At 36.7% G+C, this 121,896-nt stretch overlaps 13 protein-coding genes, 3 long non-coding RNA genes, 1 other non-coding gene and 1 pseudogene across 35 annotated transcripts; 10 read left to right on the plus strand and 8 right to left on the minus strand.

Annotated features, from left to right (window-relative positions):
• Positions 1-6,532: 6,532 nt before the first annotated feature.
• Positions 6,533-7,444, plus strand: LOC103337123 (uncharacterized). The gene is made up of 2 exons (XR_016122087.1): positions 6,533-6,748; positions 6,851-7,444. It is a non-coding gene; the product is annotated as an uncharacterized LOC103337123 (long non-coding RNA).
• A 3,226-nt stretch (positions 7,445-10,670) lies between these two features.
• Positions 10,671-14,855, plus strand: LOC103337124 (glutamate dehydrogenase 2-like). 4 transcript variants are annotated; one of them, XM_008240277.3, is made up of 10 exons: positions 10,671-10,835; positions 10,957-11,070; positions 11,157-11,270; positions 12,906-13,127; positions 13,240-13,314; positions 13,417-13,533; positions 13,657-13,907; positions 14,061-14,136; positions 14,224-14,310; positions 14,494-14,855. In XM_008240277.3, exons 2-10 carry the CDS (start codon positions 10,963-10,965, stop codon positions 14,677-14,679), a joined length of 1,236 nt encoding a protein of 411 aa, XP_008238499.1. In that variant the 5' UTR covers positions 10,671-10,835; positions 10,957-10,962; the 3' UTR covers positions 14,680-14,855. The 4 variants fall into 4 exon arrangements, with proteins under 4 accessions (XP_008238499.1, XP_008238497.1, XP_088911742.1 ...); XM_008240275.2 differs by lacking the exon at positions 10,671-10,835 and having other exon boundaries at positions 10,854-11,070; XM_089055616.1 differs by lacking the exons at positions 10,671-10,835; positions 10,957-11,070 and adding an exon at positions 12,046-12,206.
• A 447-nt stretch (positions 14,856-15,302) lies between these two features.
• Positions 15,303-18,043, minus strand: LOC103337125 (uncharacterized). Its single transcript, XM_008240278.3, has 2 exons — positions 17,703-18,043; positions 15,303-17,260 (listed from the first exon to the last, which is right to left on the minus strand). The coding sequence occupies exon 2, from the start codon at positions 17,215-17,217 to the stop codon at positions 15,688-15,690; it is 1,530 nt and encodes a 509-aa protein (XP_008238500.2). The 5' UTR covers positions 17,218-17,260; positions 17,703-18,043; the 3' UTR covers positions 15,303-15,687.
• Positions 18,044-18,778: 735 nt separating this feature from the next.
• On the minus strand, positions 18,779-21,102 carry LIL3:1 (Chlorophyll A-B binding family protein). The gene is made up of 3 exons (XM_008240279.2): positions 20,565-21,102; positions 19,338-19,475; positions 18,779-19,240 (listed from the first exon to the last, which is right to left on the minus strand). The coding sequence occupies exons 1-3, from the start codon at positions 20,965-20,967 to the stop codon at positions 18,987-18,989; spliced, it is 795 nt and encodes a 264-aa protein (XP_008238501.2). The 5' UTR covers positions 20,968-21,102; the 3' UTR covers positions 18,779-18,986.
• A 13,402-nt stretch (positions 21,103-34,504) lies between these two features.
• Positions 34,505-34,858, plus strand: LOC148915617 (TMV resistance protein N-like). The gene has a single exon (XM_089041964.1). It carries the CDS (start codon positions 34,505-34,507, stop codon positions 34,856-34,858), a length of 354 nt encoding a protein of 117 aa, XP_088898090.1.
• A 953-nt stretch (positions 34,859-35,811) lies between these two features.
• On the minus strand, positions 35,812-53,222 carry LOC103337130 (uncharacterized). 8 transcript variants are annotated; one of them, XR_016128434.1, is made up of 11 exons: positions 53,047-53,222; positions 52,918-52,972; positions 48,800-52,287; positions 48,092-48,231; positions 42,718-42,796; positions 42,533-42,623; positions 42,140-42,261; positions 41,985-42,043; positions 41,807-41,887; positions 41,673-41,699; positions 35,812-41,534 (listed from the first exon to the last, which is right to left on the minus strand). XR_016128434.1 is itself a non-coding variant. In XM_089055617.1 (4 exons), exon 3 carries the CDS (start codon positions 52,247-52,249, stop codon positions 48,839-48,841), a length of 3,411 nt encoding a protein of 1,136 aa, XP_088911743.1. In that variant the 5' UTR covers positions 52,250-52,287; positions 52,918-52,972; positions 53,047-53,222; the 3' UTR covers positions 46,947-48,231; positions 48,800-48,838. The 8 variants fall into 8 exon arrangements, 1 of the variants encoding a protein (XP_088911743.1); XR_016128436.1 differs by lacking the exon at positions 42,140-42,261 and having other exon boundaries at positions 48,818-52,287; XR_016128429.1 differs by lacking the exon at positions 42,140-42,261.
• On the plus strand, positions 45,429-46,541 carry LOC103337129 (uncharacterized). The gene is made up of 2 exons (XR_514475.2): positions 45,429-45,723; positions 46,350-46,541. It is a non-coding gene; the product is annotated as an uncharacterized LOC103337129 (long non-coding RNA).
• Positions 53,223-53,325: 103 nt separating the features above from the next.
• Positions 53,326-56,462, plus strand: LOC103337131 (heptahelical transmembrane protein ADIPOR3-like). 5 transcript variants are annotated; one of them, XM_008240284.3, is made up of 4 exons: positions 53,326-53,616; positions 54,145-54,383; positions 54,580-54,901; positions 55,182-56,462. In XM_008240284.3, the coding sequence occupies exons 2-4, from the start codon at positions 54,181-54,183 to the stop codon at positions 55,833-55,835; spliced, it is 1,179 nt and encodes a 392-aa protein (XP_008238506.2). In that variant the 5' UTR covers positions 53,326-53,616; positions 54,145-54,180; the 3' UTR covers positions 55,836-56,462. The 5 variants fall into 5 exon arrangements, with proteins under 5 accessions (XP_008238506.2, XP_088911745.1, XP_088911746.1 ...); XM_089055618.1 differs by lacking the exon at positions 53,326-53,616 and having other exon boundaries at positions 54,181-54,383; positions 55,182-55,875; positions 56,087-56,462; XM_089055619.1 differs by lacking the exon at positions 54,145-54,383 and having other exon boundaries at positions 54,627-54,901.
• A 1,039-nt stretch (positions 56,463-57,501) lies between these two features.
• LOC103337132 (uncharacterized) lies at positions 57,502-58,290 on the minus strand. The gene is made up of 2 exons (XR_514476.3): positions 58,057-58,290; positions 57,502-57,891 (listed from the first exon to the last, which is right to left on the minus strand). It is a non-coding gene; the product is annotated as an uncharacterized LOC103337132 (long non-coding RNA).
• Positions 58,291-60,601: 2,311 nt separating this feature from the next.
• Positions 60,602-67,296, minus strand: LOC103337133 (uncharacterized). Of its 2 annotated transcripts, none has more exons than XM_008240286.3 (5): positions 66,786-67,296; positions 63,189-63,783; positions 62,746-62,930; positions 61,871-62,447; positions 60,602-61,357 (listed from the first exon to the last, which is right to left on the minus strand). In XM_008240286.3, exons 2-5 carry the CDS (start codon positions 63,780-63,782, stop codon positions 60,620-60,622), a joined length of 2,094 nt encoding a protein of 697 aa, XP_008238508.2. In that variant the 5' UTR covers position 63,783; positions 66,786-67,296; the 3' UTR covers positions 60,602-60,619. The 2 variants fall into 2 exon arrangements, with proteins under 2 accessions (XP_008238508.2, XP_016651423.2); XM_016795937.2 differs by having other exon boundaries at positions 63,189-63,843.
• Positions 67,297-81,487: 14,191 nt separating this feature from the next.
• CLPR4 (CLP protease R subunit 4) lies at positions 81,488-86,696 on the plus strand. 2 transcript variants are annotated; one of them, XM_008240149.3, is made up of 8 exons: positions 81,488-81,828; positions 82,010-82,213; positions 83,251-83,306; positions 83,429-83,555; positions 83,681-83,758; positions 84,501-84,614; positions 84,699-84,806; positions 86,378-86,696. In XM_008240149.3, the coding sequence occupies exons 1-7, from the start codon at positions 81,565-81,567 to the stop codon at positions 84,771-84,773; spliced, it is 918 nt and encodes a 305-aa protein (XP_008238371.1). In that variant the 5' UTR covers positions 81,488-81,564; the 3' UTR covers positions 84,774-84,806; positions 86,378-86,696. The 2 variants fall into 2 exon arrangements, with proteins under 2 accessions (XP_008238371.1, XP_008238370.1); XM_008240148.3 differs by lacking the exon at positions 86,378-86,696 and adding an exon at positions 84,961-85,493.
• Positions 86,697-88,142: 1,446 nt separating this feature from the next.
• On the plus strand, positions 88,143-90,146 carry EXLB1 (expansin-like B1). Its single transcript, XM_008240150.2, has 4 exons — positions 88,143-88,398; positions 88,846-88,952; positions 89,095-89,412; positions 89,694-90,146. Exons 1-4 carry the CDS (start codon positions 88,263-88,265, stop codon positions 89,889-89,891), a joined length of 759 nt encoding a protein of 252 aa, XP_008238372.2. The 5' UTR covers positions 88,143-88,262; the 3' UTR covers positions 89,892-90,146.
• Positions 90,147-91,747: 1,601 nt separating this feature from the next.
• Positions 91,748-92,678, plus strand: LOC107881619 (beta-carotene hydroxylase 2, chloroplastic-like; annotated as a pseudogene). Its single transcript, XR_016128600.1, has 4 exons — positions 91,748-91,937; positions 92,034-92,095; positions 92,216-92,287; positions 92,485-92,678. The product of XR_016128600.1 is annotated as a beta-carotene hydroxylase 2, chloroplastic-like (transcript).
• A 461-nt stretch (positions 92,679-93,139) lies between these two features.
• Positions 93,140-100,331, minus strand: LOC103337014 (CCR4-NOT transcription complex subunit). Its single transcript, XM_089055935.1, has 12 exons — positions 100,049-100,331; positions 99,618-99,728; positions 99,100-99,195; positions 98,547-98,600; positions 98,234-98,379; positions 98,007-98,157; positions 97,790-97,927; positions 95,375-95,446; positions 95,210-95,283; positions 94,940-95,081; positions 93,677-93,755; positions 93,140-93,393 (listed from the first exon to the last, which is right to left on the minus strand). The coding sequence occupies exons 1-12, from the start codon at positions 100,208-100,210 to the stop codon at positions 93,296-93,298; spliced, it is 1,323 nt and encodes a 440-aa protein (XP_088912061.1). The 5' UTR covers positions 100,211-100,331; the 3' UTR covers positions 93,140-93,295.
• A 2,971-nt stretch (positions 100,332-103,302) lies between these two features.
• Positions 103,303-109,616, plus strand: TCP-1 (T-complex protein 1 alpha subunit). 2 transcript variants are annotated; one of them, XM_089041350.1, is made up of 17 exons: positions 103,303-103,521; positions 103,575-103,691; positions 104,186-104,275; positions 104,387-104,473; positions 104,582-104,641; positions 104,789-104,839; positions 105,184-105,279; positions 105,415-105,480; positions 105,616-105,833; positions 106,231-106,327; positions 106,928-107,014; positions 107,265-107,399; positions 107,612-107,716; positions 108,360-108,488; positions 108,573-108,700; positions 109,008-109,098; positions 109,201-109,616. In XM_089041350.1, the coding sequence occupies exons 2-17, from the start codon at positions 103,629-103,631 to the stop codon at positions 109,282-109,284; spliced, it is 1,587 nt and encodes a 528-aa protein (XP_088897476.1). In that variant the 5' UTR covers positions 103,303-103,521; positions 103,575-103,628; the 3' UTR covers positions 109,285-109,616. The 2 variants fall into 2 exon arrangements, with proteins under 2 accessions (XP_088897476.1, XP_008238374.2); XM_008240152.2 differs by having other exon boundaries at positions 103,627-103,691.
• An 859-nt stretch (positions 109,617-110,475) lies between these two features.
• On the minus strand, positions 110,476-110,548 carry TRNAK-CUU (transfer RNA lysine (anticodon CUU)). Its single transcript has one exon. It is a non-coding gene; the product is annotated as a tRNA-Lys (tRNA).
• Positions 110,549-110,746: 198 nt separating this feature from the next.
• LOC103337017 (uncharacterized) lies at positions 110,747-111,975 on the plus strand. Its single transcript, XM_008240153.2, has one exon. The coding sequence runs from the start codon at positions 110,793-110,795 to the stop codon at positions 111,765-111,767; it is 975 nt and encodes a 324-aa protein (XP_008238375.2). The 5' UTR covers positions 110,747-110,792; the 3' UTR covers positions 111,768-111,975.
• A 577-nt stretch (positions 111,976-112,552) lies between these two features.
• On the minus strand, positions 112,553-118,956 carry GATA26 (GATA transcription factor 26). The gene is made up of 8 exons (XM_008240154.2): positions 118,403-118,956; positions 116,446-116,817; positions 115,398-115,827; positions 114,902-114,974; positions 114,327-114,430; positions 113,741-113,927; positions 113,545-113,656; positions 112,553-113,157 (listed from the first exon to the last, which is right to left on the minus strand). The coding sequence occupies exons 1-8, from the start codon at positions 118,440-118,442 to the stop codon at positions 112,847-112,849; spliced, it is 1,629 nt and encodes a 542-aa protein (XP_008238376.2). The 5' UTR covers positions 118,443-118,956; the 3' UTR covers positions 112,553-112,846.
• Positions 118,957-121,896: the final 2,940 nt, after the last annotated feature.

Here is a 121,896-nt window from a genome sequence, read left to right on the forward strand (position 1 = left end):
GGTAGATCGATCAATTTCTACCCCAGGCATAGTTTCCTCCAATTGATCCTCCAAACCACCATATCCTTTTCGAGACAATCTATGATTGTACTCAAGTTTCTCCCTAATCTGTGAATGTTGAGAATGCACAAACTCAAATTCTTTGGATAACCTTGAAGCTACAAAGGCATCCCATTCTGCTTTCTCTATGAATTTATATATTTCAGGGGGTTGGCTTAATTTCTCCCTCTCCTTGATGTACGGAAGGATATAATGCCTCGTTAATATAGACTTGAAATCCTTCCATTTCTTGGCAGCAGAAGATAACACCGAGGTCTTGCCCCCTTGACCTACCACAAAAGCCATGTCAACGGCTTTCCAAATCTTGTCCACAAGTGGGACTCTGGAGCGTGCCAACACACCAATGTAGGACTGCATCTCAGTATGTGCAGGGCCACATCCTTTCCCCCTTTTGTTGTACTCAACAACTGGCTTGATTTTCTACCATTTTCTCTTCACAACACGAGGCATTGTGCTCATACCTCGACCTGACTTTGAATCCTCAAAAAATGTTGTCGTGCTAGTTGGTTCTGTCTCAGCAGATGAAACAAACTTCATCTTCTTCAAGGGCTTGTCTTGAGGAGTTACCATTCCAAGCTCCTTACCTCCAGTTTTTTTGGAGCCAGAGTCCTTACTTTGGTCTTGAGAAACCATGGTTACAGAAAAAACAAACCTGCAAGTGAAAATATTTCAGGAAAAAATTAAGAACACAAACGACGGTTATTTATAAAACACGACGTATGATAAGATTGTACACGACGCAATAACATAACATCAGACGTAATAAATGTTTAAAACGAGAGTACTTAAACAATGACGAAACAATATTAAAGAAGACGTAATAAGAACTTATTACGGCGATATTTACACGACGTCGTGATATTTAAATTCACACGACGTGAATATTAATATAACGTCGTGGTATGGATATTCACACGACGTAAATAATAAGATACCTTCGTCTGTATAAGAATCCAAAAACCTTTTTCTTTCTCTGTGAATGTTTGATTGCAGGTTTAATTTCTCTGAAACATGGTTTTTGGTTTTCCTAATTTGATAAAATACAAAGAAAAAGAAAGAAAGGTTTGGCATCTTATATAGACGACGGTATCTTAGTATAACGTCGTTGTATTAACATTCACACGGCGTCAATAATAAGATACCGTCGTCTATATAAGATACCAAACCCTACTTTCTTTGTCTTTGTATTTTATCAAATTAGGAAAAACGAAAACCATGGTTCAGAGAAATCAAACATGCAATTAAACAAGCAAATAAAAAATCGACCGTCATTTTAAAAACAACTTAGATCAATTTTAAGACGACGCTAGGACGACTGACGAACCGTCGTGGTCTACATATTTAACCACGTAAATAAGAAGCTACCGTCGTCTTATTTAGTTGAAGTAGTTGTGTTCAAAGTTGGAAACTTTCCCTCTTTGTCTGTGTATTTTATCAAACTTGGAAAGAATAAAAATGATTTTGGCCAGAAAAAAGGTAAAAAGATTTTCAAAACAAAAACCGTATGAGCATGCAAAATAGCAACAAAAATAGTGAGAAATGAAAGCTTACCTTTTGCGTGCAATGAAAGCTTTCTCTCGGAGTTTGGTGTTTAAGTTCGAGACGACGACGAAGAAGAGAGGAAGACGATGAGATACTCTGACAGTGCTCGACAAAGAAAAAGACAAAATGTTTTCTCTGGGAGAATGAAATTTTTCTCGGGTTTGGAAACAGTGCATGTGTAAGTCAGGTAGACGAAAAGTTATATATATATACAAACCGTTTCATAATAATAAGACGGCAGTTTACATAGAACGGAGATGTATAAATAAATAAACTATGACGATAATTTGAACTTAGGACGTGGTAAATAAATACGATAGTAGTGTTGCAGGTATCGTCGTAGTAAACTCCTAAATAAAAGTCAGTAAATCAATATCTCGCGTTATGGTAGAATTATTTAACACGACTTTTTTTGTAATTTACCGACGTTGATTTTTATAATATACGTCGTTTTTTTTAATATACCGACGTGGAATTTATAAATAAACGGCGGTTTGTGTGTAAGGACCGCCGTGGGTTTTAAAAATTTATTGTATAAATTTGTCGCTTTCTTTCAGTTTCAGTTTTCATTTAGGTTTCCAAGTTCTTCCTCTCTCACAGACACTCTCTCTCACATCTCAAAGATTAATTTGGATGTCTTTCTCAAAGAGAAATGAAGCTTACTCTCCAACAAATCTATGTCCACAAGAGGAAGCTTGTCAAGCCTGATAGGAGACTTAGTGCTTCTGAATACTCCTTGCTTTCCATCAAAAGAGATGCAAGCCTGGCCTCCACTCATTTATCGAAGGAAAGTTTGCTTCTCGAAACTCAAGATCGGATGTGCTCCTCTGCTCGATTTTCTTGGCTAAGAAGATCTCAGATTTGTGATAGCCTGTTCCTTTATCCGTAGAGCTTCTGAAGAAGAAGATGGGTTTTCAAGAATGCGATACAGAATAGAAATGGCTTTAGATGGCGTCTAAAGCCTGGCAATCGAATCAGATGGCTTCAGCTATCAATGCTTTGAACTATCCAAGTCCTGCAGAAAGAGAACGGTTAAAGAAATTGAAACAACGACGGTTTTCTGTTCTACCGTCGTCTTTTTTTAAACTAAGACGACGCAATATTTTTTTCGCGACGTGGATTCATTTTTAAAACGTCGTTATGTGTAATATAACCGACGTGGATTTTATTTTTATAATTATGAATAGAATTTTTTTTTCCCTTGTTCTTTCAGTTTATTTTTAAAAAACAGTGCCTTATAAATAGAGTTTTTTTTTCCCGAGGAAATTAATGTTCTAGAATTTGTAAAATTTCTTTTTTGGGTGACTGATTTAAATCAAATACGAATATAAAAACAACGACTGTTTTTTGTTATACTGCCGTCTTTTTTTAAACTAAGACGACGCAATATTTTTTTCGCGACGTGGATTCGTTTTTAAAACGTCGTTATGTGTAATATAATCGACGTGGATTTTATTTTTATAATTATGAATAGAATTTTTTTCCCTTGTTCTTTCAGTTTATTTTTCAAAAACAGTGCGTTATAAATAGAGTTTTTTTTCCCGAGGAAATTAATGTTCTAGAATTTGTAATGTTTCCTTTTTGGGTGATTGATTTAAATCAAATACGAATATAAAAACAATGATTGTTTTTTGTTAGACCGTCGTCTTTTTTTGTCGTCTTAAGTAAGACTAAGACGACGTAATGTATTTGTTCCCCAACGTGGATCATTTTTGTTAAATGTTGTTAGGTGTAATATAACCGACGTGGATTTGGTTTTTTAATTATAAACGGGTTCTTTCAGTTTTAGTATTCGATTAGGGTTTCAACTTCTTCTTGCCCCTTTCTCTGTCTCACCTCATCTCTTAGGAGGCAATTGTTTGAATGTTGGTGTGTGTGTATGTTTGTGTATCTGATTCACAAACATACACACATCACCAATTTTCAAAAAATTGTCTCTCTGATTGCAAATCTGTGGCTATCGTCGTGAAGTTTTAGGAGGCAATTGTTTGGATATTGATGTGTGTGTGAATTCGTGTAGATACACAAACGCAAACACATCATCAGCTTCTAAAAAATTGTCTCTCTGATTGCAAATCTGATCTTGCCGTCGTCAAATTTCGAAGCAATTTTTTGGATGTTACTGTGTATGTGCATTTGTGTATCTTAAAGACACAAATACACACACATCATTAACCTCTAAAATATTGTCTTTCTGATAAGATTATGATGAGGAACAGAGTTCCATCTTGTAAGATTTCCTAACCCTTGTGATCTCAGAAAAATCTGATTATGTCGGCGGTTTTCTATATAAACCGTCATGGTTATTTCAATTCTGTCATTAAGTAGATCTACTGACGTAGGATAACAAAATCCAAGAAATAAATTGTTAAAAAAAATTCTTATTCAGACGACGGTTTAAATATAATGTATGATGTATAAAGCGAATAAATACGACGTTAAATTGTATAATACGTCGTTAAATGAAAACCCCAACGTGGTGAGATTTAAAGATATCGTCGTAGAAATACGAGAAAGAGTCGTTATATTTATCTTTGCCGTAGTTGTACATTAATTTAATACGGCGGTATTTTGTATTTTACCGCCGTGGATTTATTTGTAATTATACGCGCCTTATACGGAAACTTGGTCGTGTTAATTTCTGAGTAAAAACGGCGGCTTTTTTTGAAATCATCGTCTTTACTTTCTACGTCGGTCGGTTCATAACTTCCGCCGTTATTTGTTGGCTATGATTTTACTACTTGGAAATCCTATTTCAATAAGACATCGGTTTTTTAATTAGGTACGTCGTGTTTTAGGAACAGCCATTTGAATCTCCATTTTTTAGTTGTTTAAGGTGTTATTACACGGCGGTTTTATAAAACCATCATCTTTTAAAAAACAACGACGGTTTTCACTTAGACCGTCATTTTTTTCTGGTCATCTTTGTCACTTTTTGTAGTAGTGCTTATTTTTGGGTCAATCGTTCCTTATTCTCTTTGATAGTACAATCGAGTTTACATGTTAGGATCCTATTGGGGATATTAAACGCTGAAAAGGAAATACTCAATTCCCAATAAGCCCTTAAGATCGCCTAACCAAGATACAAGCCTCATATATATCTTAACAAATCTTCTAGTTCTTAAAGATTATAGCATCCATCTCTCTCTCTCTCTCTCTCTCTCTCTCTCTCTCTCTCTCTCTCTCTCTCTCTCTCTATATATATATATATATATCCTCTCATATCAGTCCAAATTGTCATGATATTTACCCATCGCATTATGATATTTGTCTTAAAAGAATTAATTAACATACATATCACAGCGTAGAAAATTGATTCATGTCTTCAATATGTCTATAGAGCATTATTAAACTTTTTATTCTTAGTGCAATTAGGGAAATATCTTTAAAGAATAGAATATTTCAACAGTATAGCAAAGCGGCTATACCCAACAAATAGAAATTTTCAATAGTTTAGCCGAGCGGCTATACTCTATAAATAGAATTTTTTTTTTAAAGTACACCCGCACGGCTATAATCTGTAAATAAAAATTTCAACATTATAGCCGCCCGGCTATCCTAGATAAATAGAATTTTTCCAACAGTATAACCACGCAGATATACAAGATTGCTTTTCAGAACATGTTTTGATTCTAAGATGCTGACAAGTATGTATGCTTTTGGGAAAATATATATTAGGAAGATGATATTATTGTACCACATTATGAATCATTTCTCTGATAGATATGATATGAGACCTATTTGTATTAGTGGGTCATAACTTTATTAGAGAGGTGGTACATAATGGGATATAATAATGTAGTTTCTCTAACATTACTTTTATCTTTAATCAACATGTAGAACGATTTCGAACTTGGAATTGCTTTCAACATTGGGCTATGTGGGCAGGAATTCTAGGCTTGGCTTACAATTCTCTCATTATCCAACCTCTTGGATTTGCTTGCTTGGATTACCTCATTGCTGGCTCATTTGGCTTCAGTTGAGCCACATTTAGTGCCAAATCACATCGCATCTTTGTCATGCCTTTGGCCTTCGGATCCACTATGACCTATTTTGCTCTTCTTTCAACAGTAGTCATGTTTGATCCAACCTTGGCTAAGGTTTGATTCGGCTTAGCTAAATTTGCATTCACCATGTTGGTATGGGAAAGGGTCCTTGTTGATTGGACTCTTGTCACGCCCCAATTCAAAAATAAAGAATATTCCTGAATCAAGGTACGTGAATTGAACAAAATAAAATAAAAAGACTAAAAAATTGGTTAAAATACATTTCTCTTGTATAAAAATAATAATAGACTTACAAGCGTACAAGATATAAATCTTTTTTATTTATTATCTAACATTGTTGCATGCCATTGACAGTGAGCCTATAGATGAGGAAGATAAAGTTGTGCTTGACTGATGATTGACGGAAACCTTCGCAAGTAAATCCTCTCTAGCATTGCTCGTGCTAGAAGTGCAATTGAGGAGCTGTATGGGTTTGGTGTTGTGTGATAGAGTGTATTAAGGTGTATCAATGGTATTTTTGATAGTTAAATAGGATGTACTTAGTTAATTTTACATTTCAATTTAAATATTATGATGTACTTAGATCATAGGGTTTAGAATTCGTTTAACAACACTCTATTATTATTAACAGTTTTCTATCAAAGCAAACCCTTAAGGTCCTTAACTATTGGCTTGCAGCCATATATAATTACTGTGGTGACCTTCTCGAATCATCAATTTTTATTCATTTAAGTTGTTGATCAACTGTTGCAGGCAAGTTATTCTCCTGAACTCGAGTCCCATCAAGAGCGGGTCAAGGAGGTGAGTAATTGTCTCAATTCCACATGTAAACAAACAAAGGCTCACAAAACTCTCCAAAATATACGCTTTTTTTTGCTTCTTTTCCCTTTATAAGAAGAAGAAAGCCATGTCTAATTCATCATCAGCAATACATAGAATAGAACCAACACAAGCAAACTCGAAATCAACAATGTCGACAAAGTCTAGCACTACCATCCTTGCCTTTGCCTTTTGTTTCTTGTCCCTCCTCAGTTTCGCTTACTCCAACAACACCGACGACAAAATCTACCTCTCCGGCCTGGTCTACTGTGACAACTGCCAATTGAAGTCTATGACCCAGATCAGTAAGATGATTCCAGGTACGTAACGTTAATAAGTAGGTAACAAACTACCTAATTGTCGATTATAAGATTTGAATATGAGATTTATGCATGCATGCATGTGCATTGCCCATTAATCAGGTGCAAAGGTGCGATTGGACTGTAGGGAGGGGGAACATAAAATTCAGCCGAGAGGGCGAAACCAACCCGCTTGGACTGTACTGGTTTGAGTTGGAAAAATCTAAGGAGCCTTTGGATGATTGTCAAGTGACATTGCTACATAGCCCTGACCCTGAATGCAAGATTTCCCACGAAGTCGACCCTAACAACAAATCGAAAACTGCGCCGGTGGCCACCCGGAAGATCAACCTATTGGAAGGAGACAGCGTCGTTTCCATCGGACCAAGCCAACGCGTTTCCTACCCTCTTGGTTTGGTCGTTGAGAAAGCTCGTCCTGAGTGCGAGCAGTTCGCCAAAGCACGCAAGCATTTTCAGAACTAATTTAAAGAATTGAAGACGAAATGAAGACGAAAACCGTCTGATATTGAATCAATTTCCAATTTCAGTAAATTTTTCTTTTTGATTGCAAAGATAGATAAATTGTGGTTTAAGAAATCAACAGTTACGATTATGATATATGCACGGTTATGATTCGTGAATTCACAACTAGTATAAACAAGGAAGTGTAATTAGAAGTGCACTCAAGTATTATATCCGTGAAGATATTGCCATTAATCTAGTCTTTTTTTTTTTTTACTTTATTAATTCTGAATTAAGATTCAATTTAGGACCTATTTAAAGAGAAGAAAAATACGATTTAAAATCTATCTTATAACCTAATAATCTCCTAATCAAAATACTAAACTTTTAACATGTCACCTATCAATTTAGCCCTAAATTATACCAAGCTTAAATTCCATGGTCCATACTAGTTTGATTTTTATTTTTTATTTTAATGTGAAAATTTGGTCTTTTCTTTAAAATAATGTGCCCCAAAAATTGAATCATTCTGTGCCTGGTTAATACGTTAAGTAGTTTATGAAGTGATTAAGATCGAAGAGGATCCATGACTTGTAATGGATCACTTGTTCATTTTCTTTAAAAAAAAAATTAAATAAATAAACTCGCAATATCGACTCCATTCGTAATTCCATCAATTACTTGTCTATCAAAAAAATGAGTTAGTTCAGTTAATCTTCTTATACTATTAGTAAAGGATAATGTGAAATTAGCAAATAAATAATGATTAACGGCCCAAAACATTGAATTATTGTGTGCCTAAGTCAGAAAATCTTCGAAGGCACGTAGAATGACAGGTCCCCCATCTAGTATACTATGAGGAAAAGGACGGCTCACAACAAGTTTATGTCTATAAAATCCTAGATGCTCATTGAATGTCTTGTGCCCATCCAAGATTAAATATATTTCCATAGAATACGTACCAACTGTGCTTATTTACTTTTTACCATGGCTCTCACAAATCAAGGGCAATACCTCTGCTTAGCTTTTCTTTTTATTTTGGCCATGTGCTCCTCTCAAGCATCGTCTCGCCAAATTTATAATGGTTACACGAAACGATCCTCCAAATTGATCATGTCCAATTCCACGAAAGCTACATGTTTTAGATATTGAAATGTCACTGATGTGCCACCTTCAGTGGATTGGAGAGAAAAGGGTGCAGTGACGCCTATCAAGGACCAAAGCAAATGTGGTAAGTATTAAACAAGTTGTTCAATGATGACGCATTCACTATTTCACAACATAACATGTCATTGAATGATGAGGCATGTTATTTCAATTTTATAGGGTGTTGTTGGGTGTTCTCAGCAGTGGCAGCGACAGAAGGGGTTAACCAGCTCAAAACCAGAAACTTAATTATTTAGGACTAGCTAGGCTCATAATTAACACACACACACACACACACATATATATATATTTTTAAAGAGGGAGAAGTACGATATTATGATGAAGAGATGAGTCTTTTTGCCAATTAAAATGCACCATTTATATATCCTGCATCCAGATTACTTTTTGCATGATCTTGCAATGAACATCCAAAAATGCATCAATCTAGTTAAAATTCAAAACAAATTTAAAGATTTTCACATCTTAGTTAAAGGAAATTCATTGTTCCTATAACTTGTGCTTCCTATACACACAAATTCCATGAATCAATTGACAATGTGATATTAATATTACCATATAACATTTTCAACATTCTCATCTCATCCTAGCATTCAAGTAAAGAAAAGAATACATGTATACAGAAATTGTTGATGTCTAAATTTGACTCAACAGATTAAGATCATAAAAAAGACACATTCACATCATGACACACACTCAAGTCAGGCTACGTCCATAATATACAATTAGTGAACTGAATTACATGAATCTACAGTACGGGATATAAAAGCTACAAGCCCTACATGCTACAGTATCTGTCCTATTTTTGGGTCAATCGTTCCTTATTCTCTTTGATAGTACAATCGAGTTTACATGTTAGGATCCTATCGGGGATATTAAACGCTGAAAAGGAAATAGTCAATTCCCAAGAAGCCCTTAAGATCGCCTAACCAAGATACAAGCCTCATATATATCTTAACAAATCTTCTAGTTCTTAAAGATTATAGCATCCATCTCTCTCTCTCTCTCTCTCTCTCTCTCTCTCTCTCTCTCTCTCTCTCTATATATATATATATATATATATATATATACTCTCATATAAGTCCAAATTGTCATGATATTTACCCATCGCATTATGATATTTGTCTTTAAAGAATTAATTAACATGCATATCACAGCGTAGAAAATTGATTCATGTCTTCAATATGTCTATAGAGCATTATTAAACTTTTTATTCTTAGTGCAATGTGGGAAATATCTTTAAAGAATAGAATATTTCAACAGTATAGCAAAGCGGCTATACTCAACAAATAGAAATTTTCAATAGTCTAGCCGAGCGGCTATACTCTATAAATAGATTTTTTTTAAAAGTACATCCGCACGGCTATACTCTGTAAATAAAAATTTCAACATTATAGCCGCCCGGCTATACTAGATAAATAGAATTTTTCCAACAGTATAACCACGCAGATATACAAGATTGTTTTTCTCATTCAACAGAGTAGTTTTTTTTTCTTTTTCTATAATGTTCCCCGACCCCAATGCAGGCTGGTATGGGGAATCCTCAATTTGAATATTGCGAGTATGAAGGCTAGAATCGGGGAAAAATGCTTAATGAGGATGGGAATAGGAATGGCATACGCAACCCTGATTCTACCCGTTACCTTCCCTAGTTCATCGGTTCAAATGCTCACCCCCCTACTACTATAAGATTAGCTTCATAGTTTGCCAATTAAGGACGGTATTCATATACCATTTGCTTCATAGTTTGCTTCATACTCCTATAAGATATGCTTCATAGTTTGCCAATTAAGGGTGCTCAAGAGTAATCTCAATTTGAGTGTCTCTTCATGAGTTATCTCATGCATTAGGCCATAATGCAGCTAATATTCTCCATGGCGGATTGAAGACCGACATATTCTGAATATGGGCACCAATATACTGGTCGACTAGTTCTCCTAGCCAGTGGCAGTGGTTGCGGTTGGTTTCCCCCATGATCACCTACTGGACAATCTTTGCCTTTTCCTTTTTTTGGTGTTTCACCATTTTGGCCAACCATAGTCTCGAGTACCTCGGCCATACTTAATTCCGGTCACCTTAAATGTAACCGAAAATACTTGGTCGAACTCATTGATTTTGGCCCGGCCTAGTTGACTCCCATTTATTTGTCTGCTATTCTAGATCTAGTCATTATCAATCACCATAATAAAGCTCCACTTCTTGTTAGTTTCATAGCACATAAGACAAATAGCAGAAGCGGCCCTCATGAGAAGAAGGATATGGTCATTGGTCATATCATATCCCAGTAAACCGACCTTGCTGTCACTTTCTACTTCGAACATGCACTTGAAAAGCTGTAGTGTCAGAGTCCTATAAGTCAAAAACAACTACACCATTTTCCAACAATGGAAATACATTTATTTATTTTATTTATTCTTCAAGGAATATAAGTTTATAAAGATCCCAGCTTTTAACCATACTTTTCAGCTACATATCCCATCAAGTAAATTCTTTTTTTTTTTTTTTTTTGCATATATAAATACCATTTGCTTGACCCCATCTCATCTTGGTGTTCTTCTGGCTTGCTTTCAGCTTCTGGGTTTTCACCATTTCATTTATTTCAGGCACCCATGAATGCTCTTGCAGCCACCAACCGCAACTTTCGTCATGCAGCTCGCATTCTTGGGCTGGATTCTAAGCTTGAGAAAAGCCTCTTGATTCCCTTTAGAGAAATCAAAGTAATTGTCTTTTGCCTGCTCATTCCATAAATTCTTCCTTCATCTTTGGTTTTCTTCTTTGGGTTTTTATGATGTTGATTTTGCAGGTTGAGTGTACAATTCCAAAAGATGATGGCACTCTGGTTTCTTATGTTGGGTTTAGAATCCAACATGACAATGCTCGTGGGCCGATGAAAGGAGGAATCCGTTACCACCCTGAGGTTTATATTTCCTTCTTCTTTCTCTCTCTTCATCTTGTTGGTATTATACGTCAATGTTGATATCTCCCGTGAATGTCCAAGTTGATTTGGGTTTCTGGTCTCTGACCCAATTGAATTCATAGTCTGTAAAAGTTGAGCACTTTGATGGTTGAAGGTCATAAGAATGTTTGTTTTATTAAGTAGATTCATACTGGTTGCAGTAAGTGAGCTCATAGTGTTTGTGTTTATGCCAGGAAGACTTATCTATGTTTATATTAGGATTCACATTTGTGGTTTTGATTGTAGATTCATCCAATTTTGGACCTTTGGTAATATTTACGATTATATCAACGGTTAAACCTTTGATTCCCACATGCCCTCAATAATTGGGAGAATTTCAATTGGAACCTTGGTTCCATTCTCATTGTCGGCCTCATATTCACAGTTTGTTATGTCGTTAATGGTTTGATGAGCATATGCATATCCATGTGCCTCAAGATATTTGATGTAAACAAAGAAGGTTTCTTAGCAATGAGGTTGGATTCTTCCTAGAAAACGTATGATGGGAAGATAAACAACAATTGTACAATGTAAAATTGTTTTTATATAGGTGACCAATGATTGATTGGCTATAAACGCCTTATGTAACAACATTACCTGTATTTATATTGTAAAGCCCAAACATCTTTGATATTTTGCACATGCTGTTGAGATCAATGTAGTACATCTTTAGTTGTCGTCCAATGTGGTTTTATTATGCTTAATAAGTTTCTCCTTTCTGTACTTTCCTTTTCAGTTAGTTATCGTTGTATCAACATGAAAACATAGACTACCCTGTTTCCCTTTTAAGTTGGCCGACACCATAAATCTATTAAACCTTTTAGGAGTATGCAACATTGGGAAGGGGAAATCTGAATGACAGCAACTGCCGGATATATTACCTAGACCGTGCTGATGGTGAGTTCCACTTATAATAGCAACACATGTTGTTTGTAGTAGTAGTAGTAACAGCTACATTCAATTTTATTAGGAAATTGGCAAATAAGTTTAGACGTAAAAAGATGTCCTTAACAAGTGTTACTGCCATCAGTGTTAATACAATTCTGCTTGTGTACCAAACAAAGAAGGTGTTGCTTCAAGCAGTAACTGCCATAAGAACTTGAAACATGATCTTTATGTTTAATGGTTTTCCACATATGACCTTAAACTCACATATATAGAACACCAAAATAATTTTATTGTCAGTGAAAACGTTCAACTAGCTATAACTGTCCTACACATTGTGTTAAATTATTTAGTATTGATGTTTCTGCAGTTAATTCTTCATGCATACAGATTACCAATCAATGAACCACATTTGTCCTGCAGCAGTTCTATGCCCATCTACATTTTCCTTTATTCCTGTGTTTTTAAATAAGAGGAAAGACTTCTGGATATGTAAACTCTATATTTTGACGAGGATTGGCTTTGTTGTGCGCCCAAATTTGACCCACTGTGGCAATTTAGTGAAACTAAGAGCTGACATGTCTTCATAAATCTTAAATTGGTATTACCTGTGAATCCTCTCGTGGATTGGCACAATTAATATCCACATGCATTTAAGCTTTCTTAATATATACATCATGTGCTGAAATATGAAATATTCAATGGTGCAAGGTTGACCCAGATGAAGTGAATGCTCTAGCTCAACTAATGACATGGAAGACAGCTGTAGCAAACATTCCTTATGGTGGAGCTAAGGGTGGGATTGGGTGCAACCCAAGGGACTTGAGTATCAGTGAATTAGAACGGTTAACTCGTGTGTTTACTCAGAGGATCCATGATCTCATTGGAATTCACAGGGATGTTCCTGCCCCTGACATGGGAACTAATGCCCAGGTATCCTCTTTCGAGTCAAACTAAATTGATAATATGGCCTTTGCAGGAAATGATGAATATTTTGTTATGTTTGGTGGAAAGTTACACTTTTCTTAATTCTCAAATATCACAGACAATGGCTTGGATTCTTGATGAGTACTCAAAGTTTCATGGGCATTCACCTGCAGTTGTGACTGGAAAACCTATTGTAAGTATCACCCACCCCAAAGTGCTTGTAATTGTTTCCACTCAATAGAATTAAATGATCCATGTAATTTATTTTCTTCTATTCATAATGTTGCCAATTTAGGATCTTGGGGGTTCACTTGGAAGGGAGTCTGCGACTGGACTTGGGGTGGTTTTCGCAACAGAGTCTGTACTTGCTGAATATGGGAAGTCAATTTCTGGTATGAAGTTTGTTATCCAGGTATTTTTCCTAAATCATGATCAAAACTTCTTTGTCCTTGACGTCTATTCGTGATGACATGAATATGTGTTCTGCTTATAACCATTTCGTACATTGTTTCGCAATTATGTTGATACATTTTAGGGTTTTGGAAATGTTGGATCATGGGCAGCCAAGTTGATCCATGATAGAGGGGGTAAGATTGTTGCTGTTAGTGACATCACTGGTGCAATTAAAAATCCAGTTGGAATTGATATTCCAGCTCTGCTGAGATACAAAGAGAGCAACGCAAGTTTGAAAGAATTCCAAGGGGCAGATGCTATGGACCCGAATGACTTGCTTGTTCATGAATGTGATGTTCTCATTCCATGTGCCCTAGGAGGGGTCATTAACAAGTATGTATTCTGTTTCATGAGAACATCATAAAAGGATATGTCCAAATACTTATCAGAAATTTTGTGTCAAAAGCCCCACTTGTGGTGGAGTCAGAAAATTGTACACCGGTTTTCCTGTTTTTGATAATAGTTTATTCAAATTTTATATTTAAGGGAAAATGCAGCTGATGTGAAGGCAAAATTCATAATAGAAGCTGCAAATCATCCCACTGACCCTGAAGCAGATGAGGTAATATGACAAATTCACTTTTACAAACTTAAATTAGATACCGGTCGCTGAACTCGCATACTTAGGTATACAATTCCTCTTCTACAGATTTTGGCCAACAAGGGAGTTGTTATTCTCCCCGACATATATGCAAATGCCGGTGGTGTGACGGTGAGCTACTTTGAATGGGTTCAGGTAAATAAATAGCGTAAGATGTCCTTTTTGTCAAATTTAATTTATAAACATTTCACAAATATAGGGAATACTTCTTTTCTATCATTTAGCCTTTAATGATATAACAGAACCCCCATTGTAGCCCTGTATGACCTCTATTGTGATATATGCTTAAATTAAAATCCTCCCTTCTCTGATCTGCAGAATATTCAAGGATTTATGTGGGAAGAAGAAAAAGTTAACTGTGAGCTTAAAAGGTACATGCACAAGGCTTTCCTTGACATCAAAGCAATGTGTCAAATTCATAACTGCAACTTGAGAATGGGAGCTTTTACTCTTGGGGTGAACCGGGTTGCGCGTGCTACGATCTTGAGGGGCTGGGAAGCATGAATTTACTTTTTATTTGCTATGTTTTTTTGTCCATCAGATGGTTCTCTTAGTCGTTACAAAAAATAGTAAAAGAAGAGAAACTTATCTTTTTTGTTTCAGTCGTGCATGTAATGAGAAATGAATGAAGGTGGACTAACTGGAGTTTTAAAGAAATAATAGTATTCAGTTTATTAACATTCAGAATGTACTTAGTTTATTCACATTCAGAATTTTATTTGGCAATCAATTTTATCCTGTTCAACAATTCAAACATTCTTCAAGTACTTTTTTGGCTTTCTTGACCATCTATTTGATATTGCTAATGAGAAGTGTTTCTTGGCCTAGTTAGCTCCTCATGGGAAGTGTTTCCATAAGTTAAGTAAGCTTTCGGCTTCGGCTACTGTGACTAGCTTTCAAGTACATAGAACGACATCGGGATCATTATCGCCAGCAGGAACAGTCATAACCCCCAAGAGGCTTCGGCTTCAGTTTCAGATACTGACTTACTGAAATCATATCATTGGGCGTTTGCCTTGAATGCAAGCTGCCAAAATCCCTTCCGTGACGAACCTAAAATAAAAGTAAACTAACAAAATGGAAGCAGACAATTAAAAGATGAATTATAATGGACTGGCATGCATGTGTTATGTGCAAAACGTAAAGCCAAATTTCATGCTAGAAATCCGTAGCTTGGGGAAATTTTCACGGTGTAAAAAATAACAGATGTAACAATTAACCAACTCCTATTGTGATGCTCCACAGCATGCTGCCAGGATTCATACTTCACTTTACAAAAAGAAAAAAATGGAAGCTGTTATTGGCACTCCACAAAAGTCATCATGCTCCTCCATTGTAATTTTCATAGTGCCAATAACAGATCATTTTAGCTTTTAGGCAAAACAGGGCACCCGGCTCATTGAAAAATGTCAGCGTTCAACCTCCATGTCAAAACTTGAAGGCTCATTTGTTGATGAATGGTTCTGATGGGTTTAGCTGCCTCTTCTGTCCTGGAAGCAGTTTTAGGTCCTTCTAGCTAACATTTAAGATGAAGTTTCTTTCGTTTCCTTCACTCATACCACCATCTGGTATATGCTTGCTGACCCTTCTCCCCTTCCTAAATTGAGAATTTGACGGAGCCATCATAGCCAGCACAATTACCCTATTCGACGGAAGTTGTGAACTTTCTTGTGGACTTTTCTCAATGCACTTTTCTCTTGTATCTTTCCAAACCACCTTCGGCTTATAACTTGGTTTACATTTATCTTGTCTCTCCATTTCTTGTACAGCATGCCCCTTGCATTTAGGTTGAACCTTGTCTCTAATAACTTCAGAAACATTCCCTCCCAATTCATTCTTATGAAACTCTTCTTGAAAATCCTCTCTTATTTGTTTTGCACTAGTCTTCGCTGTGTTCGATTGTGATGGTTCATCACCCATACACGAATTCACTTGACCAAACTTACAAGCATTTCTTCCACAGAGAGGAGGGAAGTCCCGAATGGCTGATACTAGTCTTCGAGAAGGACATTTTTTCGCTGCAGTATTCTCAAGACCATTTCCAATAGAAACAGAAATGGATCCATCAGGTGGCGAACAAAAATTTCTATCTGAAAGATCAGCAACCATCTCTTCCTTTGGAGCAGCCACGCCAAGTTGATATGGGTTCTTCAACCCATCAGATACTTCATTCTGTAAGGCCGTTAAAGATTCAACCGTCTCCACAGTACTAGAAGCCGTACCAGTCATCGAGACAGTCTCATCCACCTGACCAGTTGACACCATCAGCTTATCAATCTCCTGTCCATCACCATTCTTACCCCTTCTCAGCAAATACTCAGCAGTACCAACAGAAGCTACCTTGTCAACAGGTCTCAAATTGTTTGACAACTGATGCATACTCTTCAGCAAATCAGATGCTTCATGCTCCAAATCTGTCACAGGTACAATCATCTCCACAGTACCAGAAGCCTTACCATTCATCAAGTCAGTCTCATGCACATGATCAGTTAAGTTTTCAACCCTTTTTCCATCAACATTAGTATCCCTGCTGATCAAACTCTCCGCAGTACCAACAGAAGCTGCCTCTTCAACAGGTCTCAAATTGTTTAACTGAAGTAGAGTCTTCAGAGAATCAGAGTTTTCATGCTCCAAGGCGCTTACTGATTCAACTGTCTCCACGGAATCCACATCATTACCATTCATCAAGTTAGTCTTGTCCCCCTGACCATTTGAGAGCATCAGCTTTTCAATCCCACGATGTCCATCAACATTTTTGCCCCCACTAACCAAACTTTCTGTTGGTACACTGTCGGAAGTACCCACAGAAGTGGCATCCTTAGCATGTCTCAAAGAGTTCAAACGAGCAAATCGTCCACAACCCAAGGGGAAATCACGAACAGCAGATACTATCTGCCTCTTGAACTTAGGTGACTTGGTATGGAAAAAGAACTCACCATCTTCCATGGTAAATTGTCCCAGTCTTTCCTCAGAATGACTCACATCAAGCGGAGCAATTATTCTCGATGATTCCAAATGCTTCGTCGCCTCTACGACCCCCATTCCAACTCTTAACCCAATGGAATGAAATGAAATGCTCAAAAACCTAAAAGCACAGTAATTATTAAAAACACATTTGCAATGGTCTAACAAGAAAAACAATTAAAAGCTACAAACCTCACAACCCACAAGATTACAAGACAATGTTCAAAGCACTCAGGAATCCGAACCCCAATTACATCCAGAGTGCTCATGAAAGGATGTAAGAAAGGGGAGATAGACAACACCTTACCAACTCAAAGAATCCAACTTTGGTCATAAAAACTAACCCCAGAAAACATGGAAAGCAGACTAAAGATACAAACAACCTAATGTTCCTAAATACGGCAATGTGGTTTATTCTTGAGTACTTTCTCGGCACCGAAAACAGAAACCAAAATTCAAAGAACTTGATTCACATCCCAACAAACAAATACATGTGCAATTGAAAATATCAAATGAAAAAAATAACCATAATGCAGAACAAGAAAAAAGAGAAAAAAGATTACCAGAAAATCTTCGAGTATGAGCAGTTTCAAAGCGTCCAATTGAAATGGAAAATCGTATAAACGCGACAATGAACAAACGAGCGGTGCGTTGATGATTCTTTTTGAAACCGATGGTATGGTTCGTAAATTGATTGTAACTTCGAGGTTGAAATGGCGATTTTGGAATATACAATGGAAGGAGGTTTGGGTCGCAGACAGAAAGAGAGATCATGGAAAGTGCGAATGGTTTTTCATGGAATCAAAGACTCGAAGTCAATGCATGAACATTCAACGACATCAACATGGGTTTTAAAAGCGTTTTAATTTAAGCAAAACGCCGAAACGACGCCATTTAAGCTCAGTAGTGGTTCTTTCTTTCTTCTTCTTCTTCTTTTTTTTTGTTTTTTTTTTTTTTGTTTTTGTGCGTGGCTATTTTTCATGGGAATTTACCTTTTCCTTTCATTTATTGCAAGCATTTTTTTTTCATTTATTGCAACTTTGCAAGGGTGGGTCTGTTTAATATGACAAGTTCATAATTTGTTAAAAGTTATGAACTTGTTAAAGTTATTTGATGAAATAAGAGTATATTTGTTATTTTCTATATGATGGTTGGGAGACAAGTCATTACTTTAATGATTTCTACATTGAACGTAAGGGTGACAATTTTCGATGTTATACCAAATCCCAGTGTTGACCTGCTCACATGGGGACTACCCGTTCCCATTCTCACCCCCATCCCCGACATGATATAGGCGGGGATGGGGTGACAAACAATTTTATGGGGATGGAGAAGGGAAGGGCAAACATGAACCCAGCCCTACCCCATTGCCATCCCCATAATTGAACTGGGTTGGACAGTGCACGTGGTAAATCCTTGAATGCATATGCAGGACAGGAGATGTATCTGTGGCTTTGGCTTTTAGCCTTGCTAGACTAGCATGAATGCAGTTGGTGGCTGCTTTAAGTGGGAGGTCAATTTTAGCCACTTCTTGTGCCTATGTAAGGGAGGTGGAAGAAAGGCATTTGTTTATTAACTCAAAGTGTTTCCAATGGAGAGGCAGAAGGAGTTCAGAGAGCAAATGGTGCAGAGTCACGGATTCAACAAGGAAAACAGATCCACAGTAAGTTTCGAAGGTGACTTGTCAAGTTGTCACTGCAAACGCACAAGTACTAACAACGAGGGGGCCAAATTACAAAGGTTGAATATGAAGCTTCATTCTCCACTAGCACATAGAAATTACAGTAACTCAAATGAAGGAAGAAGAAAATAACCCACATTCAAACTGCCAAACACCAACAATTCAACTACTTATTCTTGGGACTGCTAGCTGAAGTCTCATCCTGCCAGGTTGCTTGCCATTGCTTGTCATAAAATGTTGTCTCATCCAGTAGCTTCTTTAGGTTTTCAACATCCTCGTTTTTCCGGATCAGAAGCACTCCCGACACAGCCACGAACAATAATGTTTTGCAGAAGAAATTGCCCATTTGGTCAACTAGACCTACTCCAGTCAAGCTATCAACCAGATAAGCCATAAAAAATCCTACCATAGCAGCACGACCTGCATAAAACCCAAAAGAGCAGAACATATATTAGTCTGAAGTGCATTGCCATTTCCCTCATTACACTTCTTTTAAATTCAGTGGATCTGAACATACCATTGAGTAGTTCAGCTTCAGGTAAATGGTATCTCTTTATCCATGCCCACCAAGGTACAATGGAGGTATCAAAGAATACAGGGTTCTCATTACTGGAAGATTCCGGGTTGTCCTGGAGCCATTTTCTCCTCCTAGCCTCTGAAAATGGTTATGCAAACTGGTGCATCAGAAATCAAGTAATTTCTGAATTATCAGAATGATGCAAGCTACTCATGAAGGAAACAATTATAACTGGATTCTAAATTCACCTCATCTGTTTCTCTTCTTTGCAAAAGAAAACTTTTAAATTCATAAAATTGTCAGCTAAATACAGGGTGCACCAATATCTAACGGATGCTACTTTAATCCTACTCTATTTCAGGCAGCAATTGATGCTATACAAAAAATCAACAAAAGACTTGGACAGATGATCTTACTATAAAACAATTATAAAAGAACTACAGAAATTCACGCTGCTGAGAACCTATAGTAGGTATGGTTCATATCTGAAAATGCAGTAAGTAAACTAGACTCACAACTTGCTCTTTTTGTCAATGGGACAGTTATTTCATTCTTTATCAGTGTAAGTCTCAAAAAAAATAAAAAAGGGAAATGAAAATCTTTGGGAAATATCTCCCAACTTCTTATGAGCACAATTTCTTTTACCTACTGTTTCCAATTTCCAAATTTAGCCCGAATACATTTCTTAATTGAGGAACAAGGTAAGAGTGCATCTACACATTGCACAATTAGAACACAACCAGATATGAAGATCAAAACCAACATAAGAAACTAAAGCAGCATGAAGTGTGAGGATCAAAGTAGATTAGTCTGAGAAAAATCAAATTTAGTTCCTGACAACTTACATAGAAATCTCTTCATCTAAGTTTCAAAACTTTTGGGGATAAATCATCAATTTATCTGCTCTCAAATTGACATGCAAGTTCAGAAATCAAATTAAACCACTTGGGTCTTGCACTTTCAGCAGGAATTCCCATTCTACACATAAAATTCTCAATTGGGCCTAATCATGCTTCTCCCTCATCCAATACTTGTTTCAAGGATCCGTATGGAGCAGGGGAAAAAACTAGAAAATAGTAAGTTCAAATTTAACATTGGCGTTATTTTCAATATAGTAAAACAATAATTAAAAAGAAATTAAATCTCCTTCCCAATCAAACAGTTGCATCAGAACTAGAAAAGCATTAAAAATTAAAGACCAAAAGAACAGATACCCAGAAACCATACCAGCATCAATAACAGCATCCCAGTCAGTTTTGCCACTCTTCTCAAACTGCTTCAAATCCCAAGTCCCATTGACCCATCTGCTGTCCTCAAACAAGCCGACCACCTTCACCTCCTCAGCCGGTGCAGCAGCTGACCCATTAGCCCCAGCAGAGCTCTCAGTCTTCACCGGAACAGGCTCGACGGGTTCGGGGACCTTGGGCTCTGCTTCTGGCTTCACAGCAGTGGCAGCTGAGGCGAGAGCTCCTGCTCCATTTTCAGCTGAAGCTTTGGTGGTGAAGAGAGGGTTCTTGGGTCTGAGAGAGAGATAAGGCTTGTGGGTCAAGTGGGGGTTGGAGTAAGATGAAGAGGGAGAGAGGGTTGGGATGTGGGTTGTGGGAGAAAACAAGGCCATGGAAATGGACATTGTTTGTTTGATTGATTGCAGGAAAAAGGGGATGTGAATCAGAGCATGGTGGTGGCTTTGCTTGGGCTATCCTCGTCACTCCTCAGCCTTAGAATTAGCCAAAATCCAAATGAGACGTTTTGTATTTTGCAGCTTTGTTATTAAAATAGTGGTGGCAAGTATTTTATTATGTAAAAATGAGGTATTTTATGGTGCGGATGGTAGTAAGACAATACCATGCACATGCGCCTTCAACTACTTTTTGGTTTCCACCTAAAATCTTTTTCTAAAGGGATTTATAAATTTTTACCTCATCGTAGAGTTAATTTCACACCAGGCCCCGTTTGATTATGAAGGATTTTATGAGAAATTGTTTCTCATGTTTTTTCCTAAGGAATGATAAACGAAAGATTTATTTATCATATTTGATAATGTTGGGAAAGTAAGAAAATATCACTTTATTTCCTTTCTCATGTTTAATTTGAATAGGAATGTAAAACAAATTTTTTTTAGTGTTCCAATTATACCCCTATTAGAAATATAAAATAAGAAAGAATACCAACAGACTTTGTTGTTGAGTAAAATTATAATTATAAATTATTAATGAGGACAAATTGATCATGAAAAAGTGCATACATCAAATAAAAACTAATCTACTAAATTGTTTGTATTTCTTCTTTCTATTGGAATATTCAAAATCTAATCTATTTTTTTTTTTTATAATATTATGTATCATACAATAAACAAATCCAATAAATAAAAATTTGAGGAGGGACTCAGTCAGCACCACTCTGATCCCTTAGTGGCTCTGCATCTGTGTTAATTAACGGTGGTTGAGCAATGTTTCATGTCAAAATATCAAGCCCGACTCATAGGGTGTGAAGATTAGGCAACCACACAAGGCCTAATTTTTGGTTCGATCATCCTCTTTGTTTGCCTCAAGCAGTGGCGATTTCAGGATTCAAGAGCTGGTTGGGCAAAACTTACATACTAAACTCGATGACACGAGTGAATTTTATTAATAAACATAAAAATCTACGCCTAGTCAGGGTGGCATAATGAACTATACCATCAAATGCATCTCTATCTATAAGTAAAAATTCAACAAATACAAAAGTTAAAACTAAAACCAAAAGTAAATACAATGCAATACAAAACAACATTATTTAAATCTAAAATTTAACCCTACGACGCTTGGAACTCTTAAAAAATAGCCTATGAATAATATGTAGAAAGAATTTTTATCAAACATACCAATAAAAAATAAAACAAATTTTCATAATAGCATCTCAACAATACCAAACCAAAATTTATAATTCATCCATAATTAAACCCTAGAATACTCAATTTTAACAAAATCCCAAATCAAAGTCATATAATAATTCATCCCTAATCAAAGCCCTAATTAATTTCAACAAAATTCCAAAATTATAATTCATCCTTAATTACTAAAATACTCAATTTTAAATTAAAACTATAATTAAAGATATATAGCAAATGAGAGAATGAGAATAATACTTGTTGTTGACAAAAGGAGAGGAGAATATGCTGTTGCCAAGTTGCCCACCCAAGATAATTGAAGATGTAGCCAATGGAGGGAGAATTTGACTCCCCAAATTTTTTTTTAAAAAAAAAAGCAAAAGAAAAAAAAGGGAGAAACTTGTTCTTGTCGAGTAGCAAAGAGAGAGAGAAAGAGAAACAAGAAGTCTAATAGCCAAAAGAGAAGGAGAGAGAAGATATGGGATCACCTGAATGGACAACATATGTGTAAAGTTTGCTTTTAATTTTTTTTAATTTTGGGATGGCCTTATAACACATGTAGGTAATTTTTTTTAAAAACATTTTGGGCTGGGTGTGGCAGTCACCCAACCTACCCTGTGCATAGCACCGCCCATGGCCGCAAGCAATTAATAGGTTGACAAAGTGCCAATATGATAATAATGCAACTAAAACTATTCAATATATGTCTTGGATGTTGTAAAAGTCTTTGAGTGGAGCCCACTAACTATTTATTTGAAGAGTTTGGATAACGCTCGTCTGCAACTTGCCCTTACTACACTTTCATGGGAGCCTTGACTGCTTCCATCCAATTTGCCTATAAATAGGCTTCCTATTGCTTTGCAAGACACACTATCGGAGAAGAGAATGAGAGCATGCCAGTGAGGAAAGAGAAGAGAGTGAGAAATATGAGAGAGAGAGTTTTATTTGAGAGAGAAAATTCTATCAATGTAGAACCACAAGAGCAAATATAATTCCACCTCAATATTCAGTGGTACTTTCATACTATGACTATTTTATAACACATTATCAGCACGATAGTCTCTCTTCTTCACCTCTAAATTTTCCCAGCTAAAAATTACGTGGATATTTCTTTGTCTTGTCTTTGTCATATGCCTACTCTCACTTTACTACTACGACGACATGCAAACTTTCTTTTTTGTACTCTCACAATTTTTATGTTGTTTCATTCATGTTTGTTTAATTTATTTTTTCGTAATGTAATTTGGAATGGCAAAATTTTATCCCCCATCCTATTATTTTATGGTGGTATAGTTTCATTACCCATCACGTTGTAACGTATATTATCGTAATAAAAATGGTGGTGTGATTTTAAAACCCATCTTATTATATCTTGAATAGTGGCACAGTTATAGTACCCACAATATGATAACTTATTTTATACTAGATATATAAATGCCACAATGATATACACAACTTGGACGATGCAATTAAGCATCTGTAAATGCAAGTGTATGATGTAGTAAACCCTATATATAATATTAACATGCCATTTAATTTTGTTATTTTACTGCACTTTGTTTTATGAAAGAAATCATCAGTTAATATACATGAACAATGGGGCCTTGAAGTTCCCGTTAATAAATGGCTTAATGTCCCAGATCCTGAATCTAAAGTTTCGGGTAAATTTACAAAATATTTTTGGCCTGAAGTTCAAAAATAAAACCTTGTTGAGAACCTGAAGTTCTAACAAAGTGCAAACATATCATTGCAAATTCTGATACATCTCATTTTCTTTTGAAGACGGCAAACTTAGCAAAGCTGGAATTTGCTGCGTTGGGAACATATATCATGGGTCCTAGATGCCAAGATCCATTTGCAAGCCAATAGCCTTGAAAAACCACTGTGGATGGAAGTGATGCATCCCCATAAGAAAACGCAAAGCTATGATCTTTTTTCACCGCTACATTCATGAAGCACTGAAAAACGGATACATAGTGGTTGATAACCCACTGGTTTTGTGGAAAGCCTTATGTGAAAGGTACAATCACCAAAAGACGATGATCTTCTAGAGAGGCAGATATGAGTGGACACACTTGAGATTCCAAAATTTCAAGTCAATGTCTGAGTACAACTCAACAATGCACAAAATTACCTCTGTGATGAAGTTGTGTGAGGAGAATATCTCTAAGGAGGATATGCTTGAAAAAACCCTCTGTACTTTTCATGCCTCAAATGTGCTCCTAAAGCAACAATATAGGCATAGTGGTTTTACAAGGTACTCAAAGCTAGTATTCTGCCTCTTATTGGCCAGGCATAACAATGAACTTCTATTGAAAACTCATCAATCTCGCTCAACAAGCTCAGCACCATTCCCTGAAGTGAATGATGCATCTCAGGAAGTGAATACCACCTTCTTTCAAGGCAATATCCACAAACATAGGCAAGGAGGTAGGCGTGACCGCTAGCAAGGGAATAGAAAAGATCATGGTACCTATTCTTATGGCTTGGGTCCAAGGAGCCATCCAGCCACGAGCCGAAAAAATGCATCCCGGAATAAGGGGAAACCTCAGACAAGCTATGTGCCTAGAAATATTAAGGTGTTTGTCACAAATGTGGCGTAAAGAGACATTGGGTGCGTACCTATAGTACGCTAAAGCATTTGGCAGATGTTTATCAATCTTCACTTAAAGATAATAAAGTGGAGACAAATTATATTGATCATGTTTATCCAATGGATATACCAGATCCACCAGCCACACATGACCTATTGGAAATATTGCGTCAGTCAGACATGACGCATCTGGATATATCCAACTTTATTATTGAAAGGGGGAATGAAGTTTATGGGTCCAAATTAGATTAATTCCTCTTATGTACCATTTCTATTATCTAAAGTATTGCTTTTAACTTTCATTTCAATTCAATAAAAGTGGCAGTGTTTTTCCTTTACATTGAATAATTGTTTATTGATTCAACTTATTTATTTATTTGAAGGCATAGATATAAATTATGGATGTTCCCAAAACAAGAACACTGGCAAAGATATTTGTCTCGCAGACAGTGTGACTAGTCACACAAACCTTCAAGATCGAAAGTATTTCTCAAACTTGATGCTTACAAAAGCAAAGGTAACAACCATACCATGTCCTGCAAATATGATTGAAGGCTCAGGAACATCCCAAGTTATTACCAAATGGAACAATACTATCCATTCAAGATGCTTTATATTCATCTAACTCCATAATAAATCTGTTGAGTTTTAAAGATATACGTTTGAATGGCTACCACATTGAAACAAAAAAAATTAGAGAAATATGGAATATCTTTGCATTACCTCCAGTGATACCTAGAAGTGTATACTGGAGAAGCTTTATGCGCTCTCATTAGGGTTGTACCGTACAACCATATGGATAATTGTGGCACATAATGTCATGGACCAGACGTTCATTAACTCAAATGCTTTTAAGCTTTGGCATGACCAGTTGGGTCATCCTGGATCCACCATAATGTGTATGATCATTACCAATTCTAAAGGACATCTCTTGTTGACAAAACACACTATATTGTCAAGTGATAGCTCTTGCTAGGCTTGTTCACAAGGGAAGTTGGTAATCAAACCATCTTTGTCAAGGGTTAATGTTGAATCCCCATTATTTTAACAAAGAATCCAATGGGACATTTGTGGACATATTCATCCTCCTTGCAGACCATTTCGGTAATTTATGGTCTTGGTTGATGCATCTACATGATGGTCACATGTTTTCTTTTTGTCCATTTGGAATATTTCATTTGCTAGGCTCTTGGCTCGGGTAATTAAATTACGAGCCCAATTCCCAGATTATCCCATTAAGTTAATTCGACTAGATAAAGCTGGTGAATTTACATCTCAGACTTTTGATAACTATTGTATGTCACTGGGCATTGACATTGAACATCATGTTCCTCATGTTCATACTCAAAATGGTTTGGCAGAAACTTTGATTAAGCGTCTTTAGTTGATAGCTTGCATTTTGCTCATGAAGACAAAGTTGCCAATTTCTGCTTGGGGATATGCCATTTTACATGCACCATCACTAGTGCGGTTGAGGCCCATTGCTAACAATCATTATTCTCCAGTACAACTCGTATTTGGTAATCAATCAAACATTTTACATTTAAGAGTTTTTGGTTGTGCGGTTTATGTGCCCATTGCACCAATCCAATGTACTAAGATGGGTCCTCAATGCAGATTGGGAATTTATGATGGCTTTGATTCACCATCTATCATTCAATATCTGAAGCCTTTGGTGGGTGATATCTTTACCGCACGATTTGAAAATTGTCATTTTAAGGAGATAATTTTCCCACTATTAGGGGGAGAAAAATCTGTTCCTAAAGAACAACAAGGCAAACACGTTCCTGAAAAATGATGTGAATTATCGTGAGGTGTACCCACTTTGTCTTATCTTGATTCTCGTACTGCTCAATGCTAAAACAAAGTGAAGAGGATCGTTCATCTTCAAAGTATTGCCAATCAAATACCAGCTGCATTTAATGATGCAACAAAAGTGACAAAATCACATATCCCAACAGCAAATGCACCTGCAAGGATTGATATCCATAATGGACAAAACAATGTGCTAGCGAATGATTCATCTGTTGCACGCTTGAAGCGTGGCAGACCACTAGGCTCAAATTATTCAGTTCCTTGAAAGAGGAGTTGGTGGTCAAAATGAATCCAAATGAAATGAATGGAGAACCCACAATTCATGATTCAAATGCCCTTGAAGAGGCACAGATACTTCTTGAAAAGGAAAATGTCCTTAATGAGACAAATGCCCCTAAAGTGGTAGTGGTACCTGAAAGTCAAGAAATCTCCATAAATTATACATCCACTAATGAATTGTGGAATATAAATGAGATGATCATCGATGATATATTTGCATTCTCAGTGGCTACTGAGATCATAAAAGATGATGATATTGAGCCTCGCTCTATTGATGACTACACACATAAAATATTGGCATGAGTGGAAAGATGCAATCCAGGCAAAATTAAATTCTTTGGAAAAATGGAGTGTTTTTGGACCTGCTGTTCCAACTCCACCTAATGTGAACCTTATAGGTTACAAATGGGTGTTTACAAGAAAGCGCAATGAGAAAAATGAGATCGCAAGGTATAAAGCACGACTCATTACTTAAGGTTTTTCACAAAGGCCTGGGATTGATTATAAAGAAACATACTTTCCCGTAATTGACGCAATTACGTTCCGTTACTTAATAAGTTTGATGGTTTTAGAAAAAATTGACATGAGACTTATGGATGTCATTACCGTATATTTGTATGGAGAATTGGATGCAGATATATACATGAAAGTCCAAGAAAGACTTAAGCTGCTTGAAGCAACCAAGAATAAACAACGAGGCATGTTCTCAATTAAATTAAGATGATCATTGTATGGACTAAAGCAATCTAGGTAAATGTGGTACAATCGTCTCAATAAGTATTTACTTAAGGCAGGATACACAAATGATCCTATTTGCCCATGTGTATTTATTAAGAAATCAAAGTCTGGATTAACGATAGTGGCAGTATATGTCGATGACATGAATCTAGTCAGAACTCCTGAAGAGCTTCAAAAGAATGCTGATTATCTCAAACATGAATTTGAGATGAAAGACCTTGGAAAGATATTGTCTCGGCTTGCATATTGAGCATAGTGCTAGTGGGATTTTGGTCCATCAATCAACTTATACTGAAAAAGTATTGAAGCGATTTGGCAAGGATAAGGCTTATCCACTTAGCACTCCAATGGTCGTTTGGTCCCTTGTCACTAAGAAAGATCCATATCGTTCATAAGGGGATGATGAAATGGTCATTGGTCTAGAAGTACAATACCTCAATGCAATAGGTGCTTTATTGTACTTAGCATAATGCACTAGACCAGACATAATATTTTCAGTAAATTTGTTAGCAAGATACAGCTATGCACCAACAAGCCGACATTGGATCGGCATCAAACATATTCTACGATATCTTCGTGGGATAATAGACATGGGCTTATTCTATTCCAGAGAATCGACCAAGACCCCGAGTCTTGTTGGATATGCTGATGCAGGATATCTCTCTAATCTGCATAAAAGATGCTCACAAACAAGGTATGTGTTTACATGTGGAGGAACTGCAATCTCGTGGCGCTCAACAAAACAAACGTTGGTAGCTACATCTTCCAATCACTCAGAAATACTTGCACTCCATGAGGTCAGTCGTGAATGTGTTTGGTTAAGGTCGGTGATCCATCACATCCGAAGTATATGTGCCTTACCCTCAGCAACATACACTCCAACCATACTGAATGAAAACAATGCAGCTTGCATTGCTCAGATCAAAGGAGGATACATCAAGGGTGACGGAACCAAGCACATATCACTAAAAAAATTCTACACACATAAGCTTCAGAATAGTCAAGATATCAAAGTTAGACAAATATGTTCCAGCGATAACTTAGCAGACCTCTTCACCAAATCTTTGCCAAAATGTACATTCCAAAAGCTAGTGCATGGCATTGTATTACGTCAACTCTACGAGCAATTGAATTGAAGCATGCAAAATCATGGGCAACATTCAAGAGTCCTCTAACACAGGACATATGTGTGTTGTACTCTTTTTCCTCCGACTAGGATTTTTCCCACTAGATTTTTCCTAGCAAGGTTTTAACGAGGCAACATGAGCTCATTCAACATTGTTCTAATGTCCCAAATGAAGTTGTACTCTTTTTCCTTCGCTTAGGTTTTTTTCCACTGGGTTTTTCCAAGCAAGGTTTTAATGAGGCAACCAATCAAGGGACTTGTGGTCTCTAAGGAGGAGTGTTGTAAAAGTCTTTGAGTGGAGCCCACTAACTATTTATTTGAAGACTTTGGATAAAGCTTGTCTGCAACTTGCCCTTACTACACATTCACAAGAGCCTTGGTTGCTTCCATCCAATTTTCCTATACATAGGCTTCTCACACCATCAGAGAATGAGAGCACGCCAGTGAGGAAAGAAAATAGAGTGAGAAATCTGAGAGTCATAGAGTTTTATCTAAGAGAGAAACTTCTATCAATGTAAAATCACAAGAGCAAATATAATTCTACCTCAATATTCAGTAGTACTTTCATACTCAACTTGCCCTTACTACACATTCACAAGAGCCTTGGTTGCTTCCATCCAATTTGCCTATACATAGGCTTCCCACACCATCAGAGAATGAGAGCACGCCAGTGAGGAAAGAAAATAGAGTGAGAAATCTGAGAGTCATAGAGTTTTATCTAAGAGAGAAACTTCTATCAGTGTAAAATCACAAGAGCAAATATAATTCCACCTCAATATTCAGTAGTACTTTCATACTCTGACTATTTTATAACATTGGATGCATATAAATCCTTATAGTACTTTATGTGACTGTTTTCCTACTGTGATTATATTGCTCTAGAAGTATTGCAGCATTGGCTTAAAAGCCTATTAAAAGGGAGAAGTACGTGACAATTTAAAAGCAAGTAGACTTGTTGAGGCTGCAATGACTACAATTTACACTAAAGTCGGAAATGTTTTATATTGAATAATATTGATTAGGCCTTCTTCAACCCATTTGGTCCTAAACTCAAATTCCTCATCTCTAAAAAATAACTATTTGGATTTTGCTCGAACTCAAACCGTTTTTTCTCCCCAACCCTTCAAACTCAAAATTTAAGTCTGCAACTTAATAAACTTGTTTAAGAATGGTTTAAGTCTAATTATTTTTTTTCATGGATAACTTTTCTTCATTTAATCTTTTTAAATAACTTCATAATTTAATTTTTTTTGAACAATTTGACCTAAAAAATTGAAATTTCATGAATATAATTTTATTTGAGAAATAGGTGGGTATTTATAGACTTTGGAGTAAGTTTTGGGGTTGGATATGATTTAGATTAATTTAAAATATTATTTTAACTGTTTGATTTTAAATTTCAGCCGTTGGATATTTTTTTTACCATTAAAATAGCTTGGATTTAATATGGATCGTTGATTTGGGTTACTGTTGGGAAAAAAAAAAGGAAAAAATGGCGTGACACCAGCGCACGACACCTTCTGCAGCACCAGAAGCACGGGAGAAATTATACAATACTATTGTAGTACCAACTGGCATTACTAATTGGTACTACGATCCAATAAAATTCGGACATGTGTACAACTTATACGCATCAACAAAACCGTTGTTAGCATCAATGTTAACCAAACAGAGGTTATCAGACCGGAAAAAAAAATACACAAAAAAAAAAACCAGAGATTAATTACCAACCTTAAGACTCTGTGATGGCCTTGCCAAAAGCTTGAAGTCATCCGACGGTGGCTTTAGATCATAATTGCTTCAGTGCTTCAATCTTAGATCGACAAATTTGTGTGCAATTTTATTATTTGACTTTGGGTCATAACCCCAAATAAATAAGCTTCAGGCACTGATTCATGGCCAGTGAGAGGCACAAGGGGTTGGTTGGGTACCTCACCACCAACAAGCCGTCAATTTTCATGGGAAATATGCAATCGCAAGATATAATTGTAGCCAACACCACTGTTGTTTTTTAATTTGTCAGCCACCGCTCATGGGAGAATATGGAAAAAAATTAGTGAGAGCTTATCGGAGATGATGGCGGAGGCTGATGGAACCTTTCCTAACCTTTTGAATTGAGGCCCAAAATCGATAAGGAATAGGGCAATTGACTTGATAAACTCCCAAGTCTGTGATGGTTCTTTCTTTTTCTTTTTGGCGGTGAATCTTTGATGGGCAATGACGAGTTTGGGCATCAGTTAAAGCCACTATAAGGACGTCGTCACTCTCAGGTGGCGCTGCCCCGGAGAAAGTAGTAGTGTCGAGTATTTCTTGTTTGCAACAATGGTGGTTAACGGGTGTTTTTACTTTCCAGTGGTTGCGGGATGTTAACGGTAGTACATTAAGTTGGTTGCTGATGTGTATGAGTTGTACACATGTCCTAATTTTATTGGACCGTGGTACCAATTAGCAATGCCAACTGGTACTACAGTAGTATTGTATAATTTCTCGAAGCACAGGCCCCATTGTTTCCTCTTTGCACATGGGCTGCATCATGGTTGTACCACACACAAAAATTATTGTCCGTACTATAGCTGGATTGGTATTTGGTCATAAGTTTGGATTTTCCCAAATTTTAACCCTTACTTTTCTTGGAATGGAGAGAAATTGGGCTAAAATATTGGATTTTTTTGGATTTGGCCTCATGGGTTGGAAGTGGCCTTAGTGACTAGAGTGGATGTTTGTAATGCAAAAAAACTTACTTGTAATTGCCATTTTGGGAGCATCAACTAGGAAACATTTATTTTTATTTTTATTTTTTTAGCGAGTGGTCCTTACTAGATTTTCTTCCTTTTATGATTGAATATTTTTGGTCGACAAAAATACTTTAGTGGGGGAATAAGATGGAATAACTGCGATGAAAATATGGGCAAGTGAAATTTGATTGAATTTGGTACATGAAAATAAAAAAAGACGGAATAATAAGATGGAAATGGTGTGTGTGTGTAAACAAAAGGCGTACCCATGATAGTAACTAAAAGAGTCACATGTAAACAATGGCGACAATCCAAATTCGAAAGTTAACAAATTGCATGAAGGAGTTATGTTATGGTAAATTTTATTTCTCATCTACTAAATGCATGCAATTCGCGCCTTCCATTTTCCCCAATAGCTCAAGCTTAAAAGCAACTCATTTTTTTATATGGTAAAAGCAACTCCTTATTATCCCCATCCATTTTCAACCCTTAAGCTTTTCCTCTCTTGAGTATTTTTTCTTCTGCATCAATCCACCCCCGCGTGCATCTAACTGTTTTACCAACCTCTTCAAATTTGGGAAACACAACCAACCAAGATCCCTTAACAAATTAAGAGACTTGATACCAGAGAAGTTAGCATATTTCCTTATAATAATAAAAGGTTGAGATGTTGTGTTGGAGAAAACCAATAGTCTTGTGATCCAAGAACTCAAAAATGTTTGTGATAAAAAGAAGAAAGAGTTTGACGGTGGAGAAAGAGTGTTATTTCTGATCATTTGTTTTCTCTGTTGCTCCAACACTCTTGGAATACTTAGTTATTTGAAGTGTACAATCGGAAAAGGACTTATATTCTTAAAATATGGTTATTTGAATATTGATGGTTATACAAATGCAGATTGGGCAGGTATTGTACCAAATAGAAGATCCACATATGGTTACTTCACATTCGTGGGGGTAATTTGGTGACATGTAGAGCAAGAAACAGAAGATAGTAGCTCTATCTAGTGTAGAAGCTTAGTTCAGAGGTATTACTAAAGGAATTCGTGAGCTCCTTTGCTTAAGGAAGTTACTTACTGAACTTGGGTATGAACCTAAGTTTAACTTAAGGAAGCTACATTTTTGTGACAACAAGACTGTAATAGCTATTGCACAACATCCAGTTCAACATTATTGCACCAAACATGTTGAGGTGGATCGACACTTCATCAAACAGAAGTTTGAGGTGCATTCATCAGTTCCCTTTTTGCGAAGTCCAAGGATCAATTGGCAAATATTTTGACAAAGGCAATTTCCAATAGAGCATTCCATAATTCATTGGACCAGTTGGACGTTAGCGACATCAATGCACCAAAGTGAAGGGGAGTGTTGACGTGACTTGTGACTTTCATTGCACACCAAGGATTCTTAATTATAATTGATTTCCTTTTTATTTATGATTTCCTATTGTAAATAAATTTAGGAAGTATTACTTTCATTCGCCTTCAAGGCTTTATTGTACTATAAATATGACCTCCTACAAGGAGAAGAATACACACAAAATTCCCACAAACAATATACTCTCATAGTTTCTTATATTATGTTATTGAATTTTACATTGTTTAAATTTTTCATGATATTACGTTTATCACCACTTATGGCATGTGCACGAAGTATTACCAATTACATTTGTTTAATTATACTTTTTTTGAATTTCATAATCCAATGTAATTGACTAGGATATCCACTATGCCAAATTCCATAATCCATTGTACCTTTAACTTTAAGGTACTTTAATATTCTTCTACATTTGTTTATTTACACCCATCCAAGTTCCCCCACTATTTTTTTCAAAACCTTAAAATCTAATTATACCTTTCATAATAAATTAAAAAAAATTATTTCGGCACAAACCTACCCCCAAATTCGATCAACCACTTCCCATGGCTTCTTTCTCTTTTCTTCCTACCCACTCATCCATCCATCCAATCTCCTTAATCATGACCGATCAATTGAAAGAGAAAGAGAAATCAAGATAATGAACGTAATAATATTATTTTGCCCATTAAAATGAAAGTAAAAATATTGTTTACCCCTAAATTTGACCCCAAAAAAAAAGTAATGCATGACCAACCCTGCTAACAGAAATGGAGTTGAAGGACTAGAGCAACTATTTTGCAAATTTGAGGACCAAAATGTAAATTGGGTCTAAATTCAGGGACTATGACAATTTAAAAAAAATTTGTTTACTACATGCGATAGTCTAAACTATAAAGGGGGAGGGGGGTTTCTCAGTGCACACACACTACTAAGGTGTTATGAGGGTTTGAATTTGAAACCACTTATTTGCAAGTCAATGCCCTTTTTCACTTGGCTAGACCTCTTTTTATTTTTTTATTTTTTTATTTTTATTTTTTAAAATTTTAAATTCGAAGATGTGAATCTCTATAACTTATTGTGAAGATAAAAGCAAAAATTATATGAGCGATTAATGTAAGAAAATTAATATCGGAGGATTTGGATCACTCAGAAATATCTCTCACTCAAATTATCACTTACAGCTTCAGAGATTGGGGACCTTCGCTTTGTTCTTCATTGGTAGTTGATGTGGGACCAATGGTACAAGAGAAAACGAAGTTGAGGGACAATCAGAGCCAATATTCAAGTTTGGAGCATAAAACTGCAAATCGAGGGCAATTACTCTTTAAAAAAAGCCAGAAGTGAGAACTACCTAAAATGACCATTTTACCTTTATATTTGATATAAAAAAATGTAACAAATTATGAGGGTAGGATCAACCACGGAACATAAGTTCAGAGACTACTTGAATCATTTTTCAAGTTGGAATAACAAAATGCATATTGAACATAAATTCAGGGACTATTATTCTTAAAAAATCCTTGTCAAAACTCTTGAAAAGCAAGTGCTGATTAAGTGCAAGTGGTGTATATATTATATGTATGTGAGGGCGCAACTTGTTGCGTTGAAAAGAAACAGCAAACAAATAACTTTTGCTTCCCCGAGAGCTAGGTAGCAATGGTGGGTACTTGCCCAGCCTATGAACTCCTCTCTTCATCCTCGTCCTCAAAGCATTGGAGTTATGACGTGTTCTTGAGTTTCAGAGGCGAAGACACACCCAAAAACTTCACGGGTCACCTTCACATGGCACTAAAAGACGCGCCAACCAATGTCTTTATTGACGATGACGAGCTTAGAAGAGGGGAAGATATATCAGCGGAGCTGGTGCGGGCAATCGAAATGTCCAGGATCTCTGTCATCGTATTCTCGAGGAGCTATGCCACTTCCAGTTGGTGTCTTGAGGAGCTTGTGAAGATCATGGAGTGTAAAAGAACACTAAGGCAAATGGTTGTTCCAATATTCAACGGATAATGGTGTACAGTTCGAATCATCCGAGGGCATTGAAGAATTTTCAATTGGAGATCAACTCCCCTGCTATGAGGCAGGGCCAAGCGATTAGTGTTTCTTGAGCAGCAAGCCATTGCTAGTCTAATCATGATGGTGATTATGAGGGTTTTATTTAGAAGATTATCACGCAGACTCAATTTTTGTTATGCTTACTTTATTTAGAAGATTATCATGCAGACTTAATTTTTGTTTTATCTACTTCTTTTGTGGTTATGCTCTCTTGAATTTTCTTTTGTATTTTTTTATTTTATTTTGGGTATGGAAAAGAAAAATATAATTTAGAGATCACAGCAGAAGACAAGAGAGGCCGAGAAACCCAAAAAAAAAAAAAAAAAACCCATATTTTCTCAAGGGTACAGAGGAAATCATGAGCCTGACATGAATCCTGAAGTCTGGAAAATAATGGCTCTGCTTACCAATAGTAGATAGTTTATATTCTAGTTGCTTAGGATCTATAACCATGTTTTCATATGCCTTAATCCTCAGCTATTCTTTATATGTTAACCATGTTGACCGGTAGACCTGGTCAGTTAACTTAGACCTTTGACAGGATCAAAGTCGGAGCTTCAAGCTGTCGGTTCGAAGAGATCAAACCAAGGTATGAACACAGTAAACGATGTAGCATGCGCACTAGCTTCCATTCTTGCTGTGATTTCTATAAGGCTATTGCTCTTGGCATAACGAGGGGAAATCACACCTGGTGAGGTTAAATATGGACTGCAGACAATCATTCTGTGTTTGTTGTGAATTATCCATGTTGGTTTTCTTGTTTGTACTGGACTTTTGGTTTTCAGTTTTCTCAGGGGAAAAAGAAAAAGTCAGAACAACTTATGCTTCCAAAGATATTCGTTAATATTCTAACATGTTTAAATAAAACTGTTGACTTTTAATTAGATAACTAAACAATTGGATCGTCATTTGCATGTTAGAACTTGTGTAATGCTAGTGTTTAAAATGTCTATTAAGAAAAGAGGAAGAAATAAAAAAGTAATCGATATGACATGTTCTTTCATTACTGAAGTTCTGATCAGAACCACTGCTGGACATAACAATAGGTACTAGGACAGCCCTTGAAGCTGCTCTTCATCCTCATCCTCCTCAAAGCATTGGATGTATGATGTGTTCTTGAGCTTCAGAGGTGAAGACACACGCTACAACTTCACGGGCCACCTCTACATGGCATTAAAAGAGGCTGGAATCGACGTCTTTATCGATGATGATGAACTTGAAAATGGGGAAGATATAGCAGCTGAACTGGTCCAGGCAAACCTAGGGTCTAGTATCTCTGTCATCGTCTTCTCAAGGAGATATGCAGCTTCCAGTTGGTGTCTTGAGGAGCTTGTGAAGATCATGGAGTGTAAAAGAACACTTAGGCAAATGGTTTTTCCAATATTCTATGATGTTGATCCTTCAGATGTAAGGAAACAGACTGGTTGGTTTGGAGAAGCATTCGTGAAACACGAGGACCGCTTCCTGTTAGATACGGATAAGGTACAGAGGTGGAGATCTGCTCTTACTGAAGCTGCAACTTTGTCTGGCTGGGATCTTAGAAGCACTGCTGATGGGTTGGGTAAATATTGCTAATCTCTTTGGACAATGATTAATTTCTGCTATTAACCTTGTTAGTATGCCTCTTATATACGTATAATCTACACCTATAATCCTTTTACTCTGGCTCTCTGACTCTATATCCATTGCTTTCTCTTTTTGTTGGTTCTTTTTTTTTATAGATTTTATCAAAAATTTAATGGTATTTGAAGAATATGACTATTCATTGTTCAATTTCTGAGTAAGCTGAAATACAAGTGCTTTACAGAGAGGAATAGTAGCCAAATCTTGTTCACACTAACCAATGTATTGGGGTAATAAGTAGGTTACTAGTTCAATTTTGTGTTGTATACTTAATGAGTCTTCTGTTTCTGAGTATAAACATGATACTTTTTACATAAATGCAATTCTAGCATCTTCTGTAAATATCTTCTCTAATATACGTAAAGAAAAATATACACTTCCTCCTCTAATACTATAGTCTTTACTTCAAGTTACATGTTTATTCCAACACTCAACCAACCAAGCATAATTTCATCGCATTACTAAGCTTATCTCAGTTCATTAACAGCACTGAATTGTTGATCCACATTCTACGAAGTATAACAAAGAGTGCTGCTATTTTCACCAACTTGTCATATTTTTTCACCCACCTTATAATCAAAATTTTAAAGATAAATTTATCCCTTTGTAAAATCACTTCTAATGACTTAAATAAAATATTAAAAAACTCCAAACTCTCTTTAAAGTAAAATTAAATAATAAAATAAGATTTTCTTTATTAAAAATAAATTCTCTCGCCCCTTGTCTCCCCTTCCCGACCCACCCTCAACCCATCCTTGGAATCTCTACAGCCACCCCTAAGCAAATCTTGAAGGAAATCTTAAGATGATTGTTGAAGAAAAATGTGAACCTCCCAACATAATTTCAACACCACTAATTAAATAATACAATTTTATTATTTTAGCATCAACCCATTTGAGACACGGTTTCTCTTAATTATAATCCCTTGCTTCAAGGGAACACCCTTTGATTCCATCATAAAAAAACAAAACGTGTGTGTTTGGTTTTGCAGCTGCCCCTAAGTCGAACCTCAGGGTGCCTACGTATCCCTTACGAGAATCAAGCCACTCGTAGTTCAAGGAATTGCAATGAATATATGACTCATTGCAAGGAAATTTTGATTTGAATTGTATTGATAAGTGCTTGAGTGAATTTAGCTGAATAAACTAGGGATTCAATTTTGGTTCAACAATGATGTAGCCACCATGAAAGCTTCAACTTTGCTCAAGTCAGGGCACAAATGAATATAACAAGTAATAAAAGAAAGAAAATTTCATTTTTCTCTTTTCCTTGAGGAAGAAAAAATTGCCCACAATTTGATATATATATATATATATATATATAGAAGAATTGAAGCTCACGAAGACAATGGAGGCTCTAGGTTGCAAGGAGAATAGTAATCTTATGCGTGTAAAGAGAGGGAATTATGGAGGGAGACGATGAGGTGGGGGAGGGAATGGTAGCTGGGTTGCCACAGCTTGCAAGAGAATGGTGGCTAGGGTTGAGGTCTTCATGGGTTGGGGTGGGGAGAGGAGAGATAATTTTTTATTTTTATGTTATTTTCTTATTAATTTTTTTTGGTTGAATTAATAATTAAATGTTATTTTGAAAATAATAGTGGGTGTAAAAATAGGATTGGGTTTTTTCAAATTTACATGGTGAACAGGGAAATAGATGGAAACAATAGCACTCATAACAAAGTACATTAATTCAACTACTAACTAAAACAAAATGGGCATATCCTAAAGCACAACTTCAGCATTACAAAATAAAATCAACCAATCCAAAACAAACAAGAGATTCAGCCCGTCACACCAAGAACTTCAAAATGCGTATTCATATTCCAAGTAAGCAAACTGTAACAAATTACCAAAGTAACAAAATTAATTGGCATAGACAGTGCCTCCCAACCCTAGAGTTGGCTAAAATTGTAATTACGGCAAGTTTGTAAACCCAAATTACAAGCAAAACCCAAATTTGGGTATTAACAAAACGAATCCAGGTCTGAAATCCATAAATTTGTGAAATCTAACCTAGAACCTATTAACTTTGTAGTGCTTGAGATTATATTTGGATTATCCAATATTAAGGGCAGCTTTAGATATGGAAGAAGAATTTATGAAATGTATTACAAAGGAGTATGAAAATATTAGTTCACGTGATCTTATAGTTGCTTGCAAGATTTTGAAGTTTACCTTGACTTCAGATTATTCCATCGAGGAATTTAGTTATGATGGTAAATCTCTACTTAGAGAACATGGTTCACATAGGGATGTCAATGTGATTTCTATAGGCATATCAGAGGAGTATGCAAAGCACGTGTTTAATTTGACACGTCGTGTGAAAGGTGGAGATATTTTATACCCTTTTTCTTTTTTCAAACAAGACTTCAACAAGAATGATGTGCCTCTCTGTAGCAGAGAGGCTTTGTTGAAGAAAGAGTTTTGGGGTCTATGTTACGAGAAATATGATATGTCATTGTCAGATTGATGTGAAAGTAATAAAATCAAAAGCAACAAAGATAAGAACGTGATTGCGAGAGATGAAAATGGATGCTAATTCGATGTCTAGCGTCGAAAAATTCAATGAGTAGTATTATTTTTTTTATGTAAGTTTATTTTCATTGTTAAGTGTAATACTTTTTGTTTTATGACTAATTTTTTTATTTGACAGTATAATGTTGGGAACAATTTCTAGGATTCATTTTGCAAAGTCATATCGGGTGAATTGGGTGAGAGAAGTTTTTATGTATTTCTTGATGGACAACTATTGTTAATCAAGATTGAGAAGACGTTGGAAGGTTAATTCGTCTAGCCAGAGTTCCATATTGAAGGATAATTACAAGAATTTTAGAAACTTATTGAAGGATTTGCTTGGACCCGATAAGTTTTGGGATGAAAGTGATAAGTTAATCCATTGTTTTGATGATCTCAACCACTAAGAGTGAGTATTTGTTTCCATGAATTGTATTGATCGTGAATTGTGTTGTTAGTAACTTGGTATGTTTGTTTTATGTGCAGTTATTCTTCCTATTTGGATGCACTTCTTAATCATCCGTTTTTAATGACTGCCAAGGAAAGGATGGATGAATTTAGCAAGCTGCTCAAAGACTTCTATTCTGGTGGTCTTATGAACACCATGTTGGGACATTCTGATTTTAGTCAGTTCTTGAGTTGGAACAAATCTACAGGGGAGCAAGTTTTGTTGCATGTGTATGAGTATCGTGATTCCAATCAAAAGAAGATAAATTATACTGGTTCTAGATATCCATACCCGTCGATCCATACCCAAATTTGAGGATTTCTAACGAACCTCAACGATTACACCGAAGAACCAGTATAATATATCTTCTTTTGATTAGAATCACGATATTCATACACATTCAACAAAACTTTCTTCCCAATAACTTTGTTCCAACTTAAGAACTGACTAAAATCAAAATGTCTCAACATTGTGTTCATAAGACCACCAGAATACAAGTCCTTAAGCAACTTGCTAAATTCAGCCATCCTTTCCTTGGCAGTCCTTAAAAACGGATGATTAAGAAGTGTATCCAAATAGGAAAACAACTACACATAAAACAAATATACCAACTTGCTAACAACACAATTCACAATCAATACAATTCAAGGAAACAAATACTCACTCTTAATGGTTGAAATCATCAAAACAATGGATTAATTTATCACGTTCATCCCAAAACTTATCGGGTCCAAGCAAATCCTTCAATAAGTTTCTAAAATTCTTGTAATCATCCTTCAATATGGAACTCCGGCTAGACAAATTAACAACTTTCAACGTCTTCTCAACCTTGATTAACAACAATTGTCCATCAAGAAATACATAAGAACTTCTCTCACCTAATTCACCCTAATATGACTTTGCAAAATGAATCCTAGAAATTGTTTCCAACATTATACTATCAAATAAAAAAATTAGTCATAAAACAAAAAGTATTACACTTAACAATGAAAATAAACTTGCATAAAAAAAATAATACTACTCATTGAATTTTTCGACGCTAGACATCGAATTAGCATCCATTTTCATCACTCTTGCAATCACGTTCTTATCTTTGCTGCTTTTGATTTTATTACTTTCCACACCAATCTGATAATGACATATCATATTTCTCATAACATAGACCCCAAAACTCTTTCTTCAACAAAGCCTCTCTGCTACAGAGAGGCACATCATTCTCGTTGAAGTCTTGTTTTAAAAAACAAAAAGAAAAAGGGCATAAAATGTCTCCACCTTTCACATGACGTGTCAGACTAAACATGTGCTCTGCATACTCCTCTAACATGCCTACAGAAAACACATTGACATCCCTATGTGAACCATTTTCTCTAAATAGAGATTTACCATCATAACTAAATTTCTCAATGGAATAATTTGGAGTCAAGATAAACTTCCAAATCTTGCGAGCAACTATAAGATCGCATGAACTAATATTTTCATACTCCTTTGTAATACATTTCATAAATTCTTCTTCCATCTCTAAAGCTAGCCTTAATATTGGATAATCCAAATACAATCTCAAGCACTACAAAGTTAATAGGTTCTACATTTGATTTCACAAATTTATGGATTCCAGACCTAGGTTCGTTTTGCTAATACCCAAATTTGGGTTTTGCTTGTAATTAAGGTTTACAAACTTGTCCTAATTACAATTTTAGTCAACTCTAGGTCTAAGAGACACTGTCTATGCCAATTCATTTTGTCACTTTGGTAATTTGTAACAATTTGCTTACTTGGAATATGAATACGCATTTTGAAGTTCTTGGTGTGACAGGCTGAATCTCTTGTTTGTTTTGGATTGGTTGATTTCATTTTGTAATATTGAAGTTGTGCTTTAGGATATGCCCATTTTGTTTTAGTTAGCAGTTGGATTAATGTCCTTGGTTAATATATGTTAAATGTATGCTTGCACAAATACCTTCCAACTAAGATGCTTTGCTAGGTCCGCAACTATTACAAGGTCTTCATCTGATGCTAGTATAACCTTATCACGATCATCATCTTCATACTACACAATTTTCCACCATTTAAAATACGATTAGGTTGAGAAAACTCTAAAGCCAAATTCAAAAACCTTTTAAAAAACATGTAAATACGTATAAAAGCAACACTGAGATGACAACTAGGTTGTGTAAAGAAAGGTGACCTCATCTCTTCTCCTCCAAAAGCAACACTGAGATGACAACTAGGTTGTGTAAATACATATAAAGATGTAAAAAAAAAATTACGTCAAACATCATGTTGAAATAGAGAAGATACGCATATAAATAAATATACAACCTTCGAAAACCCTCATCTTTATTCACCAAGGCAAAATGCCAAAACAATTGAATCATAGAGCTATCCATCAGTCATTTTGACCTTGTGAACAAACAAAATAATGTTAACAGTTTGTTCTTTGACCAAGCAGGAAAATAAAAAATTAACTGTAATGATTCAAAAGTAGGTAGAGACTTACATAAGCCACAACAGCATGAGTAATATCAACTACATCAACAACAGCAACCATATTTCCACCTGTAAACCAACATCATCATCATCCATACACATCAGAAACTAAAAATCTCATTTAAACCATACAAACAAAACTAAACTAAACTAAACTACTCTTACCATATCATCATCTTATCTTCATATACTACAGGAAGGTGTGAACATTTTCTTTCATGCATTTTAATCAATACATCACAAACTGGTGTATCAATTGTGGCACATTCTAGATTTGAAGTCATGACCTATTAATCAATTCAGTTTCATAAGAATATTAAAATTAGGAGAAGTAACAACTTCTGGCCAAATAAACAAGGACATATATTGATTTAAATTTTTCCCAAATTCAAAAAGATATTTAGATTTTGTGCTATTACCCGCATCAAGATATCTTTAGAACTGACAAGAGTCAAATGAGAAAATCACAATTCATTTTATATGTAAAATGATATAGTGATATTGGGAGAAAGGTAGTGCAATTTCTTTATGTAAAGAAAGAGAAGACAAAAAACTCACGTAAGAATTCCACACAACTTGTTATCAACTATAACAACTGCATAGCCTACTACCATCTCCTCCATCTTCTTTGTTGTCATCAAAACAGTATCTGATGGGGAAACATATGAAAACTTCAAAACTTCAAAAAAGCTTTGAGATATCTAGCCATATTAAATATTAAAAAACATAAACATATTACACACTTTGAATTTTCCAGAATAATTGTAGACAAGGATGGCCTAAACAGCTGCTCCAGAAGTGTCTCAACAAAATCATTGGAAGCTGCATCTCAAATAGAAAGCAAATTGTCAATCTTTTGGTTAAATTAAGTCTACAGAAGAAGTTATTCCTAAAAGCTGCCAAAATATCAAAAGCATATGATAAAAATTTAGAAGAAAAGATGTGCCCAATTGTTTTTCAATACCTCCAACAGCAGAAGCAATAGCGTTTCCCTTTTCAACTGCCCTTTTCATTCGACCAATAGTATCATGTAAGCACTTTCTTAGTGTCACATTGTTAGCCCAACGGGCACTCTTATATATTATACATCTAGAGACAGAAGAATCGAGAGAGGGAGCCACTGAGAGAGAGCAGGAGTGACTGAGAGAGCGAGATCGAGCGACTGAGAGAGAGCGATACAGCGACTGAGGCGGGAGTGGCTGAGAGAGCGAGATCGAGCGATAGAGCGACTGAGGGAGAGCGTTAGTGGCTGAGAGAGCGAGATCGAGCGAAGAACTTGGCTGCAGATCTGGTTTGGGGAGAGGAGATTGAGTTGAGAGTGAGAGAGAGTGTGAGAGAGAGAGGAAAAAAATGAAGCCGTTTCGCCGGATCCAGTGTGGCAAGGAGCATAAAATTTTTAAAATGACTAATCATCCGCTGACACGTGTATTACTAATTTTTTAAAATTTAATTCATTCATTTTAAAAATAAATATTAAAGACAAATAGAAAAGGTAAAATCTTAAAATTGATAAATAAATAAATAAAAAAAATTCCCACCGCTCAGAGGCAGTTGATTTTGCATTTCTGAGTTTGGGAATTGTAGACACAATAGAGAAAACCCGCAAGAGAATCAAAGAACCAAACATAGCAAAGCTTAGGAAGACAATCCTCATAGATTCACCTCTCTCTCTCTCTCTCTCCATCTCTCTCTCTAGACTTGGTGGGGATGGCAGGCGAAGAACTTGATGACGAAGACGATGGCGTGGCCTTGACGAAGAGGGTGGTGTGGCCTTGCAACGCAGACGAAGATGACGAATCTAGTGTGGGGCTCGTCGGATCTGGAGAGAGGGAGGTTGGCTAGTGCTGGGGTGGGGCTGGGTTTTGTATTTTCTGGGGCAAAGGGGTGGGGCTGGATCTATGGTTGGGGTGGGAATGGGTGTCGGGTTTGGAGGGAGTTGGGGGCTGGGCGAGAGCGAAAGGTAGAGGTCATTTACGTCGAGGCTAGGGTTTGGCTGTCTCTCTGTGAACCTCCCTCTCTCTTTCTTTTCTCTCTTTCTCTGTCTTTATATCACTCTCTCAGTCTATGAACGTAGTTAACCTCAAAAAAATTTCTTTATGTAAATTACAAAGTTAACGTCAAAAATTTGATTGCACATACCTTCGAAGTCCAATGTTTTCAAACTCGTATTGTCAATTTTAATGCACAGACAATTAATATTCTTATTAACAAACTAAATAATTAATAACTGCAAAAGTGGTTACAAAACTAGGCAAAATATTCACCGGCTTCTCTGCTTTTATTGAGTGAACCATAAAATTGACTAATTAGTAATATTTAAATTGAATCTCTTAGCATTTCAATTTGGGGTTTGTTTTTTTTGGGGGACAAACTGGTATTTTTATTTTATCATGATGAATTCCCAATTTGGATGTGTGATTCCCTTCCTTTTTTTTCTTTTTTCTTTTTTTGTTGCCAAAAGTCACTTTTGATCCCTGTAATTTGGCATTTCAATTACTTTTGACTATGTAGTTTCAATTCACAATTTTATCATTGTAATTTCGTATTTGTAGCAATTCAATGACGCGTTAGTATTCTTGTCAATTTCTTTAATGATGCAATGGGCAATTTCGTCAACTCTTTCTTTGAGCGTAGAAGTTTGTCTGAAATTCTCTCCATTTTATATTAGGGCTCGAAATTCAATCACTAATCCCAATTTTTTAAGAACCCTAAACCCAAATGACTAATTTCAAGCCCTAATATGAAATTATGGGAGATTCAGACGAGCTTTTATGCTCAAGGATTTTGGGTTGATGAAATTGCCTTGCACCTTCAAAGAAATTGACAGGAATACTAACTTGTCATTGAATTGCTATAAATACAAGACTACAATGTTAAAATTGACGAAATTAAAACTACATGATCAAAAGTGGTTGAAGTCAAACTATAGGGAGCAAAAGTGACTTTTAGCCTCTCTTTTTTTTTTTTTTTTAAATTGCATTTATTAAACGGTGAAAAGCCGCTAACATGGCTACAAGTGAAGGGCCCCAACCATAATAAGGAATAGTTGGGTGCCTAGGTCGATAAAGCGGAATTGGAATCGGAACCGGTAATATTTAACCGGTCCAATTTTAGTGAAAACAAATTATGAAACTAGCCAGTCTGATTTGAATCAATTGATCCAATTTCTGATTTTTTCGGTTTTGGACTGAATTATTATTATTATTATTATTAAATTATTATTTTAATACAAATTCCAACTTAAATATTATTTTTTAGGTCCAGGAACCCAATTGCAACTCAAGGTAAAATTCAGAGACCTCTACAGTTAAAAACCTTATATATATAGTCATCTTCAATTGAAGGATCTCTCAAATAGTGTTATTTGAGGGATGGGACACTCAACCATTGGATCTGTTATAATGAGCTTGTGTGGCTAAGATTGATTCAAACCTTTTAACTTGTTTCCTTTCTAATGACTCGCTAGAAACCCGCATACGCTGGGAAACCAAAAGACGCCCTACACAAGCACGCTTGGAGCAGAAACCAAGCTAAAGAGAAAAATCAAGAGACACGAAAGCAAGATAATCAAACATCCAAGTTGAAGAGGAGGATCCTCCTTCACGAGATTTCTGTGCGAAATAGGTATGGGTATTCCTAGGCATGGTTGTTTCAAAGTCTAAGCCATGGGTTATTGATTTGGGGGTTCTGTGATAAGTTTTGAAGAAGAAGATCCTCCATCGCAAGATTTCTGTGCGAAATAGGTATGGGTAAGTCTCTGCTCCTAATTGATTTGAAAAAAATAAAAATAAAAATTTGATTCGTCTCTACTTCTAAAAATCTTATCATTATAGGAATATTTCTTTTGTTTCTATTGATTAAGAATTCTAGAATAAACGTTGTTACAAACTTTGTGGGGATGTAGAAGTGTAGGAAGGTTGTGAAATGAGCCGTTAGCCTTGTTGCTTCTAGTTTAATGATGTGGCTCTGATAATGTGTGATTAATAGTTTGTACCCTTTGCTGTGTATTTTTGCTTGGTCTGATTATTTGTTTCCATATTTTGTATACAACCGTGACTTCAATTGAAGTCTTGTGCTTAATTTAGTATGAGTTTCGTCGGAAGTATGAAGTCTTTTCTTGGACAGTATGAATTTTTTTTGTTAGAAGAATTTTGTTAGGTTTAGTAACTTGTTTCTTTTTCTTCAGTAAAGATAAATATAATGGGGTGCTAGTTTCATTTCTTGTTAGAGCAAGAAAAAAAGTTCATGGTTCATATTCACAACTTCTTGCTTGTAGAGAAGTATGAGGTTTGCTTCTACAAGTCTATGTTTTTTTCTTTCTTTAAATATATCGGTTGCGGGCCTTGTGTTGTTTAATTTCATGGTGTGAATGCAGGAAACTCAGATGACATAGGACATGGCTAGAAAGGTGTCTGCAACAACACAAGATGTGTGTTCTTTTTTGGTCAAATTAGAATATTGTTCCTTCCACTACAAGGAAGTGTGTAGGTTTTTTTTTAATCATGTACATGTAAAACGAAACTCAATTTTCAAGTGTCAATAAATTGTTCGTAATTATCTGCTCAAATGTTTCTAGACTGTTGTGAAGAGGTCGAGTTTTTCCTATCATTCTCAATGGGTTAGTTTCATGAGAACCTGAAGAAGAATATCAGACTTGGCACAAACTGGAAAAAAAAAAAAATTGGAGGTATTCCAGGTTGCTGCAACCTGCTCACTAAAATCGGAAGCAAGTTAAGTTTCACAAAGTGTATATTATAAGATTGCTAACTTCCTTTCACGCCCACACCTCCTTCGTGCAGAAACAAGCAAAGCAAAACGGCCAAAATGAATATTCAATTCAATAGAGAAAAAACATATAGAACGGAAAGCAGTACCCATAACTTTTATCAATGAGAAATTCTGCAATGTGAATGGTATGATCATTTTGGAGAACATTAATGAAAAATAAAACTGAATGGTATAAACCGTCATATATAAAATGGAACAAACTTTGATAAAAAGAGGTTGGCCTTGTATTCAAATAGCCTTTTCACACAGAATTGCTTGAGAGCAGGTGGTCCTTAAATTGATTATTAACTTCAATAAATTGCACAAGCTGGCCCCAAGAACGATCATCTAAACATAAAAGTTTATATCCAATCCAAAAAGTACTACAAACATGATCACTTGATTGAGAAGTTCCATGACAGCAAAACAAACACCATCAAAGATGTTAAATCCAAAGTACAGCAGATGGTCCGACTTCAAGACTGACATAAACGAACAAGATTACTCCATAAAAAACCTGCAATGCAAGGAAAAAAACAAAACAGAAAAAATGGGACTACAATTCTAGTGTGATTTCACTACAACCACAAGAACAATTGAGAAACCAAATGAATAGCTCATTAGCTGGATATTTCTTTTTCTACCAATAACAGCAATTGCTTTTCTTTTTTGTTGTTGACGTATGTGTTCAAAGTCCCTGCTCCTAATTGATTTCAAGGAAAAAAAAAACCAGAATTTGATTCGTAGATGCTCCTAAGAACATTATAATTATAGGAATATTTCATCTGTTTCTATTGACTAAATGAGTGTATAGTATCTCTACATGTGCACAGCTTGTTAGAGAATTTGAATAAACAAACTCTGTGGAGTGCAGAAAAGTGTAGGATCAGATTTTGATCAAATCAAGAATTGCCCATTAGAACTTGTATCAAGAATTCATCATTAGAACCCAAATCGCGAATTTACAACTAGAACACAAATTAAAAATTGCCCATTAGAACTTATACAAATTTATAAATAAACCCAATCCTAGACATGTATTTATAAAAAAACCCAAACACTATTTAAACATAGAAACACACCCAAAATCAACCCCAAAGTCAACAATTGTATATTTTTTGGGTGTGTTTATAAATGGGTTTTGAGTGTGTGTAATGATGGGTTTTGGGTGTGTTTAAAAAGTGTTTTGGGTGTTGGGTTTTTTTATAATTTCAGCTCTCATTTTGGGTGTTTTAGTGAAACTCCCAACAACTTATATCAAGAATTCATCAATGGAACCCAAATCAAGAACTACCCATTAGAACACAAATCAAGAATTTACCACTAGAACACAAAATAAAAATTGCTCACCCCTGATTTTCAGGTCAAAGTCGTTTAAAATGTAAATCTTGCTACTGATATGTGTCACCGTGTCGAGATACCTTGGGCCTTCAAAATTAGGTTATCAATATCCTCCTTTCAAGCAAACTATATTCCCACCAGAACTTTATCTGCATATGGATCACAGAATGCTCTATTAGAATGCATGGTAACAACTAAAGTAATTAAAGAAATAATTATGCCCAGTGAGTTCTGGAAAATGTTCATATACCATATCTCAACCATCTCTAACAATACAATAAAAGCTGCTTTATTATATAACAGATTTATAACTTTTACAATCAATCTATGTTTTGTTTCTTCACTGTCAGCAACAAATATTTCACCAAATTTCCTTGGTTTCTATCTATTCTATTTCTATTTATATTTTTCACTCAGATGATCAGAGATGATGATGAATAATAATAATAATAGTAATCAGAAGAATTTTGAAAACCAAAGAACCAAAGGAATAATAAGAATAAATATATGATACAAATGACTCTATAGAAAATAAGAAAAAGAAAAACTAAACTATTACTCCAGTTGCTTGTTCTGTTTGAAGGGCAGGACCTACATGTTTCACAAATGCGCACACACAAACACAGAATTACATTTACAGGCATGTGTGAGTAGCTGCATACAAAATAGAAGGCAGGAATCTATCTAGAATCTAAAAACATGGGAGCAAGAAACCACCTCTTGTAAGTAACTCACAATTGTCCTCTTAAGTCTGACTCAATACAGCCTGCCGGTACACTCTGCAGAACCACAATAGCAACTCTTCTTCTTTATATTGCCATCGGAATCACGAACCTGATCTATCATATAATTGTAATGATAAGTCAACTCTTGCAAGGGAGGAATGTTCTCGGCGGCAAAGAACATAATGTGAGGAATTCTAGTATCATCATGATCATAGAGGACATTTTGGGCATAGAGATTAGGGGAACAACTATGGTTGACAAATCTTCCCACATTGCCATATTGTGCTGCATCAATGGTAAATCCACCATCCCCCACAACTTCATAAGAACTTGACTGTGCATCGGGCATGAGGGTTGAAAGTCCATCCCAAAGAGAACCGTCATTGTAGTTATTCCCGATATCAAACAGATACTCATCATTACCAGTTCTTTCTTCAGCTTCCTTGTCTTCAAGGAGCTCTCCTATATACTCACATATAAAACTTCCTGAAGGAATGGAATTTAGGGATCTCACTCCCCAACCCCTTGATTCAGTTTTAAAGATTTCAAGCGGAAATTTGATACCACGCTGGCTAACTCTATTATAACAAGAAGGAGGGCACTTACAAGAAGGACCACACTCATACACTAGTGGCTTTACTTCAACAATAGCGCCATTAAAGTTATATGGGATCTCACCTCCGTTGTTAACTGCACAAGAACATTTCTCAGAATCTGAGCATGCAACAGTACAGCTACAACCCTTGGGAGGGATTGGGCGGCACCAATCAGGATATATCATGTTGGTTATGTATACAAATGGTGGAGGTTTCTCATCATCTATGGTATTCACAGCACAAATAGGAATTGACTCTTTCCCCAGTGAAATATCATCACTGCAGCGACCTATCCGTACTCGAGATTTTTTGGACTTCTTGACTTCTTTCAAGGGAAGCTCTGGTTGATCTCGAATTCTGTCCAGTTCAAACTTGAAAACAAGCTTACCATGAGACCCCACATCCTGCCAACATTTAGCTACTAAATATAATCCATCATAGACGTATGTCTTACTTTTTCCATCAGAAGATTCAGAGCCACGGATCACTCTAACAGGATTCTTTTCATGCAGACTGTTCTTCAAAGCAAGGTTTCCCCGTTCAAGCTTCTGATCTTCAGGTTCCTTATCAGTATTCATCACATTTCCTCCTTGGCCCGTATAAATCAAGGAATCTGAATTATCCAAATCATCAGCATAACCACCAGATGCAACTATACTAGTTGCAAGGACCTTGCCACCATGCTTCACATAGTCTATACCACCTTGACTCTGGCGATGAAGGCCAACTATAGTAAGTTCCACTCTGTAATGAAACTCATCACCAACTTCAACACCCGGGACAGGCCCCAAGATTTGTTTCCCTATATTTACATATTTTCCTTTATCCTTCAGAATCTTTGCCGCTGCATAATCAATCCTCCTGCGAGAACTTCCTCCTTCCTTTGACTTACCTTCTTCCTCCTGCAAGAACTTCCTACAAAGAGCTTGGAACAGACGCAATGTCTCCCTCACCTTGTTTCGGGTGACAGTTTGGTCATTATCATGAACTTTGCTAGTTGAACTACTAAGACCAAAAGGAGGAGGGCATACATCAGAACAACATGATCTTGGAGTCTTATGAAGGTCTTCCTTCTGGTCATTCTCAAGAGAATTCTCTGTATCCCATATAACAAGTTGATTTGAGCCTTGGTAAGCATTCTTTCGTGCTACAGGATGAACCTTCTTTTTAGACTTTCCTCCAATGTCCGAGTCAACTTTTTTCCTGGACGCAGTTTTAGATCTTTCTAGCTGACATTTAAAATCAGGTTTCTTTCGTTTGCTTCTACTCATACCACCTTCTGTTTTATGCTTGCAGACCTCTTTTCCCTTCCTCCACGGACAATTTGAGGCAGCCATCAAACCCATCACCATCACCCTATCCGATGTAAGTTCTGAACTTTCAAAATCTTCTTCATGCAATTGGTTATGAAAATTAGATATATCTAAACATTTTTCACTTGGACTTTCCTTCGCATGGTATACCACAATTTCCTTCCCCACTAGCTCCTCTGAATGTCCAACATCCCCCGGGCCTTGACATCTATTGTTTTCTTGAGAAGGTTCAATACACTCTTTTCTTGTATCTTTTGGAACCAACTTCATCTTAGAATTTACCTCACATTCATCTAAACATTTCTCGCTTGGAATTTCCTTCTCATGGTATACTACCATCTCCTTCCCCACTTTCTCCTCCGAATATCCAACATCCCCCACACCTTGACATCCATTGCTTTCTTGAGAAGGTTCAATGCACTTTTTCTTTGTATCTTTCGAAACCACATTCATCTTAGAATTTACCTTACATTCATCTTGTTTCTCCATTTCTTGAACAGCATTCTCCTTACAGTTGGGTTGAACCTCCCCAATTACTTTAGAAACATTCACTTCCAAATCGCTCTTGTGAAACTTGTCATCCCGAACATCCTCTCCTATTTGTTTCACACTAGTTTTCGGTGTGTTAGATGATGATGGTTTGTCACCTACAGCCGACCTCTCTTGACCAAAATTCCTTTCTTCCAGAGAAACATTTCTTCCACAGAGAAGAGGGAAGTCCCGAACAGCTGATACTCTTCTTCGAGGAGGATATTTTTTAACTGCAATCTTGTCCACACCATTGCCATTAGAAACAAATGGTGAACAAACATTTATATCTGGTGGAACAGCAACCATATCTTCATTTGGACTAGCCACACCAAGCTGATTTGGGTTCTTCAACAAATCAGATACTTCATGCTCTAAGGTTGTTAAAGATTCAACTGCGTCCACAGAACCAGCAGCCTTACCATTCATCAAGACAGTCTCATCCACCTGACCAGTAGAGACCATCAGCTTTTCAATCCCTTGTCCATCACCATTCTTACCCCTGCTAATCAAAGCCTCGGCAGTACCAACAGAAGCGGCCTCTTCAACAGATCTCAAATTGTTTAACTGATGTAGATTCTTCGGAGAATCAGATATTTCATGCTCTAAGGCTGTTACTGATTCAATTGTCTCCACAGTATTGATGTCCTTGCGATTCAAGTCAGTCTCATCTTCGTGACCATTTGAGAGCATCATCTTATCAACCCCATGTCCATCGCCATTTTTATCCCCATGAATCAAACTTTCTGTTGGTACACTCTCAACCACAGAAGTCGCCTCCTTATCAGGTCTCAAATTGTTTATCTGAGCAAATCGTCCACATCCCGGGGGGAAATCACGAACAGCAGAGATTATGCGCCTCTTTAACTTAGGTGACTGGGAATGGAAAGAGCACTCTCCATTTTCCATGGGCAATCGTCCCAATATTACATCAGAATGACTACCATTAAGTGAAGCGATTGTTCTCGAAGACTCCAAATTTTGCAATGCCTCTACGACCCCCATTCCAACTCCGAAACCAATGTAGTGGAATGCTCAAAAACCTAAAACCATAGTAATCATTAGGAACACAGCTATCCTTAGTAAATAAAGAACCTTATTAATTTTTTGTGGGTATACTATGTTATTAAAGCATTCTCCTAATATGCAAGGCTTAATAAGAACTTTAAAAACAAAAGCAGCGATGACCGTCTTCCCGGATGTACAGTTTATTTCAATCTCTTCATCATTAACTCCTACAACTTCTCCATCCGTCCAAACTACCTCAGGATCCTCCACCCAAACAAGAGATCCAATCGCCAAATTAACATTTGCAAGACAGATCTTTAATTTAAAATCATCATTGACAATGATTTGATACTCAACAGGCACATTAAGCTAGCATTAGACAGCAAGACTATGATGCAATTAGAAAACTGTACTGAAAACAAGAATCTACAACAGAACTGTGAGGTGTTCCTTCTTCTGTAACTGTATATGAGTGATAATTTATTCATTCAACTATTCGTCAAGTTTTTGGAGTAATATTCTCGTTACAAATAAAGTTGAATCATATAATTTATGCATTCAACTGTATATGAGTTGAATCACGCCCAGCACATTATTATGGAGTATAATATTCTCCTTACAAATAAAGCAGCAACCATAAACAACCAAAAAATACAGAAAATTACCAGAAAAGAAACACAACCAGCAAGCCAATCCTTTACTTAGCCTTCAAAATCAATCCTGTCAGAAAAACAAAAATCACAAGAGTCAGACAAAATCACAACAGACAGAAAATTAGGGTTTAGAGATAATACCTCAAAGAGAGAAAAATCGAGAGAGGGAGAGACTGAGAGAGAGCGGGAGTGACTGAGAGAGCGAGAGCTCGCGAAGAACTTGGCTGCAGATTTGGTTTGGGGAGAGGAGGTTGAGTTGAGACTGAGAGAGTGGGTCTCGTCGGGAAGGGGAGGAGAGAGAATGAGAGAGTTTTTTCGTATAAAATGTTATTTAATTATTATTTTACTTTATTTTTTAATTTTAAAATCAAAGAGTTACCTATATGTGATGTCGTTTCAACGCTCCCTGGTATTTAACGACAGCACCGAAAATTCATCCCACCGAGCGCTACTTGTCTTTCCCTTTCTCACCACACTGTTTTCTGCTGAATTTTCTACTTTTCTCGGGGAATTTTCTTTCCCTGGAATATTTTTTCCCAGGAAAGATAGTTTTTCCGAGAAAAAAAAAAAAAAAAAAAAGAGTATCTAGACCTGCCATTGTTTCTATCGACGCTTTTCTTTGGTAGTTTCCATAAAAGAAACCCAAATAGTAATTAAAAAAAAAAAAACTCATCTGGGTTTTGATCATGGGCGGTGATTCTCCAATATCAGGTGGTTTTCTCATCTGTCTTCTAAATCTTATGTTTTATCGTCGAATTTTGTGTTATTTAATAATCTGTTGGTCTTAATCATGATATATGAAACATCGATTACATTGTGGCCTGGATCAACTACTTTGCATATATTTTCTTGGGAAAGCTCTCAATGTGTTGAGAATTGTTCTGTTTTGTTAATAAATTTGTGATGTCTTTGAAACCTTAGTCTGGATAATTTTGTGTAATATAAAAGGTATATAGGCAACATTTAATCATATGCCGATATTAGAGCGAATTCCGAAATGATATAAGCAAGACAAGAATATGGAATGATGAAATGAACCCCTCTGGTATTTGCTCAGATTATGTGAATGTGATTGCATGTTCCCTTGTATAACTCTGTTTCTCAAAGAAATGTTTTTGTCCTTCAATGCCTATTGTATTAGCTTATGATGTCTTTCCTCAAATTTTCATGAGACATTAGTTTGTAGTCTTGTTTTTAGTATGAGGATGCTCCTCAATGCTTCTTGTTTCTGGGTTGTAGAGATGAGAGCATTAAATAATCAATTTGACTGCGAAAATGGAAACAAAGTGGTCTTCAAAGGAAGGGAAGGGAACGAGGATATGGAAGAAAGTGAAATATCAGCTTATTGAATACCATGCATTGCCTAGCTTTTTAAGGGACAACGAGTTCATTCTGGGTTATTACCGATCAGAATGGCCATTGAAGCAGGTGTTTCTAAGCATCTTCTCCATTCATAATGAGACTCTCAATGTGTGGACGTAAGTACTTTAGCTCAAAAACACATTACGTTTTTATAATCCAATGCTTATTATGTTTTTATTTTCTCTCGTTCTTATTTATTATACATCTATGCGTGCGGTCAATACTTGCGCTGTGATACATGATTGACATTATATTTGAAGCTGTGCCTCTCATAAAAATAACATTGATTGCTGAGAAATCCTTTTTTCGTAGGCATTTGATCGGGTTCTTCCTTTTCCTTTTCCTAACCATATACACAGCAACAAAAGCTCCAGACATCATGGATCTTTCTTCCTTCCAACGTTTGCCTGACATGATTAGAAAAGCTGAGTTTTACAAAATTCATCCAGAACTGGTGAATTGCCTCCCTTCACTACCCAACCTGTCTGATATTTATAGATTAAAAGATGAATTGAAGCCATCTTTGGCCTCTATGGATTTCATCTCCTCAGTTTCAGGGAATATAAGGGAACTTCTTGCCAAATGCGTGCCCGAGCGGTTCTCCCATGCCTATCAAACAGAGAATTCTGTTCTGGTATTGTCTTGCATCCTTGATAATGAAATGCAACTCTGCTTGTATGCTGTAATATCATGCAAAACTGCCATCCAGTGCTTTTCAAAATTCTTTCACCACGTTTTATCTTCCTTTTATTCATGAATATTTTACCAATCTACCTTATACACGTTATTTTCTATTAAGTTTCTCTATAGAACCCGTTCTATATACTTATGGGAACATACTATTTAATTTGAAGTCATCCTTTTGTTTCCATGTTCACAGCCTGATTCCTTTGTAATTTGTTTCATAACTGCAGCATGGAGTTACAGATGATGTGATGAACATGGTGGCCCCCCTTATGTATCGACCTATTACAAGGTGGCCCTTCTTTGTCTTCCTAGGTGGAGCCATGTTCTGCTTGCTAGCCAGCAGCACATGCCACCTCCTTGCTTGCCATTCAGCTCGCCTTTCCTACATAGTGCTTAGATGTGACTATGCAGGCATCGCTGCACTCATCACAACCTCATTTTACCCTCCTGTTTACTACTCCTTCATGTGCAACCCCTTCTTTTGCAACCTCTACTTGGGCTTCATAACAATACTAGGCATCGCCACCATTGTTTTCTCCCTCCTCCCACTTTTTCAAGGACCCAAGTTCCGTAGTTTTCGTGCTTCTCTCTATTTTGGGATGGGCGTGTCTGGTGTCGTTCCTTTAGTTCATAAACTCATAGTGTTCAGGAATCAACCAGAAGCCCTTCAGACAACCGGCCTTGAAGTGCTAATGGGGGTTCTTTATGGACTGGGGGCCTTGATTTATGCTACAAGGATACCGGAGCGGTGGAGACCAGGGAAGTTTGATATTGCTGGCCAGAGTCACCAGCTTTTCCATATCTTGGTTGTGGCGGCAGCTTACACACACTATCGCGCTGGGCTGGTGTACCTAAGATGGAGGGACTTAGAGGGTTGTTAACTTTTTAGTATTGAGACTTCGGGGCCAGAATTTGATCATAGTAAGTGGGTCTTTTCTAGCCCTTCTTCTGTATTGGGGTTGGGTTCTTTTTGTCTTTGAAAACCTTCTTTGAAAAATTGAATCAAGGTATAGCTTTACTTTTTCTCCTTGGCCATAATAAAGTTTGTAGTGTCTTTGGTCTGAAAGTTTCGACATTTTTCTTTTATTGATCAAAACCTTCCAGCTATGTAATTACAAGTGTACCTGTATAGGCTCCACCTGGTTTAGCGGGTTAGGGCAAATCCCCTCAATTTGCATCCAAGTGGCTTGCGTGAATGGACAGCCTTGAAGTAAATGGTTCAAGTTCCATTGGAGGTGACAGTGCTGACTCTAAAGGTCCCAAGCAATTCTGCTCTGTTGATCCTTCGGAATGAGTTTGAAAGAGGGAAAGGAAGAACCCAATTGTGGCCCCAAAAAGTGAACAAATTAAGGGTGAAATTGGTGACTTAAAGTCACGACTTTTGCACTTGTATTCACGAACTTCTTGTTCACCACTTTATGCAAAAAGCTCGTACTCTGTGCTTATATGTACGCACATATATATATATATATATATATATGTACATTTCTAATGTCTTCTTGCTTTTAAACCAAGTGTCTGAGATGAATATGTTCACTTCAATGTTTACTCCTTTCCGATCAAATCTTTGAGATATTTGAGGAAATTAAAATATGCTGAAGACAATGGTCATTCCTACATTTTCTATTGGTGTGTCGTTGAGTCGTGTTGGGTTAGTTGTGGCGGTTCCCTTAATTCGGTTTTTTTCTTAAATTGTACTCCAATCCAAATTAGGTTCCCTTAATTTGGTTTTTTTCTTAAATTGTACGCCTATCCAAATTAGCCTCGCCGTCAATGAATCGTTAATTCCCTTTATTATTTCAATAGATTTAGACACATAAATTAATTGATTATTATAAATATATCGTAATTTTGTAATGAGATAAAAACATATGTTTTGGTTTGTTATCTAATGTACTTTAATCATCTTGTAACCGATGTAGCACCACTAAGACTCTTATATCCCTTCTTGTACAGCTGAAGATGCACCATGCACCATCACTAAGACTCTTATATCCCTTGTGTTATAAATATATGCAAGAACTGATGATGTACCAACACTAAGACTTATATCCCTTGTCTTATAAATATATGCAAGAGGAACTGACACAGATTGAGGAATTCACTCCAAATCAGAAATTGTTTGGTCATTGAATTATATCACTGTGAAATGGCACACTTTTTTTTTTTTTTTTTTTTTTTGTTTGTCAAACAAGTGGCAGATCTTTAGTTTCAAATTTATAGTTGTTGAAATCCCTTTTTACATTTCTACCCTATTTTGGCTGTTGGTGAAAACTACTGCGTATCTCTCATTCAGATTATAGCTGTTGGTTTTGACATGTTAGTTGCAAATTTTAGAGAAGTTATTAGGCAGTTAATCATCTACTGCCTATACAAGTGGTCTGGTGTACTCCTTTTGCAGAACAGACTATTTTTCTAATAGATGATGTAGAGTAAAGGACAATCAATGAGGTGTTAATTGGATTGGCACAGGTCTCTGGTATGCTCCAAGTGTTCTTGGTTTCAAATCCCATGATACCCCGTGTGTGAGTTTCCCAGACAATAAAGTAGCCACAGGGTCAATACTTAAAATACAAGTTATAACCAATTACTATAGAATAGATGAACCCAAATTGCAGAGAATCCTAAAACCCCAAACACTTTTAGCAATCTGGCCAAAATACAAATCACACAACTGAAAAACTATTTGCTGATTTTTGCAGAGGGTTTAATTGGACAAATATTTAAAGGAGATGCCTACCTTAAGGGCTTAATTTCCTTTAAAAAAAGATTCATTGAAAGTAGGAAGGTGGTTGAAAAATCGATCAGACTGCAGGTCTTAGATTAGAGGTGCACCCATTGGAGGAGGTGGTGGGCTCTGTTGCTTCCGAAAGTTACCTGCTGGAGGAGGGGGTGGGCTTGGTCTGGTTTTCCGGCCAAATTTGCTCACCTTCAAATCTGTAGCCAAATATAAAACACATAACATAATGTATTCCTGATCCACAATTGCTAAATAAAAGTACAAATTAAAGGAAATGAGAAAGAAAAAAAATTATGGGTACAACTCAAATTCTCAAAGGGAATTCTAAATTTCGAAAACTGTTTCTGAATCGCGAACCGAACCTGCATGAATCTGAGATGGATGCATGAGCAAGATGGATGCAATGAACATAAGCAGAATGAGAAAGCGGACGAAGGAAGAGAGACCAGCCATTGATTATATAAAAACTGTCTCTTGTTTGGAACTTAGTTCTTATCCCTTGATCACAACTATGGCCCTTATGATAATTATATAGTGAGTGTGAGTGCCCAAGTTGAGTAACTTTGAACGATTTAATTAATTACAAAGCGTGTTGAGTGGGGTTAACTGGAATTAGGTCGAGATGCAAATTTTAAAGGTTAGTCCATGGACAAATGATGTTACAAGTTGACTTTAATTTCTTTTAAGGATGCCATTTAGGTATAAATATTCCTTGAAAGCACATGGATTCTTGCTTGAAAGTCTGCAAACTTAATTAAACTAGTTTCATAAGACCTTATATAGTCCTTTAATTGTTTGTACGTACTATTATAGGAAAAAAAAAATTTCTCTAGCCAGACCACACATCAAAAAAAGATGCATTATAGTTTTGGAAAATACCACGAGATGTCCCCACACTCGAAGGGTGGGATTAATCCCCGCTCGAGGTTCGGCTTGCCCCTAGCCACAAAGTGCTTCCAACCCATTGAGGCACCATGTAGCTCTCCAGCTGGAGGTGGCAGTTTGTCAACTGCACCACACCTTGTGGTTAGAAGATGCATTATATTGCCATATATCATGTTGATCGTTTTGCGAATGCAAAGTCTAGATTCACAATTTGATAATATATATTGTCTGACAACATAAGTCTGGAATGTTACCAGGTACACGAGTTTCCACTCTTAAGTTCCAATGACCTCTTAAGAAATACATATGACCCTCACAATCGCCTTCAGATGAGATAAAAATAATAAAATTAAGCAAGTAAAGTAAAATGGTGTCACGCTTGATATTGTTATTGTGAGACTTATGTTAGAGTTTGTATAGGAAAATACACTTTCACTTAGTCCCACATTGGAAGGGACTTGTTTCATTTCATGGTTTATAAGCACCAACACTTTAGAAAAACTAAATAGAGTATGAGATTAGTGGAGGTAAAGTTGGGCCTTATCTTGGTTTGGGCTTAGAATGTATATATTTGGCTAATAAAGATGAGCCTTGGAAATTCGTTTTCAGATAAACTCGTTTATGAGTAATTCTAGATAAATCATAATCACTTATGTAGATGCTTCTACATATAATCACTTTAGGGTGTTTGGCAATCGAAAGCACTTTGATGGCGTTTGACAGAAAAGTTTAGAACTGTTTCTGGGTCATAGAAGCGTTTTTTGGAGAAGTATCTACCATGAGAAGTAATTCTTCACAAAAGCACCTTTTGGTATTCTGAATAACTCCCAAATGAGCCCCTAATTAGTTTCCTTCTAGCTACTTCTCAAAGATTCAATATTTTAATAGGCACTGAAACACACATGACACTAATTTTATACTTATGATTTTTTAATTTTAAACATTACTATAAGGGCTCTACACTCAAGTTTGCAATCTCCTGCAATATTTACCCAATTCATAAAAGTATCAACAAAAATTCACAAATTATGAAAATTTGTTTTTCCAAACTTAAAAACGAACCAAAAATAAATAAATAAATAAAGGCTATTTTTGAATCGTTGAAGAATATGCGAACAAGAAAAACGTAAACATTTCATAAATTTTCTTTGACCATGGTTTTATGTAACAAACCGTCCCGAGATTTCCTTGAATTTTCAAAATTATTGCATGAATCAACCGTTTTGCCCTTTTTGTATAGGACAAGTTATAGAAATTTTCTTTGCTCCATTACATAGAAATAGCTAATTCCAGGTCCTTTGACTTGAAGCTCTAACAACTTCTCTGGCAACATCCCTAATCAGATTTCTAACCTCACCAACTTAGAGAGATTAACTCTCTCTCACAGTCTGGTCAAATCCCTGGTTGAGTTTACATTTCCTCTGCTCTTTCAGTGTGGCATACAATGACCTTCAGGGCCTTGTACCATCTAGAGGCCAGTTTGATAATTTTACCATCTCCAGCTTTGAAGGGAATCCAAGATTATGTGGCCCTCCCATTATGCATCTCTCTTGCTCTCAGCCAGAATTAGCAGCTCCTCAAAAATCTTTCAGATACAGTTGTTTTAGAAATAAATAATTTAGTGAATTTGACCCCAATCCATGAACTCCAATTCATTTTGATAGAAGACCTATGTTTAAAACTCCACGAGCTCCAATTCATTTTGATAGAAGTTCTATGTTCATTCGATTCGCAAGGGACTTATAACTCAAACGTTTAAAAGTATTTATTATGTACTTTTGCATTAATTCAAGGTCATAGGTGACCTCCAGACTGCCTGGCTATGGGGAAGCTTTTGGTATTGACTCCAAACTCTTGTATCTCGACTTGTACAAAGTCTTATAAATATATGCAATACAGATTGAGGAATTCAACAATATTTCTGCTTATTTCTACATGGCAGGATTTATGGTATTCCACGTCTCAAGTATATCCTTTTCGTGTACATCCACAAGTTCAGTTATATGCAGCATTGCACTGAAATTCCCACATAAACAGAGGTCATGATTTCATTTCTCTATGTAAACTGGGACAATGTTTCAACAGGGAGAGCTTTAGTTCCAATGACCTCCTAAAAAACATGACCCTAGCTATTGCTTTCAGTTGAGATAAAAATAATAAAACCACGTAAAACGGTGTCACACTTGATACTGGTGCTGTGAGACTCAACGAAAGCATATAGCAGAACAATAGAGGTAAACCCAGTTTTATCAAGAAATAAAGGCCTTGTGGGAGGTGAAACCATATCTCAGAAATAGATGTCAAAAAGGCCATGGTGTTAAAAGCCAAGAAAGAAACGCATGCTGCAGCGGAGTGAAATGCAAAGTTTGATACTACATTTTCTTCAGCGCTACTGTTCGTGGCTGCGGAGTTCCTTTTAAAATCATGAGGAGTTTCAGAGTAACCTTTCTGGATACCAGCAGGGGGATTGAGCACAGCTTGGAATGTGGCTGTTGCAATCAGCACAGCTACCACTAGTAGAGCGTTGCGCTTTTCATTTGGCATGCAACATTTTGAGAGGTGATTTTGTAGTATCCATTTTTCAGTCAGTGACATCTCTTTCCTCAAAGAGTCTGCAAGAGAAGATACTCTAGGAAGTGAGGAAGCTCCCAAAGCTCCATTTCGGCATAATAAATTTATCATCTCTGTATTGTTAACGACCAACGAGATGTCCAGAGCTGTTAAACCCTCCAAATTCTTGACATTTAGGTCAACCCTTTTTATTAACAACCTCACCACCTGCATAATATTAGCATGCAAAAATCTATAATTAACTTCTTGCAAAATAGTATTTGTTTTCAAAAATGAAAACATATTCTTCAGGAAAATCATACCAGAAAGGGTCTAAGATACCGGTTAGAGTATCACTTAAATAAATGTCTTCTGCAATTTGGTTCTTTCATCTATGTAAAAGAGCTAAATGCTTACTATTTTAAGTTTGTAATCAGCTCTACCATATTTTTGAAGCTTATTAGTAGAAACTAACTTCTAAGGCTACTATCCTACTATCTCTGTAATATGAAGCTTATGAGACAAAAGAATTTCTTTAAAAACGCTCTAAAAGTTGTGTTTTGTGTTGGTAATAAAAAAATTAGACGACAAGCAAGAAACAAATGAAAGAGCAAAGGGAAAAAAACTGAAAAATCAATCACATATATGTTTGCTTACAGGTTGAGTAAATTTGGGACATCTACTAACCTGAAGCAAAATATTACTCGATCACAGTTAGGGAGTGAGGGGACAAAAGCTTGCCTGGAATTGATTTCTTGCTGTTGCAATGTGCAATACAGTGTTGCCTTCAACATCAGTCCACTGCAAGACCTCATCCATATCAACATGCTGAATCCATCCCAGCAAGACTTCGAGTGCTCCGGCCTTGTCATTCTTTGCAGCAATATGCAGTGCAGTTTCCTTCTGATTCGTCAGATCAATGATAGATTCTGGGCAAGCTGCTAGAAATTCAGCCAGAAGATCCAAGTTTCCGATTTCAGCTACACAGTGCAAGAGAGTCCTACCCTCCCTTCCTTTGACTCGGACAATGTCTCTATAGGCAGACAAGACAGAAAGCACTGTCTGTGTTTTCCCATGTTTCAAAGCCAAGTGCAATGCAGAGAACCCTTCTTTGTTTTGCTTCCTTGTAAATTGTGGCTTTAATCTCATCATCTCCAGGGCAAAGTGGGTATGCCCTGCAGATGCAGCTATGTGCAAAGGAGTATGAACAAATGGAACCTGATCGATGCGCTCTAAAATACACGAATCCTCCTGTATCAATGCATAGAAGCCATCAATATCTCCCTCTTGAGCAGCCTTCATCAGCCTCTGATCCTTTCTGAGAAGTGACAAAAGTAGGCAGCTGAGAGAGTCTTATATACTGCTCTCAATTGAGAGCAACTATTTAACCAACAAATAATGAAAATCTTGAAGTACAGTATGCCAAAGCTAGAAATTAGAAATCACCTAAAGTTACTCTCAGATATTCAAAGTCCATACTGACTATTGAGGCAGTGATGCATGTTAATGAAGCTATGTATCTATGTTAGAAGTACTAAGAGCACCAATTTTTCATCAAATTGACTTCTTCAACCTTAAATAGTGTGTGCTTAGATAAAAATATAAAAAATATAAACCTCAAGTAGTGTGTGAAGCCAACATTAGGAAGTGAAGCCCCTTCCTGAGCTCCAACACGACATAGCATAGTCCTTATTCTTATGTTATCCAACAAGCTTTGGTGCTGTATGATGTCCAGGGCTGTCAAACCAGCCGAATTCTTGGCGTTTACGTCTACCTTAGAGTTTAATAAAAGCTGAACTTCCTGCATAATGGAATGAACCAATTTATTAAAAAATCATTGAGCAAGCTGCAAGCTTCAACCAAACTAAAAATTCTGAAGATTTTATAAATTATGAACAAATTATTGCCATGGTTTGACAGAATGCAGTATAGTTCCTGTAATTTTCACTCTATCAGTTCTGAAGCCCAAATTCAAACATGCAAAAGATATATCTGAAATTAACATCAACCATTGGCACATCACCTTATTTCAATGAAAAATAAAAACATGAGAACTCACCTCAGGTTGATTTCTAACTGTTGCAATGTGCAGCAAAGTGTTGCCATCATCATCCTTCCAGTTCAATATCCTTTTCTCCAGTTGATGAACCTCTTCATAGCAAGCATGTGTTAGCCATCTCACCAGCAATTCAAATGCTTCAACCTTGCCGTTCTTCAATGCAATATGCAGAGCAGTCTCATTTCGAATCGTCACATCCTCAAAGGATTTGGGGCATGCTGATAGAAACACAAGCAAGAGTTCAATATTTCCTTCTTTGGCTACACAGTGCAATGGAGTCATACCCTCCCTCCCTGACACACGAATGAGCCCTGTATCAACGTCTAGGAGACGAAGCACCATCTGGGTGTTCCCATTTTGCAGAGCCAAGTGGATGGGGCTGAACCCATCTTGGTTTGACTTCCTAGCAAATGATGGCTTCAATCTCATTGTCTCCATGGCAAACAATATATGCCCTTCAGATGCAGCTACATGTAGAGGAGTATCAACAAATGACACCCCATTAAGGTCCAAAAGTTTAGCATCCTCCTTAATTAAAGTGTACATGACGTCTATATCACCTGCTTGAGCAGCCCTCTTCAACCTCGGATCCATTCTAAAAGAACGATATTGTGACAGTCAAGCTGCTCAAGATATTGCTGTCTAATTTCTTATGCTGAAAGTAACCATATAGCATCTAAGATTTTAGAGGGACGCGTAAATTAATTTGTTGAGGATATACCTTGGACTAAGATATTACACAATAATTAACAAATATATTAACACCAAACAAAAAGAACACAAAATTTTCAGGCAAAAGGGGGAGGGAGGGAGGGTGGCAGCAAAACACAGAGAAGTTCATATAATACACAAAAGACAACTGACTCACATATTTGTGTAATTAAACACTGTATCTATATATTAGCTACCATGAAGCCAATCTGCTATGTGTAAACTTAGAAGCAACTTCATAGTATATTGCTGGGAAAACAGGAAGAGTCAACAAGTCCATTGTTGTCAAGGTAGAAGTCAACTGTAACTACAAGGACCACAAAACAAGAAACATAAGACAAAAAGAGATTTGTTTGGTGGGATGGAAGAAAATAGGCAGGGACAACTCCCTAGTTCTCTGTGGTCCACCCCATGACTGTAAGGTCTTGTAGTTCCCCTTCCCCACGTTGATTTGAATTCTTAATTTGGCATAAAATTCTTTGTTTAAGTTTTTTTTTTTTTTCTCCGTTTCCCATTACCAACTTCTTCAAGTCCCAATTATGTCAATATCTACAGCAACGTGAGCTGCAGTTTCTTTCTCAGTTCTCAGATATTCAAAGGACTTTCCAGGCAACCACATGGAAATCACTAGCCAGTAAAGGCGGCCTATTAATTGGCAACCGCCCGCATTTAAACTTGTTTAGACGCACTGTTACTTGGAGTTGGAACTGAGAAGATGTTTGGTAATTTTCTTTGGACTGCTGAAGTAGGTGTTGAGGCCCAAAAATCCAAGGGGCTAAGCCCAAATTAATCCTTAGCCCAATATGGGTAATTGGATGCAAAATAAGCTCAATCGGGGTAAAAGGAAATTTATAAGAGCCGCCAACACAAGCTACAAGCCACGAATCATGCCAAACAAGCACGTGCAGAAGAAGCCAAGGACATACCGATATTACTAAATCACGCTCACATGCTCATTCGGTGCTACTTGGCCCGACTCTAGCCTATCATGGCATAATAAAACCCCAAGCACGAGCATAGAAATTATGCGCATTCTAATACCAAGCTACGTCCACGAGCTTAAGTGGGCCCAAGCCACGAAATCAACCGGCTCGAGAAGGTTGTGGTATGGAAGGTGACAAGCAATCACGGCCCATTGAGGGTTCAAGGAACGTAGGTTTCAAAGCCACTGGGGGCTTTGGAACTCAAGCCCGTTCCTAGAACCCAAGCATATGGGTTAGCATGAGAGAGAGGAGAAAAATTGACCCATGCTCTAGGAAGACACCAAAGAACCCACCAAAATATTTAGCCCAGCCCACATCAATAGAATTAAAGGGAAAGCCTTTCCAGCAGCTTGACGAAAGCCTGCCAAACGTTAGAAGCAGCAAAGCCAGAGGACCCAATACCATATGTACAAGCCCAAACCCAAAGCAACTTACAAAAATCTGGCGTCAAGTCCTATTCCCGTTTGAATTCCAAACAATGGTCATAAGGGAGCCATGGCAAGACCAGAGGAAATCCATGGGGGTGAGGGAAGTGTCCATCGGACAAAAGGCTCCATCTCTCCCCTTTTCCTCTGTAAGCTCTGCCTTGGAGAAAACATAAGGAAAGCAGGTGGCGCCTTCCCCTCTATGGGAAAGCCCAGCTGCGTCAAACCGTTGGAACCATAAAGGGTTCCTTACCCATGCTCCTTGGGTGGGGAAATTCATCAAAATAGAGCTAGGAAGGAGCTGCCAAGGAAAAGGGAAGAAGAAAACCAGACGAAATTGGAGCTCCTAACGCCTATAAAAGGAGACTTTGGCCACCCAGAAAAAATCATCCCAACTCAACGATCCAGACCTTGACCAAGCTTTGTCAAGCAAATCTGGAATTTTCTCAAGCCACCCAAACCTCTCTTCTGTTCATCTTTCTTCTTCTTAGGATAGGGCTCGCACTGATATTTTCTCCGTAAGAAACCCACGCTGTCTTCTCTCTCTCAAATTGCTAAACTTGTGGAAGCTTAGCTCCCATGCCACATGCTCCTCAAGCTAAGCCATTAATGAAATCCTCATGCTTATTTGGGTGTTAGTGAAGTGATCCTGAGACTGTTCTTTTAAAATCTCATTAGATTTTCTAAAAACTCTCTTGGGAGCTTGTTTTTCGAACTCAGGCATTTGGGGATTTTTGCTCGTTGCCTTCTCACAAGCAGCCCAGCCCATTCGTCAAGCTGGAACAAAAACCCCTACAGTAGGATCTGAATATTTTCTATGCTGCTACTACGCAATTACCTGGATTGCATTAAGACTTTAGCATGGTTGATAGCATGAGAAACACAAGCATGAAACAAATCAAGGGGGAAACGACAGCCATATAAGTTGTAATTGAAATCATGCTGACGTGTCGTGTAGCATTGAGCTTATACTACTACTATACACTGCTAACAACTACTGTAGTAAATGAAATCAGGCTAATGGCTAATCCACCTAAAGTCATACTGCTTCACACTAACAAGAGTACTGAGAAATATATAATATCATACTTCTTGGTTCTTTTTCTTCTATACAAGCGATACTAGGGGAAAAGTAATTTGAATACAAAACCTCAGAACTAAAGATTATATCGAAAGTAGAAGTAAAAATTTAATAAGCTTAATTTCAGTAAACGATATGTATTCAATCATCCACATATACACTAGTTTTCATTTTCAGAGCAGAGCAGAAACAGAGAATGTTGCTAGCTACCTAGCTAAGACCTAGCAAACAATAAAATTAAGGGTATTCAAAAAATATGATTATTTCAATATCAAATGCTGCTTAATTATGAGAGAGAAAGCTCAGGAAAATATGTATCTACCTAAGACAAACAGAGAGACAGACAATATCCCATCTCGGTAGTGCACAGAAACTTGGTTATTAATTAAAATTCTACCTGCAAACTATAATAAGCAAGAGATGATGGATGATCAGATCATGGGAGAAAGTGAGTCAGTCGACCACAGCAAGAGTTTGATACTCTTTGTTAGCGATGGCTGCTTCCATGAGATGGTGCGGGCAAAAATCCCCGCCATTGTCTAAGAAGGACTTGACCAAATTGTTGGACCAGCCACCCAACAGAGTCACCCCTGGACGAGGCGAATCAATCAAAGACAAATCAATCGATGGCAAATTCCAGTTGGAAATATCCCAAAACAGAATATGTGGCACGGCATCATCACCGTACCCATTGTCCTTAAACATTCTCTGTATGGCCCCATATTTAGTTTCCCAAGCGCAGCTATCATAAAATCTTGAGGGTATGCAGTAGGTGAACACAAACAGCTTCTTGATCATCTGCTCTGGCTTCAAATCTTCCTTGACAGCCACTTGGAGAATGAAATCATATATCTTTTCCAAATCCATCGCCAATTAACGAATACAGGTGAGGAGGTGAGGCTAAAGAAGCTGCTTGCTGCTTGAGCCCGAGAACCATCAAAGTAAAGAGGAACCGATCACCTTTCTTCTCCATGCGGCTCTTTACTCGGTTGAGACACCAAAGCCCAAACTCACAGATGTTCTCGGCTTCCTTTACCCATGATTCCGTCAACTAACATATTGACCCAAAAAAGGGGAAAAAATCTGTTGACTAAAAATTCAACAAACCGGCACTAAACCAAATCGGATTGGTTCAAATCAGTTTCGGTGGTGCTAGTTTCACACCTTACAAAATGGGATCAAACTGGCTGTGTATTTATTTATTTATTTTTAAAATATTTTAAATTCAATGCTAAATTTTTATTCCCATTCTCAAGCCCAACTTCAAAGCACTTCTATTTTTTAGGCCCAATCATCTCTCTTTGTATGAAATTGGGTCATTTGTGAATTTTTAAACCTAAAAGTCAAAATTTTAGTTAGAATTTGTATATTAAAAAAAATTTCAAAAACATATAGAAAAACATCTGGTATAAAATCGAAAAACCTAAAACGCATCAAACCGATTTCATAAAAAATTTCCCAAAATCAAACCAATCGTACTAGTTGAAAAGTACCGATTCCAATTTCGATGTGAGTTAAAAACTGCACTGCACCACACCCACTGCTTGGGCCTAAAATTGACACACCCACCAAATAAAATTAGGCCCGAATAAAGCTGCAAAAATCAAAGAAAGATGGAAGCCCAAAACCAAGAGCCCAAAGCTCATCGAGCAAACAAGGCTAATCTGGGCCTCACAGCCCAATATAATAGGAAGAGGAGCCCAAAACAGGAACAATCCCACGTGACATCTCTGGGATAAAGAAAAGTCAGCAATGGCAACTGTCATAGAAGAAGTGATTGAAGGGTTCATGACATCAAGTTGATTATGAAAAAACTGAAGATCAAATCCCTCTTACATATATATATATATATGTATATTCAGAGATTTTTCTTCTGTCTTTACAGAGAAGGTAATTCTCCCAATGAGATAAGCAAGTTACAATCTCAGAGAAGGATAAGCAGGAAAGCAGGGAGCTGTCCAGAAAAGAAGTCAAACTAACCATCACGGGTAAAATCTCACAAGGGGCAGTTGAAATTGGGAAAGAGATTAGGTTCCTTTTCAAGAAAATCAGGGAAGTGATTGCCTATTTGAGAGCCTATCTGCCAAAACTGAAGAAATCCTATTTTCTTTCTTTCTTTCCATTAAAGAAGAAAAAGGGGGAGATATCTTTGCCACCCAATAAATAAACAGAATCACCCTACTCCAGAAAAAAAGTTTTCTATAAATACAAGAAGGAGTGAACAGGGTAAAAGGACACACAAAAATTCATCACCCGATCAAACAAAGATCCTACACAAGAAAACCGTCAAATGACAAGTTCAAAATCAACCAACAAGCCCACTTGAATTTCAAGTGAAACCAGCTCCAGATCAGAATCCACAAAATCCAGATTTAAGAAGCAAGTCATTCAAAACGAGATTTCTCTCGTTACAAATTTGGTTCAGCAAACCAAAACAGGCAGGGTTTTGAGTCTCCTCCAAGTATGGAAAACCTCAACAAAATTCACAGGCAGTCTCTAGCCCACTCAAGCCCTCAAAATCACTCCTGCTCGTGCAGATTGAGAAAATTGCGATTACGCCACTCAAAAGCTTCACAAAAGCATGAGGTACATCAAAGCTCGCCAGAATCGCCTTTGGTATCGATTTACAAGTTGAAGCCTAGCACCAAGGTTGTCAACGGTCCATCCGAAGCGTCCCGATCCCGGGCATCTCGATCCATCCTGGACAGAACCTTCTATCTCGATGTAAAGTCCCGGCTGTCCCTTCATCTTTCTCTAGCATAAGTATTCACTGTTATATTTTTGTAAAAGGCAGTTCCGCCTAAAGAACAATTTAAATCCCATCAAACCATTCTGGCCAAGGCAACCTCTTTATACTTGAGATAAATTGTTAAAGTCCTCACCAGTCTGAGGCAGGAAAAGAACTTACTTGGGAGATATTCCTCACTCAAATTCACAATCGTTTGTTTGCAGAAATCAGTAACTTGGGACGCAAGTTATCCATTCCAAACCAAGTCTGCTAGAAATTTTGCTAGCAATGGCACGCTCGCACACCAAAGAAAGCTGACTTGTTGACCAGTTTATGGTTCTCAAGGCAGTGGGGAACTTTGCCCTTCCATCATAGGAGTAAACACAAGAACGGGTGAACACCACCCTTAAGTGGTATTGAAGGATGGCAATGGGTCTAATTTAGGGTAGGTATGTCATCTCCATCCATATCCCGTTAAGCATTTTTCCCCCATCTATGCCTTCGCACACATAATATTCAAATTGGGGATTTCTCATACCCACCTTAATTGAGGAATGGGTTCCCGACTCCTTCCCTCCCCAAAAAAATGTAGGAGAAAATAAAATAAAAAGCTACTTTGTTGAATAAATAAAAAAGAGTATTATGAGCATAATATATGTATTAATTCCTTTTTTATTAACAAAAATACAGATTATTTAAAAAAATTAATACATATTCAAGACATGATCATTATTATAGAGGTAACGCCACCATATCACACGTCTAAATAATATATTTATTAGAAAAATAAATTATATATATATATTCTAAACGGAGAGAGTTCGAATTGGGGATTAGAATATTATCCCCGCCCTTCCCCGAACATCATACTCAAAAATTTCTCCAAACCCGTCCTCATACCCGTTTCTTAATCTTCATACCCGACCCATTAAGATCAAATCCTCATCAAGACCTTTGCACGTGGCTAAAATTGTCATACCTAGTATTGACTCCTTCAAAGTTTTATTCCATGCTATAAATTAGCAATATCAAACCCTATTATATTTGTCCCCAAAAAAAAAAAAAAAACCCCCTTATTACATATCCCGACAACAACAAAAAATGCCCTGTTAAATATTGTCTAAAATTCTTTTTTCTTTTTCTTTTTTTTAAATCGAAGTTATTTTGCATGGCGCTAATAAGAGAATGAGTTTTTGACAACAAAAAAAGGCATAGACGCAGGCTCTTGAATTTTCCGCTATAAGAAACTTTCATATCATACACAAACCCTAAATTCCTTTGTGCGACTCTAATAGCAAAGGCTCTATCATCCGGTATAATGGGGGATCGGAATACATCTCAACCTTCTGCCGCCAGCGCTCTGCTCACCTCCGGTCAAGATGCTCAGATCAATCCGCGGATGATGGTTTCACGCAACCTTGAGGTCCTGCAGAATATATGGGAGATCGAGAACTCTCTACGTGAACTTTGCGAGAGAAGGGAGATAGAGAAATCTCTGGGGGAAGTGGGCAAGATATCGAAGATGGAAAAATCTCTAGCCGCGCCCAGCAAATCCAACTGGTCGATTTGACGAAATCAATGTCGGAGCAGCTTCGCTCACTACAACGCAGTGGATAAGGCCGTTAATCCTTACCCAAGGTCAGTGAATGGCTTAGTGGATTTCATCTTCTTTTCTCTGATGTTTTCCTTTTTTTTCAAATTCTGCTTAAGTTTTCTCTTGTTGCTGCCCGCATATTTAATTATTCAAAGATTTTTGCTTGAAATAATAACCAGCTCCTCTCTGTTTCTTCGAGTCGTTTTCTTGCAAACTGTAGTGTGTTATTTTCTGAGGAATCGGATGTTATATTTTGCAATTCTGATCATTTATATATTCCATGAATTGAAATTATCATGTATCAATTACTATTTAATATTTAATGATGATGATCTAGTTCTATTCCATTCCATTCGCAGTTTGTTGGAAAAATGGGCAAGGCATTTTTACTGTTTGTATTTATTAATTCTCTCTGAGTAGTAGGTAGGTAGGTGTTTGAAAAGCTTAACTTGACTTCTTGTATATATCTCTCTTCTCTGTCTAGCTTGCCCAGAAATCATGCATGACAGTAGATCCGGGGGTAGCTATTAGATCTGTATATTTATTTGTGTGTTTTGGGAGCGAAGAATTAACTAATGCAATCTATGAAGTGAAGTTCAAACACGGAGGAGTCGCTCGTGAACCCCTGGTTGTTGAATTAGTTAACAGGTTCTGTGAGGGTGAGAAGAATGAGAATGTTGCCACGCAGGGGGCTGTACGGATTTTCCACCTCTCCAATTTATACGTCCCTACAAAGGACGGTGGATATATTGTTGACACAAAGACTATGATCTTCATCTTTTCCTCCTACCCTAGGCTATAAATCAATTCCTATTTTTGTGTCTGCATATGACAAGCTGTATTGTCTTGCAAGTCCATTTTCCATCCCAGCCCTCCTTTGAGAGATTTGATCATGATACGAACTTGTGGGAGAAAATGCCGCCGTATCCATTTTATAATGATTATGAAATCCACATGAATATAACTGGTTATGCCATTTGTTATGGCGTTATTTTGTTTTCATTGTGTAGCATAAGAGAAAAGAATTTCGATGTCGTTGCATTTCATGTGGGTAGAAATCAATGGAAGCCAGTGGAAGTTGATGATTCGGTGTATAATGCTCCTTTCCAAGGAAGGGCTGTGGTTGTAGGCAAAACTATATATTCCTTACGTCAGGGGGAAGTTATAGCATTCTCCTTGGGGCTGGACAAAGATGATAACGGTGGTGTTGTATATAACCTAAACCAACTGTTTATATTGCAAGGCCTGGAGGTTGCGAATCAACTGTTCGCATTTGATATGTGTTGGAGTGAGTATTTGGTTCATTTGGGGAACAGTGACTTTTTCCATGTCAAGACTGAATGTTGCAATGACATGGCTCCATCCTGCGTCCCTATTCCAACTTTTGTTAATGATCTCATTGATCGGGATTTGAGAGAATGGAATCTGGAGAGCATCTCAAATGTTATTGAGCCTGCTGTGGCAAATTTAATCCGTGCTATTCCTCTCTGTAATCTTACTCGTGAGGATACTCTGATTTGGCCTTGGAATAAAGATGGAATCTTTTCTGTTCATAGTGGTTACCATTGGGCTATGGAAAATTTGGTGGCTGTGGGTAGTGTGCCGGAACATCACTCCCACCAAGTAGATAAAAAGTTATGGAAGTCAATATGGAGTATGAAAGTTTTACCAAAGATCGAACTTTTCTTTTGGAGGGCTTTGACAAATTCCTTGCCCACTCTGAAAAACCTGTTTCAACACAGAGCTAGGACTACTCCAGTCTGCACTTTATGCAATTCTTGTGATGAGTCACCCGAACATGCTATTCTTTTGTGTCCTTGGACTGCCTGTGTTTGGTTTGGCATCCCCTTAAACTACTGTGTGAATGTTCAAAGCGTGACTTCCCTTGACAGATGGCTATTGGGAGTTACTACTTCTTTGGCTCTTTTTGAAGAAAGGAATAAGGAGATTCTTGTTTTGGTGGGCATCACGTGTTGGGAGATTTGGAAAGAAAGATGTTCTGCTATTTTGAAGGTCGTTCCCCAAGCCCATACTCTGTTATTAGAAAAGTTATTTCCTTATGGGGAGAACCGTGTCCTTCCCCGGGTATTACTACTAGTTCTACTCCCTCTTTTTCTCTCCCTTCCCCTCGCTCTTTGGAGGGTTCCCCCACATCCTTGTATTAAGGTTAATGTGGATGGAGCTTGGAAAAAGGACTCTCTGCAGGGTGGTGTGGGTTGCTGCTTGCGTGATTCTGGGGGCAGATTGTTGGCTGGTATGAGTAAGGCTACTCTCCGGAACTCTGCTGTAGAAGTGGAAGCGGAAGCTGTTTTGGAAGGGCTAATTCTGGCAAAAGAGGAAAACTGTCAGGAAATCATTCTTGAAAGTGATTCTATGGATGTTGTCTCTTGTATGAGGAATGAAAATCTGCGCGGCAACTGGAGAATCATCCCACTTATCTTGGAGATCAGGAGACTCTCTTCATGGTTCACCTCGGTCAAATGGGAATGGGTTTCTCGCCAAGCAAATCAAGCTGCGCATGCTGCTGCAGCTCTGTCAAACATGAGGGTGCGATCTTTGCGTTGGGCCTCACAGCCTCCTCCTTCTTTGGTTCGGGTATTGGCTAAGGACGGTTTGCTGTGCCCCCGTAGTAATTAGTTTTAGTTATAAGGTAAGTTTACTACTTGTATTTCCAGTTTTCTATCTCCTGGGAGGTATCTTTGGCCTCCCTGTGATTTGTATTGTTGGTATTGCTCTGGGGTTCTCCCCTGTCCCTGTATGCCTTTTCTTGCAACTTCCTGTTTGGTGCTGCTAAAGCCTTCTCTGGCTTTTTAATGAAGTTTTATTCTGACAAAAAAAAAAGCCTGGGATGATAATTGTTCTGTGGTGAAACAGAGGAGAATGGCAAAGGTGAAAGAAGGGTGTTTACATGAAATCTTTTTGTTTATTTAATGACCAATGAATCAAGAGACTTAAATTTTTGTCATGTCTATTAGTGTTTTTATTGACCTTTGAGTCTAATTTCTTGTAATATAATTGGGTTTTGCAGAAAGAAGCTAGGCGTGGAATAGCTGCCAGGAAAATGATAATAAATTTTGAAACAGGAAGATGGGAGGTTGGCTGCCGGGCCTCGTGAAAGAGTTTAGTGTTCTCCTCTGGGTCTCTACATTGTCCCCGGTCCTACCTACCCAGAGACCAACTCTGATCAAAAGAAAATAATCTCCCTAAGCATTTCCCTTGACTCGTTTCACTCTGTTAGCTAGATTGTTGACTCTAAAATAAATGCTGAATTACATTTGGGTTTTGTGTTCATTGTGTCCCTTGTTTGTTCTATTATATAAACTAGAGAAGGCCAGTGACGTAGTGGATTGAAGAATATGTGTGCAAAAAAAATTAAAAAAAATAGTGTTTTGCACATATGAAGAATATTTTCTTCCAGGGATGACAAACGGTGTCCGTTATTTTCACCCACTCTTGATTAAGTTCATATCAGAAGAAAATGCAGAAATAACATTGATTATAATTATGTCAATATCTACAAAGACATGAGCTGCAGTTTCTTTCTCAGTTCTCAAATATTCAGAGGAGTTTCCAGGCAACCACACAAAAATCACTAGCCAATAAAGGCTTCATTTACACGCACTGTTACTTGGAGTTGGAACTGAGAAGATGTTTGGTAATTTTCTTTGGAAAGTAGGATCTGTAAATTTTCTATGCTGCTGCTATGCAATTACCTGGACTGCATTAAGACTTTGGCATGGTTGACGGCATGAGAAACACAAGCATGAAACAAATCGAGGGGGGAAAAGACAATCATATAAGTTGTAACTGAAACCATGCTGACGTGTCACGTAGCATTGACCTTCTACTACTACTACTATACACTGCTAACAACTATAGTAAATGAAATCAGGCTAATGGCTAATCCACCTAAAGTCGTACTGCTTCACACTAACAAGAGTACTGAGAAATATATAATATCATACTTAATTTCAGTAAACGATATGTAATCAATCATAGAATTAATTACAGAATACTAACTTGGCCAACAATGATATGATTTTTCTGGTGATATTTATTACCCAAATATATATATATATATATATATATTTCAAGCCCAAACCATGATGAGGCCCAACTTTGCCTCCACTAGGCCCAAACTCTATTTAGGATTTCTAAAGTGTTGGTGTTTATAAACCATCGAAGGAAACAACTCCCTTCCAATGTTGGACTAAATAAAAGTGTATTTTTCCTATACAAACTCTAACATAATCCACATATACAGTAGTTTTCACTTTCAGAGCAGAGCAGAAAACTGAGAATGTTGCTACCTACCTAGCTAAGACCTAGCAAACAATAAAATTAAGGGCATTCAAAAAATATGATTATTTCAATGTCAAATGATGCTTAATTATGAGAGAGAAAGCTCAAGAAAATATATATCTACCTAAGACAGACAGAGAGATAGGCAATTTTATTTTGACTTGGTGGGGCCTGCGTGCCCACGTGGTTTCCGGTTGTAGTTTATTTCTTTTCCCTTATTAAAAAAAAAGAGAGACAGATAATATCCCATCTCAGTAGTGCACAGAAACTTGGTTACTTATTAATTAAAATTCTACCTGCAAACTATAATAAGCAAGAGATGATGGATGATCAAATCATGGGAGAGAGTGAGTCAGTCGACCACAACAAGAGTTTGATACTCTTTGTCAGCGATGGCTGCTTCCATGAGATGGTGCGGGCGAAAATCCCTGCCATTGTCCAAGAAGGACTTGACCAAATTGTTGGACCAGCCACCCAACAGAGTCACCCTTGGACGAGGCGAATCAATCAAAGGCAAATCAATCAATGGCGAATTCCAGTTGGAAATATCCCAAAACAGAATATGTGGCATGGCCTCATCCCTATACCCATTATCCTTAAACATTCTCTGTATGGCCTCATACTTAGTCTCCCAAGCGCAGCTATCATATGATCTTGAGGGTATGCAGTAGGTGAACACAAATAGCTTCTTAATCATCTGATGTGTCTTCAAATCTTCCTTGAGAGTCACTTGGAGAATCAAATCAAATATCTCTTCCAAATCCATTGCAATGCCGAAGTCCATTCTCTTCAAAAAGGACAAGTTGGACTTAAGATCATCGCCAAGTAAGGAATACAGGTGAGGAGTCCGAGGCAAAAGAAGCGATGCTTGCTGAGCACGAGAACCGCGAAAGGGGAACTGGACTAATCACCTTTCCTCTCTATACTGGCTCTTTACTCAGTTGAGACACCAAACACTACTACAAAAAGTGACAAAGACGACCAGAAAAAAACAACGGTCTAAGTGAAAGCCATCGTCGTTTTTTAAAAGACGACGGTTCTATAAAACCGCCGTGTAATAACACCTTAGACACCTAAAAAATGGAGATTCAAATGGTTGTTCATAAACAACGACGTACCTAATTAAAAAACCGACGTCTATTTGAAACAGGATTTCCGCAGTGTAAAATCAAAGCAAATAAAGAACGGCAGAAGTTATGAATCGACCGACATAGAAAGTAAAGACGACGATTTCAAAAAAAGCCGCCGTTTTTACACAGAAAATAACACGACCAAGTTTTCGTATAAGGCGCCATATAATTACAAATAAATTCACGGCGATAAAATACAAAATATCGCCGTATTAAATTAATGTACAACGACGGAAAATAAAAATATATTGACGTCTTTCTTGTATAGTTCTACGACGGTATCTTTAAATCTCACCACGTTTGTTTTTCATTTAACGACGTATTATAAAATTTAACGTCGTATTTATTCCCTTTATACGTCATACCTTATATTTAAACCGTCGTCTTAATACGAATTTTTTTTATCAATTTATTTCTTTGATTTTGTTATCATATGTCATACTATATGTAAAGATGACACTTTTTATATATATATAAAAAACGTTTTCTATTATATGTAAAGATGACGATTTTTATAAAAACCGTCGTCTATTATGTGTAAAGATGACGATTTTTATAAAAACCGTCGTCTATTATATGTAAAGATGACGATTTTATAAAACCGTCGTCTATTATATGTAAAGATGACGATTTTTATAAAAACCGCCGTCTATTATGTGTAAAGATGACAATTTTTTAAAAATCGTCGTCTATTATGTGTAAAGATGACGATTTTATAAAACCGTCGTCTATTATATGTAAAGATGACGCTTTTTATAAAAACTGTCGTCTATTATATGTAAAGATGACGATTTTTTTAAAAAAGGGTCATCTATTATATATAAAGATGACGCTTTTTATAAAAAATGGTCGTCTATTATATGTAAAGATGATGGTTTGTTATAATAACCGTTAAATCATGATTGTTCATTTATAACCGTCGAAATTTTTTGTCCCGTTACTTTATCTCTGAATGTTTATTTTTTTCGATTTTTGGTGTAGATGATCTCGAAGTATAAACAAACAAGTTTGACGGTTAGATCGTTGAAACTAGTTTCTTAGAATGCGTATGCCATCAAAACAATATATTCACTAACAATTAAGAGTTTATTTATACTTTCGTTAAATATAACATAAGATTTTGTGGTATCCACTAGTGTAAATATTTTAAATTGAAGATCAAATTCAGTCATTGTATTCATATAGGGTCAAGGAGTGTAGCGGTAAAAAATCATCAAAATCGGAGTTAAAATAACCTTTAAATCATGATTTTTCATTTATAACCGTCGAAATTTTTTGTCTCGTTACTTGATCTCTGAATGTTTATTTTTTCCAATTTTTGGCGTATATGATCTCGAAGTATAAACAAACACGTTTGACGGTTGGATCATTGAAACTAGTTTCTTAGAATGCGTATGTCATCAAAACAATATATTCACTAATAATTAAGAGTTTATTTATATTTTCGTTAAATATGACATAAGATTTTGTGGTATCCACTACTGTAAATATTTTAAATTGAAGATCAAATTCAATCATTGTATTCATATTGGTTCAAGGAGTGTAGCGGTAAAAAATCATCAAAATCGGAGTTAAAATAACCGTTAAATCATGATTTTTCATTTATAACCATCGAAATTTTTTGTCCAGTTACTTTATCTCTGAATGTTTATTTTTTTCGATTTTTGGTGTAGATGATCTCGAAGTATAAACAAACAAGTTTGACGGTTGGATCGTTGAAACTAATTTCTTAAAATGCGTATGCCATAAAAAAAAATATTCACTAACAATTAAGAGTTTATTTATACTTTCGTTAAATATAACATAAGATTTTGTGGTATCTACTAGTGTAAATCTTTTAAATTGAAGATCAAATTCAGTCATTGTATTCATATAGGGTCAAGGAGTGTAGTGGGAAAAAACGTCTATTGTATGTAAAGATGACGCTTTTTATAAAAACCGTCGTCTATTATACGTAAAGATAACGCTTTTTATAAAAACCGTCGTCTATTGTATGTAAAGATGACGCTTTTTATAAAAAACCGTCGTCTATTGTATGTAAAGATGACGCTTTTTATAAAAACCGTCGTCTATTATATGTAAAGATGACGCTTTTTATAAAAAACCGTCGTATATTATATGTAAAGATGACAAATTTTTTTAAAAAAGCGTCGTCTTTTAAAACACGCTAAAAAATGGCCGCTTAAGTGAATTCGCGCTCGATAAATTTTTAAATTTTCACCCGTCTTTGAAAATCTTATCTCTCATTAACAAGCGTCGTCTTTTAAAACACGCTAAAAAAAGTCTACTTAAGTGAATTCGCACTTGTCAAATTTTCAGATTTTCCCCCGTCTGAAAACCTTATCTCTCCCTCCTTGAAACCCTCTTGCACTCTCTAAAACACCCTCATGAAACTCTCTACAAAATCATCAAAAGATCGATATCAATGAAGGAGTTGAGAGATTGAGGTCTTAGCAAATCCATAAGATGTAGAGGGATGTTCTGTATTTGAGAATCAAAGCTGGTTGAAAGGTTTGATTTGAAAGTCACCTAATCTCTTAATACCCTTCTATATCTAGCTAGTGAATTCTGGATTAGTCTATTTGCGTTTTTGGTATGTTCTTTGTATCCTTAATTTCAGATTTTGTCTCTCTTGATTTGTCTTATTTGTTTACATATTTTTTTTTATTTCTGGTTTCTTTTAAGATTTTCTGATTTGGTTATCAGGAGATGAGGAGGAAGCTTGCAGATTTATAACTTTTTCTTTTGCAGGTTTTCTATGTGAGTCGTATGTTTTTTTGTTGTTGAAAATTTGCAGGTTCTCGATGGTCTTTTTTATGCTCATTTTACAAGTTTTCTATGGAAATATGGACCAATGGTAAAATTTCTCTTCCACCTAATTTTTTATGTTTATAATCTTAGCTTCTTCTTTTTTTCTCTCTTTGTCATTTTGATTTATTTACAGGGATGATGGAGGAGACTTCAGTTGTGCATCATTTGTATGTTTGGATGAGGAATGCTTGGATTAGGAGTACGTAGGTCTTGTTAGGAATTATGTTTGTTCTAGAATAAAGATTGTTAGGAATTAGGAGTACGTAGGTCTTGTTAGGAATTATGTACGTAGGTCGTGTTTGTAATAACTATTGAATCTTCAAGTTTTATGAAAGAAACTATTTTTGATAAAGCATTATGGTTGGTTTTCTAGTAAAAATCGTTGTATAGCATCATAGGAAATCAAAAAGCATTATTGTACGTAAAGATGACGTTTTTTTATAAAAAAAAGTCGTCTATTGTATGTAAAGAGGACGTTTTTATAAAAACCGTCGTCTATTGTATGTAAAGATGACGTTTTTATAAAACCGTCGTCTATTATACGTAAAGATGACGCTTTTATAATAAAAAAACTGTCATCTATTGTAAAAAAAACCGTCGTCTATTATACGTAAAGATGATGCTTTTTATAAAAAAAACGGTCATCTATTGTACGTAAAGATGACGCTTTTTATAAAAAAACCGTCGTGTATTGTATGTAAAGATGACGCTTTTTATAAAAACCGTCGTCTATTGTATGTAAAGATGACGCTTTTTATAAAAAAAAGGTTGTCTCTATTGTATGTAAAGATGACGTCTTTATAAACAATCCACGACGGTTTTCATAAAAAAATCGTCATCTTTACATACAATACACGACGGTTTTATTAAAAACAGTCGTCTTTCCTCCTATAATTAACGATCTTTACCTCTAAACAACGACGATTTTCTTTAAAAACCGTCATCTTTACTGATAAACAACGACAGTGAAAAGCCGTCGTGGTTTGAAACTCAAATAGACGGCAGTCGATTTCACGACCGGGTGAAAACCTTTTACACAACGGTGGTTTCTCATCGTCTATTTCAATTTTTGTAGTAGTGAAAATTCCCAAACTCACGGACTGTTCTCTGCTTCCTTTACCCATGATTCCGTCAGCGAACTTACATGTAGCCAAGCAGTTTTTGAATTTGCCTCCCTCCTTGTGCTTTTACACCATGGCCTTGAAACTCAGCCGCTTCCCTGAGATCTCCATCTTCCACATAGTGTATGATCTGATGGGGAAGCAAAGCATCCGGCTTTATTATATTTATGTCGCCACTTAAATTCCTGCAGCTTGACTCCTCCAAATACCTCTTAACCGCACACCCCCTTCGTGCGTTAAACATGCCTTGATGATTGCAGTACTTTTTTAGCAGCAGGAGTTGCCTTCTCATGAGGAGGAAGTAGAAGGCCATTCAGAATGTTGACAAGTAAATACAAGCCGCCAAAGGAGTGGGCAATAGAGGCGGCGTTGCATGCGAGAGTCTTGGGGTGGTTGTGGTAGAGTCAAGAGGCGGCAGTTTTGAAGGCTTCCAAATAGTACCGTTTTCCAGCATAGAGGTTGCAGATGAGCTTGAGGGTGGTTAGGGGATTGTGAGACCAGGGCACCGGGAGCTGTTGCTTCAGTAGTTAAGGGAACGGGAATTATTGGAAGACCGCTTGGCATCGTCCTCGTCCTCATCGACCATAGTACTTTCCAACTAATCATGTGAGATAGAATAAACATTCAGTAATATTATGTTATATCATTTGGGTAATGATCCATCAACCTACTATTTCCTTTTGTGAGGTCAGGTACCTCTGATCCTTGAAGGTTCACTAGTCACCTACGTAAATCTTCCCCTGCTTGAAAAATAATAACTTGAAAGATAGTAAGACTTCTTGTGTATGAATGATGGGACCTAAGCTTCTAAAAACGTGCCTTGAATTCTTAATGGCGTAATAACCTCCAGGCCAGCACAAACGGGAGAATTTATCTTGAAGGTGGAAGAATTACTAAAGTTGCCATGGATTTGTTGATCTTGTACTGACACAAATTCGTCATTTGAGATACTAGATTTAATATTTTAAAGGGGAAAGGTATGATGATCGGAACGAAAACAAAGAGTTTAAACTTTACAGTTATATTTCATGAATATGATAATGAAGTTAAGTGCAATTGTTGCAAGTTTGTGTTTAGGGCAATGTTATGCGTACATGCAATTTATGCATTGATTAAGAATGTGACAAACGAATGTTTAAAAAAAAAAATTAAAATCTAAAAGTGACCGAAAAAAAATAAATCTATTGCTTTCACTTCAAAAGAAAGGAAGCAATGTAAAACAATCTCGAGCCCCTGTATTCAGAGATTGTGCACAAATTCAATTGGTAGATGTACTGATTTCTTTTTTAGGTCCAAATGAATGCCCTAATAAACATATATTGGGCTGGAGCCTCCCTCTTTCGTGGGCTCAAGATTGTTTTAACCCGAATTAAAACTAAAAGCCCAATCTATTTTGTTTCGATATCTTCTTCCATTATTCTCTTTTCCAGTTTTCACTGACTCACAGTTGGCCACAGCCTTCTCCAGTTGAAGAGCGCTCCAAACCATCAATGGAGGTCGCCACCACGGCTTCAAGCTTCGCGCTTCACACGCGCATGTTAGCATCGCCAACCACTCGCCGAGCCCTAAGCCATAGCCGCACCCAAACGACGTCGTCCCCTACCCTTCCCAGAGCATCCCTCTCAACCAATTTCCTCTCTCCCTTCGCCGGCACCAGCATCTCCTCCGAATTTTCAGGCCACAAGCTCCGCCCCTCGAGCCTCAACCCAGCGTCGTTCCGTGGCTCCAAGCCCAAACGCGGTGTCGTCACCATGGTACTCCCCCAATTACCTTCCCACATTTAACTCTCAATTTTGTTTTTGTTTTTTCTTTTCATTTTAAATATAATAAATTTAGGCTCAATTTTAATTACCCTCCAATAAATTTGAGATTTTGGGTAATGGGTAGTGTTGTTATTGATTATTGTATAATGAAGTTTGAAATTTGTGTGTTTAGGTTATTCCGTTTCAAAGAGGAAGTGCATGGGAGCAACCGCCTCCAGACCTGGCATCATATCTGTACAAAAATCGAATTGTGTACTTGGGCATGTCACTTGTTCCTTCAGTGACGGAGTTGATACTGGCGGAGTTTCTCTACCTTCAGTATGAAGATGAAACGAAGCCCATTTACTTGTACGTAAATTCCACTGGAACAACCAAGGTTAACATTCAGGACCCTTCATTTATTTTTCGCTAGTACAACCAAGTTGATACTGGCGGAGTTTCTCTGCTTGTTTAACAGATTGGCATGATTGAAGGACGACCAAACTTAATAGTCAGCACCCTTTTATTATTAAGTCATGATAGTACTATATAACTAGAATATGACTGGACCAATGTTTGGTCATAGATGAAAGGTCGATGCTGGGGAGGCAATAATGGGTTCGCCTTTGTTGTCAATTTTGTATGCATATCTATGGTTTTACATTTTGATGGTATCGGTCAATTCATACGTGGTAGTAGCTACAGAGTGCATGCTTATTGCGTGATTGTGCATATATGGTGAGATATGAGAAAAGAAATTGTGTTTGGTAATGTGCTGAAAGCTCATTCCAGCAGTTGCTTCGATGTTGGTGTTAGAGCCAGAGGTAGTTATAGTAGTGCTAATGGGTTGGTACCAATCTTTTAAAATGGCGGTTCTGATACAATCATAGGTGATTCCAACTTGTGGTGGTTGCAAAGGAGAAGGTTTGTGATTGATTCTCATGGTGGGATAGTGGTAGTTGTAAGGATTTCGTAGTAATATCTACATTTGTTGCAGCAGTATTATCATAAGGTAACCTTCTTTAGAAAAAACTTGTTAAAGAATGTATGATTTGTAACTACACTTTTAGTTTTCTCTTGTGTGGTAGTTTTTGGGCTTCTTCCACAGTCGTAATTCAAATTCTTTTGTGACAAGTGTTACATTTTTAATCAATTTGCTGGCAGGTGTGTTAGGACTTAGGAGAAACAGAAATTCTTGTCTTCTTTAGCTGTTAGCCCTTTTTTCTGCACATCCTTTTCACTTTGACCAACAAACAGTGTAGTTGCTTTATAACTATATAAGTAAAGTATAGTAATTCTCATATTACGTCCCTTCTGCATCTACTGTTAATAGAACAATGAAGATTGTTAAAAAATTGTGCCTTGTTTATTTTTCTTCTTTTATTTCCATACAATAGTTGTTCATTTTATATGACTTTCTCTTGTATTCTTCAGGGTGGTGAGAAGTTGGGTTACGAAACAGAGGCTTTTGCAATATATGATGTCATGAGGTCATCCATCTCTATTCTTCTGTTAGGTCATGCATTCATGTTGATCAATACTAGTTTCCATCACTTCAGAGATTATCTGAATTTTTCTCCAAAAGATTAAAACTAATTTCTAACCGCTGCAGGTATGTCAAACCACCTATATTTACTCTTTGTGTTGGTAACGCTTGGGGAGAAGCTGCCTTACTTTTGGCTGCTGGTTCGAAGGGAAACCGTTCTGCTTTACCCTCATCAACAATCATGATGAAGCAGGTTCTATATTTATCACAAATTTTTTTAGCTCTAAAATTGTGTACCATCTGGCATGTTTCTTACTTTTTATTGCAAGGTTTAAATTTTACATTGACCTTTTGTCTTCTTTCTTTATCTATATGTAGCCAATTGCAAGGTTTCAAGGTCAAGCAACAGATATTGAACTTGCAAGAAGGGAAGTGAGGAATGTTAAAGATGAGTTGGTAAGATTGATGGTCACCAGCATGTCTCCCTTTCTTCACTCTGTTCTCATTGACTAGTTTGAATGCTGGTTAGATTGCTTATGAGTTTTTAAAATTTTCGAAGAATAGCAGAATTCTTCGTTGCTTGAGCTCATTTCTGTTCTATTCTTCCATTTTTCTCTTTTCTGTAGCATGTTTATTAATTTTGCAGAATTTACTCTCTTGAATGTTGGTTGAGTTTGGGAGTATTTATATTTTTACAAATTTATAAATAAACCCAATTCTAGACATGTATTTATAGAAAAACCCAAGCACTATTTAAACATAGAAACACACCTTACCATGAAACAATTTGCTCTCTGTATAAGATTACAGAATTTAGCTCAGGTGTAATAATCAATGGGAAAGTAAACGAAAAGAAGGAAAAAGGAAAGACTGGTTTCATTATTTCTTCAGCTTCTACTTCAGTCCTCATTGATGAATAGACAAATAGATGAAACAAATCCGTTGATTAAAACAAGCAATAACAAAAAAATCTTCTTTACAGAGAGCATCCCCCTCGTTCCTTTTCAAATAAATATATTATTAAATGTTCTTTGAACATACGGTGGTATGTTAAACATCTGTGTGTTGAGTCCATAAGTTAATAATTCTATGAACTTTTCATTTGAATGTGCATTTTGACATTCGTGCGAACAATAAAATGCATTTAAACATGAGGTGACTTATCAACTCAATGTTTATTGTTTAATTTGTGTTCTAGGTTAAGCTATTTTCAAAGCATCTTGGAAAGTCAACTGAGCAAATTGAAGCAGACATTAGACGTCCGAAATATTTTAGTCCTAGTGAAGCAGTTGAATATGGCATCATAGACAAGGTACTTCCAATAGAAAGAGTTATTACATTTTTAGTCTAATTCATACCAAACCTATATTTACCCATTTTCAATTGTTTTTTCCAGGTACTGTACAATGAAAGGACTACCGAAGACAGAGGAGTTGTCTCAGACCTGAAAAAAGCACAACTTATTCCGTAGGAAGACTGAATGATCCTCAGAAGGAATATTCAGGTACAGGGAAATAATGAGTTATTGTCAGATTGTAAGTTAGTGATGTTCAATTATTTTTTTCATTACATGAAATTTATAATGGCTAATATTTGAGTATGAAAATCAAGTGGAATTTTGTCAGAAATTGTCCTAAACTTTCTGAACTTCTATGCAGTGCATGTTTTCTGTTGTTCAATAATTTTGACGGCTTCAGGAGAGTCCAATTAGTTGGGTTGTCATTCAGAACTACTGGATTTGACTTTGTTGTGTGTTAAGTTCTGGTTATTTGAGAAAGGGTGTAAAGTTCTGGATTCATAAAAAGTTCTGGTAGTTGAGAAAGAGTGGAAAGTCCCCTTCACTGAGCCACACGAACCCCTTGATGAGGTTGGAAACCCATGTTCTTGGATAGTGTACCACAGCACATCATTCCACAACATTGACATTATAGTTCTTTTTAGCATATTTAGTGTAATGTTGGAACCGCCACATATGCTGTGCTATGATGGCCTTTAATAAACTCAACAGGCTAGCAAGGAAGAGGAACTGGGTTGTTTGGATATGTACTTTCTGTTGAGTGAGAAATTTGCTCTCTAGTGTCGTTTTTATGCTTTTCAAAAAATTTAGTGCTCACAAGCACTCCCAGTTTCAATTATTAACCATTACATTGCTTTCGTATGAGTATAGATTATTCTGGAATTGGGATGTAAATGTGTGTTCTTTTCGTGGCCATACCACCTTTACCACTATTTTTCCTTATGATTCTGTAAAGCGACACCTGGAATAGGTGCCGTCTAAAGTTGTTGGGTTGACCATATGGTTAGCTTGCTTTACAGCTTACATTTGCCTTTTATTTTTTGTCGATTGCCAAAATTGGGAGTAAAAATGACTAATGAGGCAATTTTGGTTAATGGTATGCTTCGTGGCTTGTAGTTTTGGTTTCATTAACCAACAACATTACCTTTTGCCCTTTTCCTGTCATCCCAAGTTACAAGTGTAAGAGAGGGATGTGTCAAAGTGGCACATCTGAAGATATGAACCTTACACATATTTCAGTGCATTCTCTACAGTTTCTCGTCCATTATTTGCTCTAAGTGGTTGTCCCATTGGATGTGATGTCATTTTTGAGCCCCATCTATTGTGAAAGTCACGTCACATTCCTGGAATTATGACAGTATGAATTAGTTATTATGATAGAAACTCTTCGTCGTTTGTAGTTCATACAAATATGTTATTATGGGCGTAGATGAATTTAATCTTGGTATTAGTTATGTAATTTTATTTTGAAATGTGGATCAATAAGCTTAAGTTTAGAAAAATTCTTTGTCTACGGTTGCTAATTAAAAAAATGCTTTCGCTGAGGTCATAACAAAACAAATTGTGTCTATGCACTAAATGCTAATTACTTTTATTGAAGACTAGTGAATCTCAAAGTGCAATGTTGATATAAATATAAATAGGATTTCTACATGTTTGTAAATTGGTGCTTAAAGGATAATATTGTAGTTATGCTCCAAATTAGTGAGGTCTGTGATGTCTCATTTTTCATTGCCAGTTGTGCATTTTAACTTGTGATTTCAAACCAACTTTTTCAGATGGAAGTTTATCTGGCGATTAGCTTTCGAGAGTTCTGGAACAAGAGTTGCACTAATATTTCCAGTCAAGAGCTGCAGTTGGTAACACAAATTTTTCCAGTGCAGCAAAGGAATGCATAATACATAGCCTAAATTTGTATCAAGTACAAATAACTGTCACTGTATTCTTCTTTGGTCAGAGGTACATCTAGTTCTAGCATGATTAAGTGTAAAACCAGTTGAAAAAACAAAAGTGACATGTTCTTTTCATTTTCTTTTAATTTACACTTGTTAAAGATGTTTGTTGATTTGTTATTAAATGAAAACTATATTTTCGACTGAGGACTCGCCCGTGGCTGTACAATTCTGGTATTTCCATTGTTTATGCCTATTCAATCTTGAAGAAAATACTTGAAGGCAGAATGTTCGTGATAGTGGTTAAGATAATGAAGGCAATAATCCCTAATTGAGCTCATATTCCTTGTGCCTGGTTTGCTTGGAAGCAACTAAATGGAGGGCAGGGATCAAGATTCACCTACCCCCAATATCAACCTCTTTGGCCAGGACACACAAAACGTGTGATTTAAACGTGACTGCACCTGTTTGTTTTAGACATATCAAAGTCCACCCCATTACATTAACTTTTCCAGAAAAGGTTCTTTCATTTGGTTGGTTACAAGTTTCTTTTGCGCTTGTTTTAATCTAGACTTTGACACGAAGAAGACCTATATGCTTTTAGTTTTATCTCAGTCTAATAGGCCTCCTCAGTGCGTTACAACCAAACCTGGTGATGGCTTTGGTGGGTTTCAGTTGTTCATATCCCATAGCCCTTGGTATTTGACTTGAGATCCCAATTAAATTTCACCAGGATATATAGTAATACGCGTCTTTTAGATAAACTAGAGAAGGCTAGTGACTTAGTGGATGGATTGAAGTAGCTCGGAGCTAGTAGTTTCCAAATTGAAACCTACCATTTGAGTCATTACAACGCCAGAGAGAGTTGTTTTCGGAAAATACTTGTCTTCTCTATTGGAACTACGGATGTCTAGTTTTTGCCAATCACAGTTTAATATGTGTGCAAAAAAATTTCTCTGTGTTTTGCATGGATGAAGAATATTTTCTTCCAAAAAAGACAAATGGTGTCCAGCCACTCTTGATTAATTTCATATCACAAGAAAATGCAGAAATTACATTGATTATCAAAACAATCTCTCCTTTCTTATCAAAACAATCTCTTCTTTCTCTTGCTAAATGTGTCCGCACGTGGTGTTGTAATTAGAGAGAGTTATTACTATCACTGGTTTCATACAATAATGTATCTATTTTTTTTGTCATGTCATTAGTTATGTAATGAGATAACTTATCGTATGCACCTAAGATTTCTCATTGTTTATTGACAATAATTTGTACACAAAATACGAAATGGCTTTCGTCCAACCTATGGAATAATAAAGAGAGAATGGTCCCGATTGTAATGATAACCTAAGAACACCCTGATTTAATCAAACTTGTAGATTCAAAGAACGAGAGAAAAAGTTAGACTACACTTCTTGTGAGTATGTATTGAATTGTATTCTATTCTCTCCAACCTCCCATTAACAAAATATTTTTGTTTTATATAATAAGGGCAAAATAAAGGGGTCCCACATAAATGTACACGTAATCAACCTAATCCTAAGCAGCTCGGATCTCTTTTGTACCCTGTAGTTCCAAAGTGGAAGAAGAAGAAAATGTACTTACCACCTCAGCATGCACTAACCCCAGCCTCAACTATAAATATTGGACTCAGATATCTTTGCTCTCACAACTCTCCTCCTAAACCCTTTGGCTTAATCTACTTGATCAGCTTCCTTTTTCTATACTTAACCTCCTCTCATTGCTTAGGAAACTTTGTCATCACTGAGACATGGAATTTTCCCTTAAGCACAAAATTTGTTTTCTTTGTATCATGGTGCTCTTGCCTGCACTGTGTACCTCTCAAGACACATTCACAAGCTCTAGAGCAACCTATTATGGTAGCCCAGATTGCTATGGGACCCCAAGTATGTATAGCCTTTCCTACTAATGTAAACATTCATTTATGTTTATCTCATGTTGCTAAACTGTTAATCATGAGCATTGTTAAGTAGAATATTGTCTGAGCACGTGATCTTGATTGATCCAACGTGGCAACTTGTCTTGCAAAAGCGAATTTTCTCTAGTCATACTTATCTTTCGAGTCAAATACTTTTGTTACTAGACTGTGGACTTGGTCACGTAGTCTGAATACAACTAACCTCATTAATTATTTAGATTCACAGTTTGACAAGATAAGCTTACTATGATGTCAAATAGTATGAAAAGAAAATATTATCATGCATGTACGAAGACTACACATTAAGTTACCTATTTGGTAGCAAAATGACAGTAGCCTCCACTAAAAGTTCCTAAATAGTATTTATCATCTTGAAAATGGGGTAATTACTAATTGCAATGGTATGCTCATGTAGCTGGAGCTTGTGGCTATGGAGAATATGGAAGGACAGTCAACGACGGCCAAGTGACCGCAGTTGCTAGGCTGTATCGGAATGGAACTGGCTGTGGTGCATGTTACCAGGTACTCTTGAATCTACTCAATCATTTTTCAAAGTTGATGAACACTAATTATGTTGGTTAGCACTAACAATATTAATCAATTAAACAAGTGGCTCCTTAATTTAATTGTAACCCTAATTAATTTGCTTTTGCTTGTGATTCAGGTTAGGTGCAGAGAACCTCAACATTGCAGTAGTGATGGGGTGAATGCGGTGGTGACAGATTATGGGGAAGGAGACAGAACAGACTTCATCTTCAGCCAGAGAGCCTATGCAAAGTTGGCAAGTAACCCAGCTGCAGCTGAAAGGCTATTTGCTTATGGTGTGGTTGAAATTGAATACAGAAGGATCCCCTGCCGGTACTCTGGTCGTGCCAACCTTGTGTTCAAAGTCCATGAACATAGCAAATATCCTGAATACTTGGCTATAGTGATTCAACATGTAGCTGGCCAAAATGACATCATATCTGTTGAGTTGTGGCAGGTAAACTATACTTCACTTGGAATGCTGCATCAATTTAAACTTAGAACCTCTTCTAATAAAGTTTAAGCTGGCACGGTGTTAGAACCTCTTCTAATAAAGTGTAAGCTGGCACGGTGTTACTAGACCAAAAGGTCATTGACAACCGAACATACGTCTCTAACATAGACGAGACTTACTTATTATCTCTATACAGTGTGATTTATTAATACGATTATAATGTGGTACGTAAATGTGATACATATAGCATTACTTGTCTAATATAATATGTTTTTTTTGGGCAGGAGGATTACAAACAATGGAGGGCCATGCGCAGAGCATATGGAGCAGTTTTTGACACTCCAAACCCACCTTGTGGCTCCCTTAACGTGAGGTTCCAAGTGAGTGGCAGTGCAGGGGTGAAATTCGTGCAGGCAAACCAAGCCATCCCTGGAGATTGGAAAGCTGGGGTTTCCTATGAGACAGACATTCAGCTCAATTAACTGCACATGTTTTGAGATCATCCCAAACTTTTATCCAAATATTAGGACAGAAATTTCATGTTGGCTAATATATTATAATTATTCCATGTAATGCTAGTTGCTTGCTTGTCGTGACTAGGAGATGTATTAACTGTTGTTATTGTATGCTGTGTAGGAGCAAGTGCACTTGGCTTGCCCCAAGATTTAGTGGGATGGTGTACTTTCAATTTGTGAGGATATAATATGAATAAAGTTCCAACTTTTTGGATCCTTCAATATGTGCTTTCACAACACATACAGTCACGAACCTATATGATGATTAGCTAGTGGGATGGTGTACTTTCAATATGTGCTTTCACAACACATACAGCCAGGGACAGATCCAGGAATTACAAATCAGGTGGGCTAAATTTACCTTAAGTACAAATGTATTAAGGAAATTTGGTGAATTTGGTGGATTTTGGTTGGTTTTTGTAGATTTTTAGGCTTGGACAATAGATTTTAGGAACTAAAAACTAGAGGTAACCCACAAGGGTGACTAAATTTTTTTTTTTGGGTAAATCATAAGCCTAGTTTGTTATATTTTTATTTTATATAAGCATTTTTTAGTATATTTTCTTCATCGTATTTATAACTTTTTGTTGTTATACGACATTTGAAATAGAGAAAATGTTGGAATTATTGATAATATTGTTGAAATATTTAGAAGGGATTGAAGGGAAACAAAGAAAGAGAAAATAAGAAGATATTTATAAGGAATTGAAGTTAAAAAAGAAAGTAATAATAAAATAAAAACATTCCATTTTGTGGGGCAGTGCACTTAACAAAATAAAAACACATCTCATTCCAACACATATCTCCCCCCTCTCTCTTTTTTATTATATTTTCTCGTCTCTCTCTTTTTTAATCTCTCCCTCTATTTTTTTATTATTTTTTCCTCTCTCTCTCTCTCCCTCTCTCCCTCTTTCTTTATTCTTTTTCCTTCTTCCTCTCTTCTTCTTTTCTTTTTTCTCTCTCCGTCTGCTCCATCTCTCTGTTCTTTCTTCTTGCAGCTTTGGGATGGGCTATCTCCATTAAGTTTTTTTTCACTTATGAATACTATATGGTATTACAAATACAAAAAAAAGATTTGTATGGGTTGTAGCCCAAATAGCCCACTATGTGGATCCGTCCCTGCATACAGCTCTCTAGAAGCATACCACTAGGTATGCAGAAGATCTCGATCAACTTTAGTAGCTAGTGCCACACCAGGGAGGGACCAAGCAAGAATGCAACATCTCCACAGGCATAGGAAGAGCGCCGCCCCCACCAAGAAGAATGGCTCTACCACTCAATTTCCCCCTCATTGCTTGGGATTTATTGTTGAAAAACTTAGCCCTAAATCCTAACTCTACGATGGCTGCGATTCTACCCAAAATAATCCACCATGAGATTTTTCTTAAACATCCATTCAACTTTTATACTATAATGATACTTCAGTTCCCAATGTTAAGTTCAAATTCCCCAATGTTTTTTTTCTAAGGACCTTTTCTATTAAGAGGGGCGATAACATACTTTACTCACACCCTATACGGATGTTAGGACTCGAATTCAGGGCCTTAATTGAGGGAGCAATTGCTCCAATTGTGGGTCCTTTGCGATGTTTTTTGGTTTGAAGTAGCTTTAAAGAATGCTAAATAAAACCTTTAAGGCTTTTTATCACAAAACGTCCCTGACGTTTGCGAAACAATCAGATTGCATCCTTAAAGTTTTTTTGTATCACTCATGGTCCCTAACGTTAATATAGGTGCTCTTAAATAGCACCTCTGTTAAAAAAACTGTTAAATTCAGGGATATAATCATCAAATCAATCCAAAATTATAAAAAAAATAAATAAATTATTTCCTTCCCTTCTCTCTTTCTTTCTATCTTGTCTTCTTCTTCTTCTTTCGTCCGTACGTGTGGCTGAGAAGTTGTCCAGCAAGAAATCGGAGAGGTTCACTTATCTTGTTGCTGCGGTGATGTCCAGCTTTGGTATTACTTCCATGGCTGTCATGGCTGTTTATTACAGATTTTACTAGCAAATGGAGGTACAAAATTTCTCTCTGCTCCCTGAACCACAAAAGTTACAAACTTTATCTTCTCTGGTTGAGTTTTTGAATTGGGTGATTTTGTTTTCTGTGTAAGGTGGAAATGTGCCTTTGTCTGAAATATTGGGTACATTTTCTCTATCTATTGGTGCTGCTGTAAGTTCACTGATTGCTTCTCAATTGGGGAAACTTAATTAAATTAAATTGATTTTGAAGTTTTTTTCTTTACATTGAAAACTACTAAATCGATTTGGATTTTATATACGTATATTTTAGGTGGGAATGGAGTTTTGGGCAAGATGGGCTCATAAAGCTCTCTGGCACGCTTCTTTATGGCATATGCACGATGTTTGCTTCGAATTTTGCTACTTTTTGTTATCTCTTTGATGCCAACAAAATTTTGAGTTTGGAATTTTGTTTCTTTTCGTTCACTGGGAAACCAGCAATGAAAGAAACATGACAAGCTTGAGTTTTTATATTGTTTTTCCATTCAGTTTCTTAGTAACCAATCAGTGTTTGATATTTGATATGAACTTTAATTGCAGTCTCACAACCGACCCAGAGAAGGTCCATTCAAGCTTAACGATGGATTGAAACAGAGAGAGAAGAGATAAGGAATCTGGCAGAGAGAAAGAAGAAGAAGAAAGAGAGAAGGAAAGCAAATAAAATATATATTTTCTTTTTATAATTTTGGATTGATTTGACGATTATATTCCTGAATTTAACAGTTTTTTTAACACATAGATTATTTAAGAACACCTATATTAACGTTAAGGACCATAAGTGATACAAAAAAACTTTAAAGATGCAATCAGATAGTTTCGCAAAGACATTTTGTGATAAAAAGCCAACCTTTAAAACAAATTACAACCAGTTTTGCAATTTTTCCAGGGAGTGGAATGAATGACAAGGAGAAAAGCCTAAATCCTACAAGCGAATTGAGCTTCGACAATTTGACTTGGGTGTTTCGAATAGTTCCCGATTATCTTTCCTTTCTTTTTGGGGATAGCACATTCAATATTTCCATCTGTTCCGCCATAGCGCGTTCAATTTCCATGGCTGACAGATTTGAAGGAGACTTTAATATTTCCATCAGCAAGAGCTATAATTATTCTTTATCTGAATGGCCACGATTATAAATATAACAATTTTTTTTTTAATTATGCATATGAGGGAGGGAAAATACCAACACTGCCAGCATGAAGAAAAGAATAATTCACTAAATGACCTCTAAATGAAGATACAATCTACAAGGAGAGAAAACAGTCGAAACTGAGAACAATAATTGCTTAACCTAAAAGAGTAACATCTTGTAATATGGATTTAAAAAGAAATTGAAAAAAATAGGAACATATTTCATTCCAATGACTTAAGGAGCCTAAAGAGTGCCGCTGCTTCCCTAATCCGTGAAAACTCTATGCAAAAAGCTTGGACTTCGATGAAAAGATCCTTAACTGCAAAGACAACCATTGACCAAAAGTCAGCAACATAACGTTGAGATTAAAATTTGTTCAAATGGGAATTCAGGTCTTCATACAACTAAAAAAATCATTTCAACTTCGAATCCCATCAACCATTTCAACATTTAACATGCAAAGTAGGTAATCATGAATAACACACGTCAAGCACATATGCATATGCGGATGGACAAGATTGCGGCCGCTAACGTCTGCACGTTAAATCACAATCATATGGCCAAGATAACAGAACACACTGCAAATAAAGAGTGATGCTGACCATTGATAATGTTGTTTCGGATAAGGCTCTGCAGAAACACACAAACAAGCCTCACAAGTCTGTTCTGCATGTACTTGTCCTGGAAGGAAGAAATTTAAAATTTCAAGTCGTTAGTAAATACTAAAAAGAGTTTGATAATAAGAGCAAACAAAGAAAAACATTATCTTAATGGCTTCTACTTAAAAAATTTGTATAATTGAACCCTGGCATGCAATATTTCATTACATAGCTTCATAAATGTTATCATAAATAAACACTATAGCTCCTATACACATGGCAACGGAAATTGCTAATGAGGAAGGAGCAACTATGAGTTCGTATGAGCTCACACATCACTGCATGTTCGCAGCTTCCTATATTTTGGTTGAATCCAAAAGACAAGCAGAACATGTCTATCACTTATTTGACAAGGAATCTCCAGATAATGCTACTTCAGATTTTAAATCAAAGACAACAAACAAAAGAAAAATGCCACAAAAATCTTAAGACCTACATTATATTCAGGAACTGAAAATAGCATGGGTAGGGTACAAATCAGAATGCATTTGTGATTGCATGAATTCTTTAAAACTATTTAGTTAACTGAAAATTACAGAAGCTATATCACTTATGGTCATACTTTTATTTGACATTCAAAGTATCGCAAGCACTCCGGTAAAATTAAAAAAATGTATAGCTAGTACAAGTAGGCAAACACAAGTTGCATGAATTTCATCACTCAAATAGTCTCTTTCTCATTTTCGTCCTTAAACTTCAGTATGCACCAATTGATCCTTAAGCATCCTTGTCATGTTCATACTTCAATCCTTTCCATTGACAGACCTTTAGAAAATTAGATGGACTTTGCTGGCACATCATATTTCGCATTGAAACAAGAAGCCACATGATTTTCTTCCCAAACCCACACCACTTCAACTTCACTCAGCAACCGCCGCCACCAAGGCCACTGCACTGACTAACCTACAAAAGCCAATCACCCAGAGTGGGGAAAAAATCCCCAGTACCTACCACCATGCTCATCCCTACTGAATCTAGCGAATCTACTAACTATTTCTTCTCCTAACAAGCTCCTCCCACTTTTATTCATCTTAGTCTTGCATGCACGGAACCACCGAAGGAGACATTAAAAACCCATTATAACATGACTGTTTATATATACATTTGAATTGTGCCTTTGCATCTCAGAACGTAGTCAGGAATACTAGTGGTTACAGGCAATGTATTCAGAAATACTAATAACCGCAGGCAAGGTGAAGCAAGTACCTTGATATTCTCACACGATGATATACAATTTGTTATGTACATGTGTATGAACTCAGAAGGAAGTTCAACTGCTGTTGTAAGCCTGTTCACCACTTCCATAGAGTGTAGACTCATGTCCATATTGACAAGCACTGTAAAGTATCTGTGGCCAAAATAAAATGTCAATAAAGCATAAAAAACTATAATGAGGAAGCGAACAGGCTTAAAAGGTCATCTCTGACTCTCTGTAGATTAGACACAGAAAGTATATCATAGAAACCAAAGACATACTCTGCGATTTCAGGGGAATTTATCAACTTGGTGAGAACTTCAACTGCAATGAGGGGATTATTTTCCACCAATTCCTGAAAACAAGAATTGAGGAATCATTAAAAAAAATTTGGACAAAAAATTACTTGCATTGTTGACTAAGCCTTATATTACAATAACACATACCGGTAGCTTTCTTGGTGTCAACCCACAGTGATATACAAGTTTCGGGTCATTTGCCAACTCCAACAAGACTTGCTGGACAATGAAAGGGCAAGCATTGGGTCATCTCTTCCTTCAAAATGACTGATGTAACACGATATAAAATAAATAACATGAATTACTCAGTTTTTCTTTTGAAAGTAATGTAAAAATGAAGGCCTCAACAAACTCTAATTTTTATAAAATAATTTATTTTAACTATTACAATATTTTGTAGAGGGAAATTATAACTTAGGACCACCACTTAAGAGGACATGTGAAATTACCAACTGGACTATACCTCAGCCACCTATTAATCGCTAGCAATCACTGAAGTTAAACATTACTAAATTCAAAGGTGCCTACACAGTGTCAGTTCTAATTGGACTCCAAAATTCCCAGGGGTCGGAAAGGGATGGACCTCCTTTCAGTTTTATCTGTGTTTTGTTCAAGGCCCAATATCACTACGATTTTAAGCCTGGCCCAAATCATTTTACCCCTACCCACAGAATAGATTGGGGGCTCCGAGGCCCAATATCAATATCTACAGACTCTTCAACCTTCCAATGAAAGTACCAAAAATCTATACCACCCCGATTATCAGAAAGCTTTGAAATTGCCCAAAATTTTCAAGTTAAAATCTCTTCCCATTACAATTGATCTCCAACTCCCATTGGGTGAATCCATTTTCTATACTCCCATAAATAATTATTGCTTCAAATAGATTTGTCACTGTTAGGATTTTGGCTCGTCAAATATGTCCTAGTTGGTTTAGGATTGTTTTAGGAAAATTAGAGGTATACCAATTCTTGTCCTGGAGGGATTAGGAAAGAATTTCAGTTTTCCTTATTCAATTCTGGTTTGGATTTCTAGAAGTCTATTAGGATTTGGATAAGTGTAATTTCCTAATCTACTTAGGAATAGGAATCCAATCAGCCTTGGGACATGTAAGCCAACTCTATATCTATAAATAGGGTGTGGCAAGGCTTATTTTAAGGAGAGGAAAAACAGCCAGAGACAGCCAAGAGTTTTGAGATTGGTTCTAGGGTTGCAAAAGTTCTGTAATCTCTATTATTAATCAAAGGAGCGGTGATTTCTCTACCTAGAGAAATCACAACTGGACGTAGGCAAAAGTTCTGCCGAACCAGTATAATTCTTGTGTGTTTCTAAGTGTTTTAATATTTGCTAGTTTAGTCTATTGCCGTTGGTTACATCAAAGAACAAGATCTAGAAGGCGAGTTATTTATCAGGCACAACCTCTATCTTTTATGTACATCTAAAGGCCTCCACATCGCTCAGAGATCTCTCAAGACAAAAGGATAAATGAACAAATCCTACAATCCCAATCAACCTCCCAAAGAAGGCAAATTATTACTAACTGAAATGTACCAAAGCTCTGATAATGATACAGAAATCCGTCATAAAAAATAATAAAAAAACCGGCCATAATCTTTGAAACCCCTCTGCCTCAAGTGGGTTTCTACACAAGAAAACAGCCTTGTCTGCATCCAGTGCGGTCCTAAATCGACTTTGAACTCTAACAACTTGGATAGGGCTGCTTATGTTTATCTCCATACAAAGCTATTCTATCTATCACCACAGACGATGACACAAAAATAAGGAAATAGCCTATAAGATGAATAACTTGCAACTACTGACCCATGAATAATGAGAATGGAAGATCTCTGAACTCATTAAATCCACAATGAAGACAAAAAAGGTACTCTCTCCCACAATGAAACCACTTCCTTCTGTGACATTATGTTACTTTAACGAACTACACACAAAAGAGCCAAAATACAAAAATTGCACAAAGCATTTGCCCTTTTTTCCCCAAAAGTGTTTCTCAACAAATAATGAAACACAAGAAGCCAGAGTGCCCAGTTCAGTCTTCCCTCAAAAAAGATTATTTCAGAAAGAACTGACAATTGGGCAATGGAGGAAAAGATGATCAATATTCTCCACTCCTACTAAACACATAACACACCAAGAGAGTGAGATAAAATCATTGCGCCTTTTTGTTGAAACAATATCTTAAGTATTATCTTCCTGTGAGCAATCATGCAAACCAAATATGAACTTTGTAATGTACCTCTCAGCCTTCCGAATCAAATAGAAAAGGTTGAAAATGGGTCAAGATAGTTCATCAATATTACCGCAGTCAGTCATAATATATTATACTATTTCATTCATGTATGTACCAGAACCATATAAAGACCAACCAGACTGGTTCATACACTAAATCTTAAGACCCACATCAGCCAATTGCCTAGACACATGACATATGACAACTTGATATAGGAAAAAAAAAATCATTCAACATTTTGGAATGATAGATAAAAATACACGTGTACGTATATTTAAACTGATTATAAAGCAATTAAATATATGTATCAGCACCTCTTGTTGTGCAGGTGCAAGTGGTCCCTTCAAAGCTTTTGCAATCAAGTCCCTGACAGCTGCCCCTCTGCTAGTATCAACACACATACCATCATCCCATAAAAGTTCATGATTGTCAACAGGGTTGAGCCACACTAGCTGAAACATGTTTTGCAAGAAAAATCGAGTAAACAAGTAAGCCCTACAAATTATCAATATATAAAACTTTAAGTCTTACTTCATCATCCTGTACTGGGAGCCTTGGTGGAATAGGCCTCTTCCAGTGAGGACCTAACCCTTCAAGCGCTAAATTGGACAGCAAACCAAGCACTGTCTCGTCTCTATCTCCAGAACTAAGCTTAGGATTTGCTCCTGGTTGTAGATCAAACCTAGAACATGATCCTCGATGTCATATAGAGAAGAAGAAGCAAATAAGAAAGAAATTGTCTATTGTCAAGGTCATACTCAGATGAGTTAACATCAAAACCGCGAGGAACATCAGGATCTGCGACCACATTTCCAACTGAACTATCCTTTAGTGGAGAATTATATCGTTCAGGATGGACTTTATCAGCATACTGCTGCTGCAACTGTTCATGTTGCGGGAAGGCCTGTCAAGACAATTGAAAAATATCTATCATGGGCATGGACTAAGAATTTTTCTCAATACATTGGTAAATAAAATCCCTGAATGAAGTGGGGATCCTTTGTAGGCTTGAACAAAATTACCAAATCATGAGCATATTTGATCTTAAAATACACATAGGGTATAACTTACGTGCACTGAAGGATCAAAACTTTTGATGTAATCTGCAGCAGACTGTTGAAGTAGCTGAAACAGAAGATTCTCCTTCAGATATTCATAATATTGAAGAGATGCATTCAAGATAAGATGATGAGGCAGTAACAAAATGAAGTAAAATAATTACAGCAGCTGGTTACAGTTCACACTGGTGAAGTAAATTGTTTCTGATAGAAAGGTTCTTTTTAATCTTTTTTTTTTCTTATAATCTTATACCATGGGTATTTTTTTAGGCCTCCAAAGGGGGTATTACATAAAAAAGTACCAAATACTACAGGCTAATTTAAAAAAATCATAAGCCATAATTTGCAGCTAATTGCCCCCAAGAAGCGCACACATCCAATAGGTTAGGTCCAATTAATTGTACTGATCTTAATCCACAAACATTCCTTGTGGAAAAGACCAAAATTAGAAAATTGACGTTTGTTTGCAGTTGTATTCGCAGCAAAAGGATAAGGAAATTTTGGTAAAACTAAATCAACAACATAAATCCACTTCACGGATCAAAAGGTTAATCAAGAATGAGAACCTCTTTGCCACCACTAGAACCATCAGAGCCGAATAGCTGTAATAGCTGAAGAATAAGTGCCCTCTCATATTTTTCAGCTTCAGCATCACATGCAGCCTGTAACCCAAGAGTTAAAAGCACGCCTTAGCAAATATTGAAGTTCATTTTTATTTAAGAAAACAAATGATGAAGCTATTATACTTTGAATAAAGAAAAAGAACTAGCATCATATCCATTGCAGAAATATGAAAACAAGTCCAGATGACCACACAGTTTGGGAAAAAAAAGGATTTACCATATATTAGGCAAATAGAGTGCTCTAAAGATTGAGGAGGACGTTGATAACATGATAAATGATTCAAAAGAACTGTTTGGAAGGTATTGATATTCCTTACAACTTTTCTTATTGATTGTGACAAGCATAGTAACGAGATATCAAGACGCCGATTTCAATCAGGTACGGATCATCCTTTGCGAACACTAAAGCAACCAACACTAATGAACTACCAATGCTAGAATAACAATGGCGCAATGCTTACATTTATTAGTAAACTAATGAACGGATTTGCAGAAGGTTTCTGGGAAGAATACGCCTGCTGAAGAATAGCGAACGCAATCAAACGTTGAGTGGAACTCAGCATCTTCTTATCCTGAGAAGCATAGCATTCAACTAGTTAGAATTGCCCGTCACAACACATATGTCGAAGAACCAATACTTTTAACACATTAGAATTATAAATACCAGAACAGTTAAGGCCCAATTGAAGTCTTCACTCAATTATACATGTTTATTATATAAATTTCATACCCAATTGCACAAAAACCCTACCACAGCGGTGATGATACGGGATCTAGGGTTTTCCTCATTTTTGTAAAAAAAAAATGAAAATGGGCAACTCTCAATGTTTGTTCTAATGCAGGCACAAGGAAGAAGAGAGAGAGAGAGAGAGAGAGAGAGAGAGAGAGAGACCTGTAAAAGAATGGAGATAGAAAAGCAGGGAATGAATTGGCGGCCATGGGAGAAAAAGGAGTTGAAGTCTGAGACGATCTCTTCGAGTGGACGTTGCTCTGCTCTCAGCAGACCAAACACGGCCTTCGATTCTTCGAACCCCAGCGTCGCCCTCTTCTTCATCTTCGAGCTTTTACCAAACTCTTATCTCACACACACAGGACAGAGAAGAGACTCAGACACGAAAATAAGAAGAAACAAAAATTTCTCTGTTCTTTTTTTTATTTATTTTATTTGTGTAGTTCAAATCAAAGGAAGAAAGAAGTCTTATTGCTTGTGCACTGTGTAACCTAGCAGCTGGACTGGTTCACTTTTCAACGGGCTACCCATTTTCTATTTGGGTGAGGCTGTTTCGGCTCGGATCTCCAAAAAAAAAAAAAACCCAATGTACACTACTGCTTCAACTTTTTGTTTGAAGAAAAAATTAAACAAAAAAAAAGCACCATAATCCCGTCCTTAACAATTAAACAAAAAAAACTCTCCTCCCATATAATTTAGACTATTACTTGTACTAAAAAAAAATAATTAATTATCGTCGACCTGGCCTAGCCTAATAAAAAAGAACATTGTATAGTGATTTTAGGTTCGAAATCCACATTACTGGTGTGTGTGAGAAAAACCCCCTCCCTTCTTAACTTTACCCAAAAAATAAACTACTAAATTAGATTTAGTTTTTTTTTTCCGCATATGAGGGAGGTTGGCCGGTGCAGCTGGGTTTTGGGGTGGGGGTGGGGCTGGGGTTGGCGATTGCTTGGGATGGGAATGGCATCTAGATTAATGGGTGGGCTTGGGTTATTATTATTATTATTATTTCACTTTTCTTAATTTCAGTGAACAAAACCTTAATGTAGGAGGGTAAAATAGAAAAGAGAAAAAACAAAAAAGAATAAAATTGATTAAAAAGTATTAAAAAGCAAAAGAGTTTAAGGAAAAATAAAAGAAACATGTGTCATGGAAACTTATTTCCTTTCCTTTTTTCTTTGAATTATTCACATTTTAATATTTTTTATTTCCTAGCATAAAAGGTAGTACAATGAAATTACCAAAATTTTCACTTATGAGTGAGTTAAAAGTAAAAATCTCCATAGCTTTGACAGCAATAGTTAAAAGTGTATTCTAAGTGAGTTATGGAGTGCTTCCAATGGCATTTGCAGTAACCATGTGCAAATTTTTAATAGTAACTTCCATGTCTTTCTAGCAAAGCAAGCTCTCTATGAATCCGCATTCAAACGCCCGTCCTCCTCATTGTCCCCATAAGCTCTCACTCTTCTATTTTTCAAGTCAAAATCATTTAAAATGTAAAAATCTTGCTACCGATATGTGTCACTGTGTCGAGATACCTTGAGCCTTCAAAAAATGCTCGTATACCAGATCTCAACAATCTGAAACAATATAATAAAAGCTGCTTTATTAGAGCATCTCCAGCATGAGGAGGCCCGGGAAAGGTCGCCTGACGCAGAGCGACTCAGTGCAGGGCCCGTAGCCCGATTTGGTGGCGGGTCCCATGAGCCCGAGGAAGCCCAAGGGCAAGTCTTGCCGGTGGCCCGAGTTGGTGACGTCCAGGCGTCACGCCGACGCCGACGGAACTCAAATTTTTTACCGTTGGCGCGTGTAATAGCGTCGACAGCTCCAACGGCGGGTGCCACGTGGCGCGACGGGACTCTCCGATGGATTTTTCCAGAATCCGACGGTCTTCGTTTTGGCTAAAAATTGCAAAAAAAATCGAAAAAAATCTGAAATTTTTTTTAAAAAATATCCAAAAATTCTATATTTTTTCTCTATAAATACCTAACCATTTTATTTACTTTCCACACTAAAATCTTCATACAATTTCTTCTCCATCCCATATTTTTTACTCTTTACTCACATTATTCACTTTCCACACCAATTCTTCATACAAACTTTTCTCCTTCCAATTTTTTTGTTCATCTCCACTCACATTTTTCACTTCCACACCAATTCTCCATACAAACTCTTCTCCTTCCAATATTTTTTACTCTCTTTCTACTACTTTCCATTTGTATAAAAAAAAACAAATGGCATCTTCTATTGAAGTCGGAGGCTCGTGGTCAACGAATGAAGATATTGCGTTGTGTCAATCTTGGGTGAACATTAGTCATGACCCTATCACGGGTAATGAGATGAAGTTTCATCACATGTGGAGCAAAATTCATGGAGAATTTTGTCAAAGATCGGGTTCTATTCGGACCGAAATGTCGTTGTCTAGTAGATGGAAACTTCTTAATAAAGAGTTAGGGAAATGGAGAAATGCCTTGACAAAAGCAAAGGCGAACATTCAAAGCGGTCAAAATTTGACCGATGAGGTAAAATATTTATAATTGCCATTTTAATCAATTCAATGTCACCTTTTTTTTTATTGCATATTCTATTTGTTTTTCTTGCATAATTTTTTTTTTCTTGGTGCACCTTTAATTTGTCTATATTTTCTTGCATAATCAATTTTATTTTTGCATTTCAAAATAGTTTATATTTTCTTGCATAATAATTTTTGTTTCTTGCACTTCCAATTATTTATTTTTAATAGATGGTACAAGCACAAATGTGGTTCGGTGCCATGGGGCAAGGCAAAAAAAGTTTCGTGCATTTCCAATGTGGGTGGAACCACAAATGTGGTTCGGTGCCTTAGACTTGCCCTAGACTTTGCCCTTGTGGGTGGAACCACAAATGCAAAGGTGACACTATTCACATAAATAATGTACACTTGCGCTTAGACTTTGCTTGTGAGTGGAGATCTTTTATGTGATTTATAACTTTCACAATCAATCTATGTTTTGTTTCTTCACTGTTTTTTTTTTTTTTTTTTTTGACGAAAAGGATGTTTCTTCAGTGTCAGTAACAAATATTTCACCAAATTTTTTCACTCAGATGATCAGAGATGATGAGGAATAATAATAATAGTAATCAGAAGAACCAAAGGAATAATAAGAATAAATATACGATACAAATGACTCTATAGAAAATAAGAAAAAGCCGGAAGGTTATAGTTGTCTTGTTACCTAGTTATGTTATTGTGTAGGGCACGCAAATCGCCTGTAATCCGGGCCTACGATGGAAAGCCCATATGGAATGAAAATGGGGCATCGGGCTTGTAGAAAGACGTCCAAAACGACGCCGTGGAGATGCGAAACCCTTTCATTTCGAGGTGGTGAGAATGCGAGAAGGGCTTCGTGTTTTGTACTAGAGAAATTCGAGACTCGCAGTTTGCAGTTTTACAGTAAACACCGTCTACTTCGCTCTCATTCTCTTCCTACTTGGTCCAAAGATCCGATCTAGGGTTTATCTAGGGTTTCCACTCTCTCTCTCTCTCTCTCTCTCTCTCTCTCTCTCAAGCCAAGCACAAATGACTATGTCCTCACAGACCCCCGATATCTTGGGCGACCGTCAGTACGGTCAGGACGTTCGCACCCAAAATGGTACTCTCTCTCTCTCTCTCTCTCTCACTCACTCTCTGAATTTTCATTTTTAGGTCTTGTACTGAAATGTTGCTAATTTGTTCGGCTTCGTTTTGGTGAACACAGTGATGGCCTGTCAAGCTGTTGCAAACATTGTCAAATCCTCACTTGGCCCCGTTGGCCTCGACAAGGTATTCCATCCCCTTCTCTCTCTATAAAATCACACATACATACCATAGATATTTGTATACGCATGAGATGTTATGTGTTTATGAGGTTTCAGTTTAGCTACTACCATACTATCTACTATGAAATGGTGGCTCTTTACCTCTTTGCTCCCTTTCTCGTGGGTTTGTGTGTGCGAAATTATCTCTTTTTAAAAAATAAAAATAAAAACTTTAAACTAAGTTGCTTGGTGTATTTCACTACTTAAAAGTTTCAACTTTGCAGTTACTATATGAAGTTTGTCTTTGATAATTATGCCTTATAGTGGAATGGAATTCACTGTTTTTTGTTTTCTTAAATGAAGTTTAAGATGGTGAATTAGTATGCTTTAACTTACTTGTGGAGTTTACCTTTGTCTAATGTAGCACTGAATCTAATAACCCTTTAACTGTACACTGTTGTAGATTATGTATGCAAGGGTTTCAGCTAATTTACTCTGTTTATTGATTGCTTATTTCAGATGCTTGTGGATGATATTGGTGATGTGACTATTACTAATGATGGAGCTACTATACTCAAGATGCTAGAAGTTGAGCACCCTGCTGCCAAGGTGGGTAAAATTTGGTTATTTCTTGCTAATATGATACTATAGATGCATTTATACGTGTCAGAATGCTTGTTCCTATCAAATATATCATATAGTTTCGTTTAAGCTGTACAGGTGCTTGTGGAGCTGGCTGAGCTTCAAGATCGGGAAGTTGGAGATGGGACGACATCAGTGGTCATTGTAGCTGCAGAGTTGCTTAAGGTAATCTTGTCTGCTTGTTCTTCTCACTTCATATGCTTTTCGAGAAGCTATCTGATGTTCTAAAGCATGGTGACTTGGAAATCTAACTTTTTGACTCTAATTCTACAGAGAGCAAATGATCTAGTAAGGAACAAAATTCACCCAACATCCATAATCAGTGGTTACAGAGTGAGCGCTTTTTCTTTTTCCATTTTTCTCTTGTTTTAATACTTAGTAACTGCATGCTTATTGCAAAATGTTTTGTGGCTTATAACATGTTACCTTTCTGTTGTAAACAACCCCTTATGTTTGACCCTTTCCTTGCATTGTGTACAGCTCGCTATGAGGGAAGCTTGCAAGTATGTTGAGGAAAAATTAGCTGTGAAGGTGAGGCTCCTCAAGTGAATTATGCTTTTGAAATTTGTTGAAAAGTAGAAGGGTCCCTTGTTATGGGAATAAGTGTCCTTTTGGTTGTACAGACTGTAGTGCTTCTGTTACATCGTGTAATCTCTTAGAGGTTTGGAAGTATGGTAATGGTTTGGAAAGAAGTTGATAATTTTGGATGTTCAGTTGGCTCATACCAAGAAGACTTACTGGTCATACACTCATAGTCATGATAGTCACCAGGCCTTATGCTTTGACATAGATAGAAATTTTATGGTAAAGTTGTAAAATGCTTGATATATAAAATGTTCCTGTTTGATTAATTGATACTTTCTTGATTTTCCTAGGTTGACAAGCTTGGAAAAGATTCTCTAGTAAATTGTGCAAAGACAAGCATGTCCTCGAAGTTGATAGGTGGTGACAGTGACTTCTTTGCGAATATGGTATGCTTATATGTTGGATATGCTGTTCGGAATTTGTATTTACTTAGGAATGAAATCTTATTTGTGAATCAAATATTTATTTTCTTTTTGTACTTATGTGTTTTGATGATATTAGTATATAATTGGTTTTTGAAGGTTGTAGATGCAGTACAATCAGTAAAGATGACCAATGCTCGAGGGGAAGTCAAGTACCCAATCAAGGTCGGTACTTCGTAGTTATATATTCACATGCGATTCATGAAGGTTCCATCATGAGCCATTATGTTTCTTTTTATATCATTCTATCTGTTTGTTATTGCCTATATACTATATCTTAATTGCTCTTTTAATTTTCAGGGGATTAATATTTTGAAAGCTCATGGGAAAAGTGCTAGAGATAGCTATCTCTTGACTGGTTATGCACTAAATACAGGCCGTGCTGCACAAGGAATGCCACTTAGAGTTGCCCCTGCGAGGATTGCCTGTCTTGACTTTAATCTTCAGAAGACTAAAATGCAAATGGGTGTCCAAGTTTTAGTTAGTGATCCCAGGGAGCTTGAAAAAATTCGCCAAAGGTGTGAAGATAATGGACCCTAATTTTCTTTTAACTTGTATATTATACCGTGAACTATTTTGCAGACCCTATCTTTAGCATGCCAATGGACACATGCAATTAGTCATATCTATTATATAAGGTTTTTACAGTGAGATATGTTGAGGGCATGAACACAGTTTAGCATACTGTGGTGATATTATGCAATCTGTTCTCCATGCTGCTAAAAAAAACCTTGCTCAATTACACTTTCATCAGTGAAATTGATAGGCCAATATAGAATTATGGCATGTGCCTATGATTTCCATATTGCTATGATGCCTCAGACATAATGGTAACTGCCTCAAATGGATTGGTTTGGGAAATTGAGGATGTCACATATGTTTGGTAATGTACTAACAACACTCATGTCTCTACAGAGAAGCTGATATGACGAAAGAGCGTATTGAAAAACTCCTGAAAGCTGGAGCAAATGTTATTCTGACTACGAAAGGGATTGACGACATGGCACTCAAGGCAAGATTTTTAGTGATTTGTTTTATCAACTGCTTTAGCTAAGTCATGGCTGATATTCGATTTTGAAGTACCAGACTGGGTCAGAAAAATATTGTTATTGTAAATTATAGTTACTGTTAGCTTGTTCATACCTTTTGACATGGCTGGAATTTGTATTCCTGAAGGCTCCTGGTTAAATGTTTTTCTAATTACCATTTGTAGGTTCTCTTATTGAAAATTCTGCAACACCTTCTTGAGGATATGTTACTTGTATCCACTTCAGCACCTCCGAGTTAATAAGATATGCTGTAGTTTAATACAAAAGCGTAAAAGTTTGAGGTTTCAACCTAATGATTTTAGGAAATGAACAAGTAGCTGTACTCTTTTTATTTTAACTCCCTTATGGTTATTTCGCAATACAAAGGGAGATATACAATACAAATGTGTTTCCCTTTAAATATTGATGATGTGGATATATGCTGAGTCGGTCTTGTTGGTTCACTGTTATTACAGTGATCTAAGACGTGCAATCTGTTTACAATGAGTTTGTGTATGAATGTTTATCCCATGCACTATAGTTTGTTGGTTATATAAATTTAATGTAGGTGATTGTTATTTCAGTATTTTGTGGAGGCTGGTGCTATTGCTGTAAGACGTGTTCAGAAAGAAGATATGCGCCATGTTGCTAAAGCTACCGGTGCAACAATGGTAACTTCCTCTTATGCTTTAATAACATAATTATCTCGCAGATTTATTTTCCTTTGGAAATTGACAACCAGATATTCAGTTGACTAATGATGTTTAGATTTTAAAATAGTTAAAACTTATTTTCAATTTTGCATCTTTCTTCAATCAAGTAGATCCACATGTATGTTTCCAATGATAAACAAGTACAACCTGTATAAGCATGTCATCTTGTTTCTTATTTTATCCCCCTTATTTTCTTTTGGATCTGCAGGTTTCAACTTTTGCTGATATGGAAGGGGAGGAAACATTTGATTCTTCACTGCTCGGATCCGCTGATGAAGTTGTGGAGGAGCGCGTTTCTGATGATGATGTAATTTTGATAAAAGGAACAAAAAATAATAGTGCGGTGAGTGATTTTAATTAAATTTAATACAATTTTCCTCCTTGACTTTGGGGTCTAGTTGGTTCTGGTGAAATTTATGCATTTATCTATATGACATGACGTGGATAAGTGCATAACCCTGACCAACCTATGTCAAGAACTAATGAAGTTACACTAGTATTACATTTACTATATTCATATGGTATGGTCTGATTTTCTCAATATATTATTTTCAGGTTTCTTTGATCCTCAGAGGTGCAAATGATTATATGCTTGATGAGATGGAAAGAGCTCTTCATGATGCTTTGTCTATTGTCAAGAGAACCCTAGAGTCAAACTCGGTAAAATTTGGCACTTCCTGTTAATGTTCTGCATTGTTTGGCAATGGTTATAAATTAATGATATTTTTTCCTTTTAATTAGTATGGTTGCAGGAAAATTATGGCATATAGTGGCACTTTGATAAGTTATGTTCTGTTTTCAAAACTGTCATCATATCATTGCAGTAAACTTCTAAAAGTTATATTTGAGTTTTGTGTTGTTTTGCTTAAACATGGTGGTAATTCTTTATCAGCAAATGGAAAGCAGAAGCTTTTGTCCCCTTTTTTACTTGGGCTTTTCCGTAAGAAAACACCTCGCATTTCTTTCATATATTAGTGATAGGAAAAGGATCAGAACCATTTTAAATTTACTATCTGCTAAACTAAATCATCTTTGCCACTATTTGCCATTAATCAGGTCTTTTATCATGCGAAACGGATTACTATGGCTGTTCACTTGATTTATATTAAATTAGAATCTTTTATCAATGTTTTTCTGTATATTATTCCAATCATGTGTGTGTTGTGAGGATGTGCAATGCATTTTTCGATGGAAGGAAGAAGAAAAAAAAAGGGAATGTTTCACTACCAAGTTTGTTGTCGTGGTTTGATTGGATTTTTCGTGTTACTTATATACCTAACTCATTGATATATTGACCATGCAGGTGGTAGCAGGTGGAGGTGCAGTTGAGTCTGCGTTGTCTGTGTATTTGGAGTGTTTTGCTACAACATTAGGATCGCGTGAGCAGTTGGCAATTGCCGAGTTTGCTGAATCTTTGTTAATTATACCGAAGGTTCTAGATTTCTGTTGTATTCCTGTTGTCTTCTGCTATTGTTATCTGTTCATGGTGTTTATAGTCACTTTTTATCTGGTTTAGGTGCTAGCTGTCAATGCTGCCAAGGATTCTACAGACTTAGTTGCAAAACTACGGGCCAATCACCACATTGCACAAACCAAGGCACCAACCAGGGCACAGACCAAGGCTGATCAGAAGGATTATTCTAGGTATTCTGATTTCTGACATGGCAAATTCCGCCAGATTTTCATTTTTTATTTTGGGGAGCTCTTACATGAGTGACAGTCTAAATTCGACATGTGGGTTTCCTTTTTGTTTCCATCGTCCTCTTTGTTTGTAGTGTGTCTGTATATTGAATTTAGTGGCATTGTGATTATACTTGCTCATATCCAATATGTGACAAAGAGATGCCAATATGATAATAATGCAACTGAAATTATTCTGTCTTTGGATGCATAGAAATCCATACAGATTATGTGACTGCTTACTTACGGTGATTGCTCTAAATTATTGCAGCATGGGGTTAGACCTTTTAAAGGGAGAAGTCCGTGACAACTTAAAAGCCGGAGTCATTGAGCCTGCAATGAGTAAAGTGAAGATAATTCAGGTACAAAATCCTAGATACAAATTCAGTAATAATTTATAGGATAAATCTTGTTTAATAACAGTCTTGTGACGTTTGTTAACATGAAACTTTTTTGTTTGGCAGTTTGCAACTGAAGCAGCTATTACAATTCTCCGAATTGATGACATGATCAGGCTAGTCAAAGATGAAAGTCAAAATGAGGATTAAGGTGCGCGGATAGCATTTGACATTGTCCTTTTCTTTTTGTGTTCGAAGTAGTAGGAGTGGGAAGTGAATCCATGCCAAACATGCCTTTTAAGGTTTATATTCCTTCCCTGCACCAGAGAGGATTTGTTGATGTCGCTTGTTTGGGAATTTGTATCAAACTCTTGTTTTAGGTGAAATGGTTTTCTAAGGTTTGGGTGAGAGGTGGATTTTATTAACCGATGGTGGTTTCCAGCTAGCACTCGAGCTGGAAATGTTTTGTATTGATTGGTAGGTAGATGTTTGTAACGGCCATTTTGGAAACATAAATGTGAAACCTTTTTTCGGTGGCAAAATGGCAGTGTCCTTGTTAGCTTTTCTTACTTTTTCTTATTGAATGATTTGGGTCGACAAAATATGTAGTGGGGAATAAGATGAAAATATGGGCAAGGGAAATTGATTGAATTTAGCCCATGAAAAAAATTTGGAAATATGCAGTGCTAAGACAGAAGCCGTACCCAGAATAGAAAGAAAAAGTTACAGATCGATAGACCCTGCCAGCTGAAACTGACCTTGGATTTGGAGAGCAGGTACGTGGAAAAAGATGAAAAAAAGGCCTGGAATTCGGTTTTCAAATTTCAAAGGCCTAGAGCGTGCAGTTGAATCTATAATTAATGGCAACACAGTCATCATCTTCTCCAACATTCAATCTTCCAACCCAGTCATCATCTTCTCAAGTTGCAACATCGTTCCAGTCGCTTTGACTATGAGCTTCTTCTCCCTCACTATTGTGTGATGCATTGAGTTCAAATCAGAAACTTCCCTATTCCAGTCGATTTGACTATGAGCTTCTTCTCCCTCACTAATTGTGTGAGGCATTGAGCTCAAATCAGAAAGTACCCTATTCCAGTCGCTTTGACTACGAGCTTCTTCTCCCCACTAATTGTGTGATGCATTGAGTTCAAACCAAAAACTAACCCTTGAATATGGACGACGGCGAAAGAAGACTCAAAACACCCTTTGAAACGTTGAAGCCTGCCAGCCAAGAAACATTCTACTCCTGCAGAATTACAAGCCATGCAATGCAATAGATTTGATTGGATTTTTATTTTTTTCATAAATAAAAAGAGAAAAAGAAGCAGAGCTTTTGAAATTTAAGACAAATGCATCAGCAGCTTCTGTTGATTGCAAGAATTATAAAATAAAATAAATTTCCGCCCACCGTGGGGCTCGAACCCACGACCACAAGGTTAAGAGCCTTGCGCTCTACCAACTGAGCTAGACGGGCTTGATACTGAAATTGCTTTTAAATTCTATTTCAAATAAAATTAAAAAAATTCAAACACCCGCCTTATCGAAATAACCAAAAGGGAATGCGCGCCTAAATCAAATTTCATCACTCATCCTCCACCGTTGATCAGAAAATGAGCGGGAATCTCCCAAATCAAACCCTTCAAAACAAAACAAAAAATTGAAAAAAAAAAAAAAAAATATGCAAACCCTTTAAAAGGAGAAGACTGAAAGACGAGCAAATGGACGAAGACGAAAACCCAAACAAACCCCATCTCATGGATGACGGCGACGACAGCTACGAGTACGAGAACGACTCGTCGTCTGAGTCCAGCTCCGGCTCGGTGGCCTGCACAGGCATCATTATGGTCTCGCCACCGGAGAGCTCAGAGGTCGACGAAGCTCACAACAACAGAGCCTCCCAAGACGTGTTCCAGACCCCACCCGAATACTCGTACCCGCCAACCTCCGAAGGGAAAACTCCGTTGCTGGAAGTTAATACGAGCGACGACGATCCTCCATACGAGGATGTTGGAGACGGGCGAGGCGTAATCGTGGCCTTCGGCGAAGGTACTGGTGCGGTGGATTTGGGAGGGGACACGGATCTAGGGTTTGCAGAGGCTGCAGCGGTGGAATTTAGGGTTTTGAGGAGGGAATTGTCCCCGGAAGGCGGTTTACTGGAACCCCCATTGAAGAAATTGAAGGATTCCAAGCACAACTTGGGAAAATTTGAGCCCTCCTGTAGTTCCACTGAAAGTCTCGAAATTGACGGTTGCGATGAGAGTTCGGGTGAGGAAGGCTCGGAGGAAAGGAAGCTGGACTCTTCTGACAATGAGAGCGAGAGTGCTGTCGAAGAAACTCAATTGAACAGTGATGAAAAAGACAGCGTTGTAGAGATGGAGGATGGCGGCGAGGAATGCCTGGATGATGTGATGAGGAGTACACCAAATGTGACTATTGAGGAATTGCGGCGAATAGACAGCCCGTGGCAAGGGCGGGCTCTGCCACGATCGATCGTGCAGGCTGGGTCTAGTGCTATGGATGTTGAGGATATGGTGCAGAATGAGGTTGCTATATTGGATGTGTTGAAACTTCTGAAAGACAAGTATGATGGTGATGGTGATGGTGTGGTTGACAATGGTAGTTTTTGGGAGATAAGTAGGAGTCGAGGCATGACTTTTCCCCGGCCATCGTGGTGGCCGGAAGGCGGGTTCTGATTTGAAGAAGAGTCAAGTTTGAAGAGCAGCAGCATTGCAACTGAGGTAGGACTTTTGGAAGTTGTAAATGGGGGGTTTATTACTAAAGTTAGGATGAAACAGTATAGAAAGTCTTGCTTGTGAATTGGGTTGCATCACCTTTCTTGTATTACATTTATGTCTAACCTTCTTGGACTTTTGCTTTTATTTAAAAAGAACATATTGCTCAGGCTTTCCTCTTTTGAAGTTTCACAATTTGGAAAAAATATATCTTTTGAAAGGAATTGGCCTATGGTTTGAATATGTATTATTTCTTTGATATTGCTCTTTTATGTCAATAAATTTTTATTTTGGTTTGATATATAAACCTCCCCCCATCCCCTTCTCTAGTTTCTCAGTTGATCCCCTCTCCAAACAGAAAAATGCCAAAAAGAGAAGTGGTATTTGATGGTCCTAAAAAATTTAGAATATCTTAGATTCTACCAATATCTTAAAAAGGGTGAACTTAGTTGAAGACATGTTGAACCTCAACCCCACGTGAAGGAAACCCATATCCTAATTCCTACATCTTAGACTTTTAAGAAAAGTAGCAAATCAACAAACCTCAGTATTCTTGAGTGGATAGTTGGATAAGGACCTTATCGTTAAGATATTAGTCAACAATTTGAACAATTCTAGCATCCTAGAAAAAACCATAAAGGAAGGCTAAATGTCCACTACAACCTTCACATGCATCACGCAAAGTTTTTTTTTCTTTTTTCTCTCTTTAATAAGCAAACAAACAAGCCCCCAAACGAGTATCTCGCTTATTATGAAAGACAGAAACTTAAATTCATACAAAATTATGGAACTTACCAGTTGTGCAATATAAGCTTATATTACAACCTGTTTGTCAACCTATACAAAAAGCCCCACCCAAATTTCATCCCTTAAAAGAGTTCCAGGTTCAAAGAGGTAAAGGGAAAAAGAGAGCAACCATCAAACCTCATTCACATGTCTTTACCATTCAAAATACATGAACCCTGTCATCGCTTTAGGCAGAAGGCGTGGTACCTATATAATTCTATTGATCAACATAGCGTTCGACATTTTCACATTTGTCACGGATGGAGTATGTGTGGATATATTGAGCTACTACTAGTGCTTGCCTGTTGGGCACCAAAACTCATGGCTGGGTGAAGAAGCTCTGCTTGTGCAAAAGATCCATTGGATGGCAAATCCAGTAGAAGATCCTGATCAGAACTTTCATCAACAAAATTCATAGATTCCATCAAGAGAGAGCTACCATCTGCAGGCAAAGCGAACAGGCTTCTTGGACTAAAGCAAGAACCATCATAGTCCATGAGATCCTTGTTTTCATTGCTACCCTTCACGATTATCCTTTTGGGGCTCTTCATCATCATCTTTACATCTGAAAGATGCAAGATAGTTAAGAACAGTTACAATGTACAATAAATTGAAGAAGGGGGAATTGTGAAAAGATGATAAACTATTTCTCAAATGTTGTTCCATAGGTTTTGAAGTTCGAGTAAATATTAGCAGCTGAAAGTGAAGATTCATTTTAGCCTCTTAAATTGTGTTACTAACATTTCACTATCATGATGCAAAGAATTAATCTTATCTTTTGCAAATGCTCTTACCAATATTGCATGTTACACACGGGCGAAGAGAAGTAATGTTATGGTACTCAGATATGCACTCTCGTTTCATCTTTTGCGTAATGTTTCTGTTTCGAAAAGACATATACTAGCAGAAACTTCACCATTCAACTAAATATAAGAGAGAACTTTCAGCTAACCTGGAAAACTTTGAGTTTCGCTGTCCCGCAGTCTCTTGACATGTCGGAAATTACTAGATGCCAGGGCGTTAGGCCCAGAAATAACAGACTTTCCAGGGCTAGTTTTACATTTCTGTGGCAAAAAATGGATAACGACTATTGTAAATTCACTTCGAATTTTTTTTTAATAATATTTAGATTTTTGAATAGCTCAAACCTTGAGAAGATGATAGCGTTCAACCCATTTAGATTTCGAAGAATTGGACAATACAAGCCTTTTCAAAGTCTTACAGTCTTCAGTTTTTGCCCCTAGAAAGGAGATATCAAAGACCCCTTCGGCTAGCAGTTGCTGAAAGGAAGTCAAATTCTCCCTGAATTGAGGACTATCGAACATGCTTTTGAGGCTGCACATACAAAACAAACAAACCACCATGAATGTCATATATAATGTCCAACTTCTTAAATTCTCTTATGTAAGGTTAGACTTGATAGCTAATCTATCCTTAAAACATTGTATTCTATGTTTTTAAGCACACATGGTGATAATTTAACAACATTGCTCCATGTTCATTATGGGCCTCTGGGCAATTTCACTATGTGCAAAATAGGATGGTTCATATCTGTAGGACTAGATAACATATCTATCTTGCAACTGTGCACCCAGTGACATATTGCTTAAGTAATACAAAATAATAGCATGAAGTATATGTTCACTGCCACAGTTGTAAACTTCTCTTGGAATTCAATATTCAGCGGTCAACGATAAAATATTCTATTAAAACACGAATGACAAGGCTTCTAACCTATAAGGAAATTTAACAACATCAACGGGAGGTAGATGTTTCAGTAATTGCTGTTGTTCCTCATTTGTCAACTGCCTCGTAAACTCTTCAAAATTTAAAATATCCTACACCAAACAAGAATTGAAACTATGTTAAGAGCTCAATATTGAAGGAACCACTTTTCAAGCAGTGACCAATATAACTGAATATACTTGAACTCCAGATCAGACTGTTGAAGTAGCATAGGATTAGGTAGAACTTAGAAGTAGCAGGAAATGACTAAGAAAAGAATAATAAACAAAAATTAAAGAAAATAATATCAGCTATTGAAAAGCATATACTGTTGCCCAAAGGAAAAGTAGTTGTAAGTTTTACATCCTAAAAATGTTTGGTAAATTTGGATATTGGGTTGAGTGAAAAATTGGGCATACATGGAACAATTCACATTCTGCAATAACTAAGCGTTCACTAACTTGTTGAAATTAGGGTCTATATAGATAACAGAGAATCTTATCAGAGGGAATTGCCTTCTTTAGTAACATAAAGCCATGGAATTGAGGGAATTGCCTTCTTTTATAACATACAATTCAACTTACATTTAAATCTACATGACACAGTGGTGAATTATGGTTTCCCAAGATCTGGAAGTTGTCATACTGAGACTTATCCCTGCAAATACAAACAACAACACATATTAGTTACAGCAAGAGAAATCGATTTTACTTCACCTTTCTCCAATAGCATCTTCTATTTTAACCGCATGCAGATACTTCATTATAGCTTTGTATCACAGAAAAGGAAGTACTACCAGCTACTAAAAAATGATCCATGACTCACATAAAGGTTGGATATTTTGTATTTCTAAGATATGTGCATAACAAAATGGTCCTAAATTTCTATCTGAGCCATGTTGGGCCCAGTACTCATTTTGAATACAAACAGTTATGTTATACAGCACATTAAATACTTTGTAGATCAATATGTGCATTGTACAAAAGCATCCTAACTGAGCAATAATACTCATGTTTGTCCTTTTGGCAATAATTGACAAGAGTGCATATCACCTTGTTACATAGTTCAGGAGAGTGTTACCTTTTCGGTGGCTCTTGTTGCATCCCTTGTCCTGCAAGGTTATTCATCTTTCCAGTTACAGTACTGGTCATAATGACACCCTTATTATTATGTACAAGAAGGGTTGCAGGATGGGAATAAGCCTCATTTATGTGGCACTGTTTGTTATCAACTGAAAGGGAGCTAGCTTCAGATTCCTCTTCTCGTGTTATTGAGCTGGGATGCCTCATGAGAACACTTCCATGTCCTATTTCAACAGAAACCATTGGTGTTTCACATTCAAAAAGCAGATCCTCTTCAGAAGACCCGGAAAAGTACGAAGACTGTTGCTCGTGTAAAATAGTATATAGATCCTTTGTAAGCTTTTCAACAGGAGATGGCTTAGGACGACCGATACAGGTCCTTTTCCTAGAAGGAACCATTGAGTCCCATACCATTGACTGAGCAGGACCTGAAAAAATAGTCAAAAGAGTGAGAACAGTAAGAATTATTTGGCTACTTTATGAGAAATAATTTCATGAAGATAGTGAAAATCAAATTATTTGGAAGGTGTCAATCTTCATAAATATAAAATGATTAGCCTGACATATTATAGATCACTGCATTATATGAAAGACTAAGATGTGCACAAAAGGCTTCGGAGCGAACTGCTTGAATAAGAGATTCTGAAACACCAATGGAACCAAGGAAACCACTCGACTAGCAAAATTTCTTTTTTTGGTCCAAAGGGCTAAGAGGAGGATAAGAGTCGACCTCTAATAGTGGGTGTCGGAAAGAAGTGCTCTACCATTAAAAACTACTTTGGGCATAAGTTCCCTCCTTTTTTTACACATAGAACTAACAATCATTTCCTGGTCCACTCTTCTTCAACCGCAAATGCATCTCCAAATTTCAATCAAAATGAGCAATTTATAAAGGAATTTGCAGCTCTTTGTTTAGTTAATTTATCAACAATTTTGTCACCTTAAAGTGTAACAACATAGAAGTAGACTCTCCTCTCATGGATCGAAAAAGCAGAGGAATATTTCAAACATCTATAATTGAATATTAATTGTCTGAAGTGTCCAACCTGTCAAATCACTTGCATCTGCACTGCCAAATTGTGCACAGCTCTCAGAGTTAGACACAGCAGACCCAGAACTGGACCTATTACTTGTATCTTCATCAGTTACCTTTCGGAAGCCATGGGCATAATCAGCAGCAACCCCTCCAACCATCACACTGTCAGGATTCTGCTTTCTTTTAACCAGTTTTATTTCTTTGTTTTTGTTTATAGATATGCTCTTCACCCTGGAAACCCTATGATCTTCATAATCATCAGGTTCGGCTCGAGCATGTAGAGGTGTATAATTTGCAAGTGTTCCCTTAGTCCTCCATCGAGATCCACATGCATTGCAAAGTACTGGCTTGTCAGGTGGCCCGTTGCGCCAAAGGGGAGTGCCTGTTGCAATGCTTGGTTGTCAGCATTTAATATGCATAAAATTACTTAAGCCAGAAGAAGATTTAAAGCAGATAAACATAATTGAACAAGCCTAATTGTTTCTATTAAAATGGAGAAACTAGTGGTTGTCACTTGCCACTACTCACAGCTTAAATAGGCCAAGGCTTAATTTCTGCACTTAAATAACTGTAATAAAGAAAAAACAAATACACAGCAAACGCTACTTTAAATAATTTCGTAACAAATGACAGATAGGGACTACTGATGAGTGATGACTATTCTGCTTGTAGTATACTGGCTGAAATTCAACTCTTAGGCAGGAGTCTAAACCAGGGCACAACAACTGAGTAACAATCAACAATCATTAGGAGTTGGCATAGATCTTGAGTTTCTAATCAACACCCTCATTCTGTGTTTGCAATGAGTGAAAAGCCCCAACATTCACTTGGCTACCCGCAAAAAAGAAAAAGAAAAAATAAGCTAAAGCTACTGTACTTCCCCACACTACTGATTATACATGATTAGAATAAACACACATAGAAGGCGCTTTACAAGTTAAACAATGATTTCAACCACAGAGAAAAGTTGGAATTTCAGAAACAAAATGGGTGAGGATTAAATTTCACAAGGCTGAGGCGAGTTGTTAATTTCAAGGGATGAATATTTTGGAAGCCAACAAATGCACCACATACTGAGTTCTGAAACTGGAACTAGAGTGTCCAGGAATGACAAGGAACGGTGTCACTTCAACATTTAAATTTGGTACAAGTTTCTATTACAATACAAATAACTTCAAGTGTTCAATTTATCAGTTTCAAGGTTTAAGCTTTAGAGTAGCATTTGATTAGATTGACTTCACATCAACAGTGCATGGAAGAACATTTTAAAACAATACACAAGAAGAATGGGATAAAACTAGACCAGAGAATACTGAGCAAAAGCTAGAGAAACAGTCCAATTAACATAAGTTGGCAATATGGTTCACAAAGAATGTGGGAACGAAGACTGTCACTAACTTATGGAAGGGATGAAGGAACCGAAACACGGACATTATGAAAGGTAAATTTGTTGGAAACTGAATCATTTCCTTAGATTACAGACACAAATTATTGCTTCGACACGGTATTTTCAGGATGATAAAGACCTCAAAAGCAATGAGCAAGCATACAAAATCAAACATTACTCTAGGAGTTTTCCAGTACGCAACAGATACAAACTTAAATACGCATTCTGGGACATGTCAAACTTCGAGTGACAGTCAAACACCAATCAAGAGAACGTAAAGGGTTTAAAAAATGTCATGAAACGAAATCAAACTCAAACCACTACAGAAATCAAAAGAAAATAGGATGCTGCTAGTAGTGAATTCAGGCGAACTGAATAACACAAGGCCTCATACGTTTCAATTATTGTTTTTTACTTTTTCTCACTCTTGCTCTCTTCCATTTTGTGATTCAAATTTTTTCTTTCTGTGCATATAAAACCCAGTTACAGAATATTTATTCCGAACAAAAATTGAAATGAGGACCCAATTTTTGAAGTACTCAAAATTATAAAAGAAAAAAATGGAGAAACAAGAACTCACTTGTAACTCCACAGTGATAGCAAGGTCCTTGCTTGCCCATGTCTCTCTCTTTTCTTCAAGTGAAGAGAACTAAATTCAACGAAAATTTACAGAACCAAAAAAAGAGAGAAAATAATTTATTGGCTAAAAAGTGGGAAAAAAGAACGAAAATTTGTGCAAAATAAGATTTTTCTCTTCAACTTTTTTATGGCATATACTAGCGAGTATACAAGGCTTTTCTGCAGCAAACCCAGAGCGAGAGTTTGCAGAAGAAAGCAAAAGCCAAAAGACCCAGAAGAGTTTTATGTCTTATAGTCCCAAAAATTCACAAAAAACAGCCAAACATCACAGAGAAATTAAGGGATTGAGATGGGTTTTTAGCTGGGAATCTGTACAATACAATGGAAGAGAAAAGACCATTAGAGGAATCTCATAAATGGGTGTGAAAAGGGAAGATGAAATGAGAGAGAGAGAGAGAGAGAGAGAGAGAGAGGGATGTTGTGTTGTGAGTCTCTGTTGTTGTATTGTATATGAAGTAAATGTTCAGCTTTCTCTGCTTTATTTTTGATGTCATTGAAAGATTTCTTCAACCCCTTTTTATTATTAATGTTAATGTAAAAGAATTTAATTAGTTTTTTAACCTGTTAATTTTTGAATGAGGTAAAGGAATATTATTGCAAATATCCTGTTGACTACAGACTTTTCTGCTCTGTGCATCATAAATTTTCCAAACTCCATAAAAATTAAGCCATTAAAATCAAAGCACTGAACCTGAAATTTTGAGAGAAGAATTTGACTATAAATAAAACTAAGGCAAATTGGAAAAGATTAGCCATAGCCAATAACAACATAAATTTGAAGACAGAAACAAAGAGGGTTAGTTTTCCCTTTTATTTTTCTTCTTATTCCCTTTCATCCCTTTTCTGTTTTTACATTATTATTTTTCCCTTTCTTTTTGGGTATTATTCTATGTGTATGTGTATGTGATGACATGATGTTGTTGATAATATTTGTTGGGTTTTTCAAAAAAAAAAAAAAAAAAAATCAGTAAATTCCAAAGTCACCTGTCACAGAACCATTGGTAATGACAACAGTAATCTCTACCTTAAATTTAGGGGAAAAAAATGTTAAGTGGGGTCCATTTAGATGTTTGCCACGTGGCATAATCTATGATCCTGTGGTGATCAAGAGTCTAGAGAGAGGGATGTCAGCTGTTTTACTGTATTGTGATGGTCACAAAATGCAATCTAGACAAGCAAAATGCAAAGCACTCCATGAAAGGGAAATTTCATTTTCTTTCTTCCTTCTCTCCAAATTTAATAATTTTCAAAAAATAATAATTTATTTTTTAATTTTTGATGAAAGAAAAATTTATATAGTTCCATGATGCATAGTGGGTATCTCATGAATTTGACTCATTTGGTGCCATGTGGCCTCTTTTATTTAATTATTATTTTTTTGTTTGCCCACCTGGGGCCCACCCAGACCCTATGAAATTTAGACCTTCATGGTCAGCAGCAGCATAACTGCATACTTTGGCCATCAGATTGCCTGGTCCTTTCTTCAAAAGATTTTGACCTGTAACCAACTAATACACAACTCACATCCTGTTCAAATCTTGTTCTAATCCGACGGCTAAGGATCATCCATCTTCTAGGCTGCTTATAAGAGAATGAGAAATTCAACTCTTGAAATCTTAATGATCAATTCTACATTAAGTTTTCTCTCAAATCAAAAACATCAACCATTCAACCCCTTCATCTGTCTCAACCCTCCCAAAAAAATCACTTTCATAGACTAAAGTATTATAGAGATAGAGAAAATGTTAACATATGTCCATTTTATATATTAAAAAAATTAATCGTAAGAGTTACTCACAATCATTAATAATGTATAGCGTCAGAAATTAATGGTGTGTAGGTGATTGTGTTAGTAAATTTTTACATATTAAAACTGTCGGTTTTGTTGTCAGCGTGATCTAGCTCAATGAAAATGAGTCTTGACTTGCATTGTTTGTGTGAAAAACTCCCCTCCATCTTATAGTTTAAACTATCGCTATATATATATATATATATATATATTTTTAACTTACGATCATGTTAGCATATGAATGCTTTAGGGTTTATTTATTTTTCTTATAATCAAATGTCTTTTTTAGTCTAATACAAGGGGGATGGTGGTTTCTCACATACACATCATGGATATTCAAACCTGAGATCACTAGTCATTTTCTACTAGGCTAGACCATGCTGGCTAATCATATGGCGTTTTAGTTTAGTATACACCAACTTTTTAATCAATTTACGCAAATTTCAAGTTCGAATCTCATCCTCGTTGGTAAAAACAGAAAAAATTAAAATTATAAAAAAAAAACTTTTTAATCACTTTAACCCATCCATCAAGGCCGTTCATTTGATCAATAGTATTAAACTGTGCTCAATCAGCAAAGCCTTTCCAGCCAAATCCACAATCCTCGCCCTCTGATTCTCAAACCTTCCCTCAACACAGACATCTTACCTACTCCACGTTTTCCCAAGTCCTCCCACAGTATAATTTTAAATAAATAAATAAAGAAGTAAATGATAACATAAATAAATAGCAAGAATTGGCTAAGATAAATCTAAAAAAATATATCTCACCATTGACGGTGGAGATTGATACTTTATTCCACAAACGCCACATCAACGCCCAACGCACCGTTGATAAAATCTCCCATATTACATTTATAAATAATATTAAAAATATATACGATTATAGAATAATAATATTGAAAAGGAGGAGAATATAGTAAATATAGTCCAAGTCATTGGTGGATCCCAAGCAGAACACTCGAAGCCCTTCTTTCTTCATCGACCAATTCTCCTTCTTTTCCTTTCCTTTGTTTTCTAGTTTCCTTTAAACGGGGCGTTGTAGGATGTATGCACTCACACGGCTAGATAGACTTGCAAAAGGGCAGATGGTGGGGCCCACAGAAGGATCCAATCTAGTAGATGTGGGCCCACGAGCGTGACTTATTGTACATGCCAAGTGTAAAGATGAGAGGCAAGGTGCATGTTTGGACCCATGTGATGAGTCACAGGGAAGTCTTTATATGAATTAAAGAAAAACAAAAAAGCCGTCTTTAATAATAGGGGGAGCATCGAGGCCTACTCTGTAATCTCCCTCCGGCATTAACAATGAGCACTTTTTTTTCTTTTTCTTTTTCGAGATTTTTTGTAGTGGCTAAAAAAAAAAAAATCAACTCGAGGTTCTGTGTTAAAATCACCGCTCTTTCAATGCTGCTTATATTAAAAAAAATTAAAACAAAAATTGACATTTTCAAATTCCGCCGGAATTTTATTATTCCCATATATAATGCTCATTTCATGCCCTTCTCCAAACATCCGCTAATTTTTTTTATTTTATTTTTTGAAATTTTTCTTATTAAAAGGGACGATAGTGGCTTAAATAAAAAAATATCCCGCTTTAGGTTCTGTGTTAAAATCACCTCTCTTCCAATATCGCTTATATTAAAT

Source organism: Prunus mume, linkage group LG7, assembly GCF_029339155.1.
Source record: "Prunus mume cultivar Tortuosa linkage group LG7, ASM2933915v1, whole genome shotgun sequence".
Taxonomy (NCBI): Eukaryota; Viridiplantae; Streptophyta; class Magnoliopsida; order Rosales; family Rosaceae; genus Prunus; species Prunus mume.

Bases quoted from the DNA above. Each gene is read 5' to 3' on its own strand.
- LOC103337124 (XM_008240277.3), top strand. From the start codon at position 10,963: ATGAATGCTCTTGCAGCCACCAACCGCAACTTTCGTCATGCAGCTCGC. The intron at 13,128-13,239 runs GTATCCTCTTTC...CAAATATCACAG, and splicing joins ACATGGGAACTAATGCCCAG to ACAATGGCTTGGATTCTTGA. The intron at 13,315-13,416 runs GTAAGTATCACC...TTGCCAATTTAG, and splicing joins TTGTGACTGGAAAACCTATT to GATCTTGGGGGTTCACTTGG.
- LOC103337125 (XM_008240278.3), bottom strand. From the start codon at position 17,217: ATGGGGGTCGTAGAGGCGACGAAGCATTTGGAATCATCGAGAATAATT.
- LIL3:1 (XM_008240279.2), bottom strand. From the start codon at position 20,967: ATGTCCATTTCCATGGCCTTGTTTTCTCCCACAACCCACATCCCAACC. The intron at 19,476-20,564 runs GTATGGTTTCTG...AACCATTTTCAG, and splicing joins GGATGCTGTTATTGATGCTG to AGGCTAGGAGGAGAAAATGG. The intron at 19,241-19,337 runs GTATGTTCAGAT...GGTTTTATGCAG, and splicing joins TGAAGCTGAACTACTCAATG to GTCGTGCTGCTATGGTAGGA.
- LOC148915617 (XM_089041964.1), top strand. From the start codon at position 34,505: ATGGTGGGTACTTGCCCAGCCTATGAACTCCTCTCTTCATCCTCGTCC.
- LOC103337130 (XM_089055617.1), bottom strand. From the start codon at position 52,249: ATGGGGGTCGTAGAGGCATTGCAAAATTTGGAGTCTTCGAGAACAATC.
- LOC103337131 (XM_008240284.3), top strand. From the start codon at position 54,181: ATGGAAACAAAGTGGTCTTCAAAGGAAGGGAAGGGAACGAGGATATGG. The intron at 54,384-54,579 runs GTAAGTACTTTA...CTTTTTTCGTAG, and splicing joins GAGACTCTCAATGTGTGGAC to GCATTTGATCGGGTTCTTCC. The intron at 54,902-55,181 runs GTATTGTCTTGC...TCATAACTGCAG, and splicing joins AAACAGAGAATTCTGTTCTG to CATGGAGTTACAGATGATGT.
- LOC103337133 (XM_008240286.3), bottom strand. From the start codon at position 63,782: ATGGATCCGAGGTTGAAGAGGGCTGCTCAAGCAGGTGATATAGACGTC. The intron at 62,931-63,188 runs GTGAGTTCTCAT...TCCATTATGCAG, and splicing joins CAGTTAGAAATCAACCTGAG to GAAGTTCAGCTTTTATTAAA. The intron at 62,448-62,745 runs GTTTATATTTTT...GTCACTTCTCAG, and splicing joins GGCTTCACACACTACTTGAG to AAAGGATCAGAGGCTGATGA.
- CLPR4 (XM_008240149.3), top strand. From the start codon at position 81,565: ATGGAGGTCGCCACCACGGCTTCAAGCTTCGCGCTTCACACGCGCATG. The intron at 82,214-83,250 runs GTTAACATTCAG...TGTATTCTTCAG, and splicing joins ATTCCACTGGAACAACCAAG to GGTGGTGAGAAGTTGGGTTA. The intron at 83,556-83,680 runs GTTCTATATTTA...ATCTATATGTAG, and splicing joins CAACAATCATGATGAAGCAG to CCAATTGCAAGGTTTCAAGG.
- EXLB1 (XM_008240150.2), top strand. From the start codon at position 88,263: ATGGAATTTTCCCTTAAGCACAAAATTTGTTTTCTTTGTATCATGGTG. The intron at 88,953-89,094 runs GTACTCTTGAAT...CTTGTGATTCAG, and splicing joins GCTGTGGTGCATGTTACCAG to GTTAGGTGCAGAGAACCTCA. The intron at 89,413-89,693 runs GTAAACTATACT...TTTTTTGGGCAG, and splicing joins TATCTGTTGAGTTGTGGCAG to GAGGATTACAAACAATGGAG.
- LOC103337014 (XM_089055935.1), bottom strand. From the start codon at position 100,210: ATGAAGAAGAGGGCGACGCTGGGGTTCGAAGAATCGAAGGCCGTGTTT. The intron at 97,928-98,006 runs GTAAGACTTAAA...AACATGTTTCAG, and splicing joins TCCCAGTACAGGATGATGAA to CTAGTGTGGCTCAACCCTGT. The intron at 95,284-95,374 runs GTATGTGTTATT...TCTTGTTTTCAG, and splicing joins TGACACCAAGAAAGCTACCG to GAATTGGTGGAAAATAATCC.
- TCP-1 (XM_008240152.2), top strand. From the start codon at position 103,449: ATGACTATGTCCTCACAGACCCCCGATATCTTGGGCGACCGTCAGTAC. The intron at 104,642-104,788 runs GTGAGCGCTTTT...CATTGTGTACAG, and splicing joins CCATAATCAGTGGTTACAGA to CTCGCTATGAGGGAAGCTTG. The intron at 105,280-105,414 runs GTATGCTTATAT...TGGTTTTTGAAG, and splicing joins GTGACTTCTTTGCGAATATG to GTTGTAGATGCAGTACAATC.
- LOC103337017 (XM_008240153.2), top strand. From the start codon at position 110,793: ATGGACGAAGACGAAAACCCAAACAAACCCCATCTCATGGATGACGGC.
- GATA26 (XM_008240154.2), bottom strand. From the start codon at position 118,442: ATGGGCAAGCAAGGACCTTGCTATCACTGTGGAGTTACAA. The intron at 115,828-116,445 runs GTTGGACACTTC...CTATTTTTTCAG, and splicing joins AGATGCAAGTGATTTGACAG to GTCCTGCTCAGTCAATGGTA. The intron at 113,928-114,326 runs GTTAGAAGCCTT...TTGTATGTGCAG, and splicing joins GTTGTTAAATTTCCTTATAG to CCTCAAAAGCATGTTCGATA.